The 121,896-nt window shown below is 39.3% G+C and overlaps 1 protein-coding gene and 1 pseudogene across 1 annotated transcript; both read left to right on the forward strand.

Annotated features, from left to right (window-relative positions):
- LOC138438338 (killer cell lectin-like receptor subfamily B member 1) overlaps nucleotides 1-6,425 on the forward strand; it is a 13,389-nt pseudogene extending 6,964 nt beyond the window's left edge.
- Nucleotides 6,426-66,088: 59,663 nt separating this feature from the next.
- On the forward strand, nucleotides 66,089-119,356 carry LOC138438339 (ovostatin homolog 2-like). The gene is given in 35 exon segments (XM_069586506.1): nucleotides 66,089-66,153; nucleotides 66,470-66,653; nucleotides 67,752-67,938; nucleotides 71,833-71,864; nucleotides 74,511-74,679; nucleotides 75,185-75,269; nucleotides 79,442-79,559; nucleotides 82,999-83,110; nucleotides 84,660-84,769; nucleotides 85,102-85,260; nucleotides 85,905-86,146; nucleotides 88,728-88,767; nucleotides 88,770-88,928; nucleotides 89,380-89,529; nucleotides 91,923-92,093; nucleotides 94,234-94,382; nucleotides 96,213-96,302; nucleotides 96,750-96,978; nucleotides 97,540-97,669; nucleotides 100,408-100,526; nucleotides 101,515-101,566; nucleotides 105,853-105,936; nucleotides 106,911-107,087; nucleotides 107,857-107,938; nucleotides 108,553-108,709; nucleotides 109,386-109,460; nucleotides 110,523-110,688; nucleotides 111,790-112,001; nucleotides 113,670-113,879; nucleotides 114,499-114,623; nucleotides 116,525-116,615; nucleotides 116,977-117,045; nucleotides 117,629-117,731; nucleotides 118,709-118,785; nucleotides 119,213-119,356. Coding segments are annotated over 34 exon segments (4,356 nt in total). The 3' UTR covers nucleotides 118,762-118,785; nucleotides 119,213-119,356.
- The last annotated feature ends 2,540 nt before the right edge of the window (nucleotides 119,357-121,896 follow it).

A 121,896-nucleotide genomic window follows, 5' to 3' on the forward strand; every position in this document is an offset into this window, starting at 1 on the left:
TCTTAGTAACAGAATGAACAATGGTCTCAAAAGCTTCACAGTTATATTAAATTCTAAATACATAATTGTCCTCACAGAGATGATCAGTCTTTCCTGAATTTATGACGACTAGTGCATGCGTGGTTAGTGTTAGTGAGGTGGGGACAGGTTAGAAACATAACATTTATTTCTTCTTCCTCTTTCTTACTTTATTGCTCCCCTTCTTTCTTACTTTAGAGACCAGTTCCGTGAACATGCCCAATGCCTTGGCAACAAATCCGAGATAAATGCTTGTATTTTCATGAAGCTTTCAAAACTTGGAATGACAGTCTAGCTGACTGTTCCACAAGAGAATCCAGTCTGCTGCTTATTCAAGATAAGGAAGAACTGGTAAATAATTAACTAAAATACAACTTAGCACTGACTTCTAGCCACATCAAGATCTTTGTGCTTTAGCCTTAAGGGTTCTATGCAGATGAAAATATCAACCTTGACTTCAAGAAGCTCACAATCTGAGAGACTAAATAGACATGTAAACAAAATAAATATAATTTAATGAGTACAACAATATAAACATAAACATTTGTGCATATTAATATATAAATGAACAAATAGAAATATCACATATAAGGATTAATTAACGCCAACAGGGAGTCAGGAAAGGCCTCATAGAAGAGGTAATACTTGGACTGGGTTTCAGAGGATGAGCATAAGAATGTAAACCAGCAACAGATAAACAGATTCAATATTCAGTCATTTATTCTGTTTCATTTACAGAGACTCATATAAAACGTGATAAATGAGAAAGGAATGCTGTTTTGGGTTGGATTAAATTTTACATTACCAGAGAAGAAATGGAAGTGGATAAATGGTTCCTTTTTAAACTCTAATATGTGAGTACTAGATAAGCTAACTTTAATATTCAATTTACAGCATTTACATCAATTGGCAAGATAGTAACATTGTTATTGAAGACTGAGATTTATAGTTAATAGCCTGAGAAAAAGAATGTTTCTGAAGTTGGTTAAAAAGTTCTATATATGTCCGATGCAGGATACAGCATGCTTGGGGCTGGTGCACGGTGATGACCCAGAGAGATGTTATGGGGAGGGAGGTGGGAGGGGGGTTCATGTTTGGGAACGCATGTACACCCATGGTGGATTCATGTCAATGTATGGCAAAACCAATACAGTATTGTAAAGTAAAATAAAGTAAAAATAAAAATTTTAAAAAAAGTTCTATATATGAAAACACCAACTCTTTGTTACAACATATATTTTATCTGAAATGGAGTTTCAGGAGACAAGGAATAGATTAATTCTTTTGGGAGGGACACACAAAAAAAAGTTTTTCAGAGAATAAAATTTTAAAATAAAGATTTTTCTAGCTAGAAGATACTGACACAAAGAATTGTTAAATAGTTTTTCAACCTGTGGGACCACATACCTTAGTGGGCCATGCTGGAACGATAAATACTAGAAGAAAAATATAGCACGAATCAGAGTATGTGGAATCCAGATATTTGGGAACTAGCCAAACGGTGAGAAATATTGGAGCCTATTTTAACCAGTAATGTAGAAAAAGAGTTGTTTGAGGAGATGTAATAAACCTGCATAAGCCACAACAGAGCTATTTGCCTTTTCTTTTTCTTCCATTGTATCGATTTATTTTTGTCTGTGCTGGGTCTTCATTGCTGCTCAGAATTTTCTTTAGTTGCTCAGAGTGGGGGCCACCCTCTAGCTGTGGTATGAAGGCTTCTCACTGTGATAGTTGCTCTTGTTGCAGAGCACAGCTTCTAGGGCACTCGGGCTTCAGTAGTTGCAGGGTACGGGCTCTAGAGCACAGACATGATAGTTGTCTTGCACAGGATTAGTTGCTCCACAGCATGTAGGATCTTCCCAGATTAGGGATCGAACCTGTGTCTCCTGCTTTGGCAGGTGGCTTCTTCACTGAGTCATCAGGGAAGCCCTTGCGATTTCTTTCTGGTTGTCTCACTATAGTCTCTTATTGCAAGATGGCCAGGATAACCGTGAATGTTTTAGGATTGATGTTACAAATTAAATTACAAATCTTTAACGGACTTCATCTTTTTTGTACATCAAAGGGCAGGACACTATTTTTCCCTAGAAAGTGAAAGTGTTCAGGCATCCAACCTAGTTTCTGAAAAGAACTTTTGTTGAGTTTTCCAGAACAGATGACATTGTGGTATGGTTTTTTGAGTCTGCAAAAGATTTATTGACATTTGTATAAATTACAGTTAAAATCAATTCTTTTTCTCATTCAAAACACCAAGACATTGAAGTTTAAGACCCAGGAGCATATTCAAGTTTATCCAAAATATAGTAATACTTTCTTGTGTGGAAAGTTACCAAACATTGAGATATGTTGGTTTAATGACCAAGTTTTCATTTGTTTGACTCATTCTAAAATACAGTATTTTTTTAAGTGCAGTACTTTAAAATTAATATAATTTTTTTTATTTTACTTTACAATACTGTATTGGTTTTGCTGTACATGAATATTTTTCAATAAAGTGTTCTGGACTAGAATAAACGTATTAAAAGGCAAATGTATTTTGTTAAATAAAATCTATTCTGAATTTTTATTTGTTTTATAGGGATTATTATCTATACTTCATTGACATATAAATGCAACTCTGATATTAACTTACTTTTATTTCTTTGTCATTAGAAAAGATTAATTTTGGTTACATGTGTGTATGTTTCTTACTGGGGCATTATGTTTATTTTATTAAGGTTTATTATAAAATTGGAAAACTCTGAGGTGTATGACAAGAAATACAGGCATAGTTGATAGATTAAATGTGACTGAACATTCTCTTCTATTCTGAAGAGTAAAGTAATGGTTTTAGTAAGACTGTGATCAGGTAAATCTGGAAGGTATCATATGATAGTAAAACAGCAGCAGTTAGACACTGCTTTTATGTAGTGCTCTAAACTACACAGCATATTATAAAGTAGAGACATTACTTTACCAACAAATGTCCATCTAGTCAAAGCTATATCTTTCCAGTAGTCATGTATGGATGTGAGAGTTGGACTATAAACAAAGCTGAGTGCAGAAGAATTGATGCATTTGAACTGTGGTGTTGAAGACTCTTGAGAATCACTTGGACTGCAAGGAGATCCAACTAATCTACCCCAAAGGAAATCAGTCCTGAATATTCATTGGAAGGACTGATGCTAAACCTGAAACTCCAAAATTTTGTCCACCTGATGTGACGAACTGACTCATTTGAAAAGACCCTGATGCTGGGAAAGATAGAAGGAAAGAGGAGAAGGGGAAGACAGAGGATGAGATGGTTGGATGGCATCACCAACTCAGCGAACATGAGTTTGAGTAAACTCCGTGAGTTGGTGATGAACAGGGAGGCCTGGCGTGCTGCAGTCCATGGGGTCATAAAGAGTCAGACATGACTGAGCGACTGAACTGAATTGAACTGAACCCTGGTTTTCAAGTAAAGTAAAAGATAGAATGATAATAATTTTTTTCACAGGACTGCTTTGGGGATTAAAGAAGTTAACATTAAAGAACTAGGCAGAGATCTGGTCAAAGCAAGCCTAGGAAGTCAGCAAGGGCCTTTTGGAAACAGGCTTGGTCAGTTGAGCATTAAAAAAGTTATCTTGAAAGTTGAAGGGGCCAGAAAGGTGAAAGAGATAAAATAGCAAAAGAGACTTTTGCTATTACTCTCTTGAAAGAAATGCTGATGTGACTAGACTGTCAGGCACTAGGAGGGAATTAAGGTGAACTTCTCAGGGCCAAGGGGTTTTATGAAGAAATGGAACAAAGGAACAAAGAAAATCTGTGATGGAGCCCTGCCCACCATACCACTTCGCTTTCAATTTAGGACAAACAGGTGAATGTCTCGTGCATACCCCATTCTGGAATGCCAGTTCTGTGTTGCCATCCCATTCTTTGACTGCTACTCACACCACATCTGCAATGAGCCACAACACTCCTGCATCTTTGGAACCAAGAGAACATTGATCACAGCAGACACTCGTGAACTGTTTGGAATGGGAAAAAAGGAGCCTTCCACTACATACAACATGAACTGAGCCTCCTTTTCGGGCCACATTCAAATTCTGCAGACCCTGTGTGTCTAAACGTAATTAACTACATTTCCTGAGCACATATTCTGTTTAAGTCTGATCACACTTGTATAGGTATCATCTCAATGCCTCCCCAAATACTAGGTCGTTATATCCTAAATATTTAAGAAAATAAATAAAAATTAAAATTAAAAAAAAAAAGAAAATGAAAGTTCAGTGAAAGCAATACGTTTTTCATGTGATATGTTAATAGGAGATTCAGTCTCCAATTTCCAAAGCTTCATTTTGTATATATCATGATGACATTTCTGTTTAGAATGCTTCGCTTCCAGTGAAGATGAACTTGCAAGTTCCAGATGTTTACATGAGCTTTCTATTAAAAGTTTATATTTATGACTGACTGTGTAGTTATCACTGTTCAGTTGCTAAGTCATGTCCCACCCTTTGTGACCCCCATAGACTGCAGCTCTCCAGGTTCCTCTGTCCTCCAGTGTCTCCCAGTTTGCTCAAATTCATGTCCATTTGAGTCAGTGATGCTATCTAACCATCTCATCCTCTGCCTCCCCCTTCTCCTTTGGCCTCAGTCTTTCCCAGCATCAGGGTCTTTTCCAATGAGTTGGCTTTTCCCATCAGGTGGTCAAAATATTGGAGCATCAGTCCTTCCAAAGCTTCAGCATCAGTCCTTCCAAGGAATATTCGGGGTTGATATCTTTTAGGATAGACTGGCCTGATTTACAGGCAGTCCAAGGGACTCTCAAGAATCTTCTCCAGCACCACGATTTGAAAGCATCAATTCTTTGGCACTTACTCTCTTTATGGTATAAATTTCACATCAGTACATGAGTAATGGAAAAGCCGTAGCTTTGACTATACTGACATTTGCTGGCAAAGTGATATCTTTGCTTTTGAATATGCTGTCTAGGTTTGTCATAGCTTTCCTTCCAAGGAGCAAGTGAAAAAAAGTGAAACTGTTAGTCCCTCAGTCCTGTCTGACTCTTTCCCACCCTATGGACTGTACCCTGCCAGGTTCCTCTGTCCACAGAAATGGAATTTCTCTGGACAAGAATACTGGAGTGATGGGAATGCAAACTAGTACAGCCACTATGGAGAACAGTGTGGAGATTCCTTAAAAAATTGCAAATAGAACTGCCTTATGACCCAGCAATCCCACTGCTGAGCATACACACTGAGGAAACCAGAATTGAAAGAGAAACATGTACCCCAATGTTCATCGCAGCACTGTTTATAATAGCCAGGACATGGAAACAACCTAGGTGTCCATGAGCAGATGAATGGATAAGAAAGCTGTGGTACATATACACAATGGAGTATTACTCAGCCGTTAAAAAGAATACATTTGAATCAGTTCTGATGAGATGGATGAAACTGGAGCCAATTATACAGAGTGAAGTAAGCCAGAAAGAAAAACACCAATACAGTATACTAACACATATATATGGAATTTAGGAAGATGGCAATGACGACCCTGTATGAAAGACAGCAAAAAAGACACAGATGTGTATAACGGACTTTTGGACCTAGAGAGGGAGAGGGAGAGGGTGGGATGATTTGGGAGAATGGCATTGAAACATGTATACTATCATGTAAGGATCGAATCTCCAGTCTATGTCCGATGCAGGATACAGCATGCTTGGGGCTGGTGCACGGTGATGACCCAGAGAGATGTTATGGGGAGGGAGGTGGGAGGGGGGTTCATGTTTGGGAACGCATGTACACCCATGGTGGATTCATGTCAATGTATGGCAAAACCAATACAGTATTGTAAAGTAAAATAAAGTAAAAATAAAAATTAAAAAAAAAAAAAGAAAAGAATACTGGAGTGGGTAGCCATTCCCAGTAGCAAGTGTCTTAATTTCAGGGCTTTAGTCATTGTCTGCAGAGATTTTGAAGCCCAAGCAAACAAAGTCTATTACTGCTTGCATTTTTTCCCCTTCTATTTGCCATGAAGTAATAGGACCAGATACTAAAATCTTAGCTTTTGAATGTTGAGTTTCAAGCCAGCTTTTTCACTCTCCTCTTTCACCCTCTTTCAGAGGCTTTTTAGTTCCTCTTCACTTTCTGCCATAGACTGTTTACTTAGCCAATGCTTAATAACTGAGCATCTCGTTGTTTCCTGAAAGTTACAGAAAATACTGGCTGGATGAGGAGAATTATGTGAGAAAATCATGAACTCTAAAGAGAGTCTTTTCTTTTGCTCCACAGATTACAGTTTCTGGTGATTCTAAAGAAGATAGCTGCGTTTGCATATCAAAGACACAATTTATTTCTGAAACCTGTGCTGCAGAAAATAGACAGATCTGCCAAAAAGAACTAATACATGTCAGAAATAAAGTAGTCTGTTCTTGCAGTTGACTAGCCATCCCCCTCCATCTCTTTCATTTCCACTTCAGATTTCTGTCATTTTAACTGTATATATTATCATAGTGGCTCCATGCACATTTTGTGAACACACACTGCGAATTCTAATTTTTGTGAATTTTACAAAAGTTCATGTCTAAGCCCTTCACTGAATAACTGAGAAAACATATACCTAAAGAAAAGATGTCTCAGGGCATGTTGAGAAAACATATACCTAAAGAAAAGATGTCTCAGGGCTTGTGCCCAGGAGTCGGATCACTGTATCATATGATAGTTCTATTTTTTTATTTTTTTATAGAACTGCCATACCATTCTCCATAGTGGCTGTATCAATTTACATTCCCACCAATAGTGTAGGAGGGTTCCCTTTCCTCTACACCCTCTCCAGCATTTCTTGTTTGTAGATTTTTTCATGATGGTCATTCTGATGTATGTGTTAGCTTTGACATAAATACACGACCATATGTAAAGTGGATAGCTAGTGGGTAGCTGCTATATAGCACAGGGAACTGATCTCGGTGCTCTGTGATGACCTAGAGGAGTCGGATGGGTAGGGGGGCAGGCGGGAGGCTCAGGAAGGAGGGGATATATGTGTACTTATAGCTGATTCATTTCATTATACAGCAGAAGCTAACACAACACTGTAAAATAGCTATACTCTAATGAAAAGTCTCATTTTAAGAGACAGTGATGCGCTATGGATAAAAGTCCAGACCAGCTAAGGGGAATGGTTTCTAATTCTGCAGCTCTCATCCATCCCCCTCTGTGCCTTATCTCAACTCCGAAAAGTTTTAGTCAATATTTCTAAAGTGTTCTGCTTCTTCCACAGCCTCTATTTTCTGTTTTTACGCTTTGTGGCAAAGCATTGATTAAACTCCATTCTCTTGACTTTTATATCAGAGCTCCATTACTACAGGAATTTGAGGAAGGGAACTTAACTCTTCCCTATCACTGTAAAGTTCTTCCCATTTTAATTGTATCCTTGGTTCTTTAAAACATAATTTTATTGGAGTATAATTGCCTTATAATGTTGTATTAGTTTCTACTGTACAGCAAATTGAACCAGTTTTACATATACATTTATCTCCTCCCTTTAGAACTTCCTTCCCACAGTGCATTAATTAGAGTTCCATGTGCTATATGCACTGTGCACCAGGTATCAATTCCTTTGGGGCACTAGATACCAATTTCAGGAGGACAATTTTTCCACAAATCAGGGAGTGGCCTATGGTTTCACGATGATTCAAGTGCCCTACATTCATTGTACATTTGTTTGTTTATTTCTATTATCATTATATCAGCTCCATCTCAGATCATCAGGCATTAGATATGGGAAATTTGGGACCCATGCTATACAGTATGTTCTCATTAGTTATCTATTTTATATATGTACATAGTATCAATAGTCTATATGTGTCGATCAAATCCCCCAGTTCCTCCCGCCACCCCGTTTCTCCTTTGCTATCCATACGTTTGTTCTCTATGTCTGTGTCTCTATTTCTGTTTTGCAGATAGGATCATCTGCAGATGATGATTGCAGCTATGAAATTAAAAGACGCTTACTGCTTGGAAGAAAAGTTATGACCAACCTAGATAGTATATTCAAAAGCAGAGACATTACTTTGCCAACTAAGGTCCGTCTAGTCAAGGCTATGGTTTTTCCTGTGGTCATGTGTGGATGTGAGAGTTGGACTGTGAAGAAGGCTGAGTGCTGAAGAATTGATGCTTTTGAACTTTGGTGTTGGAGAAGACTCTTGAGAGTCCCTTGGACAGCAAAGAGATCCAACCAGTCCATTCTGAAGGAGATCGGCCCTGGGATTTCTTTGGAAGGAATGATGCTAAAGCTGAAACTCCAGTCCTTTGGCCACCTCATGCAAAGAGTTGGCTCACTGTAAAAGACTCTGATGCTGGGAGGGATTGGGGGCAATAGGAGAAGGGGACGACAGAGGATAAGATGGCTGGGTGGCATCACAGACTCGATGGGCGTGAGTCTGAGTGAACTCCGGGAGTTGGTGATGGACAGAGAGGCCTGGCATGCTGCAATTCATGGGATCACAAAAAGTCGGACACGACTGAGCGACTGAGCGACTGAACTGAACTGAACTGAGCTGAACTGATACGATTTTTCTAGATTCCACGTATATGCATTAATACTAAATTTATTTTTCTCTTTCTTCCTTACTTCACTCTGTATGACAGATTCTAGATCCATCCACATCTCTACAAATGACCCAATTTCATTCCCTTTTATGTCAGTGCCAGCCTGAATCATATAAATTCAAATAATACTATAATGATCAAAATAAAATTTTCGTTTCTGTTTTCCATGCCTGTTGATTTATAATACTTATTAATGTAAATCTTTGAACACATCAAATATTCAAAGGATAATTCATTTTGTGCCAGTTACTTGGGAAACATCAATACATTTTTTTAAGTTTTTTATTTTTTAAATTTTAAAATCTTTAATTCTTACATGCATTCCCAAACATGAACCCCCCTCCCACCTCCCTTCCCATAACATCTCTCTGGGTCATCCCCATGCACCAGCCCCAAGCATGCTGTATCCTGCATCGGACATAGACTGGAGATTTAATTCTTACATGATAGTATACATGTTAGAATGTCATTCTCCCAAATCATCCCACCCTCTCCCTCTCGCTCTGAGTCCAAAAGTCCGTTATACACATCTGTGTCTTTTTTGCTGTCTTTCATACAGGGTCGTCATTGCCATCTTCCTAAATTCCATATATATGTGTCAGTATACTGTATTGGTGTTTTTCTTTCTGGCTTACTTCACTCTGTATAATTGGCTCCAGTTTCATCCATCTCATCAGAACTGATTCAAATTAATTCTTTTTTACGGCTGAGTAATACTCCATTGTGTATATGTACCACAGCTTTCTTATCCATTCATCTGCTGATGGACATCTAGGTTGTTTCCATGTCCTGGCTATTATAAACAGTGCTGCGATGAACATTGGGGTGCATGTGTCTCTATCAATTCTGGTTTCCTCGGTGTGTATGCCCAGCAGTGGGATTGCATTGCATCGATACATTTTTAGAAAAACATTCTAGACAAGATTATCTTTACAAAATAATATATGATAAAAGTGAGATTTTTGAATTGTTTCTTCCTTCGAGGGAAAAGACCTATAAAGAACAGATTTTAGAAAAAATGTTCCCACAATTGACAATGTATGTTCCTACCTCCTTGGAATGATGTTCAAAGAAACCTTCTAAAGCAGATCAGGATAAAGCTAAGTTCATTCAGTTAGTTCAGAATTCATTCCAAATAAAACACATTTTTTCTCGTATATTTGTGTCATCTGAAATTAGGCACCCCTAAAGCACACATCCGTAAGAACCTTTTACAATGAAACTAAGCCCAAGAAGTTAGGTTCTTGAACTGTCATTTGCTATTGCACTATTAGATAAAGAAAAGTGATAAAGTGAAGTCACTCAGTCGTGTCCAACTCTGCGACCCCATGGACTGTAGCCTACCAGGGCTCTTCTGTCCATGGGATTTTCCAGGCAATAGTACTGGAGTGGGTTGCCATTTCCTCCTCCTGCACTATTAGATAATCACATGAATTCATTCTTGGATATGATAAGGCTAAGGTCATCTCTGAAACTCAAACTATAAAGATGCAATTCCAGGAGGAAGACAAGTCTAACCATATTCTAGACAGATTAAAATATATCAGATCTAAGAGAACATTTTTTGGTTGAAGTATTTGAGTCAATGTTTGTGTAGCTCAGCTGGTAAAGAATCCGCCTGCAATGTGGGAGACCTGGATTCGATCCCTCAGTTGGGAAGATCCCCTGGAGAAGGCAAAGGTTACCCATACCAGTATTCTTGCCTGGAGAATTCCAGGAGTGTCCGCAAAGAGTTGGACACAATAGAGTGACTTTCACTTTTTACTGACAATAAACTCACTGCAAAGCCAAGATATATCAACCTATTACGTCATTCAGCATCGGCCATCTATACTTCCCCTGTGCAGCCCATGCTTCAGATGAAGGCTCCTGACCACTCTTTGAACACATCCTGATGTTTTAGGATTTCATGGTTGTGCCATACATGCGACAGGCTCCTTTCATATAATCCTTTTATTCTTTGCCTAGAAAAAGCCTAGGATCTGTAGAAAGCTTGAGTCAAATGTTAATTTCTTTCTGAAAATTTCCTCAAATCTCTCTGACTCTCTTTCTTTCCACTTTTCTAAAACAGGACTTAGTTTCTTCTTCGCAATATTATAATTAGTCCTTTATTTGTGATTGTAAGACTGCTCTGCTTCGTCCTGGCTAGAGCTGGACAAGTATCACAATAAAACAATGAAAAGAAGACAAGTCTCTGATTCAGTGAAAAGAGTAAGGGCAAAAAAACCTGGAAATAGAACTGCCATCAGTTCAGTTCAGTCGCTCAGTCATGTCCGACTCTGCATCCCCATGAATCGCAGCACACCAGCTCTCCCTGTCCATCACCATCTCCCAGAGTTCACTCAGACTCAGGTCCATCGAGTCTGTGATGCCATACAGCCATCTCATTCTCGGTCGTTCCCTCCTCCTACTGCCCCCAATCCTTCCCAGCATCAGAGTCTTTTCCAATGAGTCAACCCTTCGCATGAGGTGGCCAAAGTACTGGAGCTTCAGCTTTAGCATCATTCCTTCCAAAGAAATCCCAGGGTTGATCTCCTTCAGAATGGACTGGTTGGATCTCCTTGCAGTCCAAGGGACTCTCAAGAGTCTTCTCCAACACCACAGCTTAAAAGCATCAATTCTTCAGCACTCAGCCTTCTTCACAGTCCAAATCTCACATCCATACATGACCACAGGAAAAACCATAGCCTTGACTATATAGACTTTAGTTGGCAAAGTAATGTTTCTGCTTTTGAATATGCTATCTAGGTTGGATATAACTTTTCTTCCAAGCAGTAAGCGTCTTTTAATTTCATGGCTGAAGTCACCATCTGCAGTGATTTTGGACCCCCAAAAAATAAAGTCTGACACTGTTTCCACTGTTTCCCCATCTATTTCCCATGAAGTGATGGGACCGAATGCCATGATCTTCGTTTTCTGAATGCTGAACTTAAAACATATTCACTTTCCTCTTTCACTTTCCTCAAGAGGCTTTTTTAGTTCCTCTTCACTTTCTGCCATAAGGGTGTTGTCATCTGCATATCTGAGGTTATTGATATTTCTCCCGGCCATCTTGATCCCAGCTTGTGTTTCTTTCAGTCTAGCGTTTCTCATGATGTACTCTGAAGAAGTACAATAAGTTAGAAGTTAAATAAGCAGGGTGACAATATACAGCCTTGACGTACTCCTTTTCCTATTTGGAACCAGTCTGTTGTTCCATGTCCAGTTCTAACTGTTGCTTCCTGATCTGCATACAGATTTCTCAAGAGGCAGGTTAGGTGGTATGGTATTCCCATCTCTTTCAGAATTTTCCACAGTTTATTGTAATCCACACAGTCAAAGGCTTTCGCATAGTCAATAAAGCAGAAATCGATATTTTTCTGGAACCCTCTTGCTTTTTCCATGATCGAGCAGACGTTGGCAATTTGATCTCTGGTTCTTCAGCCTTTTGTAAAACCAGCTTGAACATCAGGGAGTTCCCGGTTCACGTATTGCTGAAGCCTGGCTTGGAGAATATTGGGCACTACTTTACTAGCATGTGATATGAGTGCAATTGTGCAGTAGTTGGAGCATTCTTTGGCATTGCCTTTCTTTGGAATTGGAATGAAAACTGACCTTTTCCAGTCCTTTGGCCACTGCTGAGATGTCCTAATTTGCTGGCATATTGAGTGCAGCACTTTCACAGCATCGTCTTTCAGGATTTGAAACAGCTCAACTGGAATTTAATCACCTCCACTAGCTTTGTTCTTAGTGATGCTTTCTAAGGCCCGCTTGACTTCACATTCCAAGATGTCTGGCTCTAGGTGAGTGATCACATCATCATGATTATCTGGGTCATGAAGTTTTTTTTTTTTTTTTTGGTACAGTTCTCCTATGTTTTCTTGCCACCTCTTCTTAATATATCTGCTTCTGCTAGGTCCATGCCATTTCTGTCCTTTATTGAGCCCATCTTTGCATGAAATGTTCCCTTGCTATCTCTAATTTTCTTGAAGGATCTCTAGTCTTTCCCATTCTGTTCTTTTCCTCTATTTCTTTGCATTGATCACTGAAGAAGGCTTTCTTATCTCTTCTTGCTATTCTTTGGAACTCTGCATTCAGATGCTTATATCTTTCCTTTTCTCCTTTGCTTTTCACCTCTCTTCTTTTCACAGCTATTTGTAACGCCTCCCCAGACAGCCATTTTGCTTTTTTGCATTTGTTTTCCATGGGTCTGGTCTTGACCCCAGTCTCCTGTACAATGTCACGAACCTCAGTCTATAGTTCATCAGGCACTCATCTATCAGATCTAGGCCCTTAAATCTATTTCTCACTTCCACTGTATAATCATAAGAGATTTGATTTAGGTCATACCTGAATGGTCTAGCGGTTTTCCCTACTTTCTTCATTTTGAGTCTGAATTTGGTAATAAGGAGTTCATGATCTGAGCCACAGTCAGCTCCTGGTCTTGTTTTTGCTGACTGTATAGAGCTTCTCCACATTTGGCTGCAAAGAATATAATCAATCTGATTTCAGTGTAGATCATCTGGTGATGTCCGTGTGTAGAGTCTTCTCTTGTGTTGTTGGAAGAGGGTGTTTGCTATGACCAGTGCATTTTCTTGGCAAAACTCTATTGGTCTTTGCCCTGCTTCATTCTGCATTCAAAGGCCAAATTTTCCTGTTACTCCAGGTGTTTCTTGACTTCCTACTTTAGCATTCCAGTCCCCTATAATGAAAAGGACATCTTTTTTGAGTGTTAGTTCTAAAAGATCTTGTAAAATGGTACCTCATTGTGGTCTTGATTTGCATTTCTCTGATAATGAGTGATGTTGAGCATCTTTTCCTGTGTTTGTTAGCCATCCGTATGTCTTCTTTGGAGAAATGCCTATTTAGTTCTTTGGCCCATTTTTGATTGGGTCATTTATTTTTCTGGAATTGAGCTGTATAAGTTGCTTGTATATTTTTGGGATTAGTTGTTTGTCAGTTGCTTCATTTGCTATTGTTTTCTCCCATTCAGAAGGCTGTCTTTTCACCTTACTTATATTTTCCTTTGTTGTGCAGAAGCTTTTAATTTTAATTAGATCCCATTTGTTTATTTTTGCTTTTATTTCCAGTATTCTGGGAGGTGGATCATAGAGGATCCTGCTGTGATTTATGTCGGAGAGTGTTTGCCTATATTCTCCTCTAGGAGTTTTATAGTTTCTGGTCTGACGTTTAGATCTTTAATCCATTTTGAGTTTATTTTTGTGTGTGGTGTTAGAAAGTGATCTTGTTTCATTCTTTTACAAGTGGTTGACCAGTTTTCCCAGCGCCACTTGTTAAAGAAACTGTCTTTACTCCATTGTATATTCTTGCCTCCTTTGTCGAAGATATGGGGTCCATAGGTGTGTGGATTTATCTCTGGGCTTTCTATTTTGTTCCATTGATCTATATTTCTGTTTTTGTGCCAGTACCATACTGTCTTAATGACTGTGGCTTTGTAGTAGAGCCTGAAGTCAGGCAAGTTGATTCCTCCAGTTCCATTCGTCTTTCTCAAAATTGCTTTGGCTATTCGAGGTTTTTTGTATTTCCATACAAATCTTGAAATTATTTGTTCTAGTTCTGTGAAAAAATACCGCTGGTAGCTTGATAGGGATTGCATTGAATCTGTAGATTGCTTCAGTCAGAATGGCTGTGACCCAAAAGTCTGCAAGCAATAAATGCTGGAGAGGATGTGGAGAAAAGGGAACCCTCTTACACTGTTGGTGGGAATGCAAACTAGTACAGCCACTATGGAAAACAGTGTGGAGATTCCTTAAAAAAAATTGCAAATAGAGCTGCCTTATTGTGGGGCCCTAAATGGGAAACTTTGAAAAAGAAGGACTAGCTTTGTGGTTTAGAGCTAAGATGGTGCCTGGCGGAAGAGATAGGGGCATTATCTATGTTACAGTTTTTGATTGGCTCTCTTGATTTCCGTGCACGTGGACAGCGCGTGATCACCATAGACTTCTGTTACAATGAAGCACATGACGATTTGACCTTTAATGTGATTGGTGCAACTATGGCATATTAAGATTTGACCTTTAATGTGATTGGTGCAACTATGGCATATTACAATTTGACCTTTAACGTGATTGGTGCAACTATGGCATATTACAATTTGACCTTTAACGTGATTGGTGCAACTATGGCATATTAAAATTTGACCTTTAACGTGATTGGTGCAACTATAGAAAGTCCCTCGCAAAACCCCCTTGCTTGGCTATATAAACCAAGAGTTTGTAGCAATAAAGCAGAACTGCTTAGATGGAACCCCTGTTGCATGTGATTGTGTCTCTCTCCCTGAGGGACTGTGTTGGCTGACAGCAGGCTCACCTATCCTCGGGACCTCTTGGCTTTGCTGAGGGAAGTTCCACTGCCTCTCTCTTTCTGCGGAGTGCCCCCCCTCCCCCGCACCTTATGACCCAGCAATCCCACTGCTGGGCATACACACCAAGGAAACCAGAATTGAAAGAGACACATGTACTCCAATGTTCATTGCAGCACTGTTTGTAATAGCCAGGACATGGAAACAACCTAGATGTCCATCAGCAGATGAATGGATAAGAAAGCTGTGGTACATATACACAATGGAGTATTACTCAGCAGTTAAAAAGAATACATTTGAATCAGTTCTAATGAGATGGATGAAACTGGAGCCAATTATACAGAGTGAAGTAAGCCAGAAAGAAAAACACCAATACAGTATACTGACACATATATATGGAATTTAGAAAGATGGTAATGATGACCCTGTATGAGAGACAGCAAAAGAGACACAGATGTATAGAACGGACTTTTGGACTCTGAGGGAGAGGGAGAGGGTGGGATGATTTGGGAGAATGGCATTGAAACATGTATACTATCATGTAAGAAGTACAAGTCTATGTTCAATACAGGATACAGCATGCTTGGGGCTGGTGCATGGGGATGATCCAGACAGATGATATGGGGTGGGAGGCGGGAGGTGGTGGGGGGATTTAGGATTGGGAGCTTGTATACACCTGTGGTGGATTCATGTCAATGTATGGCAAAACCAATACAGTATTGTAAAGTAAAATAAAGTAAAAATAAAATTTAAAAAAATAAATAAATAAAATAAAGATCTTGTAGGTCTTCGTAAAACCATACAACTTCAGTTTGGCATAGACTTGGATAACTGTGATATTGAATGGTTTGCCTTGGAGACGGACAGAGATCATTCTGTCGTTTTTGAGACTGCATCCAAGTACTGTATTTCAGACACTTTTCTTGACCATGATGGCTACTCCATTTCTTCTGAGGGATTCCTGCCCACAGTAGTAGATGTAATGGTCATCTGAGTTAAATTCACCCATTCCAGACCATTTTAGTTCCCTGATTCCTAGAATGTCGACATTCACCCTTGCCATCTCTTGTTTGACCACTTCCAATTTGCCTTGATTCATGGACCTGACATTCCAGGTTCCTATGCAATATTGCTCTTTACAGCATCAGATCTTGCTTCTATCACCAGTCACATCCACAACTGGGTATTCTTTTTGCTTTGGCTCCATCCCTTCATTCTTTCTGGAGTTATGTCTCCACTGATCTCCAGTAGCATACTGGGCACCTAATGACCTGGGGAGTTCCTCTTTTGGTATGCCATCATTTTGCCTTTTCCTACTGTTCATGGTGTTCTCAAGGCAAGAATACTGAAGTGGCTTGCCATTCCCTTCTCCAGTGGACCACATTCTATCAGACCTCTCCACCATGACCCGCCCGTCTTGGGTTGCCCCACAGGCATGTCTTGGTTTCACTGAGTTAGACAAGGCTGTGGTCCTAGTGTGATTAGATTGATTAGTTTTCTGTGAGTATGGTTTCAGTGTGTCTGCCCTGTGATGCCCTCTTGCAACACTTAGCATCTTACTTGGGTTTCTCTTACCTTGGCGTGAGGTATCTCTTCACGGCTGCTCCAGCAAAGCACAGCCGCCCTTCCTTACCTTGGATGAGGGTTTATCTCCTTATCGCCACCGTTCCTGACCTTCAACTTGGGATAGCTCCTCTAGGCCCTCCTGTGCCTACGCAGCCACCACTCCTCAGGTTGCTCCGCCAGGCCGCTGGCCCTCGCCTCGGGCGTGGGTGGCTCCTCCCAGCTACCGGGACCTGGCCTTGGACTCGGGGTGGCTCCTCAAGGTCACCGCCCCTGGCCTCGGGTGCAAGGTGGCTTCTCTTGGCCGCCCCGATCTCGGACGCGGGGTCTCTTCACCCGGCCGCCACTGGCCTTGGACACGGGGTAGCTCCTCCTGGCTGCCGCCCTGACCTCAGACACAGGGTAGCTCCTCCCAGCCACCGCCACTGACATCGGACGCAAGGTAGCTCCTCTCGGCTGCCGCCCCTGACCTGGGACACAGGGTAGCTCCTCTTGGCCATTCCTGCACCGTCGCAGCCTGGCACTCTAGGCCGCTGCTCCTGACCTTGGACGTGGGTAGCTCCTCTCAGCCACACTTAGTAAGCCGGCTCGCAGCTGCCTGCGCTTAGTGTGAGCCGGCTCGCAGCCGCCTGTGCTTAGTGTGAGCCGGCTCGCAGCCACCTGCAGTTAGAAATAGCTGTGAAAAGAAGAGAGGCGAAAAGCCTAGGAGAAAAGGAAAGATAAAAGCATCTGAATGCAGAGTTCCAAAGAATAGCAAGAAGAGATAAGAAAGCCTTCTGCAGCTATCAATGCAAAGAAATAGAGGAAAACAAAATAATGGGAAAGCCTAGAGATCTCTTCAAGAAAATTAGAGATAGCAAGGGAACATTTCATGCAAAGATGGGCTCAATAAAGGAAAGAAATGGTCTGGACCTAACAGAAGCAGAAGATATTAAGAGGAGGTGGCAAGAATAAACAGAAGAACTGTACAGAAAAGATCTTTACGACCCTGATAATCATGATGATGTGATCACTAATCTAGAGCCAGACATTTTGAAATGTGAAGTCAAGTGGGCCTTAGAAAGCATCTCTATGAACAGAACTAGTGGAGATGATGGAATTCCAGTTGAGCTGTTTCAAATCCTGAAAGATGATGCTGTGAAAGTGCTGCACTCAATATGCCAGCAAGTTTGGACAACTCAGCAGTGGCCACAGGACTGGAAAAGGTCAGTTTTCATTCCAATCCAAAAGAAAGGCAATGCCAAAGAATGTTCCAACTACTGCACAATTGCACTCATCTCACATGCTAGTAAAGTAATGCTCAAAATTCTCCAAGCCAGGCTTCAGCAATACGTGAACCGGGAACTCCCTGATGTTCAAGCTGGTTTTACAAAAGGCAGAAGAACCAGAGATCAAATTGCCAACATCTGCTGGATCATGGAAAAAGCAAGAGAGTTCCAGAAAAATATCTACTTCTGCTTTATTGACTATGCCAAAGCCTTTGATGTGTGGATCACAGTAAACTGTGGAAAATTCTGAAAGAGATGGGAATACCATACCACCTAACCTGCCTCTTGAGAAATCTGTATGCAGGTCAGGAAGCAACAGTTAGAACTGGACATGGAACAACAGACTGGTTCCAAATAGGAAAAGGAGTACATCAAGGCTGTATATTGTCACCCTGCTTATTTAACTTCTATGCAGAGTACATCATGAGAAATGCTGGACTGGAAGAAACACAAGCTGGAATCAAGATGGTCGGGAGAAATATCAATAACCTCAGATATGCAGATGACAGCACCCTTATGACAGAAAGTGAAGAGGAACTAAAAAGCCTCTTGAGGAAAGTGAAAGAGGAGAGTGGAAAATGTTGGTTTAAAGGAGGGGGATTCATGTTTGGGAACTCATGTACACCCATGGTGAATTCATGTCAATGTATGGCAAAACCAATACAGTATTGTAAAGTAAAATAAAGTAAAAATAAAAATTAAAAAAAAAAAAAGCTCAACATTCAGAAAATGAAGATCACGGAATCTGATCCAATCACTTCATGGGAAATAGATGGGGAAACAGTGGAAACAGTGTCAGACTTTATTTTGGGGGGCTCCAAAATCACTGCAGATGGTGACTGCAGCCATGAAATTTTTTTTTTAAGATAAAATATTTTAGTTTTTTATTTTTTAAAATTTTAAAATCTTTAATTCTTACATGCATTCCCAAACATGAACCCCCCTCCCACCTCCCTCCCCATAACATCTTCCTGGGTCATCCCCATGCACCAGCCCCAAGCATGCTGCATCCTGCGTCAGACATAGACTGGCGATTCAATTCACATGATAGTATACATGTTAGAATGTCATTCTCCCAAATCATCCCACCCTCTCCCTCTCCCTCTGAGTCCAAAAGTCCGTTATACACATCTGTGTCTCTTTCCCTGTCTTGCATACAGGGTCGTCATTGCCATCTTCCTAAATTCCATATATATGTGTTAGTATACTGTATTGGTGTTTTTCTTTCTGGCTTACTTCACTCTGTATAATCGGCTCCAGTTTCATCCATCTCATCAGAACTGATTCAAATGAATTCTTTTTAACGGCTGAGTAATACTCCATTGTGTATATGTACCACAGCTTTCTTATCCATTCATCTGCTGATGGACATCTAGGTTGTTTCCATGTCCTGGCTATTATAAACAGTGCAGCCATGAAATTAAAAGACTCTTACTCTTGGAAGAAAAGTTATGACCAACCTAGATAGTATATTCAAAAACTGAGGCATTACTTGCCAACTAAGGTCCGCCTCGTCAAGGCTATGGTTTTTCCTGTGGTCATGTATGGATGTGAGAGTTGGACTGTGAAGAAGGCTGAGCGCTGAAGAACTGATGTGTTTGAACTGTGGTATTGGAGAAGACTCTTGAGAGTCCCTTGGACTGCAAGGCGATCCAACCAGTCCACTCTAAAGGAGATCAACCCTGGGATTTCTTTGGAAGAAATGATGCTAAAGCTGAAGCTCCAGTACTTTAGCCACCTATGCGAAGAGTTGACTCATTGGAAAAGACTCTGATGCTGGGAGAGATTGGGGACAGGAGGAGAAGGGGACGACAGAGGATGAGATGGCTGGATGGCATCACGGACTCGATGGATGTGAGTATGAGTGAACTCCGGGAGATGGTGATAGACAGGGAGGCCTGGCGTGCTGCAATTCATGGGGTCGCAAAGAGTCGGACACGACTGAGCGACTGAACTGAAATGATATGAAATTTGATATTTATTTATGTATCATTGTATTATTGTTACCATTTTATTACCACTATTGCCATTTGAGCTCCACGAGATCAAGACCTTCATAGCATTTTAGTCCATGCATGGTTTTGACACATAGTAAATGTTCAATAAGTATTTCCTGAACAACAAACAAATAATTATCTAATGGTATTTGTTTACTGAATGAGCTCTCCTAGGTGATTCTTGTTTGGAGTCTCTCTTGCAACTGGAGTGAGATGGTGACTGGACTAGGGTTAGCTCAAAGTCTTTGTCACTCATATACGTGGTTACTGATTACTTGAAACCTCAGGAGGATGACTGAGTTATAAGAGCAGTTTTCTGAAAGGACCATTTTTCAAATAATAAGCAGCATAGAATGATGTGTCAGCATTTAGGAAGTGATCTGAGACTTTCCAGGTGGTGGTAGTGCTAAAGAATCTACCTGCCAATGCCGAAGATGCAAGAGATGAAGGTTTGATCCCTGGGTCTGGAAGATCCCGTAGGGGAGGAAAAGGCAACCCACCCCAGTATTCTTGCCTGCAAAATTTCCATGGACAGAGGTGCCTGGTGGGCTGCAGTCCATGGAGCTGAAAAGAGTCAGACACAACTGAGCACATGAGAACAGGAGGCAATGCACTAATAAGGCTAGAACCTAAATACAACCACCCAGGTATATGGATCCAACTGCACTCCCTGTCAAAACAATCTATAAGGATTCTTTCAAAATAAACTTTGAAGTCTGTATAACCAGAATATGCTTTGGATTCACCCTCTGTGCTTCATGGGAAATTGCTGATGTTCCATGACAAGAATTAGTTAAACTGGTATGTGGCTAAAAATTTCTAGCAAAGAACTCTAATAGGCATAATTTTTAAAGGCAATTCCAATTCTGACTGAAATTGCTCTCCAGCTTTTTCTTCAGCTATTCCTCGTTTTACACGTGACAGGTACTCATTCCTGACTTAGTAAGGTCACACAATGAGACGTTGATGAAGCTAGGACTAGAGACTAGGTTTTCCCTGAAACAAGTATCAGTCCTTGCTTCTTCCTACTTCAGGGTTTCTTCCACTTTCCAGCATGCTTATTTGAACGTTAACTATTCAAATATGGTGTGAATTTTCTCAATGATTTTTGCCTTCTGGGATTTTCACATTTCTCCTCTTAGAACCAGTATTTGAGGATGTTATGTTGAGAAATATTTCTTTCTGGACTCTCCTTTCACAGGAGTGTTTTTGTACGAATTCATAAGTGAGCCTATCACCACCTTGTGACTATAGTAGGTAGTTGCAACCATAAAAGCAGTTTCACATGTGCAAAAATGTTCAAGAACAATTTGTTCAATACCAATTGTTTCAAGAACAATTTGTTCAATATCAATGTTTTCTCACCTAAATCTAACAATTATTACAATTTTCCAATATATCCTTTACTTCCCCTCACTTGCTTCCTATTACTTTTTTTTTCTGAATGTGATGATTAGTAAGTTGCATATATAAATAAATTTAAGGAAATAAAAATAATTTAATATATAGGGGCAGCGGCTGAGAGGAGCTACCCCCCATCCAAGGTCAGGGGTGGCAGCTGAGAGGAGGACCCCCACGTTCAAAGAGCAGTGGTTGCGCCAGAGCAGGAGGGCCGAGAGGAGCTACTCCACGTTCAAGGTCAGGAGGGGCGGTGGTGAGGAGATACCCCTCGTCCAAGGTGAAGTGAAGTGAAATGAAGTGAAGTCACTCAGTCGTGTCCGACTCTTTGCGACCCCGTGGACTGTAACCTACAAGGCTCCTCCGTCCAAGGGATTCTCCAGGCAAGAATACTGGAGTGGGTTGCCATTTCCTTCTCCAGGGGATCTTCCTGACCCAGGGATCGAACCCGGATCTCCCGCATTGCAGGCAGACACTTTAACCTCTGAGCCACCAGGGAGAAACCCAAGTAAGAAGGTAGGTATTGCGGGAGGGCATCAGAGGGCAGACACACTGAAACCATACTCACAGAAAACTAGTCAATCTAATCACATGGACCACAGCCTTGTCTAACTCAGTGGAACTAAGCCATGTTCTGTGGGGCCACCCAAGACAGGCGGGTCATGGTGGAGAGGTCTGACAAAATGTGGTCCACTGGAGAAGGGAATGGCAAACCACTTCAGTATTCTTGCCTTGAGAACCCCATGAACAGTATGGAAAGGCAAAATGATACGATACTGAAGGAGGAACTCTCCTGGTCGGTAGGTGCCCAATATGCTACTGGAGATCAGTGGAGAAAAAAGAATGAAGAAATGCAGCCAAAGCAAAAACAATACCCAGTTGTGGATGTGACTGGTGATAAGAAGCAAGGTCTGATGCTGTAAAGAGCAATATTGCATAGGAACCTGGAATGTTAGGTCCATGAATCAGGCAAATTGGAAGTGGTCAAACAGGAGATGGCAAGAGTGAACTCGACACTCTAGGAATCAGCGAACTAAAATGGACTGGAATGGGTGAATTTAACTAAGATGACTATTATATCTATTACTGCAGGCAGAAATCCCTTAGAAGAAATGGAGTAGCCATCATGGTCAACAAAAGGGTCCAAAATGCAGTCACTACGCTAAGTCGCATCAGTTGTGTCTGACTCTGTGCGACCCCATAGACAGCAGCCCACCAGACTCCCCCATCCCTGGGATTCTCTAGGCAAGAATACTGGTTGCCATTTCCTTCTCCAATGCATGAAAGTGAAAAGTCAAATTGAAGTCACTCAGTCGTGTCTGACTCTTCGCGACCCCATGGACTGCAGCCTACCAGGCTCCTCAGTCCATGGGATTTTCCAGGCAAGAGTACTGGAGTGGAGTGCCGAAATGCAGTACTTGGATGCAATCTCAAAAAAGACAGAATGGTCTCTGTTCATTTCCAAGGCAAACCAATCAATATCACAGTAATTCAAGTTTATGCCCCAACCAGTAACGCTGAAGAAGCTGAAGTTGAACGGTTCTATGAAGACCTATAAGACCTTTTAGAACTAACACCCAAAAAAGATGTCCTTTTCATTATAGGGGACTGGAATGCAAAAGTAGGAAGTCAAGAAACACCTGGAGTAACTGTTATGCTCCGAGCCTGTATCTCCGAACCAACCGAGAGAGCAAGTCCACCACAGTAATGCAAAAGCAAGAAGGGAGTTTTTTTATTCTTAGTGCACTAGGGCCCAAGTCTCATCCCACACAAGCGAATCCGACAAGAGCCCCGAACAAAGGAGTATGGTGGCTTATATACAGGCAGTTCTTTGTCTCAGTTACAGGAGTAGCTGGTGTTACATGATTGGCCAGGCAGGATGAGCGCATATCCTGTCTCTTTCTGGTAAACATGACTCAGGTCCTAGAGCCCATCGTTTGGTCTCTAACATTCCCCCATGTCCTTAGATCATATACAGGAATCTTCCTCTCGGTCCTGAGACACAGTTTGATATTGTTGTTGAAGCACAAACAGCTGTACTGTATTTATGCGTTTCTTTACAAAGGCTACAAGTCTATTGATAATACATGGGCCAAAGGTAAGCATTAGTAAAAGTATTAGCAGGGGTCTCAGCAAGGTGGAGATTAGGGTGGTCAACCAAGGGGATGGTTGAAACCAAGACTCAAACCATCTTTGTTGAGCCTCACGTTCTCGTTTATGTTGGGCTAGTCCCTCTCTTATTTTGGCCATAGATTTTTAAACTATTTTTGTATGATCAGCATAAAAACAACGCTCTTTTTTTTAGGGCAGCACAGAGTCCCCTGTGTATCTCCCCACAGATCTTTTAGTTATGTCTGGGCACACCTGGACATGCCCAGAGTACATGATTTCGGAGCTTGCCCCTCTTCCAGGGTATATTTACCACCGGCTTAAGGTCAAAGTATAAGTCTGGCCACCAAGTATCTGGTGGATGTATTGTGGTGGTGGAGTTAAGCATCTCACGTGTTAGTCTATTTTACAGTTTTCAGGTGATTTTGACGGGTTGATGCAGGTTCACGGTGGCAGCTCCGGAGCAGAGTAACCGGGTCATCCACAAGACGGCCCAGCCCAGCTGTACTGGTCCTGTTGGCACCTTCGAAGCTTTAGCCTCAGGGGGTTGGACAGGTGCAGAGATGCTTCTCATTTTTTTTTTTTTTTTTTTTAGCGTCTTCCTGCTCTGCTGAAGCAGCTGGGCATACGTGGTTGCAATGCACCCAAGGCCTGATACCGTCGACCTTTAGGGCAGTTGGGGTGGTAAGAAGAACAACATAAGGACCCTTGCATTTGGGTTCTAGTGCCTTGGTTTGGTGCCTTTTGACCCATACCCAATCTCCTGGGCCAATGTCATGTGAGGGAATAGTTCCCTTATTTTGACCCACATGTATTTCCCGGAGCAATTTCCAGACACGAGAGTGCACCTCGCTTAAGGCCATCAAGGCCTCTTGGAATTGTCCCATCGTGGGAGGTGGTAGTTTTTTCCCTTTAAATATTGGACATACAGGGGGAGGTCTCCCATACAGAATTTCAAATGGAGTCAGATTAAGTTGATAAGGAGTATTATGCGCACGGAAGAGGGCGAAGGGAAGGAGGGTCACCCAGTCCCCGCCAGTCTCTATAGCCAATTTAGTTGAAGTTTTTTTTAGAGTCTGATTTATTTTTTCTGCTTGCCCTGAGCTCTGTGGACTGTATTTACAATGTAACTTCCATTTAGTCCCCAGGGCTAGGGCAAGGCTCTGAACTATTTGACTCACAAAAGCAGGTCCATTATCAGAGCCGATGGTCACTGGCAGGCCAAACCTGGGAACTATTTCTTCTAAAATCTTTTTTTTGCCACTATCATTGCAGTTTTTCCCTTTGTAGGAAAAGCCTCAACCCACCCTGAGAAGGTATCCACCAACACTAACAAGTACCGGTAACCATATTTGTCTGGCCTTACCTCGGTGAAATCTATTTTCCAGTGTTGCCCTGGTCCTTCTCCCCGATACCTCAGTCCTGCATGTTGTCCTTTTTCTGGCCTCATCTGTTGACATGCCTTACAAGCATGCACTATGTTCTTTACAGTTGTCTGGTGCTGGGGAAATCGCAGGCGTGCAGTTTGAAAGAGCATCAGAGTCTTCTTTTTTCCCAGATGAGTAGACAAGTGTAAATGCTCACATAGTTGCAGTCCCAACTGAGCAGGGAGTATCAGGTAGCTGTCTGAGTCTCGGTACCATCCATCTTCACCTTTTTGAAGGTTGGTGTGTTTTTGGATCCAAGCAAGGTCTGTGGATGAATACTCAGGGGTTGGGGGCAGAGTTCCCATACCTGGAGGTGGAAGTCCGATCGCCAACACAGGGGTGATGAAATCTTCATCAGCTACTTTTCGAGCTGCCAGGTCTGCGGCACGATTCCCTCGTGCTGTGGGGCTGTCACCCTTCTGATGTCCAGGTATGTGTACTATTGACACAGCCCGAGGCATCTGTACAGCCTCTAAAAGTCTACGGATTTCAGGCAAGTTTTTAATTTCTTTTCCTTCAGCTGTCAAAAACCCCCATTCCCGATGTATCAGGCCCTGGATGTGTACCGTGCCAAAAGCATAGCGACTGTCAGTGAAAATAGTTATTCTTTTTCCTTTGGCTCTCTCTAATGCTTGAATCAGGGCAATTAACTCTGCCTTTTGTGCTGAGGTATCCGGGGGAAGGGCCTCTGCCCATATTGTCTGTCCAGAGTCATCTACTACTGCAGCTCCCGCCCGTCTCTGTCCATCTTTTACATAACTGCTGCCATCTGTGAACCATTTTAGCTCACTGTTATCCAGTGGAGTATCGGTTAAGTCCTTTTGCATTGCTGTTACCCCGGCCAGTATCTCATCACAATCATGGAGGGGGCTATTTTCCTCCAGACTGGGCAAAAGAGTGGCTGGATTTAGAGTGCAGGGCGTTTGGAAATGAATCCGTGGGGTGTCAAGTAGCAAGGCCTGGTAGTGCGTCAAGCGGGCGTTAGAAATCCATTTACCTGGGGGTTGCTTTAAAACTCTCTCTATGGCATGAGGAGTGTAGACCAAGAGTCTCTGTCCATAAGTCAGTTTATTAGCATCGTGGACTAAGAGCATGGTGGCTGCAATGATACGGAGGCAAGGTGGCCATCCGGCTGCCACTGGGTCCAGTCTCTTGGAAAGGTAAGCTACAGGTCGCTTCCATGGTCCCCATCTCTGTGTTAGTACCCCTTTTTTTAATCCCCCACTTTTTATCTACAAATAATTGGAAAGGCTTAGATGGATCAGGGAGGGCAAGGGCAGGAGCTTCTAGTAAGGCTCGCCGGAGCTCTCGGAAGGCCTCTTTTATTGGCTCAGTCCATTTCCAGTCCTTGTTTTCTTTGATCCCTTCATACAGGGGCCTGGCCTTTTTTGCAAACCCCAAGATCCATAACCGGCAATATCCCACAGTTCCCAGAAATTCTCTCACTTGTATAGGGTTAGCCAGCTCAGGGATCTGGAGGATGGTTTTTTCATAACCTGTGTTAGCCACCTCTGGCCCTGTTTTATCTTATAACAGAGGTATGTAACCTCTTGCTTGGCAATCTGGGCCTTTTTGGCACTGGCCCTGTAACCTAAAGTCCCCAAGGTTTGGAGAAGGTCACCTGTTGCCTCTTGGCACTGTTTCTCTGTAGCCACTGCCAGCATAAGGTCATCAACATATTGTAATAAAACAATGGTAGGGTGTTCAACCCGATACTCACAGAGGTCTTTGTCCAGGGCCTCATTAAATAACGTGGGAGAGTTTTTGAAACCCTGTGTTAAGCGAGTCTATGTCAGCTGCACAGGGGTCTGACCACCGTCTTCCTGTCATTCGAAGGCAAAGATCTCTTGGCTTGCCGGGGGCAAGAGGCAAACTGAAAAAAGCATCTTTTAAATCTAAAACAGTGTACCAAATGTAGTTTGGAGGCAAGTTGCTTAGCAATGTATAAGGGTTAGGAACCATAGGATGAATATCATTTACCCGTTTGTTGACTTCTCGTAGATCTTGAACTGGTCTAAAATCAGTTCCCCCAGGCTTTTTCACAGGCAACAGGGGAGTGTTCCATGGGGACCGGCACCTTTTCAGAACCCCAGCGTCTATGAGGCATTATATATGAGGAGTAATTCCTTGTCGAGCCTCCTGACTCATGGGATACTGTCGTACCCTCACCGGGGAAGCACTGGCTTTCAGTTCCACAATGATAGGGGGCCTCTGTTTGGCTAGTCCCATCCCTGCTGTTTTATCCCAGGCCTGAGGGTATCTTTGAACCCATGGTTGTACTTTGGGGCTTATTGTCGCTGGGGCCTCTGGCAAGTAGAGTTTATTCATCTTTTAATGCCAGAGACAGGACCTGAAGAGGATGCCCGGTCCCATCTAGAACCGACACTTGTCCATGGTTGAAATTAATTTGGGCATTTTCTTTAGACAGTAAATCCCTTTCCAACAAGGGCGCTGGACACTCAGGTATCACCAGAAAAGAATGAGTCACCTGGTGGGCCCCTAATTTCACTTGCCGTTTTGTAGTCCATCCATATCATTTAGTCCCGGTTGCTCCCTGCACCCAGCTACTTTTTTTTTAGACATAGGTCCATCTTTTTGGTTTAAGACTGAGTACTGGGCTCCCGTGTCCACCATGAAGCCAACCGGTTTCCCCTCCACATTTATAGTTACCCAGGACTTGGGGAGGGGCTTTGAGCCCTGACCCCCCTAGTCGCTATCCTCACCCGCATAGAGGATATGACTGTCTAGGGAGGGAGTCTCGTTTTGGGGGTTCTTGGGCCCCTCTTTTAGATTTTTTTTTAATGTGGTCCTCTCTCTCTTCTGGGGTCTCTCTATGATTAAAAACTCTCTCGGCTGCCCTCACTAGATCTTGCAAGGATTGTTCACTTAACCTCTCTATCTTTTGTAACTTTTTTCTAATATCGGGGGCTGCTTGATTTACAAATGCTAACATAACTGCCACTTGTGACTCATCTGCCTGTGGGTCCATAGGGGTATACTGTCTAAAAGCTTCCATTATCCTTTCCAGGAAGGCTGCTGGGCTCTCGTTTGGCTCTTGTCTCACTGAATTTATTTTGGCCAAATTAGTTGGCTTTTTGGTGGCTGCTCTAAGGCCAGCCATGAGAGTCTGACGGTACACTCGGAGACGCTCTCTATCTTCAGCGCGTTCGTAGTCCCAGTTGGGTCGCACCAAGGGGAACCCCTCCTCAATGAGGTTAGGCTGTATTGTGGGCCTCCCATCCACCCCTGGCACATTTTTCCGGGCTTCTGACAGGATCCGTTCACACTCCTCTGTAGTAAAAAGTACCTGTAACAGTTGCTGACAATCATCCCAAGTGGGATTGTGAGTAAACAGGATAGACTCTAAAAGATCAATAAGACCCTGCGGTTTTTCAGAGAAGGAGGGAGTCTGGGTTTTCCAACTGTACAAATCACTAGTGGAGAAGGGCCAATACTGATATGTCCGTTCTCCACCCTCTCTGGCTGGCCCCGTCCAAACCGGAAACACATGAACGGTGGAGGAGGGAACCTCCAGGTCTTCTTCCGCTATGCCGGCCATTTTTTTTCACCTTTCCCCAAGTTCCCTAGGCGGGGCCCCTTTTTCTGGGAGGAGCTGAAGGCTTGGTTCTCTTTCTGGCTTCTCCCGATGAAACCTGTGGAACCTATGGAAGCAAGGGTGAGGAAAAGGGAAGGGAAGTGAGGGGCTGAAAAACAAAAGGTTTTAGCCAGGCCAGGGGGTTTTACACCAGGTCCTGTCAGACCAAAATGTATGGAGTTTGGTCTGGCTGGGTGCCCTGAAGGGTAGGGGGCGAGCACCTTTTCTCTGACCGCTCAAATAGTAGGCAGGCTGAAGGTGCCTTCTTGTGGCCAGCTGACATCAAAAGCAGGCCACTCGGCAGAACAAAAAGTTACTAACTTGCTTTTCTTCACCAGCAATGATAGGTTCTATGCTCTAGACTTGAAATCAGAGAAGTGGTTAATCATAAGAGATAAAGGAGTAGAAGTTGTTTGTCCCATGATCACAGAAAAGTACACTGGGAGCCAACAGAGCACACAAAGAGCAACACAGACACCACAAATAGACAAACAGATAACAAACATAAGGTGGCCACCGACAATGCACTCAATCTTACCTGCAGGATGTTCACAGAGCCAACCGCCTCCCCAGCATGAAACTGGGCCCCGGCCTTATGCTGGACTTAATCCAGTAACCAGAGCCAGCCGCCTCCCCAGCATGAAACCGGGCCCCGGCCTTATGCTGGACTTGCCTCTGCAATTTACACCCAGATGCCTCCCCAGTACGATACTGGGCCCCAGACTTAATCTGGGCTTTTGCAATGTTAGCACCGGTGCTCAGAGCTCTTATCTCCTAACGAGGTTACTCCCTTCTACCAGGAGAGTTGTCCTCCCTGGCGGGATGGAGATCCCGGACGAGCCCCCAAATGTTATGCTCCGAGCCCGTATCTCCGAACCAACCAAGAGAGCAAGTCCACCACAGTAATGCAAAAGCAAGAAGGAAGTTTGTTTATTCTTAGCGCACTAGGGCCCAAGTCTCATCCCACACAAGGGAATCCAACAAGAGCCCCGAACAAAGGAGTATGGTGGCTTATATACAGGCAGTTCTTTGTCTCAGTTACAGGAGTAGCTGGCGTTACATGATTGGCCAGGCAGGATGAGTGCATATCCTGTCTCTTTCTGGTAAACATGACTCAGGTCCTAGAGCACGTCGTTTGGTCTCTAACAGTAACAGGCAAATTTGGCCTTGGAATATGGAATGAAGCAGGGCCAAGACTAATAGAGTTTTGCCAAGAGAACACACTGGTCACATCAAACACCCTCTTCCAACAACACAAGAGATGACTCTACACATGGACATCACCAGATGGTCAACACTGAAATCAGATTGATTATATTCTTTGCAGCCGAAGATGGAGAAGCACTATACAGTCTGCAAACACAAGACTGGGAGTTGACTGTGGCTCACATCATGAACTCCTTATTGCCAAGTTCAGACTTAAATTAAAGAAAGTAGGGAAAATCACTAGACCATTCAGGTATGACCTAAATCAAATCCCTTATGATTATACAGTGGAAGTGAGACATAGATTTAAGGGACTCAATCTGATAGAGTGCCTGATGAACTATAGACTGAGGTTTGTGACATTGTACAGGAGACAGGAATCAAGACCATCTCCATGGAAAAGAAATGCAAAAAAGCAAAATGGCTGTCTGGGGAAGACTTACAAATAGCTGTGCAAAGAAGAGAGGCAAAAAGCAATGGAGAAAAGGAAAGATATAAGCATCTGGATGCAGAGTTCTAAAGAATAGCAAGAAGAGATAAAAAGCCTTCTTCAGCAATCAATGCAAAGAAACAGAGGCAAACAACACAATGGGAAAGACTAGAGATTTCTTCAAGAAAATTAGAGATACCAAGGGAACATTTCATGCAAAGATGGGCTCAATAAGGGACAGAAATGGTATGGACCTAATAGAATCAGAAGATATTAAGAAGATGTGGCAAGAATACACAGAAGAACTGTACAGAAAAGAGCTTCACGACCCAGATAATCAAGATGGTGTGATCACTCACCTAGAGCCAGACATCCTGGAATGTGAACTCAAGTGGGCCTTAGAAAACCCACTATGAACAAAGCCAGTGGAGGTGATGGAATTCCAGTTGAGCTATTTCAAATCCTAAAAGATGATGCTGTGAAAGTGCTGCACTAAATATGCCAGCAAATTTGGAAAACTCAGCAGTGGCCACAGGACTGGAAAAGGTCAGTTTTTCATTCCAATCCCAAAGATTGCACAATCGCACTCATCTCACACGCTAGTAAAGTAATGCTCAAAATTCTCCAAGCCAGGCTTCAGTAATAAGTGAACTGTGAACTTCCAGATATTCAAGCTGGTTTTAGAAAAGGAAGAGGAACCAGAGATCAAATTGCCAACATCCGCTGAATCATGGAACAAGCAAGAGAGTTCCAGAAAAAACATCTATTTCTGCTTTATTGATTATGCCAAAGCCTTTGACTGTGTGGATCACAAGAAACTGTGGAAAATTCTCAAAGAAAGGGGAATACCAGACCACCTGAGCTGCCTCTTGAGAAACCTATATGCAGGTCAGGAAGCAAGAGTTAGAACTGGACATGGAGCAACAGACTGGTTCCAAATAGGACAGGGAGTAGGTCAAGGCTGTATATTATCACCCTGCTTATTTAACTTATATGCAGAGTACATCATGAGAAATGCTGGACTGGAAGAAACACAAGCTGGAATCAAGATGGCTGGGAGAAATATCAATAACCTCAGATATGCAGATGACACCACCCTTATAGCAGAAAGTGAAGAGGAACTAAACAGCCTCTTGATGAAAGTGAAAGAGGAGAGTGAAAAAGTTGACTTAATGCTCAACATTCAGAAAACGAAGATCATGGCATCCAGTCCCATCACTTAATGGCAAATAGATGGGGAAACAGTGGAAACAGTGTCAGACTTTACTTTTTTGGGCTCCAAAATCACTGCAGATGATGATTGCAGCCATGAAATTAAAAGACGCTTACTCCTTGGAAGGAAACTTATGACCAACCTAGATAGCATATTCAAAAGCAGAGACATTACTTGGCAAACAAAGGTCCATCTAGCCAAGGTCATGGTTTTTCCAGTAGTCATGTATGGATGTGAGAGTTGAACTGTGAAGAAAGCTGAGTGCCAAAAAATTGATGCTTTTGAACTGTGGTGTTGGAGAAGACTCTTGAGAGTCCCTTGGCCTGCAAGGCGATCCAACCAATCCATTCTAAGAAAGATCAGCCCTGGGTGTTCTTTAGAAGGAATGATGCTGAAGCTGAAACTCCAGTACTTTGGCCACCTCATGCGAAATGTTGACTCATTGGAAAAGACTCTGATGCTGGGAGGGATTTGGGGCAGGAGGAGAAGGGGATGACAGAGTATGAGATGGCTGGATGGCATCACCGGCTCGATGGACGTGAGTCTGAGTGAACTCTGGGAGATGGTGATGGACAGGGAGGCCTGGTGTGCTGCGATACATGGGGTCACAAAGAGTCAGACACGACTGAACAACTGAACTGAAGATATATTTGACAAGTCTTCCCAAAATGTTTAGAATCCCTTGCCTCCTCAGTGCAGGAGCTAGTGAAAGTTTGCACTTTTCATTGGGTTACTGTCCCTGTTTAAAGAGAAAATGAGGAATATTAGAAAATCTTTAAGAGTTCATTTGAGCAAAAATTGATTCAAATCAGGCAGTTTTCAATCTAGCAAACAGAAAGGAACTCCTGTGTGCTTTGCAAAATGAACAATATTTATTAGGCAGAAAGGAACAGGAACAAGGAATTTGATGTAGGCATAAAAGCAGATTGGTTATTGCAAAGCTACTTAGCTTTAATGGATGACAGACAACTCTCAGGCAGATGACCTAACTAGTGCTGATCAAACAATTTCTGATTAACTTGTTTAAGATTCCAATTCCTAGAGAGACTAAAGTGTAATTAAATCTTGGTTTAGTGACATAGGACTTAGCGCAAGTGAATCCATTTGGAGTTTTGTTTACTTGTTTTCAACATTACTTTGGTGTCTTTTATTAAAGAATTGTCCATCTACTCTTCCTTGTTTTATCACTGCATTCATTTATTAAAGAGTCTAGGTCCATTTTATTGTAGAATGTCCTGCATTATGGATCAGTTCAGTTCAGTTCAATTGCTCATTCCTGTCCAACTCTTTGCGACCGCATGGACTGCAGCATGCCAGGCTTCCTTGTCCGTCATCAACTCCCGGAGCTTGTTCAAACTCATATCCATTGAGTCGGTGATGCCATCCAGCCATTTCATCCTCTGTCATCCACTTCTCCTCCTGCCTTCAAGCTTTCCCAGCATCAGGGTCTTTTCCAATGAGGTGATTCTTCCCATCAGGTGGCCAAAGTATTGGAACTTTATCTTCAGTATCAATCCTTCCAATGAATATTCAAGACTGATTTCCTTTACGATTGATTGGTTGGATCTCCTTGCCAGTCCAAAGGACTCTCAAGAGTCTTCTCCAAACTTCACCACAGTGCAAAAGCATCACTTCTTTGGTGCTCAGCTTTCTTTATAGTTCTACTTGGCATCCATACATGACTACTGGAAAATCCATAGCTTCGAATACATGGACCTTATCGATAAAGTATGTCTCTGCTCTTTAATACACTGTCTAGGTTTGTCATAGCTTTTTTTCCAAGGAGCATGCATATTTTAATTTCATGGCTGCAATCACCATCTGCAGTGATTTTGGAGCCCCTCAATGTAAAGTGTTTATTTGCCATGATCTTTGTTTTTTGAATGTCGAGCTTTAAGCCAGCTTTATCACTCTCCTCTTTTACTTTTATCAAGAGGCTCTTTATTTCTTCTTCACTTTCTGCCATAAGGGTGGTGTCATCTGCATATCTGAGGTTATTGATATTTCTTCTTGGAATCTTGATTTCAACTTGTGCTTCATCCAGTCTAGCATTTCACATGATATACTCTGCATATAAGTTAAATAAGCAAGATGACAATATACAGCCTTGATGTACTCCTTTCCCAATTTGAAACCAGTCCATTGTTTCACATTCAGTTCTAACTGTTGCTTCTTGACCTGTATACAGACTTCTCAGGAGGCATGCAAGGTGGTCTGGTATTATCATCTCTTGAAAAGATGGAAATTTTCCCCAGTTTGCTGTGATCCACACAATGAAAGGTTTTAGCATAATCAAGGAAGCAGAAGTATATGTTTTTCTGGAATTCTCTTGCTATTTCTATGATATAACAGATGTTGGCAATTTGATCTATGGTTCCTCTGCTTTTTCTAAATCCAGCTTGAACATCTAGAAGTTCTCAGTTCACTTACTATTGAAGCTTGACATGGAGAATTTTGAGCTTTACTTTGCTAGCATGTGAGATGAGTCCATTATGGACAGTGATTTGATTGTTCCCTCAAACTTTAGCATCAATTTAAAATGTAACCTCCAGTTTCTTTAACCTCACCTTTGAGAACAGAGTTGTGCCCACTGCCCTTGAATTTGTTTTCAGCCAAAGTAGCATCTCTTGCTAAATCATGAAAATCAGTGCCACTTCCACCTACACTGAGAAGCTCTAGGGAAGCTTGCTGTTGGAAGTCAACCTCTAAGCTTAGAATAAGTGAGACTGAAATGGAGCAGAACCCAATGATCCTCCCCACCACCCTATCAGGTCCTCAGCCTTCCTTTTGTCTATGGAAAAACTTTAGCCAAAGAATAATCATACAAGTAAGAAAATGCAGACACAAAGTTCAATAGTCAACAAGGATCAAATAACAATTTAGCCAGTAAGCAAAGTCAAGGACCCTTAGTTTCTCCTCCAAGGCTATGTATTTTATTCTGAGCCATATGCTGTGAACTGTGTTACATATCCTGAAACCCCAAGTGGGGAAGTTAACTACATGAGGACCAGACTGTAGTCATGACATAAGCTGCCACTATTCTGGAAATTGGCCTCAAGGAAATGGGAACAAACCAGCCCTAGAACTGGAGATTAGCTGTCCTTAAAACAGTCGAGATGATGCTGGTCAGATGATCTATGACCAATTTCAAGATGACCATCAAGGCTGAAAGTGCTGTTCTTACATGTAGCACCTTCCCTCCATCTATAAAAGCCCTTGTCCTATGACTGTCAGTAGCAGAGAGTCAGCTTTTGGACATGAGTCTGCCCTTCCTCCCCACCCCACCCCACCCATGGAAGCTGCCTTCCAAAATAAAGCAAACTTCCCTTTCAACAAACCTTGCCTCTCTTCTGACTTTGGAGGATCGAACGCCTGAATCCCACTTTTGGTTCCAAGACCATATAGAGGTATCCTGGACAAGAGTCCAAGCTGAAGATCCAGGTGAAAGCCATCCTCAACAGCTAAGCATGTAGGTGGGGAAGGCTTTGCAATGATTCCAGACCCAGTCATCATCAGGTTGCAAATGTCCTAGTAACCCTAAGGGAGAACCCCTGGTTGAGCTCTGTGAGAACTGTAAGAAGTATCATGATCAATGTGGTTCCACCACAAGACACGTTGAGGTCCTAACATTTGCAACAATATGGATGGAACTTGACCACGTTTTGCTGAGTGAGATATCAAAAGAAAATGATGAGTACTGTATGACCTTACATGAGGAATCTAAAAAACTAAACTTCCAAAAGAGACTAAAATGGTGGTTACCAGGGAATGGGGCTGAGGGATAATACTGATGCTATTCAAAGGTACAAATTTGTAATGAATAGTAAATAAGCCATAGTGATCTCATATACATCAGAGAAACCCCAATAAGATGGTAGGCGCTGGAGTGGCTGTGAGGAGATACCCCATGTCCAAGGGCAAAGGAGAAGCCCCAGCAAGATGGTAGGAGGGGTGAATTCACGTTTAGAATCAGATCCCATTCCTGTCAGAGATGCTCAGAAGGTTCAAACAAAGCTTGTGCACACCAGGATCCAGGGGCCCCACAGAAACTAAGACAAAAATGTGTTTGAGCATCTCCTGTGGAGGTATAGGTCGGCGGTGGTCTACTGCAGGGACAAGGGCTCTGGATGTAGCAGACATGGGTATGGTATAAGCCCTCTTGGAGGAGGTTACCATTAACCCCACCATAGAGCTGCCAGAATTTACACAGGACTGGGAAATGGACCTTTCGAGGGCACAACAGAACTTTGTGTACCAGGACCCAGGAGAAAGGATCAGTGACCCCACAGAAGACTGACCCAGAATTGCCTGTGTGTCCAGGAGTCCCTGCAGAGGCGTAGGTTGGCGGAGACCTGCAGGGGTGGAAGCACTGAGTGTAGCAGTATATCTATGCGATCTTTTGAGGGAGGTCACCATTATCTTCATTACCTCCACTGCACTTTGTAGTTCAGTTCAGTTCAGTTCAGTCACTCCATCATGTCCGACTCTTTGCAACCCCATGAATCGCAGCACGCTAGGCCTCCCTGTCCATCACCATTTCCCAGAGTTCACTCAGACTCACATTCATTGAGTCCATGATGCCATGCACCCACCTCATCCTCCGCCTGCCCCCAATCCATCCCAGCATCAGAGTCTTTACCAATGAGTCAACTATTCGCATGAGGTGACCAAAGTACTGGAGCTTCAGCTTTAGCATCATTCCTTCCAAAGAAATCCCAGGGTTGATCTTCTTCAGAATGGACTGGTTGGATCTCCTTGCAGTCCAAGGGACTCTCAAGAGTCTTCTCCAACACCACAGCTCAAAAGCATCAATTCTTCAGTGCTCAGCCTTCTTCACAGTCCAAATCTCACATCCATACATGACCACAGGAAAAACCATAGCCTTGACGAGATGGACCTTCCTCGGCAAAGTAATGTCTCAGCTTTTGAATATACTATCTAGGTTGGTCATAAGTTTCCTTCCAAGGAGTAAGCGTCTTTTAATTTCATGGCTGCAGTCACCATCTGCAGTGATTTTGGAATCCCAAAAAAATAGTCTGACACTGTTTCTACTGTTTCCCCATCTATTTCCCATGAAGTGATGGGACCAGACGCCATGATCTTCGTTTTCTGAATGTTGAGCTTTACGCCAACTTTTTCGCTCTCCTCTTTCACTTTCATCAAGAGTCTTTTTAGTTACTCTTCATTTTCTGCCATAAAGGTGGTGTCATCCGCATATCTGAGGTTATTGATATTTCTCCCAGCCATCTTGAGTCCAGCTTGTGTTTCTTCCAGTCCAGCATTTCTCATGATGTACTCTGCATAGAAGTTAAATAAGCAGGGTGACCATATACAGGCTTCACGTACTCCTTTTCCTATTTGGAACCAGTTTGTTGTTCCATGTCCAGTTCTAACTGTTACTTCCTGACCTGCATACAGATGTCTCAAGAGGCAGGTTAGGTGGCCTGGTATTCCCATCTCTTTCAGAATTTTCCAGAGTTTATTGTGATCCACACAGTCAAAGGATTTGGCATAGTCAATAAAGCAAAAATAGATGTTTTTCTGGAACTCTCTTGCTTGTTCCATGATCCAGTGGATGTTGGCAATTTGATCTCTGGTTTTTCTGCCTTTTCTAAAACCACCTTGAACATCAGGAAGTTCACAGTTCACGTATTGCTAAAGCCTGGCTTGGAGAATTTTGATCATTACTTTACTAGCATGTGAGATGAGTGCAATTGTGCGGTAGTTTGAGCATTCTTTGGCATTGCCTTTCTTTGGGATTGGAATGAAAACTGGCCTTTTCCAGTCCTTTGGCCACTGCTGAGTTTTCCAAATTTGCTGGCATATTGAGTGCAGCACTTTCACAGCATCATCTTTTAGGATTTGAAATAGCTCAACTGGAATGCCATCACCTCCACTAGCTTTGTTCTTAGTGATGCTTTCTAAGGCCCACTTGACTTCACATTCCAGGATGTCTGACTGTAGGTGAGTGATCAGACCATCGTGATTATCAGGGTCGTGAAGCTCTTTTCTGCACAGTTCTTCTGTGTATTCTTCCCACCTCTTCTTAATATATCTGCTTCTGTTAGGTCCATACCATTTCTGTCCCTTATCGAGTCCATCTTTGCATGAAATGTTCCCTTGGTATCTCTAATTTTCTTGAAGAGATCTCTAGTCTTTCCCATTCTGTTGTTTGCCTCTATTTCTTGCATTGATTGCTGAGAAAGGCTTTCTTATCTCTTCTTGCTATATCTTTGGAAGTCTGCATCCAGATGCTTATATCTCTCCTTTTCTCCTTTGCTTTTCACGTCTCTTCTTTTCACAGCTATTTGTAAGGCCTCCTCAGACAGCCATTTTGCTTTTTTGCAGTTCTTTTCCATGGGGATGGTCTTGATCCCTGTCTCCTGTACAATGTCACGAACCTCAGTCTTTACTTCATCAGGCACTCTATCTATCAGATTTAATCCCTTAAATCTATTTCTCACTTCCACTGTATAATCATAAAGGATTTGATTTAGGTCTTACCTGAATGGTATTGTGATTTTCCCTGCCGGGAGCTGCCATGGGAGATCCCACCCATAACAAAGTCATGTGGAAGAGAACTGTTAAGCAAGGCTTCAGAACTCAAGGGGCTCCCTAGGCTTTCTTGAGCATCTACCCCCAAACCAGAATCTGTCTGTTTTACTGTTTCATGACTTTCACCAACTCCTCTGACATTAACAGGGGGCTAACCCTGACCACCTTTCTCTGCAGAAAATCAACTTAGGGCTATAGCTAATAAGTCTCCTGGACATGAGAGGAATATTTCAAATCAGATTCCCTCTGTTAACATTCTAGCTTGCTCGGCAGGAATATCCAGACTCTTACAGCTACGCATGTGATTATTTGCAGCCTCCCAACTGTGAGAGGCACAGAAAGCCTAAAACATAGAGCCTTTGAAAGAGTTAAAAGTTATTAGAGTAATGCTAATGCTGATGTAGGATTTCATTATTGGGCCAATGCTTGTTGCTAAGTTCCCGTATCTCTTATCCACTGTGCACCAGGGAATGCATTAGTTAACATAGTAAGAATGCAAGAAAAACACGTGTAGCCTTGAATTTAACCATATCAGACTTTTGAGCTAATTGGGTCTTTCTTGTAACTCACTGCACCTTTGCTTTGTGAAAAACGTAACTCTGTTTGGCATTTTCTGAGGCTGACATAGATTAGAAATATAAAGAAAAAACACTTTGAGGGAAAATAAGTTTTCTGGTTGAGCAGCCTTTATCAAAAGAGGGTCATAAAATGTTCACAGGCCTCCAAGGCCAGAAGATACTGTACACAACATCATTTGTGGAAAAGGTATGCAGAAAAATCCTGGTTTCAATAAGGGTAAAACTGCTGGAATGTTTGGGCTGACTCTGTATGACCTTGCATCTTTCATTTCCCTCTATGTATAAGGCAAGGTATAAAAGTACCTTTTGAAAAATAAAGCTTTTGGGCCTCGCAGAAGCTTGGTCACCCCGTGTTTTTTCTTCTCTCTCTCTTTCTTTCTCTCTCTCTCTCGCTCCCTCTCCCGCTCTTTTTCAGGCTGATCCCTTGGAGTACGGGGGCTCCCAGCGTTCACTTATCTGCGCGGGTTTTTAAGACCTTAATGGGAAGACGTTCTGCGTCTCCACTCCCTCGGGAGACCGAGAGAGCACCTGTGGCCTGCGTGAACAGGGCAACTTCTTGTCTTGAAGTTTTATTGGTTCTCTATGTAAACCAAGGAATATCAGCCTCTTTCTCTCCTCTATTTTCTTATCTACAACAGTCTTATCTATCTCTCTCTAAATCAATCACAATCACTGATGCTGTTTCTCCTTTGGGATTCCCTGGATCCTGCAGGGCTGGACCCTGGCATTTCCCTACTTTCTTCAATTTAAGTCTGAACTTGGCAATAAGGAATTCATGATCTGAGCCAGTCAGCTCCTGGTCTTGTTTTTATTGACTGTATAGAGCTTCTCCATCTTTGGCTGCAAAGAATATAATCAATCTGATTTTGGTATTGACCATCTGGTGATGTCCATGTGTAGAGTCTTCTTTTGTGTTGTTGGAAGAGGGTGTTTGCTATGACCAGTGCATTTTCCTGGCAAAACTGTATTAGTCTTTGCCCTGCTTCATTCTGTATTCCAAGGCCAAATTTTCCTGTTACTCCAGGTGTTTCTTGAATTCCTACTTTTGCATTCCAGTCCCCTATAATGAAAAGGACATCTATTTTGGGTGTTAGTTCTAAGAGGTCTTGTAGGTCCTCATGAAAAGGCAAAATGATAGGATACTACCCCAGGTCAGTAGGTGCCTCATATGCTACTGGAGATCAGTGGAGAAATAACTCCAGAAAGAATGAAGGGATGGAGCCAAAGCAAAAACAATACCCAGCTGTGGATGTGACTGGTGATAGAAGCAAGGTCAGATGCTGTAAAGAGCAATATTGCATAAGAACTTGGAATGTCAGGTCCATGTATCAAGGCTAATTGGAAGTGGTCAAACAGGAGATGGCAAGAGTAAACGTTGACATTCTAGGAATCAGCGAACTAAAATGGATTGGAATAGGTGAATTTCACTCAGATGACCATTATATCTACTACTGCAGGCAGGAATCCCTTAGAAAAATTGGAGTAGCCATTATGGTCAACAAAAGAGTCTGAAATGCAGTACTTGGATGCAATCTCAAAAACGACAGAATGATCTCTATTCGTTTCCAAGCCAAACCATTCAATATCACAGTAATCCAAGTCTATGCCCCAACCAGTAACACTAAAGAAATTGAAGTTGAACAGTTCTATGAAGACCTACAAGACCTTTTCGAACTAACACCCCCAAAAATGAAAGAGCTGTGTTTGGCCCCAGGTAAATAGCAGGGAGGAAACACAGTTCCATCAACTGAAAATTGGATTAAAGATTTACTGAGCAGGGCCCTGCCCATCAGAACAAGAGCCAGTTTCTCCCTCAGTCATTCTATCCCATCACGAAGCATCCACAAGCCTCTTATCTTTCTCCAACAGAGGGCAGACAGACTGAAAACCCACAGACACAGAAAACTAACCAGTCTGATCACATGGACTGCAGCCTTGTCTAACTCAATGAAACTATGAGTCATGCCATGTAGAGCCACCCAACATGGACGGGTCATGATAGAGAGCCCTGACAAAATGTTGTCCACTGGAGAAGGGAATTGCGCCCACTTCAGCATTCTTGCCTTGAGAAGCCCATGAACAGTATGAAAAGTAAAAAAGATAGGACACTGAAAGATGAACTCCGCTGGTCGGTAGGTGCCCAATATGGAGATCAGTGGAGAAATAATACCAGACAGTATGAAGAGACGGAGCCAAAGCAAAAACAACATCCAGTTGAAGATGTGACTGGTGATAGAAGCAAGATCCGGTGTTGTAAAGAGTAATATTGCATCACTTCAGTTCAGTTCAGTTCAGTTCAGTCGCTCAGTCCTGTCCACCTCTTTGCAACCCCATGAATCGCAGCACACCAGGCCTCCCTGTCCATCACCAACTCCCGGAGTTCACTCAGACTCACGTCCATCGAGTCAGTGATGCCATCCAGCCATCTCATCCTCTGTCGTCCCCTTCTCCTCCTGCTCCCAGTCTTTCCCAGAATCAGAGGCTTTTCCAATGAGTCAACTCTTTGCATGAGGTGGCCAAAGTATTGGAGTTTCAACTTTAGCATCATTCCCGCCAAAGAAATCTCAAGGTTGATCTTCAGAATGGACTGGTTGGATCTCCTTGCAGTCCAAGGAACTCTCAAGAGTCTTCTCCAACACTGCAGTTCAAAAGCATCAATTCTTCGGTGCTCAGCCTTCTTCACAGTCCAACTCTCACATCCATACATGACCACTGGAAAAACCATAGCCTTGACTAGACGGACCTTCCTCGGCAAAGTAATGTCTCTGCTTTTGGATATGCTATCTAGGTTGCTCATAATATTGCATAGGAACCTGGAATGTTAGGTCCATGAATCAAGGCAGATTGGAAGTGGTCAAACAGGAGATCGACATTTTAGGAATCAGCTAACTAAAATGGACTGGAATGGGTGAATTTAACTCAGATGACCATTATATCTACTACTGTGGGCAAGAAGTCCTTAGAAGAAATAGAGTAGCCATCATAGTCAACTAAAGAGTCCAAAATGCAGTACTTGGATACAATAAAAATCGACAGTATGATCTCTGTTCTTTTCCAAGCAAACCATTCAATGTAACTGTAATCCAAGTCTATGCCCCAACCAGTAATGCTGAAGTTGAACGGTTCTATGAAGACATACGAAACCTTCTAGAATTAACATCAAAAAAGATGTCCTTTTCATTGTAGGGGACTAGAATGCAAAAGTAGGAAGTCAAGAAACACCTGGAGTAATGGGAAAATTTGGCCTTGGAGTACAGAATGAAGCAGGACAGAGGCTAATAGAGTTTTGTCAAGAGAACACACTGGTCATAGTAAACACCCTCTTCCCACAAGACAAGAGAAGACTCTACACATGGACATCACCAGATGGTCAATAGCAAAATCAGATTGATTATATTATTTGCTGCCAAAGATGGAGAAGCTTTATACACTCAGCAAAACAAGACCAGGAGCTGACTGTGGCTCAGATCATGAACTCCTTATTGTCAAATTCATACGCAAATTAAAGAAAGTAGGGAAAACCACTAGACCACTCAGGCATAACCTAAATCAAATCCCTTATGATTATACAGTGGACATGAGAAATAGATTTAAGAGAGTAGATCTGATAGATAGAGTGCCTGATGAACTGCAGCCATTGTAAAGGAGACAGGGAGCAAAACCATCCCCCCAAAAAGAAACATCAAAAAGCAAAATGGCTGTCTGAGGAGGCCTTACAAATAGCTGTAAAAAGAAGAGAAGCAAAAAGCAAAGGAGAAAAGGAAAGTTATACCCATTTGAATGCAGAGTTCCAAAGAATAGCAAGAAGAGATATGAAAGCCTTCCTCAGTGATCAGTTGAAAGAAATAAAGGAAAAAAATAGAATGGGAAAGACTAGATATCTCTTCAAGAAAATTAGAGATACCAAAGGAACATTTCATGTAAAGATGGGCACAATAAAGGACAGAAATGGTATGAACCTAACAGAAACAGAAGATAGTAAGAAGAGGTGGCAAGAATACACAGAAGAACTGCACAAAAAAGATCTTCACAACCCAGATAACCATGATGGTGTGATCATTCACACTGACATAGAGCCAGACTTCATGGAATGTGAAGTCAAGTGTGCCTTAGGAAGCATCACTATGAACAAAGCTAATGGAGGTGATGGAATTTCAGTTGAGCTGTTTCAGATCCTAAAAGATGATGCTGTGAAAGTGCTACACTCAATATGCCAGCAAATTTGGCCAATTTAGCAGTTGCCACGGGACTGGCAAGGTCAGTTTTCATTCCAACCCCAAAGAAATGCAATGCCAAAATGCCAAAGAATGCTCAAACTACTGCACAATTGCACTCATCTCACATGCTAGTAAAGTAATGCTCAAATTCTCCAAGTCAGGCGTCAACAGTACATGAACTGTGAACAAGATGAACAAGTTAGTTTTACAAAAAGCAGAGGAACCAGAGATCAAATTGCCAACACCCACTGGATCATCGAAAAGGCAAGAGAGTTCCAGAAAAACATCGCTTTCTGCTTTATTGACTATGCCAAAGACTTTGACTGTGTGGATCACAACAAACTGTGGAAAATTCTGAAAGAGATGGGAATACTAGACCACGGACCTGCCTCTTGAGAAATCTGTATGCAGGTTAGGAAAAAACAGTTAGAACTGGACATGGAACATCAGACTGGTTTCCAAATAGGAAAAGAAGTATATCAAGGCTGTGTATTGTCACCCTGCTTATTTAACTCATATCAGAGTAAATCATGAGTAATGCTGGGCTGGATAAGCCACCAGCTGGAACCAAGATTGTTGGGAGAAATATCAATGGTCTCAAATATGCAGATGCAGCTAAGCTAAGTCGCTTCAGTCGTATCCGACTCTGTGCGACCCTATAGACGGCAGCACACCAGGCTCCCCCATCCTTGGGATTCTCCAGGCAAGAACACTGGAGGGGGTTGCCATTTCCTTCTCCAATGCATGAAAGTGAAAAGTGAAAGTGAAGTCGCTCAGTCGTGTCCAACTCCTAGCGACCCCATGGACTGCAGCCCACCAGGCTCCTCCATCCATGGGATTTTCCAGGCAAGAGTACTGGAGTGGGATGCCATTGCCTTCTCTGAATATGCAGATGACACCACCCTTATGCAAAAAGCGAAGACTAAAGAGCCTCTTGATGAAAGTGATAGTGAAAAGTTCGCTTAAAGCTCAACATTCAGAAAACGAAGATCATGGCATCCGGTCCCACCACTTCATGGGAAATAGATGGGGAAACAGTGGAAATAGTGACAGACTTTATTTTGGGGGGCTCAAAAATCACTGCAGATTGTGTCTGCAAGCTTGAAATTAAAAACCGCTTACTCCTTGGAAGAAAAGTTATGACCAACCTACATAGCATATTAAAAAGCAGAGATATTTCTTTGCCAACAAAAGTCCGTCTAGTCAATGGTTTTTCCAGTAGTTATGTGTGGATGTGAGAGTTGGACTATAAAGAAAGCTGAGTGCTGAAGAATTAATGCTTTTGAAGTGTGGTGTTGGAGAAGACTCTTGAGAGTCCCTTGGACAGCAAGGAGATCCAACCAGTCCATCCTAAAAGAAATCAGTCCTGAAAATTCATTGAAAGGACTGATGCTGAAGCTGAAACTTTAGTACTTTGGCCACTAGATGCAAAGATCTGACTCATTGGGAAATACCCTGATTGTGGGAAGGATTGAAGGCAGGAGGAGAAGGGGATGACAGAGGATGAGATGGTTGGATGGCATCACCGACTCAATGGACATGAGTCTGAACAAGCTCTGGGAGTTGGTGATGGACAGGGAGGCCTGGCGTGCTGCAGCCCATGGGGTTGCAAAGAGTTGGACACAACTGAGCAACTGAACTGAACTTGCCTCATGTTTATCCACCCCTTTTCCCTCTAAAACTCCAGGAGTTTGTGATGGACAGGGAAGCCTGGTGTGCTGCAGTCCATGGGGTCGCAAAAAGACAGACACAACTGAGCAACTGAACTGAACTGATCTCATATAATAAATATAGACAACAATACTGTGTTTGAATTATGTAATGAATATTATGACCAATGCAATGATATTACAGTATATGTGTGTCAAAGTAATATATTGTACACTTTAAATTTACACAATGTTATATGTCAAATTTATTCAATGAAAAAGTAATTGTGGTTGTTTTAAACCACTACTTTCTGTTTCAACCATAGATAACTACGATATTGTAATTGACATTGATTTTCCATCCCCAGCTTCATATCATGAGGCTGAAAACACTAATGATGTCTCATCATAACCACCTGTTATCTTTGTTTTCCTAAAAAAACAAACAAACAAACAAACAAAGCAGAGCCTGCCTAGTGACTCAGTGGTGAAGAATCCACCTGCCAATGAAAGCAGACATGGGTTTGATCCCTTCTCAGGGAAGATCTCACAACTAAGCTCATGTGCCACAACTACTGAGCCTGTGCCCTAGAGCCCAGGAACAACTACTGAGCTCACATGCCACAACTACTAAAGCCTGAGTACCCTAGAGCCCATGCTCTGCAACAAGAGAAGCCAATGCAATGAGAAACCCATGCACCACAATGAAGAGTAACCCCACTTGCTGCAACTAGAGAAAAGCCAGCACAGCTACAAAGACCCAAATAAAGAAATAAAAATTCTGCATATAAAAAACAGCAATCTAAAAATAAAAAAGAAGAAGAAGAACTTTGTGGTCTGGAGGGGATCCTATCCTCATTTTTTCAGTGAATATAGTATTTACATTGTCAAGGAAAAGTATCAACCTATGAAATCTTGTTTCAGTTTGTACAGGAACACTATATGAATTTTAATATGACCACCAATTCATTTTTTACTTTTTAGAATAATAATAAAATGAGACAGAAACTCTGACAGGCTGTTGGTCAGCTGTTTTTGTTTGTTTGTTTGTTTTAATCTGAAAGTCTTTTCTAAACGTGACTATCATACAGTTCACACAATGAGAAAATAAGAAGGTTCAGGTCCTAATCCAGGCCCCTGAACTGTGTGATCCTAAATAAGTGAGTAGCTCTCTTAGAAATTTAACTTACTCATCAATAATAAAAGCATTTGAGACAGTGATGTTTGCTCTGGGTAGGGTTTAGGCCAAACTGCATGCATTTAGATTATGCTGACACTATCATTTTTAATAAAATTGCCAACATCCGTTGGATCATCGAAAAAGCAAGGGAGATTCAGAAAAACATCTAATTCTGCTTTATTGACTATGCCAAAGCCTTTGACTGTGTGGATCACAACAAACTATGGAAAATTTTTAAAGAGATAGGAATACCTGACTACCTGACCTGCCTCTTGAGAAATCTGTATGCAGGTCAAGTAGCAACAGTTAGAACTGGACATGGAACAACAGACTGGTTCCATATAGGGAAAGGAGTACATCAAGGCTGTATATTGTCACCATGCTTATTTAACTTATATGCAGAGTACATCATGAGAAATGCTGGGCTGGATGAAGCACAAGCTGGAATCAAGACTGCTAGGAGAAATGTCAATAACCTCAGATATGCAGGTGACACCATTCTTATGGCAGAAAGTGAAGAAGAACTAAAGAGCCTCTTGATGAACGTGAAAGAGGAGAGTGAAAAAGCTGGCTTAAACCTCAACATTCAAAAAATGAAGATCATGGCATCTGGTCCCATCACTTCATGGCAAATGGATGGGAAAACAATGGGAACAGTGACAGTCCTTATTTGGGGGGGGCGGGGGCGGGCTCCAAAATCACTGTTGGTGACTGCAGCCATGAAATTCATAGATGCTTACTACTTGAAAGAAAAGTTATCACCAAGCTACATAGCATATTAAAAAGCAGAGACATTACTTGGCCAACGAAGTCCATCTAGTCAAAGCTATGGATTTCCCAGTAGTCATGTATGGATGTGAGAGTTGGACAATAAAGAAAGCTGAGCACCAAAGAATTGATGCTTTTGAACTGTGGTCTTGAGGAAGACTCTTGAGAGTCCCTTGGACTGCAAGGAGCTCCAACCGTCCATCCTAAAGGAAATCAGTCCTAAATATTCATTGGAAAGACTGATGCTGAAGCTGAAACTCCAATATTTTGGCCACCTGATGCAAAGAACTCACTCATTGGAAAAGACCCTGATGCTGGGAAGGATTTAAGGCAGGAGGAGAAGGGGACGACAGAGAATGAAATAATTGGATGGCATCACCAACTCAACGGACATGAGCCTGAGTAAACTCTGGGAGTTGGTGATGGACAGAGATGCCTAATGTGCTGCAGTCCATGGGGTTGCAAAAAGTTAGACACAACTGAGCAACTGATGAACTCTGTAGTTATTGTTTGAAATTCTAAGTTCAAGAAATATTTAGAGGAGTGATCTTTCTTTCTTCCAACTACTGAGCTTTTGGTTTAAAAGTTCTAGTAATTTCTAAAATAATGACAAAATATTTAACTCTGTATTTTGAAAAAGAAATTATGTGTTCTATGAGGCGCATAATTTACAAAGCTCATAAATCTTCCCTACTATTTGTATAGTCTGTTATAGCCTAATGAATCTTTAATCAAGTGAACCTCACAGGTATAATGTGTGCCAGGGCAAAGCTTCCTACCATAATTTTGTTTCCATATGTATCACATATATTTTAAAACAACATTTCTTTACATGGTCTTTCTCTATACTTTTGTTCCATTAAAATTTAGAAGCAATTATTCATTGAATAGCTATTGACCTACAATTCCCACTAATATTTTTGTCTCTTAGGATACATTAGTAAAGCAAATACAGGAGGATCCTGGGTTTTATAGAGTTTACATTCTCAAACACTCAGAATAATAATAAACAATAAAAATAAGTAAACGTGTAAAAAGTAATAAGTACTAAGGAAAGAAAAAAAAGTAAGAAAAGGTGAAGGATGTGAGGAATGGAGGTGTGAACTTCTCTATTATAATAAAATGGTCAAGATCAGACATAGTAAGCAATGGCTAGATGTGGATTAGAGATTTAGCCAACAGAGTATCAAAAAGATAAGAGAGTTAGGCAATTTATAACCCCCAGTGAAAGAGGGTTCTCTCGAGAAGGAAGAGTCAATGAAAAACAAAAGTATGGCTGGTATGTTCCAGAAATAGCAATAAGGTGAAAATGACTGGAGCTGAGTAAATGACACAGCAAGGTGACAAGTAGTAACTAGGTAATAATTGTAGATCATTGTAAGGACTTTGGCTCCTCTGTCCATGGAATTTCCCAGGCAAGAATCCTGGAGTGGGTTGCTATTTCCTTCTCCAGGGGATCTTCCCAACCCAAGAATGGAACTCATCTCTCTTGCAAGTTTCCTGCATTGCAGGCAGGTTCTATACCAGTGAGTCACTGGGGAAGCCCCTACATCTGGGGATGCTACACACCATGGGAACCCGTGTGTGCAAGGTTTTTGCCAGCTTGGATATTTGCAAGCAATGGCAAGACTCCAAAGAGCATCCTCATGGAAGGCTTTTATCTAAAGGTCACAGATAACAGTGGAGCATGAGGGAGAGAATGCAGGCAAGCATCTGGGTTGCTGGAGACTTCCAGGGGCAATCACCCAGGATTCTTCACACATGGTCTGTGTCCTGCCTCTGAACTGAACTACAATAAGTTCACTTCATACAAACGAGATCCATTCTAAGATCACATTTGTAAGTCCAACAAAATTAGCCTGGGTATCCAGCTACCACAATCAGCTATATAGCACTATATCGTAATAGGTTTATAATACTTTTCACTCAAAGAACATATAACAAAAACAAAGAAAGAAAACATTTTAAATCTTACAGTACAGAAAGTACAGTAGTACAGTACAATGACTGGCATACAGGGGCCAGCATCAAGTGAACAGGCAAGAAATAAAGATGCTGTACTACTGTATTCTGTACAGTCCAGTACAATAAAGTACACAAAAGCACAACCACTTGTAGAGGACGTACACTCATGATAGCATAAGCCAGACTTGTGAACTAACTTATGGGATTGGACATGTGAATGGACATTGGAAACTTTGAAAGCTTACAACTTGAAAGATTGTATGTAGGGGACTTGCTGTACCAGGATCCATGCTGGAAATCACAGCTCTGGGAAAGGTCAAGGCAGAAGTTCCCCTCTGGGTTCTTATTCCCAGTTACACTTGTCAGTTCAGGCTGTCTAACTGGTTGTACCAGTAGGAAACTGTCCATCAATGAACTGGTCTAAGGGTCACCATAAGAGTTTCATATTTGAATAGCAAGTTATAAATTCTGTTGCCCTTCATTTTTAGCACACTATAAATTCTATTGCCCTTTTTTAACCAAGATTCAAAGTCAGATAACCAAGAATTGCCAAAGACAAGGCTGCATCTTATCTGGTCTTGTCTGATCCTGTTCAGCTATAAATCAGCTTTATCCCACACAGCAGAGAATATCAGTAGAAAAGGATTAGGAAGGGTCTATTGTAGTCACAGGATCTGGCCTTGTGCTTGGAGACTTGGGGGAGAGTTTGATAAAATGGGTCTTGCTCTGGATTGAATGCAGTCAGAAACCAGAATTTTGGTTCCCTGGGAAATTTGGTTTGCTTGGTTATTGAATATTGTATAGGTTACTGAATATTGGAGAGTGATAACTTACAGCTATTTTATGGTAACTCTATTACCTCTGGACTTCCCTGGTGGTCTAGTGATAAGAAACTGCCTGCCAATGTAGGAGACACAGGTTCAGTCCCTGGGTCAGGAAAATCCCCTGGAGAAGGAAAAGGCAACCCACTCCAGTATTCCTTTCTGGGAAATCCCATAGACAGAAGAGCCTGGTGGTCTACGGTCCATGCAGGTTGCAAAAAAGTTGAACACAACTTAGTGACTAAACAACAACAATGATTTTATCCAGCGGCCCCTGAAAACATGGGCAGGAAAGAGATAGATGAGCTAGTGACTTATAAGGTGACGTTTAATGTGCCAGAAACACATGTATTTGGCCTATGTCAGTTTAACTACTTTTTTTTTTGCTAAAAATGTATAGACTGATGGTCTATACCAGGCTTCCCTGGTTACACAGATAGGATTTGGCTGTGTAACCAGTAGGGGAAGAAAAGTCCTTTAGCAAACTTGTGCCTTGATTTCTCAGAGACTGTGATTTCCACACACATCTTGGTGGTTCATGCTCCAAAGACAAAGCATGTCCTTCATGATGGAAAGAGGACCCTGAAATATATGCCTGGATGTCTAGGACCTTTCTGATATTTGCCCATGTTCTCTTTCTCCTGTGGGATCGGCTCTTTTGCCTCCATTAAACTTCATTTAAGAGAAATAAATTTAGTTCAGTTGTAGTGGGGTGAATGACCCAAGAGCCTGTTATACAGAGTGAAGTCAGAAAAATAAAAATAAATTTTGTATATTAGTACATATATATAGAATCTAAAAAAACAGTACCAATGAATCTACTTACAGAGAAAAAGAGGAGATGCAGATGTAGACAATGGTCTGGTGGACACAGAGGGGAAGGAGAGGGTGGGGCAAAGTGAGAAAATAGCATTGACATATATGGATTGTCATGTGTAAAACAGATAACTAGCAGGGAGCTGCAGTATAACAGACAGCCCAGCCTGGTGCTCTGTGACGATCTAGAGGGGTGGAATGGAGATGGGGTAGGAAGGCTCAAAAGGGAAAGGATACATACTTATCACTGATTCAAGCTGACATTCAGCAGAAACCACCACAACATTTTAGGGCCATTATCCTCCAATAAAAGAAAATTTTTTAAAACTTCAGTTAAGTACACTTTTTGCAGTGTTAAAATTCTCTTTATATGTGTAAAAAATCACTGCAGATGGTGATTGCAGCCATGAAATTAAAAGATGCTTGCTTCTTGGAAGGAAAGTTATGACCAACCTAGACAGCATAATAAAAAAGCAGAGACATTACTTTGCCAACAAAGGTCCGTCTAGTCAAGGCTATGGTTTTTCCAGTAGTCATGTATGGATGTGAGAGTTGGACTATAAAGAAAGCTGAGTGCCAAAGAATTTATGCTTTTGAACTGTGGTGTTGGAGAAAATTCTTGAGAGTCCCTTGGACTGTAAGGAGATCCAACCAGTCCATCCTAAAGGAGATCAGTCCTGGGTGTTGATTGGAGGGACTGATGTTGAAGCTGAAATTCCAATAATTTGGCCACCTGATGCGGAGAGCTGACTTGTTTGAAAAGACCCTGATGCTGGGAAAGATTCAAGGCGGGAGGAGAAGGGGACGACAGAGGATGAGATGGTTGGATGGCATCATCGACACAATGGACATGGGTTTCAGTGGACTCGGGGAGTTGGTGATGGACAGGGAGGCCTGGTGTGTTGCAATTCATGGGGTCACAAAGCGTCGGGCACGACTGAGTGACTGAACTGAACTGTGTAATCACTGAAGGTTTCTTAATAGTTTTAATACAAGAGACAAGACCAGCATTTCAAAAGTTAAATTGTAAATGGGAAAGAAGCTGCAGTCACTGAAGTGAGGTGGGAAAGGAACACATTTGGTCATTTTTGTAGTTAAGCAGTGTTCTGTTTGTACTTAGAGACGATTAGTGAGTGACCTTGTGCAATGTTTCCATTCCATGAAGTTATTATGGTTAGCAGAGAACACCAGCTAGGAGGTCTCAGGGACACATTTTTCTAACTTAATTCCCTGCTTTTGGTAAAGGTAGATGCAAGAAAAGCTATGACCAACCTAGATAGCATATTGAAAAGCAGAGACATTACTTTGCCAGCAAAGGTCCATCTAGTCAAGGCTATGGTTTTTCCTATGGTCATGTATGGAAGTGAGAGTTGGACTGTGAAGAAAGCTGAGTGCCAAAGAATTGATGCTTTTGAGCTGTGGTGTTGGAGAAGACTCTTGAGAGTCCCTTGGACTGCAGGAGATCCAACCAGTCCATTCTGAAGGAGATCAGCCCTGGGTGTTCTTTGGAAGGAATGATGCTAAAGCTGAAACTCCAGTACTTTGGCCACTTCATGCGAAGTGTTGACTCATTGGAAAAGACTCTGATGCTGGGAGGGATTGGGGGCAGGAGGAGAAGGGGACGACAGAGGATGAGATTGCTGGATGGCATCACGGACTCGATGGACGTGAGTTTGAGTGAACTCCAGAAGATGGTGATGGGCAGGGAGCCCTGGCATGATTCATGGGGTTGCAAAGAGTCAGACACGATTGAGTGACTGAACTGACTGACTGAACTGAGATGAATATAAGTCATAGGATGTTAATCTGTTATATCCAGATCATGATAACCATTGCTAAAATTCTATAAATCAGATTTTCCAGAGAACATTGTATTTAGACTAAAATTAGTCCTTTGGCTCCCTGATTGGTGGGATGAACTCATTGGACTAGATGCAAAAAGTTTGCCATTGTTGTTTAGTCACTAAGTCGTATCTGACTCTTTTGCCACCCCATGGACTGTAGCTCACCAGGCTCCTCTGTCCATGGGATTTTTCAGGCAGGCATACTGCAGTGGGTTGCCGTTTCCTCCTCCAGGATAACTGCCCAACCCTGGGATCAAAACGACATCTGTGTCTCCTGTCTTGCAGGCAAATTCTCTACTGCTGAGTCACTGGAGAAGACCATAACGCATACCAATATCAAGAAACAATACTTTCGGAGCTTTACTGGTGGTCCAGTAGTAAAGAATCTACCTGCCAATGCAGGGGACATGGGTTCGATCCCTGGTTAAGAAAGATTCTGTAACTCACAGGACTACTGAAGCCCACATACCCTAGAGCCCATGCTCTGAAACAAGAGAAGATTCCACCATGAAAATCCTGTGCACAGAAACTGAGAGTAGTCTCTGCTCACTGCAACTAGAGAAAGTCCTTGCACAACAAAGAATACCCAGCACAGCCAAAAATAAATAAAAGTATTTTGAAAAATGGTGCTTGGTCAGTTCTGCCATAACATAATTTATTCATTGAAAAATATTTATTGAGCAATTACCACATGTTGTGTCGTTCTAGGTACAGAAAATATAGTAAAAAAAAAAAATGTAGGTTTTTTTAGTGCCTGCCCTCATGAAGGTTATATTTCAGTAAAGAAGAGAAATACAGCATTGTTAATTTCAAACTCAATGCAATACAGAGGAGAAATCATAGGTGGTGACCTGGGTGGTTAAAAATATATATTAATGCATATATATGGAATTTAGAAAGATGGTAATGATGATCCTATATGCAGAGCAGCAAGACAGACGCAGATGTAGAGAACAGACTTCTGGACTCAGTGGGAGAAGGCAAGGGTGGGGCAATGTGAGAAAACAGCACTGAAACATGTACACTGCCATATTTAAAACAGATGACCAGTGCAAGTTCAATGCATAAAGCAAGGCACCCAAAGCCAGTGCTCTGGGACAGCCCAGAGTGATGGGGTGGGGAGGTAGGTGAGAAGGGGATTTAGGATGGGGGGCACGTGTGTACCCGTGGCCAACTCATGTTGATGTATGGCAAAAAAAAAATCACATTATTGTAATGTAATTATCCTCCAATTAAAATAAATTTTTAAAAAAGAAAAAGAAACAAGCAAAAATATATAGTGGTAGGGGATTATGCTAACTTTCAGATTAATTTAACAATATATCATTTTACATCTAGGGCGAAATGTAGAGATTTTCTAGGGAAGGGGGATAAAGGCACCTTAGTTATAGCGCACAGCATGGGTAAAAGTCTTGTGATGACAAAGATATTTTCATTTGAGGAACTGAAATAAGTCCAGCAGGTCTGAAGTCTTTTAAAATCCATTTGCTTTTCTTAGAGGATTTTGTTGAGTTCAGATTTTGTTATTATAAATCGGATCTTGAAAGACAAGCAGGTTCTATTCTAAAACAATGTAACTGAAATACATATTAAGCAGAGTGCCCATTCTCCATGACATCAAAGGGACACACTTTGCTTTTTTAGAATCTTGACCTCTTTCAGTTATACTGGCTCCATGCAAGGTCAACTCCCTTCTGCTCAGCAGCTACCACCTTCACGTTTAATCTTAACATTGCTAATTAATTTAATCTTGCCATTGCTACTTAAGTAGAAAAAAGTCAATAGCCGCAGGTATTATAATACAGAGGGATATGAATGTGATTTGACTTAATATTGAAAGAGGAAATAATTTCATCTGGTTTTGGCTAACATTTTTTGTTTGGCTGCATGTTGAAAAGGCGTTGTCAGGATCGGGGATTATATAAGATAGGATGAAACAAAAACTAATTGTTTCAAAATATCAGCTTATTTCAGCCATGGACCAATTGTGTAAGAAAAATCTCAAAGATATAAACAGTAGGTACAGGTCCATCCCAAACTAACTATCCCTTCCTCCCATCCTTCCCCCAGGCAACAGTAAGTTCACTCTCTAAGTCTATGAGTCTGTTTCTGTTTTATAAGTTCATTTGTATCACTTCCTTTTAGGTTCCACATATAAGGGATAGCATATGATATTTCTCCTCTTTATAACTTTCTTCACTCAGTAATGACAATCTCTAGGTACATCATGTTTCTGCAAATGGCATTATTTTACTCTTTTTAATGGCTGGGTAATATTTCATTGTATATATGTACCACATTGTCTTTATCCATTCCTCTATTGATGGACAAATGTACACACATTTTTTAAATGGATAACTAACAAACACCTACTGCATAGCATAGGGAAATCCGTGCTGAGTATGTATGGCTGAGTCCCTTTGCTATTCACCTGAAACTTTCACAGCACTGTTAGTTGGCTATGATGTTGTTCAGTTGCTCAGTCGTGTCCAACTCTTTTTGACTCCATAGACTGCAGCACACCAGGCTTCCCATCCTTCACCAACTCTCAGAGTTTGCTCAGATTCATGTCCATTGAGCCAATGATGCCATCCAACCATCTCATCCTCTGTCACCCTCTTCTCCTCCTGGCCCTCAATTTTCCCAGCATCAGGGTCTTTCCCAGTGAGTTAGCTCTTCAAGTCAGGTGGCCAAAGTATTGGAACATCAGTCCTCCCAATGAGTATTCAGGGTTGATTTCCTTTAGGATTGATTGACTATACTCCAATACAAAATAGAAAGTTTTTTTAAAGGATGTGGACAGATGGAATCTACAACATACATGGAGGAAAAATTGACTTAAATGGAGGAGGGACAGTTAATCTTCTGACATAAAAAGAAGTTAAGGGAAAATGAATGCAAATAAATTTGAAAGTTTGTGAGAGATGTGGAGTGAAATTATATGTGATATTCTCAATTTTTATGCAGTAGGATAAAATCTTGAAAAAGTAAAATCATTTCACATGTAATGCTCAGTGACTTGCCAAGCTGGGCACCAAAAAGTCTTGCTCTTCAAGAGATTAATTTGTGCAGTATTATTTCTTCAAAACTAGATCATGATTAAAAATAAGAGTCCATTATTCTTGGTGAGGGATAACTAGAAAAATAAGGATTTTATAGGAAAAAATAATATCCTGTTTCTTTCTCTGTGTTTGATGTGGGAGAATAGGTTGGTACTTTTTCTCTTTACTTTTTTTATATTACTTTAAACACATCACAGGTCTCTAAAAAAAAAAAATGAAGTACAGATCTTTAAAAGCCTTTCAATAAAGGACCTTAGTGATTTGTTGACACTAGAATATTTTCTAATCCCAAATAAGTGCTTGCTTATCTATACAATCTTTAGTTTACAAAGCAAAATGCCTGGCTTCCTAAGACTTTGATTACACTTGGATTATTTTTTTTTAATCCTGGTACATGGATTTGGTAAGGAAGAAATTTCCCCTTGTTTGTGTTGGAATAAATTAATCAAATATCGCTGTACTAATTGAAACAATTCCAGGCCAATTAGCCAGAGTCAAAGTCACAGCAAACAACTGATTCTCCTTGCTGGAACAATGCAAGTCACTGACCTAGTGACAAGTAAATGGCCTTTTGTTTCCCTAAACAATTGATCCCCTCTGTTTCTAGGAATATCAGTTAATCTAACTACAGAGATAAGATGCATAAACATAGAAAGACTCATAGAAAGTGTGTATTATACAATGACCATATTCTACAAAAGCAGAGATGAGGCCAGGAGAATTTTACTAAAGTCCAATCTCTTACCTCACCTTGCATGCCTCAGTGTTTATTGAGTTTTTGCTATGTACCAAGGATTGTCCTAAGCACTTTGTCTCTAATAACACATTTAATCCTCATAAGACTGCTCTAAGATTGGTTCTATTATTTTCTTCATCTTGCAGATGAAGAAATTTGTTCCCAAGAGTGGTTGGGACCCTGAGCTTCCACTGTAAGGGGTATGTATTCCATCCCTGGTTGGGAACTAAGATTCTGAATGCCGCATGGCATGGCCAAAAAATAAGTAAAAGTAAAATAAACATCTACGATATAAAAAAACTGAAGTTGATTCAGTTTCATAGTCTTTAAAGAAGAAGGATACAATTAGGTAAGTTGGTACAAAATTTGTCCTAGACTTACCTGAAATGATCAATATCACAAACCTTCACTCTGGAAAGCATTCAGATCAGCCTCAGCTCACTGGCCAAGGCTGTTAAGAAAGTTAGAGTCATCAACTATACTACAATAAAATATTTTTTTAAAAGAATGTGAGAATTGCCCTAGCCTTCCTCCTTGTGAGCCTGTGCAGTCATCAACATATCCTCTTATACCTGGATTGATGCTTTAGGGCAAGTATAATACAAAAGTCTGTAAAGGAGCTTAAGAAAAAAAGACTCTGACTTCCTAAGAAAGACCCTGGTAGTTTATGGATTTGTTTAGTTGGTTGGATCTAAAACCCTGGGAAGGGCATAGATGAGATCAGTACTTTAAATTGGCCTCATCTCACTGCTTGGCGCTCTGTTGATAGGTGTGTTAATTAGATACTAGGGGACTTCCCTAGTAGTCCACTGTTTAACACTCTGAGCTCCCAACGCAGGGGGCCTGGATTTGATCTCTGGTCAAGGAACTAGTTCCCATATGCTGCAACTAAAGATCCTACATACTGCAACAAAAGTTTAAGATCTCACAGATCTCACAACTAAGACCTAATGCAGCTAAATAAATGACTATTTAATTAAATATTGAAGACAAAAATTTGGTCCCAGTTCCTAGTGGTCAGCTTAATCAGAGTGGCCCACTGAAGTAGCATATTTGTGAGAAAATTCATCAGAAACTAAGATGGTATAGAAATAAGGGATGATATTGCTGAGACGGTTGTGCATAAGTCCTTGGTGTTTTTGCATGTCTAATAGTCAGATGAACATTAACTTTCATTCTGGGATATCTTTGGATAGCATCACCGACTCAGTGGACATGAACTTGGGCAAACTCTGAGAGATAGTGAAGGACATGGAGGCCTGGCATGCTGCAGTCCATGTGGTCGCAAAGAATAGGACATGACTTAGCGACTGAAAAGCAACAACAAAAATCTTTTCAAGGGGCACTTGTAGAAAAAAACAGACCTGGACATAGAGGATATTTCTTTTTTTAGGAGCAGGAAGCTGATTTGTTTGTTTTCCAGTATAAGAGACAATCTGACCTTCTAGGGCAAAGATCAGGCAAGTTTCCTTGCAGCCCAATATTTTCAATGTGTTTCATAAGCTTTTGATTCCAATTCCCTACATGTACAGTAGTCACGTGACAGGCTGATCCAGCTCCAGCAGAACTAGGGCATTGGTGGTAAATGTCAATGGGAAGCTCAAACGTGAAACATACTGTTTGCTGTTCTGAGGATAATAAGGTCCACGGTCTCTGAACCAAGAGTCTAGATTTAGTCAGGATACATGAAATTGCAGTAAGCTGATATGTTACCTTGTACACTGCAAGTGGAGGCTTCCTCAGACCCTTCACAGTCAGAGAGAAAGAAGTTGAGTTTTCATAGCTAGGTAGTGTCCAGCCTTTTAGGGTTCATAGATCAGGTTTTGGTCCCATTTTTTGCTCCTGCAAACTTTGATTGGCTTCTGCAGTACAGAAAATTAAAATTAGAGTCAACAGAACATTTATAATACAGGTTGGATAAAATTCAAAGTGCTCCATGTGTTTACTGTTAAATAGAAATGAATAAAATAAAGGACCCAAAGGCCAGAAACCCAACTTAAGCTCTGCTGAGCCAGCAATACACTTTGTCTGCATCCACCTGGATCTTCTTGCAAAGGTGTCTTGTAGGCTGGTGGGGATATGAGAGAATTCCATGTAATCTGTTTAGAGTCCTGGAGAAGATTGCTGGGCTTCTGACAGTCACAATCAGGATTTTGCTAAAGTATTAGAACAAAGATTCCTTCTTCCCCGAGACAGCCTTCTTTTAAGTTTGTCTAAACCGTCACTGTGGAGAAGGCAATGGCAACTCGCTCCAGTACTCTTGCCTGGAAAATCCCATGGACGGAGGAGCCTGGTAGGCTGCAGTCCATGGGGTCACTAAGAGTCGGGCACGACTCAGCGAGTTCACTTTCACTTTTCACTTTCATGCACTGGAGAAGGAAATGGCAACCCACTCCAGTATTCTTGCCTGGAGAATCCCAGGGACAGAGGAGCCTAGTGGGCTGCAGTCTATGGGGTCGCATAGAGTCGGACACGACTGAAGCGACTTAGCAGCAGCAGCAGCAAACAGTCACTGTAGCTTTGAAGTCTGTTCAAACTAGACTTATTAAAGCACCCCAGGGATCTGAGGGGATTTTAGGAGCGGTCTCAGCACAATGTCTGTTCTTTCTGATTCAAATGCTACTTTGTGAGCCTATAACAACTTTCCAAGTTGGCACTGCAGGGAATAAGCAGACTTTTGTACACTGAAGAAATAGGGAAGGAAGGGTGAATAAGCAAACAGAAGACTCAGAAACAGAGAAACATGTGATGCTACAGACTAGGCCAGACACAGGGCTTTGGTGCTTTGTCAAAAATCTTGCAACTCCATAGATCTGGGAGTTGGATTCACCCACAGGAGGTGGAAGTCCAATCACCATGCTTGCTTTACATTGATAAATCATAGTTTCCCATCTTCTATCATGCGCTGAAACACATTAGCATCTTTTTTATTGCTTATAGTTGACTTAAAATATTATATTAGCTTCAACATAGTATGAAATTTTCATAGATTGTATGTCATGTAAAGGTATTATAAAATATGAATATACTCCCAGTACTATAATATCAGAGAAGGCGATGGCACCCCACTCCAGTACTCTTGCCTGGAAAATCCCATGGACGGAGGAGCCTGGTGGGCTGCCATCTATGGGGTCGCACAGAGTCAGACACAACTGAAACGACTTAGCAGCAGCAGCAGCACTATACAATATATCCTTGTAACATTTATTTTTTACTTAATAGTTTGTTCCTCTTAATCCCCTTCACATATTTTGGTCATCCCCCCACACTGCTCTCCTCTGGTAACCACTAGTTTGTTATCTGTGAACCTGTTTCTTTTTTTGTTATATTCCTCCTTTTTTATTTTTTAGATTCACATTAAGTGACAACATAGAGTATTTGTCTTTCTCTTTCTGGCTTACTTCTTTCACATCTTCTAGGTCCATCCATGTCACAAATGGCAAGGTTTCATTCTTTTCATGGCTGAGTAATAATCCACTGTATATATAAACCACATCTTCTTTATCCATTTATCTGCTAATGGACATTTAGATTGCTTCTATATCTTATTTATTATAAATAATGTCAATGTGAGTATCTGGTACATACAGCTTTTCAAATTAGTGTTTTCACTTCCCTTGATTAAATACCCAGGGATGGAGTTGCTGGATCATACAGTAGCTCTATTTTTTTTTTTTTTTTTTTAGGACTCTCCATACTGTTTTCCATAGTTGCTTTACCAGTTTACCTTCCCATCAACAATTTTACTAGGACTCCCTTTTCTCCATATCCTCACTAACACTTCCTTATCTCTTTGGTTATAACCATTCTGACAGGTGTGAGGTGATACCTCACTATGGTTTTTATTTGCATTTCCCTGGTGATTAGTGATTTGAGCATCTTTTCACATGTCTGTTAACTACGTGTATATCTTCTTTGGATAAATGTCCATTCTGATCCTCTGCCCATTTTTTAATCGGGTTGTTAGGTTTTTTGATATTAAGTTATATGATTTCACTATGTATTTTGGATATTAATCCAACTTGGAAATATCTTCCCCCATTTAGTAGGCTCCCTTTTCATTATGCTGATGATTTCCTTCATTGTGCAGAAGCTTTTAAGTTTGATTAGGTCCTACTTGTTTATTTTTGCTTTTGTTTCACTAATATCTTAAAAAGATATAATGCTCTATGAACTTCACTTTAAATGTATATTGAAAACTATTAAAAGAGCACTGTAACTTGCAAAACAATTTTGAATGTTATGGAATTCTCCCAGGGGACTTTTGGCAATGGCTCAAGACATTCTGGGCAGTCATAACTGGGGGATATGCTACCAGCAGCTAGTGAATAGAGATGACAGCTCTGCTAAACATCTTGTAACACACCAGCTGCTTCGCACAACAAAGAATTATCCAGCCCCAAATGCCAATAGTGCCAAGATTGAAATATCCTGTTCTAATGTATCAAAGGACTAAAGAAATGCCCTGTCAAGTCATATGCATTCACTTGGCCTTTTTATTATCCATCTGTTTCTCCCCCCACTATTTTGTTTTTTAAATCACTCATCTACAGGGGGGCATTGTGTGATTAGAAATTTCTTGGCAACTTTAACAATCAGTCAGTGATGCAGGAGACAAACATTTGAGAATAAGAAGGACAGTGTCACTTATCAAGCTGATTATTCTCTTCTGAGTAAAAGGTGATTTCCTTTTCAGGGGATTGCAACATCAGGAACTGAAGAGTTTTGTTTATTTTAAAACATAATTCACTGCCTATACATTGCTAGTCTTGGGCAATCCTCCATTTGTAGTGCTGGTGTAAACAGTTCAGAGAGGTGGACTAGAAGTTCAAGATATTCTCAGGAACTCTGACATACATTTTAAACATCTGTCCCTTTAAATGGTCTATCATTAATTATGCAGCTGGGAAAATCAAGAAACTATTTTATTGTTGTTTAGAGAAAACTTGTAATATATAAATCATATAAAGCCAAAAGAGCCTTTCAAGGCGTGGCTTCAGATTCAACCCAATGGTTCTAGGGAACTAAACCAATATTGCCCCATGTCTGATCAAATTCACCCAGCTGGAAAAGCAGAGTAGCCAGATCTTCACCTGTCTTTCTCTTGCTATTGGCTATCTTCCTTACCTTTGTATGGGGTTGGCCAAAGTTTGTTTGTTCTGAAAAATACTATGGAAAAACCCTAACAAACATTTTGGCCAACCCAAAACTACTTTCCTGTATAATTTTAGCAATACCCAGGATATTATGGACTTCCCTGGTGGCTCAATGGTAAAGAATCCACCTACTAACGCAGGAGATATGGATTCAATCCCTGGGTCAGAAAGATTCACCCAGAGAAGGAAATGGCAATCCACTCCAGTATTCTTTATTCCTGTCTGGAAAATCCAATGGACAAAGGAGCTGGGCGGGCTACAGGCCATGGGGTCACAAAGAGTTGGACATTACTTAGCAACTAAAAAACAGCAACATCTAGAGTATTAAACATCATTTGTATTTGTATTTGATTCCCAAATTGATATCCACATCTCCAGCATTTTTCAGAGCACCAGATTTATTATTTCAGCCCTCTACTATGTATCCCCTCTTTGGAGTACTAATGTCACCTCTTAATTAATATATATCAAATTATCACTTCATCTATATATTTGTTTTGTTTTCCCTGTCTTGCAGGGCAGTGCAATAGTATTTACTCCTAGTGTCCATCTCACCCTCTCCCTCTCCTTAATCCCCAAATCAAAATGGCTTCAAATTCTAACAAGAGTAAAGAAACATGTATCTTGAGACATATTGCCATAGTTCAGGGCATTACCTCTTTAACCTAGGGTAGTCTTTGAGCAGACTCACTGTGGTAATTATGAAGAGGATATATTTAGATGTGACTTTAGCCACATTATTTCATATAATTTTACATCAGACTTCCTGCCACTTTCTAATATCACAGCAATAAAGTGATGACATGTTTAAAAGAAATATGGTGTTTTGTTATGGCCTGAGTTATATTTTCAAACAGACTTTCTCCCAGTCTATTTTGCTAGAGGCCAGTCTAAATTTCTTTCTCTTTCTTTCTTCCTTTGACAGTAAATATCAAGCATAGTATCGATAACATATATGATTCTCTTTCCGCTACTTTACTCTCATTCCTGTATGTTTTTCATGGAGTAGAGTTGTTATGTCCACTACTCTTCAAACTAACATCAGACTCCTTAGTTCAAGAAAACAACTTTTCACAAGTCAATCACTATGTTTTCAATAGGCTTGTTGAATGGCATTTCATACACTCTCTTTTCTTCAATAAAGCAGAACTTAATATTATTTTTATTTTTTTTTTACATTTAATTTTAGTTTTTTATTTTTTAAATTTTAAAATCTTTAATTCTTACATGCATTCCCAAACACACACAATGTTCGATTATAATTTCATCACTTTCTTTTCTGAGCTATTACTTCAGTTTCTATGATACCTAGAAAACTCATAATCATGTTAACAGTCCCAACTCAAAACTTCCTAATCAAATTCTTTTCAACTTCCCATTTGTCATTTTAATGTGATTCCACTAAGCGTTGCTCATAGTTTCAATATAGGATAGTCTTCGTATCACATGGCCTTGTAATTTATGTTTAAATATTGTGCTGAGTGGACAGTGATTTATTCTAGGAAAAGAAATAGTCTTATTCATCTGTTTATCATCAAGGGCAGGTTCAATACTATGTCTCACCCCACCTCTAACCAACCACCACACATTTCCTTGGCACCCTACAGTTCCTTCTCTTCTGTAACATTTACTATGGTTGTAATGAAATAATTAATTGTACAATTCGTTCTTTAACCTCCACCTTTCCTAATAGAATAACTACAAAAACTTGCATTCACCTCATAACTCCCACCATCTACCATGTATGCAGGTCAGGAAGCAACAGTTAGAACTGGACATGGAACAACAGACTGGTTCCAAATAGGAAAAGGAGTACATCAAGGCTGTATATTGTCACCCTGCTTATTCAACATATATGCAGAGTACATCATGAGAAACGCTGGGCTGGAGGAAACACAAGCTGGAATCAAGATTGCTGGGAGAAATATCAATAACCTCAGATATGCAGATGACACCACCCTTATGGCAGAAAGTGAAGAGGAACTAAAAAGACTCTTGATGAAAGTGAAAGAGGAGAGTGAAAAAGTTGGCTTAAAGCTCAACATTCAGAAAACGAAGATCATGGCATCCAGTCCCATCACTTAATGGCAAATAGATGGGGAAACAGTGGAAACAGTGTCAGACTTTATTTTGAGGGGCTCCAAAATCACCGCAGGTGGTCATTGCAGCCATGAAATTAAAAGACGCTTGCTCCTTGGAAGAAAAGTTATGACCAACCTAGATAGCATATTCAAAAGCAGAGACATTACTTTGCCAACAAAGGTCCGTCTAGCCAAGGCTATGGTTTTTCCAGTAGTCATGTATGGATGTGAGAGTTGGACTGTGAAGAAGGCTGAGCACCGAAGAATTGATGCTTTTGAACTGTGGTGTTGGAGAAGACTCTTGAGAGTCCCTAGGACTGCAAGGAGATCCAGTCCATTCTGAAGGAGATCAACCCTGGGATTTCTTTGGAAGGAATGATGCTAAAGCTGAATCTCCAGTACTTTGGCCACCTCATGCAAAGAGTTGACTCATTGGAAAAGATTCTGATGCTGGGAGGGATTGGGGGCAGGAGGAGAAGGGGACAGATGACAGAGGATGAGATGGCTGGATGGCATCACTGACTCGATGGACATGAGTCTGAGTGAACTCCTGGAGTTGGTGATGGACAGGGAGGCTTGGCATGCTGCGATTCATGGGGTTGCAAAGAGTTGGACACGACTGAGCAACTGAACTAAACTGAACTGAACCATATTTCTAGCAAATAGTAGATACTCAGTAAGCACATACTGAATAAACAAGTGACTAGAGATAGTTCCATAGCAGTGAACAATGACCTAAATAACACTGAGTCTGTCACATGATGATGATATAATATCTATCATATATCCCTTTATTTAGCAGAAACATAAAGAGAATTTCGAACATAGTACATTGTTCCATGTCCTTTCATATTTTTATATATAAACATTGTTTGATCTCACTTAATTTGATTATTAAAAGAAATTCTTCCCAAACACCTACTCTCTGGGTGACCCTATGAAAATTTGTGGGTTTTTTTCCTGATAATGTATTTCTCTTATCTATAAAATAAGAATAAATAAAGAACTTAAATTGTATTTTTGAGAATTAAATGAAGTGATATCAATATCAGTGCCTATCACTCTGTTAATTATTAAGAAATTATAATATCCCCCTTCTTCCACAGATCTTCATTCCTTCATTCTCACTTCCTTTCTCCCTGCCCTCTCCCATCCTCCTTCTTTCTTTCCTCTTTTTCTTTCTTCCCTTCTATACTAGAAGTAAACTCCTTTAAAAAGCTGTGTCTTACTCATCTTGCTCTCTCTAGCACCTCACTATTGCCTTGCTGATACATAGTAAGTACACAATAGAAGTTGGATTTATATCTGAATTTTTTGGAATAAAGACCCATTAACCATGTAAATCAGATAAATTTATTTGAGGATGTGTTAATCAGATAAAGCCATGTTTGGGGAAAGAGATATTATTAAAAAATTCTAGTTTCCAAGGTGATTTAAAAGAATTGTACAAAACATATGTTTGTCATTAATAACTAGCCTTGATTAAAGTTAAAATGAATAGTCATTTACTGAGCATAAAATATTCACATTTGGAAAAACACAAATATTTTAGAGAAGTTGCATGATTTTAGATTCACCAGCCTTGAGAATAAAGAATTAGTTGCTTTGACTTATAAACAGTCTGCCTTGTGGTCCTGTTTAACTTGAACACTGATGAGTTGAGCTTCACTTGTTTTGGAAGCTAGTGATTTGTGAGTAGGAGAAACAGAGTACAGAGAGTGGTTCTAATAATAAGCCTAAGGGGTGATCAGAGGAAAGGGTATTGATCAAACACAGAGACCAACAGTTTGAGATTCCAGTGGAAAGAAATTAAATATTAAAACTGGCGAGGCCAAATAACAGTTGAAGATTAGCCCTGTAGCAAAGATTTTAAAAGAGCTGGCGTCTTAAGCATGGTTAGAGAAAAGGCAGACTGAAAACAAAAGTCTTAAATTGAAATGGGGAATCGAGAGAAGCTGAAGTTCTACTGAGAACATGATCCGAGTTTTCAAGCACACGGTACTGTGCTGTAATTGGAAATGCGGTCAGCTGAGGACCCTGTTGTGACCTTCCCTGGCCTCAGAGCCCCATTCAACCTCCGCATGGATTATAGTTGGTTTTGTTGTTCTTTCCTTTGTGTTTGCTGTTGCAGTATTGTAGATCTATTTCTAAAAGACTGAAATCAGTTTCATTCTTTCATTACCCAATGCATCATTCTTCAAGCCAGATGCATTAACTCCATCAATACTTGACATGAAAAGGATGTTAACAACAACCAAAAAAAGAAGACAAATAGGGGAATTAACACACTGAGGGTAAGAGGTCACCAGTTTCTCTGGTATGACTCATGTTTCTTGTAGAAAAATTTTGCAATAATATGGCAAAGCATTTTTTGCGAGGGTGGAGATCAAGAAGTGACTAGTATGTGTGTACGCCTGTGCATGCACGCCAAGTCAAGTCAGTTGTGCATATTTGACTCTTTGCGACTCTATGGACTGTAACCCACCAGATTCCGCTATCCATGGAATTCTCCAAGCTAGAACACTGGAGTGGGTTGTCTTGCCCTCCTCCAGGAGATCTCCACCACCCATGGATCGAACCTTCCTCTCTAATGTCTCCTACATTGGCAGGCTGTTTACCACTAGCATCACCTGGGAAGCCCAGTATGTGTATACGCACTCACACATATTTATCACATTTTCTTGCATTTTTTTCCTATTTAGGGTAGGAAAGGATATTGACCATTATAAAAACCTAAGAAAAGTATAGTAGGAACTCCTCTGATGGTCTAGTGTTTAAGACTCCATGCTTCCAATGCAAGGGGAGTGGGTTCCATCTCTGGTGGAAATGCTAAGTTCCCTCATGCCACAATATGGCAAACAAACAAAAAAAAAAGTCAGCAACAACAGAAAATTAAAGTAAATGTTGCACACATATCAACATTTTAAATGTTGTATTCCATATCATGAAATTATAGAAAAATGAGTTTCAATTATCTGTAAAATGAGCCTATATTGAGATATTTATTTGCATCTGGATTTTGGCAATATCAGATAATGCTGCTTCTCTCAGAAGCCTGGAATATTTACCTTTGGGGATTTGAAATGATTAATAGCTGTTTGGACAAGTATTTTCTTCCAAGTACTGATTCCTGTGGATTAATGCTTTTGATACTGCGGTGAGCCCTGGGAGTGAGGAACTAAATTAATAGAATCCTAAGTGTCACACAAGGGCTTTCTTTGTTTTCCTCTTTCTTCCTGTCCAACCTGTACTGCTGATTCCAAAAACAGATCAGCATCTGGTGAATTTAAGAAGGAAGTTGTAGGTAAAGTGACACCCCCAACCCCTCGGAAAAGTAATGGGAGAGGAAATCCAAATATGATTGGAGTCCCATTATATTTGCTCCAAAAAGCAATTGATCCTTCACTGTGTGACTATATAAAAGCAACAGTATACAGAGAGATGCAGAGTAGAAGGAAGAAAAGAAAGCAGAGTTGAGACAGCTGACTTCTAATAAAGACAGAAAAAAAGAGGAGAATATCTTGAAGAATATCCTGAATAATTGTTCAGGCACTGGGGTAAAATGGTGCCCATTATTTTTATGAGCACCTTTTTGCTTCATTTTACTGTTTCTGAGACTTTGAACCTGTAAGGAATATTATATTGCTATTCATATGAAAGTACTGGCAAAGTGACCTTATGAAATATGCTGTGTTAAAATTTGATTGTATTCTACCATTTCAATTTCTGAGGCAGAGTGCTGATTTACCTTGTAAATCTTAAACAGGTGTATGAAGGAAACTGACTTTATTTTTTCTTGATAGCTTTCTGTATACTTAAGTTTATTGTAATATCATCAAAAGTGCATATGTTTCAGAAATATGTCAATAAGCTAAAATTGTTTTATGCATGTTCTGCATTTCTCTTACCCTTGTTTAGAGTGTTGATTACTTTGTTTGCATAGGCAATATATCTTATGGGTCCCCTCTGTGATGCAAAGTCACTCTACAGAACAAGCTTGTCTCCACCTTTTAAACCTGAATGAATCTGTGTCCTTGAGTGTTGTCTTAGAATATGATGGATCCAATAGCACTATTTTTGACCAGACTGTGGAAGAGGATAACTTCTATGCTTGTGCAAATTTTGAGGTGAGGTGCAGAAATCGACATTTCAGAACTTCAGATGGGAAGATGGAATTACTACTTAAAAATGAGTTTTGTGTCTGTTTCTCCATTTCTGCCTTGTAAATAAATTCTTCAGTACCATTTTTCTAGATTCCATATATATGTGCTAGCATGGACATGGGGAGAGGTGGGAGAGGGTAAGATTATGGAAAGAGTAACATAGAAACTTACGCTACCATATATAAAATAGATAGCCAATGAGGCTGCTGTATGGCTCAGGAAACTCAAACAGGGGCTCTGTATCAACCTAGAGGGGTGAGATGGAGAGGGAGATGGAAGGGAGATACATGTATACCTATGGCTGATTCATGTTGAGGTTTTATAGAAAACAGCAAAATTCTGTAAAGCAATTATCCTTCAGTAAAAAATAAATAAATCTTAAAAGAATTAGTTTTAGAGAAATAACAAAACTTGATTTGGATAAGCTGTGGAATCTGAGAAGCAAAATTGGATAATTTTTGAGAGCCAAATAAAAAGACAAGTTATATATACAATAAAGCTTGTGAAGTACTACACTTTTCTCTTGCAGGGAATGGTAATAAGACAATATAACTGTTTTCTGATGGGTTTCGCTGGTGGCTCAGCGGTAAAGAATCTGCCTGCCAATACAGGAGACATGGGCTCAATCCCTGGGTCAGGAAGATCCCCTGGAAAAGGAAGTGGCAACCCACTCTAGTATTCTTGCCTGGGAAATCCCACGAACAAAGGAGCCTGGTGGGCTACAGTCCATAGGGTTGCAAAAGAGTCAGACACAATTTAGTGACCAAACAACTGCTTTTAGATAGTAGAACTGTTTAAAAAAGAGGATAGAGAATTAAGTAAAGGAATGAGAGATTGGAACTCAGGAACATAGAAAACAATAGATGAGAAAACGCAGAAATAACTTTACTGGAAACTGTCCTCAGGTTAAATAAAGGAATTGAAACAAGTGATTAACAAGTTTCCCATTAAGACATAATGGATTCACAAGGCTCTCTCAGCCTCAGAAGCAAATTAAGGCATTGTTTACCACCTAAATGGCTAAGAATGATTTTCCCATTTTCTGCTCTTTATGTTAAACAGGTTTCCCACAAGTCTTCTGAACAGATGGCTTTTGTGACTCTGTTGGTTAAGGGAGATACTCTTAAAATCTTTGAGAGGAGATCTGTAGCACTCTCTTCAGAAGAGACAGTGACCTTTGTGCAGACAGATAAACCCATCTATAAATCTGGAGAGAATGGTAAGTCAATATTTATGTTTCCTTCTTATTGTTGATTTCAGAAACTCTTTCTTCTAATTTTAAGCAATCCAAACACATTATTAAATTTAAATCCAAGTTCTAATTTGGTCTTAACTCTTCAGATCAAAAATTTTTAGGATTTTGACCAGTGGTCTAGGTCAGTTATGAAACAGTGCCCTCCAGTTTCAATTGTTGAGTGCTTTGTTTCTTACAGTTTCATGTCTATCCCACTGTTTACAAATTCTCATGACAGGCTTGCATAATACAAAGGCTGCGAGCTAGGGGTGTGTTACTTCATAATTTACCAGCTGGGCAAACTAATTAAATCTCTATTTTGACTCAATTCTTTTCATCCATAGAATGGAAATAGTAAAAGTATCTCATTTTTACTGTGAGAATAAGATGGTCAATATAAAATAGTCTCTCTGTGTGCATGCATGTTAGGTTGCTTCAGTCATGTCCCACTTTGTGCGACCCCATGGACTGCAGCCCACCAGGCTCCTCTGTCCATGGGATTCTCCAGGCAAGAATACTGGAGTGGGTTGCCATGCCCTCCTCTGGGGAATCTTCCAGACCCAGAGATAAAACTTCCATCTTTTATGCCTCCTGCACTGGCAGGTGGATTCTTTACCCTTAGTGCCACCTGGGAAGCCCAAAATAGTCCCTGGCACACAGGAAGTAATTTGTAAATGGCATTTGTTGTCATCATCATTATTATTCATACCAGAAAAAGGAATCATAAATCTGATAACTTAGGCAGAGCCCTTCTTCATTATTGCTGTAAGTAGAAGAAAGCAGAAAAAGCACCAAACTAAGATTCAGAAGGATATGATTTTTGTCTTGGCTCTGAGAATAAATTATCAACTTCTGCCAAGTCAGTTCTGGTCTTTGAGATCTTTAGTTTTCTCATTTGTAAAATTAGAAGTTGGATAAGAGCATCCACACACTTTGTTCTATGAGCCTAGCGGGCTACAGTCCATGGGGTTGCAAAGAGTTGGATATGACTGAACATCTGAGCACACAGATGACTTACTAAAAAAAAAAAGTAAAAGAACTAAAACAGAATTTATCTTATACTAAGGATTTTTTTTTTGTTTTGCTACATTATGTTTTCTCTTCTGGATGTATTAAAATACTATGATGACAGTTATAGGTGCAAAAATAGCTAATATGGCTTTTCTGGAATTCTGCTAAAATCAATATTTGCCAACATTAGTATATTTTTCCATAAAAATTACATATAACTCATGTGCATGTGTGTGTATGTATGTGCATGTAGGCAGTTGGGTCTGACTCTTTGCAACCCCATAAACTGTAGCCCACCAGCCTCCTCTGTCCATGGGATTTCCCAAGCAAGAATACTGGAGTCAGTTGCCATTTCTCCTCCAGGGGCTCTTCCTGATCCAAGAATCAAACCCAAGTCTCTAGTGTCTCCTGCATTGGCAGGCAGCTTTTTGACCACTAGTGCCACATCAGAAGCTCATGTGTAACTCTTACCATATGTATTTCACATTTGTCCTTCTGTGATTAATTCTGCCACCAAGTTTTGGGACTTGCCTATGGGCTGTTATGGTAAAAAGTTTCTAGTGGTGGCAGAAGCTCATGCCAGCTTTGGTAACACCAGGTCATGATCAACAGATGAATTATAAATGTGCAATAAAAAATCTTTCCAAAAGGAACCCAGATCTTAAAGGGTTAAATCAGAGCTAGAGGGGAAGGAAGTGCAGTGTTCTATGAAAGCAAAGCAATTAATTTCACTGTCTATTTATAAGCAATCATATCTGGGAGAGAAAATAACAAGGATAACAATCTTATTAATAGCTATGAGAAAACTAATAATTAATAAATAATAAGAAAATATTATTTTCCCTCTTCCTCTTTCAGTTAAACTTCGCATTGTGACACTTGATACTAAGTTCCTACCTATCAACGATGTGGTGAGTTCAGTCATTTCAAAGGCATAATGAAATCTAAACAAATTACTCCATTGCTCTATAAGGTGTCATTGGGAAGTTTTCCATAACTATGGAGATACATATAACTATAGTTTCAAAGATAAACTTCAATATTAAACAAAAAACTTTCCTATACAGACTGCCATCTATAGGGTCGCACAGAGTCAGACATGACTGAAGTGACTTAGCAGTAGCAGCAGCAGCAGCAGCATACAGTGAATTGCTTTACTTCTCTAGGTCTTTTCATCCTGTTAGAAAAAAATGACTTACATAGAACTTGCTTTTTACTTCCCAGAGGAAAGTTTGAGTCTGTTTCAGATTTAGAGTTTTCCTGGTATCTTTGACTCTAGAAACTTTGCCATCTGGGACAGGGAGGAATAAGTCAACATTTAAGTCAGATAATCTTTATAATGCAATATCTGGCCCCAAAATGAACTATTTTAATATTAACTTGAATTTTTCTTTCTTCTTTCAGTATCCCTTGATCACACTTCAGGTAAGAGATCTTTTTCAAACCCATCATTTTAAATGTGCAGATAAATAGTGATATGTGTGTAGTTTTCATTAAGCACAGTGAGAAATTAAGATAACTGAAATATGGGGGAAGGGAAATTTGTACATGCATACACAGTATAAGGCACCATGTGAAGAACCAAAGAAAGGGCTGCCACTTTTAGTGTCTGCTGTGGGCCAAATGGGGCAACGATGGATCTTCATGGAAAAACATAAGATTAGGTTCTTTATAGGGGCTTCCTCAGTGGCTCAGGGGTAAAGAATCCACCTGCAATGCAGGAGACTCAAAAGACACTGGTTCGATCCCTGAGTTGGGAAGATCTCCTGGAGAAAGGCATTGCAACCCACTCCAGTATTCTTGCCTGAATGATCTCCTGGACAGAGAAGCCTGCCAGACTACAGTCTATAGGGTCACAAACAGTCAGACATGACTGAAGCAGCTGAACATGCAACACACACAGGCTCTTTCTAAGGGAGATTTATGTCTCAAATTGCTTGATTTTGGCTGCTGGCTCTTCTCAGTTTTAATTTAGCCACATTTTGTTTTAAGAAAATAGAACTCAAAAGCACCTAAAAATGTAGGAGTACACAGAAGGTGATATTATAAAATGGACTGCACTTTCAGAAACCAGTTTGCATCTCCTTCAACCAGTTCAAATCTCTGGTGTAGTGTAATGTGGCTTTCAAATTTAAGTGAAATTGCATGCCTGTCCATAAATAGCTTGTATCAATCAACTCCAACAGTATGTATTTTAATCTCTGCATATAATAGGTACCATGACTAATTAGTTCTAAAGGTTAATACATTGAAATCTAGTTCATCATTACTGATCATGTATGTAAATATAGTCTATAATTTAAATGATTTTGATTTTGTTATATGGGTGACAATTTGTCCTTCTAGTGGAATAAATAATGTTGGCCATTTTATGTTTTCTGCATTATTAGTAACCTGTAAATTATATTATCTCCACATTTAAATGTTTCATGCAGATAATGTTGTGTTCCATGGAAAGTAACAGCAAACTTAAGTAACATCGCTTTAAATGAGTAAAAAATCCATTGTTTTCAGAAACTACTACCCCTGAGTAGTAGGTTCAAGGTTAGGGCAGTAATAGCACAATGTTACTAAGGCTTCTTCTATTTACTCTTTTTCTTTCTTTCTTTTTAATTTTTTAAATTTTAAAAGTATGATAACACATTTACAGGAGACTTGGAAAATACAGAACAAAGATACATATAGTGCAATTTTTTTAAGAAGCTAAATTAAGATTTTTAGTTGGAGTTTCAATATCAACCTCTCAAAATTAATAAAATGAATATACAGAAAAGTAGAAGGTTATAGGAAACCTGAAAAGCACCATGAACCAATTCAACATAGTTAAGATTTATGCAGTTTTGAAGCAACAGTACGATACACACTCTGTTCAAGTTCTCATAGACTATGAACCAGGAGACACTGAAACATATCCAGGGATGTAGAATAAGGTGCAAAAATTTCATGATCTAAAGGAATTGAAATCATACAGAGTCTGTTTCCTTACCACTGTGGAATGATGTTAGAAATCAACATCAAAAGATATTTGAAAATAACCCATATATTTTCAAGTGCAATGTGACATTTACCAAGAGAGATCTTTGACTTAGCCATTGAAAGCCTCAATAAATTGGAAGACTGATGAAACACAGCAGGCGTTTGCAGAGAAGCAAGCATTTAAATGAGAAATTAATATCAAAATACTTTTAAAATCCCATGTATTTGAAAATTAAAGGTCCACTTTTAAATGATGGGTGTATCAAAGAAGCCATAGAGAGGAAAATTAGGAAATATTTATAATAGAATAAAAATGGAAGAGAATTTCCCAGAATTTGTTGCATGCAGCTGAAGCTACTCAATAGACTTCTATTTAACCTCTATGTCATCCTCAATATCTTGCTTTATTTTCTGTAACATCCGAGTTTGATTCTTCTCTATCCAGTGACTTCTATTTACATGTCATCAGCCAACACTCAGTCACATGAGTAATTCTTACTGAAAGGAAGTCTACAAAATTAATTTAACTTTCTAGATTTTACTGTGGAGGAAAGCAAAAAACAAACAAACAAAAAAAAAAGATGAGCAGTGAGTAATGTTTCTGTGCCTTTGTATATATCTTTTTATCCAGATTTCTTTAATTCAGTTCAGTCGCTCAGTCGTGTCCGACTATTTGTGAGCCCATGAATCACAGCACGCCAGGCTTCCCTGTCCATCATCAACCCCCGGAGTTTACTCAGACTCATGTCCATCGAGTCGGTGATGCCATCCAGTCATCTCATCCGCTGTTATGCCCTTTTCCTCCTGCCCCCAATCCCTCCCAGCATCAGAGTCTTTTCCAATGAGTCAGTTCTTCACATGAGGTGTCCAAAGTATTGGAGCTTCAGCCTCAGCATCAGTCCTTCCAATGAACACCCAGGACTGATCTCCTTTAGGATGGACTGGTTGGATCTCCTTGCAGTCCAAGGGACTCTCAAGAGTCTTCCTCAACGCCACAGTTCAAAAGCATCAATTCTTCAGTGCTCAGCTTTCTTCACAGTCCAACTCTCACATCCATACATGACCACTGGAAAAACCATAGCCTTGACTAGACGGACATTCATTGAGAAAGTAATGTCTCTGCTTCTGAATATGCTATCTAGGTTGGTCACAACTTTCCTTCCAAGGAGTAAGCGTCTTTTAATTTCATGGCTGCAATCACCATCTGCAGTGATTTTGGAATCCCAAAGAAATAAAGTCTGACACTGTTTCCACTGTTTCCTTATCTATTTGCCATGAAGTGATGGGACCAGATGCCATGATCTTAGTTTTCTGAATGTTGAGCTTTAAGCCAACTTTTTCACTCTACTCTTTCACTTTCATCAAGAGGCTCTTTAGTTCCTCTTCACTTTCTGCCATAAGGGTGCTGTCATCTGCGTATCTGAGGTTATTGATATTTCTCCCAGCAATCTTGATTCCAGCTTGTGCTTCTTCCAGCCCAGGGTTTCTCATGATGTACTATGCATAGAAGTTATTTAGGCATGGTGACAATATACAGCCTTGATGTACTCCTTTTCCTATTTGGAACCAACCTGTTGTTCCATGTCCAGTTCTCACTGTTGCTTCCTGACCTGCATACAGATTTCTCAAGAGGCAGGTCAGGTGGTCTGGTATTCCCATCTCTTTCAGAATTTTCCACAGTTTATTGTGATCCACACAGTTAAAGGCTTTGGCATAGTCAATAATCAGAAATCAATGTTTTTCTGGAACTCTCTTGCTTTTTCGATGATCCAGTGGATGTTGGCAATTTGATCTCTGGTTCCTCTGCCTTTTCTAAAACCAGCTTGAGCATCTGGAATTTCACAGTTCACATATTGCTGAAGCCTGGCTTGGAGGCTTCCAAGACATAATTTCTTTAATTATTACTGGATAATATCAATACATTTATTGAAGCAGGCTCACACAAGCTGCTAAAAGCAAAGGACGGAGGAAGTGTGGCTTGAAGGATGCTTTCTTATTGTGGGACTTCCATTTAACAGTGTGTAATTTTTTTCACAATTTGAGATACAAGTGCAATAAAATGATAGAACTTTCTTTACTTCCCTGAACTACATGTGTTCAGTTGCTCGATCATGTCTGACCCTTTGTATCCTCATAGACTATATCCCAACAGGCTCCTCCATCAGTGGAATATTCCAGACAAGAATACTGGAGCGAGTTGCCATTTCTTATTCCAGGGGATCTTCCTGCCCCAGGGATCGAATCCATGTCTTCTGCATCTCCTGTATTGGCAGGCAGATTCTTTACTACTAGCGTCACCTTGCTGTGTTGTGCTTAGTCGCTCAGTCATGTCTGACTCTTTGTGACCTCATGGATTTCAGCCCAGCAGGCTCCTCTTGTCCATGGGGTTCTCCAGACAAGAATGCTGGAGTGGGTTTCCATGCCCTTCTCCAGGGGATCTTCCCAACCCAAGGATCAAACCCTGGTCTCCCACACTGCAGGCAGATCCTTTACCCTCTGAGCCACTAAGGAAGCCCCAACTACATAAAGGATCACAAGTTAAAAAGAAAAGGATAATATTCTCATACATCCTCTGCTTTTATTTCTTCTTTATTTTCTAGGATCCTCAAAACAATAGGATTTTTCAATGGCAAAATGTGACCTCTTCTCAAAATATTACCGAACTCTCATTTCAACTGGTTTTAGAACCAGTGTTTGGAGATTACTCTATTGTTGTGAAAGAAAAATCAGGAAAGACGTTGACACACCAATTTACTGTTGATAGAAATGGTAACCAATTGCTAATTATGATTGTTGTCTTATATAATTGAAGTGTCCAAAGAACTGTTCAACAAAATAACTTTTATGTTAGAATTAGACAAATTACATTAAGTTTGATTTGGTTTTCTGCCATTTTCCTTTCTTGTCCTTCTATGTTTTATTGTCTCTGCTTTCTTGTTCATCATTCATTGCCTGTATCCTTATTCTGATCCCTTCCTTTTCTCCTGAGGAAATATCCCATTTTTTTAGAATAAAGACAACCATCTAGAAAGGATCTAAAGGACTACAACAAACAAAATGTGAAGTTCCAAGAATAGGAAAGAAAGGAAAAGAGAATTACTAATTAATGAGACACCATCACCCACTGATGGAATTTGGAGGAACTGAACCATGATCTATACAGAGACATACATAGAAAAATGTCATGTGTGGAAACACATTTACATGGTTGTAATCATTTTTGCTCAGCAGTGTGTGAGAGCTGAAGTAACATTATATTTCTCTTTGTTTCCAGTGTTGCCCAAGTTTGAAGTTAAGGTCAATGCACCACAAACAATAACTATTTCAGATGATGAATTCCAAATCAGCGCATGTGCTGAGTAAGTATTCAAGAGATTTAACTCCACCTGTCAATACAAGGGTTAGAGGAAACAAAAAATGAGATCAATCATGTAAACTTATGTATCTGCTTATATTAAAAGTTTTAAAGAAGTAATGGATTGTCACTGTAGAATATTTGAAAAATATTGAAAAATGTGAGATATTACCTAAAATTAATTATGTTAACTGTCATTAATACTTTATTTTTCTCTGGTCTTTTATGAGCACTTTCAACAATTAGACATTTTTACCCACTCCAGTTAAGAAAACCTGTTACTATACAATGCTAGGCTTTTCATGTATTCCAATTCCTCGCTGCATAAACATATCTCTGTGTGGCTATACCAAATTTGTCTAACCACTCTTTTATTATATGACATGCAACCTGTTTGATTTTGTTTTCCCAGTGACAAATAAAGTTATAGTAATGTCTTTGTGTATAAAATGTAGCATTTTAATGAAAAATTATTTACTTAAGAAAATTTCCCAGAATTGGATTTACTACAACAAAAGTGTAACAATGCTATGACAAATGGGTAACATTCTTTTAGTTTTTTTTGACTGCCATATTGTTCACTAAGTATGTTGTGCCCAAGGATGATTCCGACCGCTTGTCTAAAGCATCTTGCCTCACTGAATCTTCACCATCAGTGGATGTTTTCACTAAAAAAAAAAAAAAAAAAAAAACCAGAAAGAAAAGAAAGAAACATTGAAAATATCATAGTGAGGCATTTTATCAATTTAATTTTAACTAATTTGAATCCACTTGATGTAAAAAAGGAATTCCTATGTGACTCAAGAAATTGTTATTTTCTTTTGAGGGAATTATTTCTAATGCCTTGCCTTTCCTCAAATTTCTAATTATAGTAAAAAAAAAAAAAACAAGCTAATATTTATTGAATACCAATTAATGTGCTAAGCATTACATTTGTTAACTTTCTCACCATATCACTGTGAGAAAGGAGCTATTATCAACTCAATTTTATAAAGAAAAATAATGAGAGAATTTAAATAACTTATCAACATTAATAGGGTTTTTTGATGGAAGAACAGAACTACAACTTAGACCTAGGATATCTAAGTTCAGTTTCTCTCCTAACCAAGACCTCTATTATACTTTATATAAACAATTGAAAATGTTAATATTTGCCATATTTGTTAAACATTGTTTATTTAACTAATGACATGAAAACTACCTGCCTTTGAATATTTTCAGTAGTATATTAAAGATACATTGGTAAAGGGCAGCCTGGTAGAAACATGGGGATTTTGCTGAGAATACCATAAGGAATCTTAGAAACAGTTTCTAGTCTTTTAAAAAAATGTTCTTTAGACTCTAGGAAAACAATCATAATATTTTTCTGAGTTTCAGTGAAGAGTAGCTGATCATGTGCCAGAATTTTGTAAATGTAGTGTATGAGATATTATAGATTATCTGTGTAAAAAATAATGGGATAATCAATATAAGTATCCTAAACTGGTTTCACTAGAAAAGTCCTACAGAAAACCAGAATTGTCAGTGGGATTAACATCTATAATTTATCTGCTGAATGGTATGTTGTAACACTGCAATGCACTTTATAGGAGTAGTCAAAATATTTTATCAAGTATCACCTTCCAAAGACTTCCTAAAAGCTAAATGTTGATATGGAATTGAGATTTTTTTTTTTAATTTATTTATTTTAATTGGAGGTTAATTACTTTACAATATTGTATTGGTTTTGCCATACATCAACATGAATCCGCCACGGATGTACACGTGTTCCCAATCTTGAACCCCCCTCTCACCTCCCTCCCCATACCATCCCTCTGGGTCATCCCAGTGCACCCGCCCCAAGCATCCTGTATCCTGCATTGAACCTGGACTGGTGATTCGTTTCTTATATGATATTATACGTCTCAATGCCATTCTCCCTAATCATCCCACCCTCTCCCTCTCCCACAGAGTCCAAAAGACTATTCTATACATCTGTGTCTCTTTTGCTGTCTTGCATACAGGGTTATCATTACCATCTTTCTAAATTCCATATATATGCGTTAGTATATGGTATTGGTGTTTTTCTTTCTGGCTTACTTCACTCTGTATAATCGGCTCCAATTTCATCCACCTCATTAGAACTGATTCAAATGTGTTCTTTTTAATGACTGAGTAGTACTCCATAGTGTCTATGTACCACAGCTTTCTTATCCAGTCATCTGCTGATGGACCCCTAGGTTGCTTCCATGTCCTGGCTATTATAAACAGTGTTGGGATGAACACTGGGGTACACATGTCTCTTTCAATTCTGGTTTCCTCAGTGTGTATGCCCAGCAGTGGGATTGCTGGGTCACAAGGCGGAGGGTTTTATTTATTTATTGACATGGAGTTTGGATTTACTGAAATGTCGATATGGAATTAGGATTTATTAAAACTTCCTTAATGTTATATTCTACTCAGATCTGACATTAAACAATGTGTCAGTATCAGAATAATCAAATCCTGCAACAGGACTAGAGAGTTGAGAGCAGAGCTAAGCTTGCTCCATGGTTGTTTCTGTGCAGGCTGAGAGAACATGATGAATGAATCAGTGTGTCCAGAAAATAACATCAGTGACTGAGTTGCCAACAATTAAGATTACACAATACTGAATCATTGTTTCTTAACCATTAGCTTGGAACAGCCAGAGGAAACAACAACAGATTAGATTATTTTAGCAAACCACCTCAGAGATGGATTAAGCTTTTAAGAAGGAAGAAAATTGCCCACAGGCAAAAGTATTTTAATAAACTGTATTAGTATTCGCCAAAACCTTTTCAGATTATAAAAGGAGAATGCTTATTCTGATCTGTATGTAAACTTAAGCTACATATCTTTTTAGGTGATAACGCAATGAGTTTTATCTGATAAATAAAAAACAATAAGAAGAAGGAAATAAGATATGCTGGGGTATACATTTGTGACCTGTTTAGAGTCTTGACTCTATTTTACTTGTAATTGATATTTAGAGTTGACAGATTATAGTGAGTTGGATTGAGTTAAAATATCAGAAGCATTGAGAATTGTTAAATAGATTAGTGGAAGAGAAAGAACATGGATTGTGGCCTGAGAAATATCTGAGTTTGAATTTTAATTCCATCAGTTACAAAGTGGAGAAAAGAGATACCCGATCTCAATTTACTAATCCATTAAATGAGATAACACACTTACATCTCAGGATCACTGGGAAAAATAAATGATATACGTAAACACCAATGTCCAATTACTAGAAAAAATATTATAATCACTACATTTAATAATATTCACTTTTACTGTATACTGATTTTAGATTTGTTTTTCTAAATACTAGTAGAAGGGATCCTTAAATAATCCACAAGCTCAAATCATCAACGTATTTGCCTTTGAATCTTTAAAAAGCTTGTATTATAGTCTTTTGTGTGTTTTGGGAGAAAATGAAATATTTATTTAATCCCACCCCAAAAGACAGACTTCCCTAGTGGCTCAGACAGTAAAGAACCTGCCTGCAATGTGGGAGACGTGGGTTCATCTCTGAGTTGAGAAGATCCCATGGAAGAGGGCATGGCAACCCACTCCTGGAGATTCCTGCCTGGAGAATCCCCATGGACAGAGAAGCCTGGCAGGCTGCAGTCCCTAGGGTCGCAAAGAGTTGGACACGACTGAGTGACTAAGCACACACGCACCCCAAAAGACATTGTACTTTTGGTCAGAGGATATCCAGTATATGCCAATCCTTTTATATTTACTGAGTGAGGAATGAGAAGTGTTATATAAAATATTAATCGAGAAGTACTTCATGATCCTGAGTAATTTATTTATATGTATATATCTTTTGTGCTAGAGCAAGTGTTGCAAGCAATTTTTTAAATATTTTTATCAGATTAAAATATAACTTTTGAAACTCAATTTGATCATTAGGTCCAAGTCACTTAGATTTTGAATTTTACGTTACTTTGAATTTGATTTTTTAAAAAAACAACTGAATCCTCCTAACAGATTAAATGTCTAATTTAATCTAAATACAGTGGAGAGGAGAGTGCAAATAGATGAGCTTCCGAATTGAATTTCGTTGTTGGGTAGACATAGTTTAGAGATTTCATATATAACTTATGAATAAGAGACCATGAAATATGACCGTGGTATCGTTCATATTACCAGTATATCTTCTCCTCCTAGGTATACCTTTGGCCAACCTGTACATGGGAAAGTCCAAGTCCAGGTGTGCAGGGGATTTTTTTCCTCTGTGGCTTGTGAGAAAGACAAGAATGAAATATGTGAACAGTTTGTTGCACAGGTACAGATCATGATCTTTACTCCAAAAAATTAATTCTTCCTCATTTTCAATATTATTCTTTCTTTGATTCCATTTATAAAAGAGACTGAACAACACTATTTTCATGTTGTAGATAATGGAGGTTGTAAATAGATGAGGTAAAGAATGAAAAGAAAATTCAAGTTGTAATTCATTCTCTAGGCCAAGTTCATTGCTCTTTACCTATGTATTCATGGAATTTGTAGAATTTGAATGATCTTATTGTCTTTTTTTGTTTATACTGTTTAGGTGACCTCTCTGATCTTTCTTTGGAGTATCATAAACTATCCTTTACATAAATGAATTCCTGATGGCACTCATCATGCCACCTAGAATTGTCTTTATGAAAAAAGTTCACTTGCAAATAGCTGCAATTCAAAGTGTCTATTTCATTACCTTAGATTTGAAGTTCACTATTGAAGCCACCATTTGCTTTTTCAGTTTATAGTATCATAACATTAATGATCGTGGCCATCTCATTGAGGATCAGCTTTAGACTTCAAAAGTGAAATGTGTTTACACCATACAGTCTGTATTTTAATTCTGATTATCCTAATCTCACTGAATTTTTGAACAGAAAATTACCTAAAGGCTTTTTTGTAAATATCAATATTTGGTTAATACAGACAGAAACCTATATTTTAGGTAGGGATTGCAGACTGAAAAAGACTGAATGAAATTCTTTCACATCAGAGAACATTATTCTATGGTGTGGTTATAATATAATTTTGTCAGCCATTTTACCCAAGTGAAGGGGATTTCTTTCAACTAGTGTTTAATTTTTCCCCAGTGTGAAAAATGCAACAATAAATAATCTGCTAAAAATATCTTTATGTATGAGAAGTTTTATTTATTTGAAATAGATCCCTTGGAGCAGATTTCCTGAGTCAAAGTAGATAAATAGATAGGTGGATAGATACAATCATATATAGATTTAATTTTTAAAAAATATTACTGCCAGCAATACATGAATTTAAAATGTTTTGCCATTTTGGTAGACAAAAATTTACCTTGTTTTAACTTGCATTAGTAGTGAGTTTGGGGCTTCCCTAGTGGCTCAGTGGTTAAGAATCTACCTGCTAATTCAGGAGATGTGGGTTCCATTCCTGGGCAGGAAGATCCCCTGGAGAAGGAAATGGCAACCCACTCCAGTATTCTTGCCTGGAAAATCCCGTGGACAGAGGAGCCTGGTGGGCTATAGACAAGAGTCAGACATGACTGAGAGGCTAATCAACAACAGCAATAACCCATGAGTTTGAGAATATTTTCATATTTTTGTTATCAGTTTGGACTTCTTGTTTGAGAACTCTTAATTACACCTGTTTTTCCTGTTGCTGTGAAATGGAAACTTTCTTGTTTTATGAATATTGCCCTCTAACCCTCTTGCCAGAACTAGAAAAAGCCTGCACACAGCAATGAAGAATCTGCATGCCACAAGAAAGATCCAGTGTAGCCAAAAAAAAAAAAGTACCCTCTAGTCTCAAAGCAAAATTTTTTCAAGTTTTTGTTTAAATATTGACTTTGTGGTATTTTTGAAATACCAGAGCTTCTAATGTTTATGGGCTCTCAGCCTTAGAAAAAGATCTTACCTGCCATTGTATTGTACATGTAGCTATCTATTATAAGATTTTAAAAATTTATCTGATCAATGTATCATTTTTATTAAGTTCTAAAATAATTTTCTTTTTTTCCAGATGGATTTTCATATGTGTTAGTATCTACCTCTTGTACAATTTTGCCCTCCTAAATCATCTCACAAAAATGTTCATCTATTTTGTTGGTCTTTAACTTCTGCTTTCACCTTTTTCCTAATATTACTTTCTGTTTCTGCATAATTTACTTTCATTTTCATATTATTCTTTTCCTTAAAATTTTAGCTTATTAGTTCAAAAGATGTTAGTTGCTTCTTGTTTAAAAAAAATTCAGTGTTTTTACACTTTCGGTTAATCACAACATAACAGCAAAGATTTTGATGCAAAGTATTCGTCCCTTGACAATGGCAACACCTAGATTATTATTGATTTACTTCACGTGGTCTCTTTGACTCAGGGATGACTGAAAAATTTTTCCTCTTAATTTCAAAGCAATTAAAGTTCTTTGATTACTTTTTATTATTTCTTTTTAATTTGTATTTTAAACAGACAAACTTGCCCTTTTTTGTTGTTGTTGATTTTATAGCTGACAGTTCAGAGCACCGCATATTCTGGAATCAGAATGCCTGGTTACCTCCACCATCTCCCAACTGTGTGACCTTGGGCAGATTATATAGCCAACCTGGGTTTCATTCATTTATCCATATAAAGGAGATGATAATAGTGACTTGTTCATATCGTGGTTCTGAGGATCAATGAATTGATATATCCCTCTAATGTTTTACATTTGAAATTAATAAACACTATATTTTAAAATAGAATTAAATCTATATCTCTCTAATTACTCTTGTCACTACTGAAAGATTATCTACAGATTTTTCTTTATTTCATTTCACTTTACACTAGTAGCAATTTTAAAAATCTTTATTGAAATACAGTTGATTTACCATGTCATGCTAATTTCATATGTACAGCAAAGTGATTCACTTGCACACATATATATAAACACATGTATTATTTATTTTCTATTATTCTTTTACATTCTTTTCCCTTATAGGTTATTACAACATACTGAGTATAGTTTCCTATACTATGCAGAAGGTCCTTGTTGGTTAACTATCTGTATATAAGTAGTGTGTATATTGTAATCCCAAATAGCTGATTTATCACTCCCCACTTCCCCTTTAATAATCACAAGTTTGTTTTCTCTGTCTGTGAGTCTGTTTCTATTTCATAAATAAGTTCATTTGTATTCTCTTTTTTAGATTCCACATATAAATGAAATCATATATTCATCTTTTTCCTAACTTTCGTCATTTAGTATGATAATCTCATGGTCCATCCATGTTGCTGAATATGGCATTATTTCTTTTTTTTTTGTGGCTGAGTAATATTTCATTGTATACATACACCAGATTTTTCTTTTTTTAAATGAACAATTTACCTTGAAGTGTTCTGGTGTCACATATTTGAAGAGTGCTTCTACTCCATCTGTTCTTAATACTTCTCAAGTATTAAGGAGATTTTAATTTCTCAATCTTAAAATATTATTCAGTGCCATTTTTCATTCGTGAATTTGTTCCCATCAATGTCTCCAGGAGAATATCCCTGAAATCTGTAAAATATGCATTACTTCCACTTTGTTTTCGTTACTGATGAAACCCCCCCCAACCTCCTCCTCCTTGTTTTGTAATTCTTGGTCATTTCACCAAGTTTGTGAGATGGAGCCGTGGAGCAATTGAGGGAGTTACATATCTGTGCTGAAATTCCATATTTTTTAGAGACTTTTAAATACCTAACCTTTTCATTACACTTTCTCTTCTTTTCAGTTGAAAAATGGTTGTGTTTCTCAAACTGTAAATACAAAAGTCTTCCAACTCTACCGTTCTGGACTTTTCATGTCATTTTATATCACCGCAACTGTTACGGAAATTGGGACAGGTAATGCTCCTGTTTTATGGGCAATCTGGGGCTATATGCAGCTCCCTGAGAGACGTTTACTGAGTTAACAATGTTCACAAAATACAGATCAATAATTGTTCAGCATGTGGAGTACATTGCCAATAGGTCAACTTGAGCGTTGCTTTCGAATAAGATTTTCCTAATAATACTTAAAATTATTAAGTAAATGCTCTGTGTTTACATCTCATCTGTGCTTGCATCAGTGAGACAGAGGAGCTTGACAGGTGAAAAAATTAGGTATCTCTTTATAATTTTGTGTAATAATCAACTGCCAGGGCCTAGTTTTTTATTTAATGCATATTTTACAATCTACATCTACTAGGTCAAATGCAGCTCTTTGCCTGTTTATGTAAATAAAGTTATATTGGAATATGACCGTATTTACTCACCTTGCATAAGAGTGACAACAAAATTGAGTAGCTGTGAGAGGGGCTTGTGAATCATGGGCTTAGAATAATAACTATCAGATCCTTTATAGAACTTTGCCAACTTCCAATTTAATACAACTGGATATTTGCAAAAGCAAAAATTATTAGTGAAAAATCTGTACATAGTGTACAATAAATATTTGTTTAAGAAATGAAACAGAAAAAGAGGAATGTGAGATTTAATTTGAGGTAGTAAAACCAGATTCAGTTACTATTTCTTGTTACTTAAAAATGATTCCTGCTGCTGCTGCCGCTAAGTCACTTCAGTCGTGTCCGACTCTGTGCGAGCCCATAGACGGCAGCCCACCAGGCTCCGCCGTCCCTGGGATTCTCCAGGAAAGAACACTAGAGTGGATTGCCATTTCCTTCTCCAATGCATGAAAGTGAAAAGTGAAAGTGAAATTGCTCAGTTGTGTCCGACTCTTAGCAACCCCATGCACTGCAGCCTACCAGGCTCCTCTATCCATGGGATTTTCCATGCAAGAGTACTGGAGTGGGGTGCCATTGCCTTCTCCTAAAAATGATTGAGATAATATTATTTATAAACTTCTTTGTGTAAATCTACTTAATCAATATTATAACGGCCTTCATAATGGATGCTTGACACATTTATATTGTAACTTACATATTCTTGCCTCTGTTTATGACATGCTTTTTTGGTATCACAACACATTTCTACTTACTTTGCTATCAGATATATTTTTTTGAATCTGGAAAAAATGTGAAAACAGTTACCTTGCAGGCTAATAATGATTTTGGAAATGAAGCCTTATTTTTGAAATTTCTATGGTATTCATCATAAGAAGAGTTCCAAGCCAGAAATGACTAGAATGGTAGGAGGAAGGACATTGAGTGTTCTCGCTTGTTTCTGATTCAAATATTTTCATGCTAATTACATTATTCAGCTTGATGAATTATATAACCTAATAGTACTCTGTAACCTACTCCTAGCACCCACACCTCCCTTTCAGTGTAGAACAAGAATATAATTTTGTGTATATGTGTTTGCACATATACAAACAAAATCTAAGTTATTTGTTCTTCTGAAATTCTTGATCAAATGACATATTTCCCATAACACTGCTTTTCATTTCTTGCAGGTGTGCAGATCAGTGAAAAGTCTTCTATTTTTATCACTCCAGTGCTTGGAAGTGTGAGCTTTGAGAACATGGACACTTTCTATAGAAGGGGAATTTCTTATTTTGGAACTGTGGGTTTGGAAAAAAACAGTGTTTTCATTTCATTTTCTTAGGTCATAGATTGCCTTTTGAAAATTTCTGGACACTTTTTTCCTACTTTCATAACACATGTGTAACATGACTGCATATGATATATTGGAAAAAGTCCTAGGCTGAAAGAAAGCAATAGATACAATTATAGATATCTCCATATCATATATTTTTAAATAGAACATCTTTCTGCTTAATGGAATTTAATATAATTACAAATAAACAATCACATTTGCAAATAGAAAATGCTTTCTTAATAGAAATAGGACATTTTAATTTAAAAAATGAATGCTTCTTTTTTGTGTGTGTGCAGCTTAAATTTTCTGGCCCTAATAATGTTCCGATGGCGAACAAGTTATTGCAGTTGGAGCTCAATGACAGATTGGTAGGAAACTACACCACAGATGAGAATGGTGAAGCTCAGTTTTCCATTGATACTTCTGATATATTTGATCCGGAGTTTCGTCTGAAAGTAAGATATCAGAGTGGATGAGATCCCACAGAAGAAATAATGTTAGGAATTTTGAAGATTAGAAATCTCTTAAAAGATACCTTGCATTGAAAATACATTTTAATACACTTTAACATTTAGTATTTTATGTTTGTTCATTAAATAATACATAAGAATACTTATTCAAGATAACAGCCAATTACTATTATTATAAATTCTCCAATAACCAATATTTTCCTCTGAGAAAGTAGAAATAGCTCATGAAGATGATTTGGCTTCTTTCCTTTGACCATTTTGTGCATAGATAAGAGAGATACTATGATTTCTCCTCTTCTGTTTAAACAGAATTTTGCACTTAAATAATTGGTTAGTATTCAAATGTAGCTGAAAGGCATGAGGCCTAATGTTGACTTCAATAACAAAGTGAGATAAACAACTCATTGTAGGCCTGATGAAATAGACACACAACTAAGGTCATGTTTTATATATGAAAATAGAGGACTGCTCTTATTATTTTACTGCCAGTAACAACTCTGAAATGTTAAGCACAAGCTAAGATTCTTCCCTGCCCTGAAGAGATAAGAGGCTTTCCATTCTATAATAATGACTGTCCCCGGAAGATCTTTATACCTCTACAACCCATTTACTTTCTTTTATCTTCTCAGGCCACATATATCAGACCCCAAAGCTGCTACCTTCCCAGCTGGTTAATTCCAGAGTACATGGATGGCCATTTCTCAGTCCAACGCTTCTACTCGCGATCCAGCAGCTTCCTGATGATTGAGCCTGAACCCAAGGAGCTTAGATGCAATCAAGAGAAGATTGTTACTATACGTTACTTGCTAAACAGTGAAGCATACAGGGATGATTCAAACATCAACTTCTTCTATTTGGTAAGTCTCAGTGGGTCGATTTATGGATCTTGTCTAATTGTCTGCTTAGCCCAGTACAGCTCAGAACCTATACATCAGTTGGGCCATGTTAATCAGATTGAACCAAGCTTCTTCCTTTGTTGATGAGTACTACTGGGTCCACGAAGAACAAACCCAGAAACAAACACACAAAAATTCATTTCAGTTTTCAAGGTCATTTCAGTTTTCCAAGGTTGAAAAGCTTAATTATTTATTTATTTTAAACTTTTTATTTTGCACTGGGGTATGGCTGATTAACAATGTTGTGATAGTTTCATGTGAACAGCGAAAGGACTCAGCCATACATATACATGTATCCATTCTCCCCCAAATCCTCTTCCCACCCAGGTTGCCACATAATATGGAGCAGAGTTTGCTATGCTGTACAGTAGGTGCTTGTTGGTTATCCATTTTAAATACAGCAGTGTGTACATGTTCGTCCCAAACTCCCTAATTATCACTTTCCCCACAACATTTTCCCCTTCCAGGTCAACCATAAATTCATTCTCTAAGTCTGTGAATCTGTTCCTGGAAAAATTTATTACTCAGAGTCTGCTATTTTATGCACTCAGTTCTAACTCACATTAAGTATATACATACCCTTCAGGAGAATGAAGTATTAGACAGCTACCAGAGAGCAAAGTAGAAGGCTGACTTTGATGAGCAATAAAAAGAATTAGCCCTTTTGGTTCTGGCCCTATCCATTTTATCTCTATACGGTTATGGAAAGGTGAAAATCTACAAACTTGGAAATTAGGACTCCTAACTGGAATCCTCTCCCCTCTCCTATGTCTTAGGTGAGCTAGTTGATCTTTGGCAGATTGTTTAAACTCTCTAAGCCTTAACTTCCTCAGCTATATATTTGTCACTGGAAAGAAAAACAAAAGACTTTGCTCCAAGGGTAAGTATTATGTGTCAGGCAGTGTTATAAGGGTGATTGTTTGTTTTTAATTAACTCATTAATCAGCCCTATGAGTATCTTCTTTTCATAAATAAGGGAACAGGGGCAAAGAGGTGAAATGACTTGGCTTATTTGAAACCAGTTAGTCTCAACGGTTTCAGGGGTTTATTCACCCTTCCATGATAACTGGCATATCACTCACCAAGTTTCCCGCACATAATCAGCTCTCAGTCAACCGTGGTCACTTGCTCTGTTCCTTCCCAAGTTGTGAAAGAGCCCGTTTTTCATATTTGTTTGTAAAAACTACTTTATCTTATAGAATAGAAGTATGATTAGGTCATTCATTATCTAATGATAACATGATACTTGAGAAATTGAATATTTCCCGCCATATCAGTAAACAAAGAATGTCACAGTCATCAGCAGCTGTATCCACCATGGTTAGTGAGCTGGTGAGCCGTGAGGGGACTTGGTAGAGAAAAAGTACTGGGAGTTGGTGATGGACAGGGAGGCCTGGAGTGCTGCAGTCCATGGGGTTGCAAAGAGTCGGACGCGACTGAGCGACTGAACTGAACTGAGAAGCCACCAGGCTGCAGTCACCTACTGCAGAAAGTGACTGAGGGAGTGAGCCCTGAGGAAACCTGAGAAATGAAAATACAGGGTATTAGACCCAGATAGCTGGGGTACATATCAGAGGAATAATTTCAGTGAGCCCAGAATCTTGCATCTTCCCATATATTGAAAAGTGCTAAATTCCTTAACTTGGGATATCTGGTTTTCACTAGTTAACAATAACCTTTTGATGTAACTGTATTTTGTTGTGAGACTTCCCTCGGCTCCTCTGAGCAGGTCTCTCAGTTTTATTTGAAATGCTTTCTCCCAGGATTGAAATCCTAAAAATTCCCAGTGAATAAGGTATAACTCTCAACTTTTAGGTTGTGAATTTTTTTTTAAGTCCACACACCATATCATCTAACATGCTATCACATGCTGTGTTTTCTTTGTTCTGCACAGGTTATGGTGAAAGGAACAATCTTCCTCAGTGGACAGAAGGAGATCAGAAACAAAGGTGTATATAAAGCATTGATTTTTTTTTTAACATGCACTGTACCTTCATTTTTCTGTCTTTTAAAGAAATGTTACTGTGATTCTAGTCAAAAAGTTAGGAAGGGCACTTAGCATTACAATTTGTGGACAGAGGCTCAGGGTAACCTGCTAAATATTTCAGTGAAAGAGACTTCAACCTATTTCTATGATTGCTAGGCTATCAGGTACAATATGGAAAAAGTGATGTCCAAAACTCAAACATTGTTATTGTCTAAATTATGCAGTCTTCCTTCATATATATACTTCCCATTCATTGATTGACTGGGGCTTCCCAGAGGCTCAATAGTGAAGAATCCACCTGTCAACGTAGGAGATGTGGGTTCAGTCTCTGTGTTGGGAAGATTCCCTGGAGGAGAAAATGGCCACCCACTCCAGCATTCTTGCCTGGAAAATCCCATGGACAGAGAAGCCTGGCGAGTTACAGTCTATGGGGTTGCAAAGAGTCGGACATGACTTAGCAACTGAGAATGCACACACTTTATTGACTAATTAGTTGATTTGCCTTTAAAATAAAGTCCAATTTGCTCTTTCTATCCATAAGCCATTCTTTTTTATGTAAGTGTACCCAGTGAGTCAGGAAACTTCTGGCACTGTGTCTGCTGCTCATCTCTCATATTTACACAGCCTGGAAGGGAAACATCTCCTTCCCCATCAATGTTAGTGCTGATCTGGCTCCCGCGGCTGTCATGCTTGTCTACACTCTTCACCCCAGTGGGGAAATCATAGCTGACAGTGTCAAATTCCAGGTGGACAAATGCTTTAAAAACAAGGTGAGTTCTCTTCTATTCTCTGCATGTTCTGAGTGAGAGGAGTGGACAGTTTACTCCCTGGTGTCTCCTTGTTTGTTGACTGCTTATAACCTGTACATGGTCATCTCACAATCAGCATTGGCACAGCTCAGTTATTAGGCGATGAATCGTCAAACAGAATGAACCACTTTTGACAGGAGTGCCAATCTTGAGATGGCACAAGGGTTGGTGAAGGCAGTGTCCCTGTGATGATGGAGAATTAAGGAGGAGAGTGGGCAAGAGAAATAAAGGAACAGAAATCTATAAAGATTTACTTGGAAAAGATCAGACATAGTCCAACTACTGGGTTGGCCAAAAAAATTTGTTTGGGTTTTCTATAAGATGCTATGGAAAACCATGAATGAAATGTTTGGCAAACCCAACATTCTCATGTAAAATAATCTTACTCCTTCCTTTTCTTCCTTAATTTTAGGTTAGCATAAAGTTCTCGAAGGAGCAGGGACTACCAGGCTCCAGCACTGGTCTCCATCTTCAGGCATCCCCTGACTCGGTCTGTGCCCTCCGGGCTGTGGATAAAAGGGTTCTCCTACTGAAGTCAGAACAGCAGCTGTCAGCTGAAAGTGTAAGTTCTCAGATTTCCTCAAGTCTTATGCTGCAGATGATGTTTTTATTTAAAATGGAACAGGTTAAAAATGTCAAACATTGTCTTTCTTTGTCTTTCCATGGATTGCCCACTTAATTATTTTTCTTGGATGGCTCAGGACTCAACAATAAAGAATTCTATGGATAATTACAATGGGTTAGGGATTATACAACTGTAGATGTGACCATATATATGAAAACCTACAGTTAAATCTCAGTATCAAAGAGTATGCCTGGACATTCTGTTATATGTTAATAGATCTTATATTTTCACAAGCATTACCAAACCAGCAATTTCAGAATATTTCATCAAAATCAGCTCAATTAAAAACTATTGGATATTTTAAATTTCCCATTTTTTTCATTTGTTTTTACTTTTTTTTTTAATTGGAGTATAATTGCTCTACAATGTTATGTTAGTTTTTACTATACAACAAAGTGAATCAGTTATATATATACATATTTCCCATCCCTCTTTTTTAAAATTTATTTTTAATTAAAGGAGAATTGCTTTACAATATTGTGTTAGTTTCCACTGTACAACAAGGTGAACCAGCTATATGTGTACATGTACTCCCTCCCCCTCGACTCTCCCAGCGCCCTCGTCCCATCCCTCTACAGAGCATCCCTCCAAGAGCACTGAGCTGAGCTCCCTGGACTGTACAGCATCTTCCCATTAGCTCTCTGTTTTACACATGGTAGCATATATCTGTCAGTGCTGCTCTCTCAATTCATCCCAGTTCTCTGTGTCTGTGTTTCTATTCTTGCCCTGCAAGTACGTTCTCATATTTTGAAGTTGCATCTTTTCCTTCCTCTAATGATCTGATTGTGTCCCATCAACCACAAGGTTTGGAAGCTGCCACTTCTGGGCCCATTTATTTTAAGCCCCTCTCTTATTGAATCCAAAGACCATGATTCATACTTTTAACACTTAATGTTGTACTTTCTTTCATCTGGAGTTGACTGGTGTGTGTATCTTCCAATTTCTCCGTACCAGTCTTCTCTTTTCTTCATGTAGTTTCTTAAAATTTCCCTCTCCAACTTCTCAACAGTAGGAGCTCTGTTGGACTATGATGTTGATATTTCTTGTTGTTGTTGTTTAGTTGCTGTGTCTGACTCTTGTGACCCCATGAACTGTAGCCCCCTCAGGTTCCTCTGTCCACGGGATTTCCCTGGCCAGTATACTGGGGTAGGTTGCCATTTCCTTCTCTAGGGGATCTTCCCCACCCAGGGAATCTTCCTCACAAAGGGAAAGAACCCGTGCCTCCTACATTGCTGGTAGATTCTTTGCTCTGAGCCACCAGGTAAGCCCATTGGTATTTCTGCTAACAAGTAATTTGAAGGTCATGGTATTATCTGTATCACACTCATGCTAGAGATTACTTGTTCTCTTTTATTTTATGTTCTCTTTGGAAGGATACTTGAGAAGATTTAGAATCAGTCTGCTATCATTTTCCTCCAGATCTAGGCATTCACAGATAATCACGAATCATCTGTGGTCTCAACCTTGGAATTATCCATAGATCTTCAGGTATCTCTTCCTTACACGCTATCTTAAATCCTGAAGTAAAACTAAAAATTTCTGTGAACCACCTAAAACAAAATTGAAGGTTTCCTCTCCTAGAATGAGCTGACTCAAACATGTTAGATGAAATATTACAGCTATAAAGAAAAGAACAAGGATAAATGGTTATATGGGGGTGGAGGGAATAAATTGGGAGATTGGGACTGACATATACACACTGCTATATATAAAATAAGTAATTTATAAGACCCTGCTGTATATCACAGGGAATGCATCTCAATACCCTGTAATGGCCTATATTAGAAAAGAATCTCAAAAAAAGTGAATATAGGTATATGTGTAACTTAATCACTTTGCTATATACCTGAAACTAACACAACATTGTAAATTAACTATACTCCAATAAAAAATTTTTTAAATCATATTATGAGCAATTATACTATGTGTAACTAGAATATATGCTTTTCTCTTTTTGATAATGAGATTTACATATTGAATAATGTTTCTTTTTTGCCTTGGCTGCCTGGAAACTGATTCAGATTTGATACTATGCTTATTCATGGAAACATAGCAACCTGTGTGTTTTATATGTTTATTTACTTCATTTTACTTGATTTTAAATTTTTTATTTGTTGTTAGTAAATAAATTTTTAATGGACCTTTTTTCCCTTAAACCATATCAAAATATAAAACTGAAAATAAATTAAAATGTATAAGGATTATAAAATAATTATGTGTTGATGTATTTTTAAATGAAGAATAAATGGTTATAGCACAAAAAGTTGCCAATTTTGCCTCTACAAAAAGAATATTTCAAATAATTAGAAACCATGATATTTTTCTTCCAGGTGTACAATATGCTCCCAAATACAGAACTGTATGGTTATTTCTATCGAGGTCTCAACCTTGATGATAGCAAGCTAGACCCTTGCATTCCTCAGAAAGATATGTTTTACAATGGCTTGTATTATATACCTGTAAGCAACCATGGGGATGGAGACACCTATGATATTGTCAAGGTAAGATCATTTTAGGCTTTAAAATTACTGCATACTGGGACTTCCCTGGTGGTTCAGTGGTTTAGACTTCACCTTTCAAAGCCAGAGGTGTGGGTTCAATCCCTGGTTGAAAAGCTAAGATCCCAAATGCCTTGAGGCCAAAAAAAAATACCAAAAACATAAATCAGAAGTAATATTGTAACAAAGTACATAAAGACTTTTAAAATAGTCCACATCAAAAAAATACTTTAAAAAATTATTGCATGTCAATTTTAAACTTAGTTTTCCTAATGCATATCTTGGAGAAGGAAATGACAACCCACTTCAGTATTCTTGCCTGGAAAATTCGGTGGACAGAGGAGCCTGGTGGGTTACAGGCCAGGGGGGTCACAAAAGAGTCAGACATGACTATGCATGCATGCACCAAATGCAAATCTATGTTTTATTATTTGCGCAGTAAAGAATCTGTCTGCAATGCAGGAGACCTGGGTTTGATCCTTGGGTTAGGAAGATACCCTGGAGAAGGGAATAGCAACCCATTCCAGTATTCTTGCCTGGAGAATACCATGGACAGAAACGCTTGGTGGGCTACAGTCCAGGGGGAGTCACAAAAAGTCAGACATGACCAAGTGACTAACACCTCCTTTTCTTTGAGATTGAGGTCAGTAACGTGCTTAAAATCACTTAGAAATTGTCTTATAAAGAAGATATTAATTTTTGTTGATTTTTTTCTCTGTGGAAAATAAATTAAGGGGTGGCTGAAATGATGATGTTGATGTTAAAGTTAAAACGATGTTAGAAGCAATGAGACAATCTTCAAGGTATTGCAATAAGTTTTATGCAGAAATCATCAAATCAGGAGGCTAATATAGAGCCTCAGCTCCATTTATACAAAGGCTATCATTGGAATATTCTGAGGCTTCCTAAAAGGGTATATATATATATTTTTAGTTTTTTATTTTTTAAATTTTAAAATCTTTCATTCTTACATGCGTTCCCAAACATGAACCCCCCTCCCACCTCCCTCCCCATAACATCTCTCTGGGTCATCCCCATGCACCAGCCCCAAGCATGCTGTATCCTGCATCAGACCTAGACTGGCGATTCAATTCTTACATGATAGTATACATGTTAGAATGCCATTCTCCCAAATCATCCCACCCTCTCCCTCTCCCTCTGAGTCCAAAACTCTGTTATACACATCTGTGTCTTTTTTCCGTAAAAAAGAATTCATTTGAATCAGTTCTGATGAGATGGATGAAACTGGAGCCGATTATACAGAGTGAAGTAAGCCAGAAAGAAAAACACCAATACAGTATACTAACACATATATATGGAATTTAGGAAGATGGCAATGACGACCCTGTATGCAAGACAGGATAAAAGCGTATATTTTTAAAGATTTTTTTTTTTAATGTGGACCTTTTTTTTTTAGTTTCTATGGAATTTGTTACAGTACTGCTTCTGTTTTATGTTTTTGTTTTTCTGCTACAAAGCATATGGGATCTTAGCTCTTTGACCAAGGATCAAACTGACACCCTCTGCATTGGAAGGCAAAGTCTTAACCACTGGATCACCACGGAATTCCCTAAAGGAATCTTTATGATTGAAGTCTGCTGGGGCTGCTGCTAAGTCGCTTCAGTCGTGTTCAATTCTGTGCGACCCCATAGATGGCAGCCCACCAGACTCCTCTATCCCTGGGATTCTCCAGGCAAGAATACTGGCGTGGGTTGCCATCACAGCTATAGAAATAAACGGGAAAAGAATCAGACGTTTTCCTTCAAATCGCAGAGCTCCAATTTACTGGCTGTGTCTCATACACATATGTTCACGTGTGTGTGTGATGTTAGTTAAGGCAATGATAACATTTCATAAATATTTTTCCCTTAGAATCAAATGGAGAATAATGTAAAACCCTTAGCAAAATCCCAGAACACAAGTGCTGAATAATCATAGTGATTATCATTTTTCCTCCAATTTTAGAGTCTTCACACACATCAAAGACAGATGACTTGACTTGTAATATACCAGACTTGCTTGCTAGCAAAGAAAACATGTATATTTATCATCTATTTTTTAAATTATATATAGTTGATAACTTTTTTTAGGTCTTGTATGAAGAGACTGCTCAACTTTTCCTTTGCTATTTATTTCTTTGAAGGATATGGGTCTGAAAGTCTTCACCAATCTCCATTACCGGAAACCAGAAGTATGTTCAACAGAGAAAAGCATACCATACCCTGGGCTGCTCTATCTAGAATCAGGAGGATATGCACCCATGTACAGTGCCCCATTGAAAATTGCATGTGGGTAACCTAGAATTGTGTGCGGGGAGATGGTTAAAATGATTCATGGAATTGGTTGTATTTCGTATGACTATTCAAAACTGGGATTTTTACATGTGCAGTAGGTCATGTGTTTGTCTACGACTATACATCCTGCAGCTGAATAAAGCAGAATAAGGCAAGTGGGAATGGTATTAACTAAAAGGAAGAATTTGCTTCAGATATGAGAGGAAGTTTATTTTTATGGTAGAACACAACAGCAGAAATGTACAGGAGGGCAATCATAATGATTACAAGAGGAGACGCCCTTATTATGTGTAGATCAGAATACATAGTTCAAGGCAGAGAGCATTTTGATTCTCAGATGACCAAACAGCTGGCATCAGAGAATTGTGTTCAAATACCCATCCATTTTTGGCTTCCCTGGTGATACAGGGGGTACATGTTCAATCCCTGGTGGGGGAACTAAGATCCCATAAGCCATGTGGCATGGCCAAAAAATAGGAAAAAAGAATGCCAAATATAAAAAAGAAAGTATGCGTGCGTGTGTGTGTGTGTGTGTGTGTGTATAACAGAGTCACTTTACTGTATAGAAGAAAGTAACCCAGCCAAATATAGCCCAGAGGCCAAGGAAACAAAATAAAATGTTCTTTAGAAATCAGCCACGTTACTGTTGGTAGGAATGTAAATTGATACAGCCACTATGGAAGACGGTATGGAGATTCTTTAAAAAACTAGAAATAAAACCACCATATGAAACAGCAATCCCAATCCTAGGCATATAATAGGAAACCAAAATCGAAAAAGACACATGTATCCCATTGTCCATTGCAGCACTATTTACAATAGCTAGAACATGGAAGCAACCTAGATGTCCATCAGCAGATGAATGGATAAAGAAGTTTTGGTACATATACAAAATTGAATATTACTAAGCCGTACAAAGAAACACATTTGAGTCAGTTCTAATGAAGTGGATGAACCTAGAACCTATTATACAGAGTAAAGTGAATTAAAAAGAGAAAGATAAATATCCTATTCTAACACATATATACTGAATCTAGAAAAATGGTACTGAAGAATTTGTTTACAGGACAGCAGTGGAGAAGCAGACATGGAAAATAGATTTATGGACATGGAGAGAGGGAAGGAGAGGGTGAGATGGTTGGAAAGAGTAACATGGAAATTTATATTACCATTTGTGAAATAGATAGCCAATGGGAATTTGCTGTGTGGCTCAGGAAACTCAAACAGAGGCTCTGTATCAACCTAGAGGGGTGGGATGGGGAGGGAGATGGGAGGGAGGTTCAAAAGGGAGGGGATATATGTATACCTATGGCTGATTCATGTTGAGATTTGAAAGAAAACAGCAAAATTCTATAAAGCACTCATCCTCCAATAAAAAAATAAATTTAAAAAACAGACATTAGCAAAGTTAATGTCCTTAGAAACTTTAGTCATTAGGATGATGGAATTGGCCAATACCAAATTGTTTCCTGGCAGACACCAGAATGTCAGATGGGAAACACCATTCAATAAATAGACATGACTTTCTCTAAATTTGACTCTGGAGGAACAATGAAGGATGATTTGTGTGTGTGTGTGTGTGTGTGTGTGTGTGTGTGTGTCTGTGTTGCTCTTATTTTAATAATGGGACTGATTTGTGCATCAAAACACTGACACGTAGGCTGAGATGTACATTTATTGACACTGAGCCCCAGCAGCAACCCCTATATCATGTCCCACTAAGCATGTGTGGTCAGAGACATAGTTTATGGGTGTGTCTTTGGAATGTATATTTTTATTCTCTCTCTTTAAAACATTTCTCTTTTCTTTTAGCTGGTGAAGTCACAAGGGAGAATTTTGACTTCATAGAACGGGTTATAATTGAAACAGTAAGAACAAACTTTCCGGAAACATGGATTTGGGACCTGGTCAGCGTTGAGTGAGCTTTTAAGTTTTCCTTCCTATATATCTTTATTTTTATTTTCTTTTTGTCTTTATTTCCTAAACTTTATTTCTGAGTATATAAAGAAGAACTATGTTGGTAAAATACAAAACACCATTCACTTGTATGTACTGACCACATATTTTATTTTACTTTTCCTCTAGTATTGTTTCTTGTCTGTTCATCTCATGCAGATAGATGCAAGTTGCATGAATTAGAACAAATAATGTGTTTAGAAAAATGTGACATTTTTAAGATTAAATTTTAGCTGGGTTTAGAAATCCAGCTCTCAAAATACTGATCTAAAGCCCTGACAAAGATCTAATGATACCGATCTATGACTCATTTTTAACCTTCAGTTAATACTTTCTTGTTTGCTCTGGATTAAATTTAGGTTCCTGGTTTACACAAAGGATGCATTTTACCTATAATCTCTCTTTGTAGCTCCTCCGGTTCAGCAAATCTTTCATTCACCATCCCTGATAGTATAACCCAATGGGAAGCAAGTGGCTTCTGTGTGAATGGTGAGGCTGGATTTGGCATTTCATCAACAACTTCTCTGGAAGCCTCCCAACCTTTCTTTGTTGAAATAACCTCCCCCTCTTCAGTGGTTCAGAATGAACGGTCTGATCTGATTGTCAGTGTCTTCAGCTACCTGAATACCTGTGTAGAGGTAAATTATTCCCTTTGATCTGGAGTCAAAATCTAATAAGGCCAAGAGATTCCTCGAATGTTGCCGTATTCTTTTTATTCTCAAATACAAAATGGTACTATAGAGTCATAAGCTTTTTCCTCAAACAAAAACAGTTGCTAGGGTTTCCCTGGCAGTCCAGTGGTTGAGGTTTTGCCTTCCAATGCAGGAGGTGAGGGTTCAATTCCTGGTCAGGGAGAGAAGATCCCACATGTTTCATGGACAAAAAACCAAATCATAAAACAGAAGCAATATTGTAACAAATTCAATAAAGTCTTTTTAAAAATGGTCCACATCAAAAAAAAAAAAAACTTTGAAAAGCAAACAAAAATTTGCTTTAATTCACAGCAGTGATTTAAATACTGCTCTAAGAAAGTCATTTTATAGTATGTGTTGTGCCAGATTTATCTTCTTATGAGAGGAGTCATTTGTATCATTTATTTTTGATGATATAAAACAAGGAGAATTTTCTCAAGATTGGAGGAGGAATAGTGTCAGCAAAATATTTAGAGTGTCACTCTCACTGCATGACTGTTATTTTAGATTTTCACTCAACTAGAAGCATCTCAGGATTTTGAGGCAGATATCAGTACCCCTAAAGACAACAGCAGTGAGGTTATCCAAGCTTCAGAGAAAAAGACATATGTCTGGACTGTTACTCCTAAGAAGCTGGGTAAGTAACTATGTGTCTATGCCAACCTCTCCTGAAAAACCAGTTTATTTTTATTGCCTCGGAGAAGGCAATGGCAGCCCACTCCAGTACTCTTGCCTGGAAAATCCCATGGACTGAGAAGCCTGGTCGGCTGCAGTCCATGGGGTTGCTAAGAGTCGGACATGACTGAGCGACTTCACTTTCACTTTTCACTTTCATGCATTGGAGAAGGAAATGGCAACCCACTCCAGTGTTCTTGCCTGGAGAATCCCAGGGACGGCAGAGCCTGGTGGGCTGCCATCTATGAGATCGCACAGAGTCAGACACAACTGAAGTGACTTAGCAGCAGCAGCAGCAGCAGCGGCTGTTTCCCTTAAATCCTCTATACAAAGATAACTTTCTCCCTCACATTTGAAATTTCTGGTTTTGAAAGTTCTCATTTTTTTAGGGTCTCAATTAAAATCTTGTTTTTATAATCTAATTTCTGGTTTTGCTAATGCTTATGTGGAGCAAACCCATCCTCCATTTGTTTAAAAGCAGAATGTGATTGAAATACAACGCAAAGGCTAATTTGCATTACTCATCAAGTCCATGTATCATAACCCAAGTGAAGACCATATTTTCATTAATACTGCTCAGTTTCTTCACTTCTCATTTGCTTCTTCACTTGCTATCAGGAACTCATGTTACCTAAACAAAAATTGCTCCTCAATCTCAATGATTGCCAGGATTTGTAAATCTACTAGATGCGTTATGAGACACCCAAAACACTGAACACTCAGACGGGAATTAAACATGGAGAAGAGTACAGTCTCAATGTACAGATTATCTGCAATATAGAAAAATAATTTGACAATATCTTGTTAAAAATACAAGAGAAGGGAAAAGTTAAAAAGAATCTAGTAAACAAGAATTATAGATGTAGTAGACGGAGATCAACCCTGGGATTTCTTTGGAAGGAATGATGCTAAAGCTGAAACTCCAGTACTTTGGCCACCTCATGCAAAGAGTTGACTCATTGGAAAAGACTCTGATGCTGGGCGGGATTGGGGGCAGGAGAAGAAGGGGACAACAGAGGATGAGATGGCTGGATGGCATCACTGACTCGATGGATGTGAGTCTGAGTGAACTCCAGGAGTTGGTGATGGACAGGGAGGCCTGGCGTACTGCGATTCATGGGGTCGCAAAGAGTTGGACACAACTGAGCGACTGAACTGAACTGAACTGAACTGATACTTATTATATTCCTTTAGCAATAAAGAGTAATTTATGAGCTCACTTTAGTTCATCTGACATTGGTCTGCATAAGACTAGTTTTCCTATTAGATTTTAAGTTTCTCAATTTCTCTAGCTATACAAGGTCTTCAAAAATCTTCTGCAGGCAACTGAGATAGAATACTGTACTGACTTGTATGGTTTTAAGGCTTTAAGAGGAGGACACAGTTCTAAGAGTGGAGTGTCAAAAATCTATCTTAAAAAAGAAACAAAACATACTAACAAAAAATATGAACAGTGTATTGGTTATGCATAGGTATATAATGGCAACCCATTCCAGTACTCTTGCCTGGAAAATCCCATGGACAGAGGAGGCTGGTAGGCTACAGTCCATGGGATCGCAAAGAGTCGGACATGATTGAGCGACTTCACTATAGGCATACAGATAATATGAAACCAAAATATTATATTTTTTTATTTCTCTAATTTTCACAAGAAAATTGGAGATCCATTTTAATTATGACCTATTATATTACTTCTCAGTAACTCCCCAGATGGCTTCCAGATAGGGCTTCCTTGGTGCTGCTAGTGATAACGAATCCACTTGCCAATACAGGAGACATAAGAGAGGTAAGTTCTATAACTGGGTCAGGAAAATCTCTGAAGAAGGAAATGGCAATCCACTCTAGTATTCTTGCCTGGAAAATTCCATGGAGAGAGGATTCTGGTGGACTACACAGTCCATGGCGGTCTCAAAGAGGTGGACACAAATTAACTGACAGCATGCACGCACGTATGATGTAAGGAAAGGAAAGGAAAGTCACTCAGTCGTGTCAGACTCTTTGCAACCCCATGGACTGTAGCCTACCAGGCTCCTCTGTCCATGGGATTTTCCAGGCAATAATACTGGAGTGGATTGCCCATTTCCTTCTCCAGGGCATCTCCCCAACCCAAGGATCGAACCCAGGTCTCCCGCACTGTAGACAGACGCTTTACCGTCTAAGCCAGAGGAGTTAAAAACAATAGATCCCCTGCCAACATTTGATTTAAATTCAATGCCCTTTCCACTATGTCATAGTTTACTGTTTTGGTTTGTTCAGTCTCGAAAAAAGTTAGAAGGCCTAGTTTTCTGACTTTATGCCCCTATATTGTCATATGTAAACTTTTTTAAAATTTTTTTTTATTTTTATTTTTTTACTTTACAATATTATATTGGTTTTGCCACACATCAACTTTAAAAACAATCCAGATCAAGGAATTTGCTCAGTTGGTTTTGCAAAATATTCTCTTTTTTCCATAAAAGTTCTTAAGTTCTAGTTATTTAAGTGAATCAATTACTTCATGTAGGGAATCTTGAAAAAGATAGAAAAGGACATCATATTATCTCCAGGCAGGAGAAAGAATGAGTTATTTTGGTCCAAGCATAAATATGATTATAAGATTCAGTTTGTCTGATTCATTAAGTGATTTATAGACTTTTAATCATTTCCCTTCACAGAAGGGGCCAGTGGTCAATGTAATTTATACTTGAGAATGTTTTTCAGGTAAAGTGAATATCACTGTAGTTGCTGAGTCCAAGCAAAATAGTGCTTGCCCAAATGAAGCACCTGAGAGGCAGAACCTGAATTGGAAAGATACTGTGATCAAAAGTCTGTTGGTACAGGTAAGTACATGCAAAACTATCAAGCCCTTCCACATACAAAATAGAGAGTATCATGGGCTTCCCAGGTGGTGCTAAAGGTAAAGAACCCACCTGCCAATGCAGGAGACATTAAAAGACTCAGGTTCCATCCCTGAGGAGAAGATCACCTGGAGGAGGAAATGGCAACCCACTCCAGTGTTCTTGCCTGAAGAATCCCAATGACAGAGGAGCCTGGTGGGCTACAGTCCATAGGGTCACAAGAGATGGACTCGAGAAGTGACTTAGCATGCATGCAATAGGTTAAATAATAAAGGACATTCTCTGTGAAGAGACTTAATTGACCATAATTGCTGTTGACAAACAGTCGGACATGACTGAGCAACTAACATTTTCACTCTAATTATCGACACAAGATATGCCATTTTAAATAAACTAAAATGGCAATAAAATTCATCCATTCTTTAATTAACAATTAACCCAGGATAGAAAAATGTAACTTATGAAACAGGCTTAGATTTTTTGCTTGCTCCTGACTCATGATGCTTCCTACACACCTGATCCTCTTCCCTCCCATTCTTTAACTGACTCTCAAATCCAAGAGACAGACAAATCCACATGCCTGTGCAGGCCTCATCATCCTCTAAAAGAATCACTGCTTGTCAATGGCATCCTCTCACCTCACCTTTTGGCATGTTCTTACTTTGCAAAACACTTTTGTTTGTCTACTGGAGAAGCTGGACAGTGCCAGGAAAACTGAGTATGTTCCACTAAACACTGAAGTTATCTCTGTCCCTCAAAGAACTATGGGAACACAGAGCCACAGTGGGTGTTGGTAACATACAGTGACTTGCAGATATAAACAGAAGGGGACAATGAATGGATCTTCTCCAGCACAAACCATGAGCCAGCCATGCCTATGTGAGCTGACCCCTGGTTGCTTTTTCTGTGTGGAAAGATGACCCAGACCCCTGACTTTCTGCTTCTTTCTGTTTACTTTACTCCTTGATAGCCTGAAGGTATTGAAAGAGAGATGACTCAAAGTTTCCTTATCTGTACACAAGGTAAGAGGATCTTTTCTTTTTTAACTTTTTTTATTTAACTTTTTTATTTTGGGGTATAGCCAATTTTGTGATAGTATAGTCAATGACAGAATGTGGTCCACTGGAGAAGGGAATGGCAAGCCACTTCAGTATTCTTGCCTTGAGAACCCCATGAACAGTATGAAAAGGCAAAATGATAGGATACTGAAAGAGGAACTCCCCAGGTCAGTAGGTGCCCAATATGCTACTGGAAATCAGTGGAGAAATAACTCCAGAAAGAAAGAAGGGATGGAGCCAAAGCAAAAACAATACCCAGCTGTGGATATGACTGGTGATAGAAGCAAGATCTGATGCTGTAAAGAGCAATATTGCATAGGAACCTGGAATGTCAGGTCCATGAATCAAGGCAAATTGGAAGTGGTCAAACAAGAGATGGCAAGAGTGAACGTCGACATTCTAGGAATCAGCGAACTAAAATGGACTGGAATGGGTGAATTTAACTCAGATGACCATTTTATCTACTACTGTGGGCAGGAATCCCTCAGAAGAAATGGAGTAGCCATCACGGTCAACAAAAGAGTCCAAACTGCGGTACTTGGATGCAATCTCAAAAATGACAGAATGATCTCGGTTCGTCTCCAAGGCAAACCATTCAATATCATGGTAATCCAAGTCTACGACCCAACCAGTAACACTGAAGAAGCTGAAGTTGAACAGTTCTATGAAGACCTACAAGACCTTTTAGAACTAACACCCAAAAAAAGATGTCCTTTTCATTATAGGGGACTGGAATGCTAAAGTAGGAAGTCAAGAAACACCTGGAGTAACAGGCAAATTTGGCCTTGAAATGTGGAATGAAGCAAGGCAAAGGCTAATACAGTTTTGCCAAGAAAATGCACAGGTCATAGCAAACACCCTCTTCCAACAACACAAGAGAAGACTCTACACATGGACATCACCAGATGGTCAACACTGAAATCAGATTGATTATATTCTTTGCAGCCCAAGATGGAGAAGCTCTATACAGTCAACAAAAACAAGACCAGGAGCTGACTGTCGCTCAGATCATGAACTCCTACTACCAAATTCAGACTGAAATTGAAGAAAGTAGGGAAAATCGCTAGACCATTCAGGTATGACCTAAATCAAATCCCTTATGATTATACATTGGAAGTGAGAAATAGATTTAAGGGCCTAGATCTGATAGATAGAGTGCCTGATGAACTATGGACTGAGGTTTGTGACATCGTACAAGAGACAGGGATCAAGACCATCCCCGCGGAAAAGAAATGCAAAAAAGCAAAATGGCTGTCTGGGGAGGCCTTACAAATGGCTGTGAAGAGAAGAGAAGTAAAAAGCAAAGGAAAAAGGAAAGATATAAGCGTCTGAGCAGAGTTCCAAAGAATAGCAAGAAGAGATAAGAAAGTCTTCTTCAGTGATCAATGCAAAGAAATAGAGGATAAGAACAGAATGGGAAAGACTAGAGACCTCTCCAAGAAAATTAGAGATACCAAGGGAACATTTCATGCAAAATGGGCTCGATAAACTACAGAAATTGTATGGACATAACAGAAGCAGAAGATATTAAGAAGAGGTGGCAAGAATACACAGAAGAACTGTACAAAAAAGATCTTCATGACCTGGATAATCACGATGGTGTGATCACTCATCTAGAGCCAGACATCCTGGAATATGAAGGCAAGTGGGCCTTAGAAAGCATCACTACGAACAAAGCTAGTGGAGGTGATGGAATTCCAGTGGAGCTGTTTCAAATCCTGAAAGATGATGCTGTGAAAGTGCTGCACTCAACATGCCAGCACATTTGGACAACTCAGCAGTGGCCACACGACTAGAAAAGTTCAGTTTTCATTCCAATTCCAAAGACAGTCAATGCCAAAGAATGCTCAAACTACCCCACAATTGCACTCATCTCACATGCTAGTAAAATAATGCTCAAAATTCTCCAAGCTAGGCTTCAGTTATATGTGAACGGTGAACTTCCTGATGTTCAAGCTGGTTTTGAAAAGGCAGAGGAACCAGAGATCAAATTGCCAACATCCACTGGATCATCGAAAAAGCAAGAGAGTTCCAGAAAAACATTGATTTCTGCTTTATTGACTATGCCAAAGCCTTTGACTGTGTGGATCACAAAAAACTGTGGAAAATTCTGAAAGAGATGGGAATACCATACCACCTAACCTGCCTCTTGAGAAATCTGTATGCAGGTCAGGAAGCAACAGTTAGAACTGGACATGGAACAACAGACTGTTTCCAAAGAGGAAAAGGAGTACGTCAAGGCTGTATATTGTCACCCTACTTATTTAACTTCTATGCAGAGTACATCATGAGAAACGCTGGACTGGAAGAAACACAAGCTGGAATCAAGATTTCTGGGAGAAATATCAATAACCTCAGATATGAAAATGACACCACCCTTATGGCAGAAAGTGAAGAGGAACTGAAAAGCCTCTTGATGAAAGTGAAAGTGGAGAGCGAAAAAGTTGGCTTAAAGCTCAGCATTCAGAAAACGAAGATCATGGCATCCAGTCCCATCACTTCATGGGAAATAGATGGGGAAACAGTGGAAACAGTATCAGACTTTATTTTTGGGGGCTCCAAAATCACTGCAGATGGTGATTGCAGCCATGAAATTAAAAGACGCTTACTCCTTGGAAGGAAAATTATGACCAATCTAGACAGCATATTAAAAAGCAGAAATATTACTTTGCCAACAAAGGTCCATCTAGTCAAGGCTGTGGTTTTTCCAGTGGTCATGTATGGATGTGAGAGTTGGACTGTGAAGAAAGCTGAGCACTGAAGAATTGATGCTTTTGAACTGTGATGTTGGAGAAAACTCTTGAGAGTCCCTTGGAGTTCCAACCAGTCCATCCTGAAGGAGACCAGTCCTGAGTGTTCATTGGAAGGACTGATGCTGAGACTGAAACTCCAGTACTTTGGCCACCTCATGCGAAGACTTGACTCATTGGAAAAGACCCTGATGCTGGGAGGGATTGGGGGCAGGAGGAGAAGGGGACAACAGAGGATGAGATGGCTGGATGGCGTCACTGACTCAATTCACATGAGTTTGGGTGAATTCCGGGAGTTGATGATGGGCAGGGAGGCCTGACATGCTGCAATTCATGGGGTCGCAAAGAGTCAGACAGGACTGAATGACTGAACTGAACTGATAGCCAATCCACAACATTGTGATAGTTTCGGGCAAACAGGGAAGAGACTCAGCCATACATATACATGTATCTATTCTCCCCCAAATTCCCATCCCATCCAAGCTGCCATGTAATATTAAGCAGATTCCGAAGTGCTGTAGGATATTCTACATGGTCAAACTAATCCTAAAGGAAATTTGTCCACAGGTCTATTTATTTCCTTTTCTTCTACTTTATTGCTATACTGAGGACCTCAGTGACTATTCTGAATATCCAATGGAGGATTATTGTATTTCAGGGCCAGTCTTCATTGTATTATTTTAGCAAACATAAAGGATATTTATGAGGTTATTTTTTGTTGTCCATCTATGACATCAATCTGTCTCAGCCTACTTCTTTCATCTTGTGAATTTTTGCAGGGGTGGGGTGGGTGGACCTCATCTTGCAGGTGAGTGTTGCACAATTTTGGGCAGTGGGAAGTCAAGATTATACCCAAACAGCACATAATGTAAACAGTCCATAATGTAATCTTTGCTTCTGTACTCCTGAGATGAAACAACAATAGAAAATCACTGCCCTTCAATAGCCAGTTTTACGGGCCTCATGAGTATTGCTTTATGTGGTTGATGATGATCTGATTTTTTTTAAATTTCTTATTAACGTAATTTTTTTTTTTTTTTTGCCACACTGCACATCTTGCAGGATCTTAGTCCCCAGCCAGGGATCAAATCGAGTCCCAGCAGTAAAAGCACTGGGTCCTAACCACTGGACTGCCAGGGGATTTCCTGATGATTTGATTTTAATGCCTAGTAAGACTCTCCGAGTTTTACCCTTCATGTGTAATGTTCCATATGTCACAATCAGTAGTTTTTACTTTTATTTTTCATACATAAGTAGTTCAGGCACTAAACTGATAGAGAATAGAGGCCATCTCTAACTTCCAGATTTATATACCATTTTCTAAATGTATTGTTATTCTAAACTAGATCAAAACCTCAAGTTCGTCTCTTCAAACAAGCAACTTATAAAATAAATATAAATAATAGAATATATTTCCTAATATGTTTGTTCCATAAACCTGCTATTGTTTATGAAAGAAAGCCAAACATTATTTGTTTAATTGATATTTTTTCTTTCCAGGCACCAAAGTCTCCAGGCAGGTAGATTTGAATTTGACGAATGATGTCGTAGAAGGATCAACCAGGGCCTTTTTCACTGTTGTGGGTAAGTTGGTTAATTTTTTTGTTTCACAGTGATTTGAAAATCTTACTTGAGGTGGTCTTAAAAAAAAAAAACTTAAAAGGATGGAGAGATTTTTCTTACAGTATCAATTTAAGGGAATTATTGTTGAGGATGATCTCCTATGTTTGCTTCTGCATGGGATCTGAAGGACTTCCAGCACCATTTTCAAATCCATGTCCTTGTGCGATGAGCTGAGAGAGTGTACACAACCATGGGTGAAATAGATAGCTAGTGGGAACCTGCTGTACAGCACAGAGTGTTCAGCTCAGTACTCGGTGATGACCTAGAAAGGTGAGATGCGGGAGTGGGTAGGAGGGAGGCCCAAGAGGGAAGGGATATATGTATACATATATTAAGAGCTGATTCATGTAACACAAAACTGTAAAGCAGTTATATTTCAATAAAAAAATAAATTTTTAAAAAATCTATGTCCCTAGAAGATATTTTTTCTGCTGAATGGTAATTGGTGTTTAGAAAACAAAGAGTCCTGTTATAGCCTGTCCATCTGAAATATTAAGTATACCTTTGGAGATCAGAATATACTTTATTAAAAATGCTGGAAATTTCCTCAGTAACGGATAAAACTGTTCCAGAGAAGTCAAATTCCTTTGTCTCTTATTAACATCTACACTTTGGGCAAAGAGATAGATTACATTGTATAATTCACAGGGTCAGTTTCTCAAGAAACCAAACCAGCAAGCAATCAAGTGAACAAACACACTTTCTTAAATTCCTTCTCTCTGTGGTAATAGGAGATTTTCCAAAACATTTTTCATACCAGAAACCTCTTTTACTTCACCTTCTTTAGAATAACTTCATGAAAACATTCCTTGTTTCCATCTTTTAGACCTATTTTAAAATGTTCTTTCCTTCCACGATGCCTCTTTCACCTATTGTCATTAATGCTGAGATGCCGAGTTTAACAAACAGTAACATTCTGTTTGTCGTGTTTTTAGGGGACATTATAGGACTTGCAATACAGAATGTGGAGAATCTTTTCCAAATGCCCTATGGAGGGGGAGAACAGAATATTGCCCTGCTAGCATCTGATACCTACATCCTAGACTATCTGAGATCTACTAAACAACTGACAGAGGAAGTTAAATCTAAAGCTTTATTCTTCTTATCTAATGGTGAGAAGATTGAAGTAATTTCTGCCTATAATAGATTAAATAAATTATTACTAATATCAAGATGTCATAAAGCTGCTATTATGAGGTAGTCTCATGGGGAAAAACTATGTCTGAAGAACCGAGTCACTCTGAGCCCTAGCTCTATTTTGGGGGAGAGGGGGTTGTTTGTTTGGAGGCTTTTTTGGAATTCAGTATCTGTATGGTCATTTGGCTTCACAATTCACACATGTACTGTTTCACATTATGACCTCAGTTTTTTTTTTTTAATGCCTAATATTTTGCCAAGCTACTTTGTTAGTGAGTTTTGTTATTGTTATTAATGGTAGTTATAAACAGTTCATTTATCAACTTCTGTATTTGTTTGCTCGATTGCATTCCATTGAGATGAAGTGATTAGTTTTGTATTTAGAAATATCTTGTAAATGTGATATCAAAGAAAGGTTCAGGAGTATAATTTATTTTATTCTTTTTTTTTCTTCAGAAAAATAACGCTGAAATAAAATAACCCCAAGAAAAAAATAAATGATTAGTAGTATCAGACAAATATTGAGTTAGATGTAGTCACATGGAATATCTTACTTGTCATTAAAACCCTATAAGGTAGAAGCTATCTTTTCTCCCTATGGATGGAGAACCTGAGTTTCAGAAATTAAAATTGAAATGATCATCTAGTCATTTATGTCTAATACCAAAACACGAGGCTATTACTACACCATTATTTTTCTTTTAACTTTCTTAAAGAATAATTTCCTATCATGTTGTATTTTAGGTTATCAGAAGCAGTTGTCTTTCAAAAACTTGGATGGTTCCTATAGTGTGTTTTGGCAGAGGAATCAGGAAGGAAGCATACGGTAAGAGATGAAAATTTTATTTTAAATAATACAAGAATGATCTGAGGAGGACTTGTGAGGGGCTGAGGGGAATTGTGTTTGGTGGGGATTTGAAAGCAACACTTTTGTGTTTCAAAGTGAGTTCCTAGAGGTGAATCAGATAAAACTAAAATATTTGATTATTCCAACTTTAAAGCAACAATGTACTGAAAGTCTCATAATAGATTGCTTAGATGTCTGGTCATTTAATGACACCCCCACCAATACTTCCACAGTTTGTGGTAAATGGCACATCTTAGTCTGTCTCTCTGAGCCCCAAGTAGATTGAGGAAAGTAAAACTAAAAGGCTTCAAAGCACCTAATTACACACATTCCATTCTTTCTTCATGCATGAACAATCTGATGGATTCTATAGAAATTTGTGTGTAAACGTGCTGGAAATTAACATGCTCTTACTTTCACATATTTACTGACCCAAAGTAAAGAACTGCTGTCAATCAAGACTTGTTACAGTCGCTCTCATCCAGATTAGATCCACCCATGACCCAAAGCAATCAGTGATGATGGACCTGATGGGAAGCTGACATCATTTCTTTCTTATCTAACTTCTCTCTAACTGACAATTGGCTTTACAGGCTCAGTGCTCTTACTTTTAAGACATTTGCGGGAATGAAGAAATATGTCTTCATCGATGAACTGGTTCAAAGGGAGACCTTGATCTGGCTTGCAAGCAAACAGAAAATAGATGGCTGCTTTAAAAGTGATGGCAAGCTTTTCAGCAATGCCTGGGAGGTGAGTGATTCACACAAGTAAGCTTTCCTTTCTCCTTTGCATTACCTGCCTTATCCAGCTCCTGAGAACATGAGTACACTTCTTATGAATATTACTCCTTCTGCTGCCTTAATAGGCTTGTGGTATGTAAATCAAAGCCATTATGACTGCTGCCTGCATGTTATCCTCAGCCTACACTGAATTCCTCTTGAATCTATTATTTGCCTTACTGTTTTCAGTCCTTTCTTAGAACCAGTCTCCTTGAGTAGATAAACTGAGAATAGGTGAGAGGGGACTGAAAAAGAACCTAGAGAGGAAACAGTTTATAAATTTGAAGCCAAACATTATTCATTTCTATTTATGGATGGTAAGCCAGTTCAGGAAGAGGATTTCCTAATTTACATTGTTTCAATGAAGCACTGATCCAATACCTCCTTAAATCAAAGCACGAGAACCTCACTTGCCTCAGGTCAAAATGCAAATGGAATGAAGTCTGTCCTTGATAGACCTATTCTTTCCCTTTTCCAGTCCATATTTAGATATATCACTTGGTATTCTCCATATGCTGCTCTGTGGCCAAAAAAAAAATTAATGATATTTGTCCCACTGTCTCTTTCCTATCTAGTTTCCCTTCAGAAGGATAGCTGTTCTTTTGTGCTCTGCTGTCCTATATGACTTATGATTCCTTTGTGTTTAGGTTGGAGATGAAGAGGACATTGTACTCACTGCCTATATCGTTGCTGCATTCCTTGAAGCTGGACTCAATTTCACTGTATGGGTCCCACTGTCTTTTAGTATCAGTCAGCTAAATGCACATGAATTTGACTATCGATTCAGAGTGATTTAAAATTCCTGGACTGGGTGAAACATCAAGAGAATAATTAATTCACTACCACTCTTTAAATTAACTCTCCCAAAATTTTTTTTATTCATGCGTGCTGAGTTGCTTCAGTCATGTCCAACTCTTTGAGACCCTATAGACTGTAGCCTGCCAGGCTCTTCTGTCCATGGGATTTTGCAGGCAAAAATATTGGAGTGGGTTGCTATTTCCTCCTCCAGGGCATTTTCCAGACCCAGGGATCAAACTCACATCTCTTAGGTCTCCTGCATTGGCAGACAGGTTCTTTACCTCTAGCATGACCTTTTTGATTCATAGAAACTTTGATGAACGCTATTGAGTTTTTCCCTGGAGAAGATATATGTATGCACACTTATACAAGTGTTTCATACCATTTTGGTATCCATATATCTCCTGAAGTTCAGCTATTAATTTCAGATTAAGAACTCTTATTCCAAGTATAACTGCAACCTGATATTCTGTTTGTCTAACCAACTCAGTATGCAAACATTTTCAGCTTAAGTGTGGCTCATCTTGGCTGCCTCTCAATCCAAAATTCAGATTATCCAATTGTGAAATCTATTTTTGAAATAAGATCCTAGGAATTTTCAGGGTCATTGGTATACCTCAAAAACCATCTTTAGAAATACGAGCTCCTATTTTGGGCATTAGTGTAAAATATCTTAGGTCTAAAAATAAATATGTATACTTTGCCACATAGAAAACATTTACATCATTAGCTGAAATACAACCAGTCAGACAAAGATTGCCATTTTCATACTACTTAAATTTTTTCAAATACTGATAATCCATTAAAAATGAATTTTAATGATATTTATAAAATATAATTCACATGTACAGAAATGAACAGGTTTGCATGTAAAATATACTTCAAGGGTGTATTATATACATTATAAAGAATGATTAGTTTAAACAGTCAAGTTTACAAGTAAGTATTCAAGCATCATCTTAAAATGAATTGTTCTTCTTGACTAGTTTCCCACTCTACGAAATGGGCTCTTTTGCTTAGAAGAGGCCTTGGAAAATGGTGTCAGAAATGGCTACAACCTTGCAATTCTAGCTTATGCTTTTGCATTAGCTGGAAAAGAGGAGAAAGCGGAATCCTTACTCCGGACCCTGGATCAATCTGCTACAAAATTAAGTAAGTATTATTATTCATTTTTGCTAATGGAGGGGCTTTCAGGCAAATAATCTGCCTGAAATGCAGGAGACCAGGGTTTGACCCCTGGGTGAGGAAGATCCCCTGGAGGAGGAAATGGCAACCCACTCCAGTTTTCTTGCCTGGAGAATCCTATGGACAGAGGAACCTCATGGGCTATAGTCTATGGCATCGCAAACAGTCAGACACGACTGAGCAACTTTCACTTCACTTCACTTCACTTCTTTCTTAATAGAGATGACCCTAAGAATAAACTGATGAAACTGAGCAATCACATAGGAACCCTCTCTTTTCTAGAATGCTTCTATTTATCTTATGAAATTTCTGAGTGATTTTTTTAAAAAACAAAACATTATATATTTTCTAGCTTCCTCTTTTTCTTTTCTGCTCATTTCTTCTCAAGTGAGTGAAGTAAAGAAAATCAAGTGCAGTGGCTGCAGATAATAAAAACTGCTTGTGAAACTTTGGCCTTGGACTTAAGGTCAAAAACGTTGACCTTAGGAAGTTGCTCTCTGAAGTTGCCTTAGTTCTCTAGGGCTGCCATAATATTGGGTTGGCCAAAAAGTTCGTTTGAGTTTTTCCATAAAAACCTGAAAGAACTTTTTGACCAGCCCAATAAAATACACTGTATTGGGTGGTTTAAATGACAAAAATTTATTTTCTCATGGTTCTAGAGCTAGAATTCCAAGATCAAAGTATCAGCGGGTATGATGTCTTCTGAGGCCATTCTGCTTAGTTTGTAGATGGCCGTTTTCTCTAACCGTCTTCACATGTCTTTTCCCATGTACATGCGTTCCTGGTGCCCCCTCCATGAGTTCAAATTATCTCTTTTGATAAGGATACATTTGTTGTTGTTGTTGTTTAGTTGCTAAGTACTAAGACCCATCTAAATGGCTTCATTTTAACTTATTCACCCCTTTAAAAGCCCTATATCCAAATACAGTTCCATTCTGAGGTTCTAGGTAGTAGGGCCTTGAACATATGAATTTTGAGGGGCACAATGAACCCACAAGAGAGGTCAAGGATGGCATTTGCATCTTTCTTTACATAGGGACTGTGTGAAAATTTTTCTTTTCTTCTCAGACAATGTGATATATTGGGGAAAAGTGAAGAAACTTGAGAAAAAGGCATCTCCACTCTTTATTCCTCGGGCACCTTCTGCTGAGATGGAGAAGACTTGCTATGTGCTGTTGGCTATCATTTCCCAGAAAAACCCTGACCTGACCTACGCTAGTAAGATTGTTCAGTGGCTTGCCCAACAGATGAATTCTCACGGAGGCTTCTCCTCCCCTCAGGTGATTGGTGTGGATCTACTAAAATAACCACAATATGTTCAATGTAAAAGTTGCCACTCTATAGTAATATAGATAATATATTATATAGATATATATAATAAAAATACCAAAGGTAGGAAATACCTTCTGAGACAAGGAATATTTGCTACTATAAATCATCTTTATTGGGGTTTAGTTGCTTTACAATGGTTTGGTTTCTGCTGTGTGATGAAGCAAATCAGCTATATGTATACATATAGCCCCTCCCTCTTGGACCTCCCGCCTACCCCCACCCCAGTCCACCCCTTTAAGTCATCACAGAGCACCGAGCTGATCTCCCTGTGCTCAGTTCAGTTCAGTTCAGTCGCTTAGTCGTGTCCGACTCCTTGCAACCCCATGAATCACAGATGGCTGGATGGCATCACTGACTCAATGAACATGAGTTTGCGCAAACTCCCTGTGCTCAGTTCAGTTCAGTTCAGTCACTCAGTCATGTACAACTCTTTGCGACCCCATGAATTGCAGCATGCCAGGCCTCCCTGTCCATCACCAACTCCCAGAGTTCACCCAGACTCGCGTCCATGGAGTCAGTGATGCCATCCAGCCATCTCACCCTCGCTATCTATTTTACACATGATAGTGTATATATGCCAATCCAAATCTCCCAATTCATTCCACCCCTTCTTCCTCCACCCCATGTCCACACATCCATTCTCCACATCTGTGTGTCTATTCCTACCCTGCACATAGGTTGATCTGTACCATTTTTCGAGATACCACATGTATGCATTAATATACAATATTTGGGGTTTTTTTCTGACTTACTTCACTGTGTATGATAGTCTCTAGGTCCATCCACATCTCTAAAGGTGACCCAATATTTAGTCAACAAGCATTTATTGGGCAGTTCTTGTATACCAGGAACTCTACTAGGAATTTTCTGTGTATAAATGAATAAAATAAAATCCCCTCTCAGAGAATATATGCCTGATTTATATCTCGATTTACACAGTAAAAATAGAATGAAAGTCTAGAAAGGATGGTTGTTATAAACACAAGAGCCCTGACAATAAGAATACTTTGGTCAAACCGTTACTTCATGTCAGCCAAGAAGTAATATTTCTCCCTAATTCTGTGGTCTATACATTGGAAAAAGCAAATGAATGAATAGCCAAAGTAATGAGTATCAAAAACAATGACTTATATCCTTCCTTAATAGGCAAAAAAAATTAATGCAAAGAAATACAAGTTTTATTCCCACAAGGAAAATAATTTCCTTCCTTCCTTTCTTTTTTTCAGTCTTAGTTTCTAAGTAAAACCATATGTTAGTGAATCTCCCAACATCCTTTCTGGATTCTGACTTCCCATCTTTGAAGACAGTTGAGCATAAACATTATCTATGGCAACCAAATTACATAACACCTTAATTTTTAGAAAAGATTGAGCAATATTTCACATGGATATTATAAAATTATTTAGAAGACTTTTAGATCTAATTAAGATCTGTTGAAGAAAGTGACAACAATTAGCACAAGAAAATGTTTTCCCTGTTGTTTAGAATACTGCTTCTTGGTATTCTGTTGACATGTCAGAAATATTTCTATGGGTTGATTTAAAGTTCATGGCCACATGATGACGGATATTGCATCATAACAGAGTTTGGAATGCTGCTTGTACTGTTCTGTGCAGGATACGCCCGTCTGCCTTCTTGCCATAACCCGCTACATGAATTTAATCTTCTCTGATGATCAAGTCACTGTCAGCTTAAGCAGTGAAGAATTCAATGAGATTTTCCAGGTTAATGGTGATAATCACTTATTGGTTCAACGTTCAGAACTAACAAAAGCAAGTGGACAATATACAGTAGATGTGGAAGGACAAGGTTGTGCATTTATCCAGGTAATGGAATTCTGTGAAGAATATGAGTGTTTTCCAGTGAAAAACACAGACTATCTTTTCAGTTATGTACAAAGTGCTATTTTACTCTTGCATGTTTTCATGATTACCTTTTCCTTCATTGATATTTTCCACTCAACATCTGAAAACTGAAGTTATTTTGTAAAAAGTTACCTACTCTTAAAGATAACTGGATAACTGAGAAGTTTCTTGAGGAATGTTAAAGGTTCTTGTGTCTTCTGACAATCAAATGATTATATTTAGCCTTATTCCCTGATAATGAAGTTATAAAATAAAGTGCATTAATAATGGAAATGAGGGCTTCCCTGTTGGCTCAGTGGTAAAGAATCCACCTGCTAATGCAGGATAGGCAGTGGTTCAATCCCTGGCTCAGGAAGATCCCCTGGAGAAGGAAATGGCAATTAACTCCAGTATTCTTGCCTAGGAAATCCCATGGACAGAGGAGCTCAGTGAGCTATAGTCCATGGGGTTGCAAAGAGTCAGACACAACTTAGTGACTAAACAACAACAGCAATAATGGAAATAAGAAAAAACAATAAGTGCTTCAAGTGATAGATGGATGGATTTTTTTTTTTTTCTTACACTTTGCTATCCTTTCTAGGCTACTGTGAGGTATAATGTGCTACTACCTAAGAAGGAATCTGGATTTTCCCTTTCCTTACAAATAGTAAAGAAAAACTCTTCTGATGTATTCCAGAGTAATTTTGACCTGACAGTAACCCTCAGGTAAGTGTTCCATTTTGATGTCAACTTTCAGGTTAGAGAGAAAGTGGTGCATCAGAAAAGAATTATTTTAAACACTAACAAAATATCAAAAGCACTAATTTGAAAAGACACATGACTCCAATGTTCATAGTAGCATTATTTACAATCACCAAGACATGGAAGCAACCTAAGTGTACATCAGCTCATGAATGGATAAAGAAGCCCATAAACGGACTTGGAGGGCCTTATACTAAATGAAGGGCTTCCTTGCTGGCTCAGACAGTAAAGAATCCACCTGCAATGTGGGAGACCTGGGTTCGGTCCCTGGGTTGGGAAGATCCCCTGGAGGAGGGCATGGCAACCCACTCCAGTATCCTTGCCTAGAGAATCCGCATGTACAAAGGAGCCGGGTGGGCATGTCTGGGAGACTAAGCACAAAGCACATGCTAAGTGAAATAAGTCAGACAGAGAAGGACAAATACTGTATGATATCACTTACATATGAAATCTAAAAAATGCAACAAACTAGTGAATTTAACAAAAAAGAGGTGGACTTACAGAAATAAAGAACAAACTAGTGATTACCAGTGAGGAGAAGGAGGAGGGGGAATCTGAGGATGGGGGAGTGGGAGGTACAAACCACGGAGAGTGTAAGATAGACCCAAGGATGTTCAGCCCTGGGGGTTATAGCCAATATTTTGTAATAACTATAAATGGAAAGTAATCTTTAAATTGTATAAAAGATATTTCTATATTATTAATGTCAATAATCACATGTTGATGGTACTCTCTGTGCCCACATCACAATTTAGTACATTTTCAACTAAATCAAAGGTAGAGTTATGCAAATATAATCTGTACCGTATGCAGTTTGAAAGCTTCTGACACATTAATCCTTCAGCAGTGCTTCTACCTTTTTGTGTGTCAGTTTTGCACAACAGAGATACAATTTTCTTTCTAAAGACAAGCATGAGTGGGCCAAAAAGAGAAAACCCGCTAACATTTATTTAATCATTAATATAATTGTACACAAAGCAAAATTTTAGATATTTTTCAGTGTAAAAAAGCAAAGTAATTCTCTTGAATTAAAATATAATTTATAGGTACCGAAGAGTTTTATTCTTGGTTAATGTATGGAGAAACATTGAATAAAATTAGTTTCGGGGATTTTTCTCAGGATTTCAAAATGAAAATCTGTTGAACACTAATGCTAATAATATAATACACAGCTCTCAACTTGATGTCCCAACAATTTTATCCAAAGTTGTGGGTACAACTTAGAAGATCTCTTGGGGGCATGTCTGTTGTATGATTTTGCCAACATCCTGCTTTTGAGATATGAGCCTCTTCTAAGTGTTGCACAGAATCTAAGGCTGACATAAGTATGTGTGCTGTGCGCAGTTGCTTCAGTCATGTCCAACTCTTTGCACCCTTGTGGACTGCAGTCCACGAGGCTCCTCCATCCTCGGGATTCTTCAGGCAAGAATACTGGAGTGGGTTGCCATGCCCTTCCTAGGTGATCTTCCTGACCCAAGGATGGAATCTGTGTCCCTTGTTTCTCCAGCATTACAAGGCATATTTTACCCACTGAGCCTCCATATGTGTAATATAAATTTAAAAGTTTTGTCTATAAGTTCTGACTTTAAAGCCTCAAGCAAGTTTAAAAGCAGGATTTGGGGAGATTAGGTCCATTCATTCTTTACTCCAATTTATGTTGCTTTGAATCATCTCAGCCAAGATCACTCTAACTGTGCTTGTTTCCAGATATGTGAGAATGACTATCTTCAGATGTTTTTTCTCCAGCTTTTGCCTCTCCTCCAGGCTTAGAGCCAATTGGCATCAATATACTCATATCCTTGCCATAAGGTTAAGTCACTCTTCTAAAATGATGTCTAAGTTAGCATTTTGTTTTTAAATTTCAGATATACGGGAAATCACAATAACTCCAACATGGTCCTTGTTGATGTAAAAATGCTATCAGGATTTACTCCAGTCATGTCATCCATTGAAGAGGTAAGTAAAAGAAGCCCAGTCTTTCAGCCTCCAAAAAGCAGTAATGTGTTGATGAAACAGTTGGTTAGCAAAGCCAAGCTGTGTAATTCTTCACTTAAACAAACATTCACAGTTCACACTCATATTTTTGCTAAACAGTGGTGGAATGGATTCTTGATTTATAGCAATTAGAAGTCATTATTTCCAATAGTTTGTAACCTATTTTTTAAATTTAGTTCTGACTTGTGTTTATGAAAACATCATGCACAAGGGAATTTTCCATAAAACAACTTCCTGATACTGATTAGAGAAAAAGCATGAAACACTGAATTCTGGAATGCTGCTCTTTCATATTTATCCCTCCCTGCCAATTTCCTTAAAGCTTGAAAACAGTGGCCAAGTAATGAAGAGTGAATTCAAGAATGACCATGTTCTTTTCTACCTGGAAAATGTAAGTTGACAATAATTTTTTCTCCATGGCTTTCTTTTTCTTTTGAGGGTAACTGGATGCTTCAATTTCTCATAAATATACATGATAGGGCTTGTCAAAACTATGTGAGATGTTAAAGGTGATCAGTGTTCTTCCACACTAATTGTCTTTTCCCTCTTAAATACTATGCTATTTTGTATATACCTTGGCTAACTGGATGCTTCTCAAGTTTAGAAGCATCATTTCCCTGTTCTTTTATTCCCCACAGCATCTAACATAGTCTGGTCAAAGATGTACAATTCTTTTATAATTTGACTTGAACTCCAGCAGAGACTGGCACGAGTTTCAGACTCATCCTTTCTATGTATACATCATTAACATCCACACAAATGCCTACATTTTTCTAATATTTTCAACTTTCTTGTACCTTAATATAATCTGTGAAACAACATTTTACACAATTTAATATTACTTAACTCATTATTTTGCCATTATGTAAGATCATTACACCTTGGATTTATCATAAACTTCTGAAAATAATTTGCTCTGCGGTTTTATTTTTTGCAGGCCTGCTCTGGTGTATTTATAATCTCTATCTTTATAGGTTTCAGGTACAGCAAAGAGTTTCACCCTCTCTGTTGAGCAAATCAACCATGTGGCAAACATTCAGCCATCCCCAGTCATGGTCTACAATTATTATGAAAAAGGTAGGTGGGCAACAACCATGCTTTAAAACTACTGGAAGTTATATCTGTATCTAGGATTCCCTGAACTACTTAACTTTTGAAAATCATCCTTGGTCTTCAATATCTGGGTTTACTTTACATATTTTTTTTTTACTCCATTTTATATACATATGTGTATATATATATATATATATATATATATATATATATATATATATATATATATATATAAACTTCTGACTTGGCCTTCTTCTATTTGCCAGAATTTTTCAACACCTAGAATCCTTTTGATATAATGAGAAGGCACTGCCTTTAATTTGAAATACAAACCAGCTAAGCTTCCAGGTCTTGTTGCTGTTGTTTTGTTGTTAATGGCTGAGACTAACCATTCCATGCTACATCTATGGACTTTAATTTGAGAGGAAGAGTGAGAAATATTCTGAAGCGTTACAGGCAAATCTTGATAGATTAGGTTTCAAAGCAGTTACTAAGATGCTGTTCAGAAGATTTTTTAAAAAGTTCCCTGGAAGGTTAGTGCTATTAATTTCTTGTTGAATGTCATGAGAAGTTTGTCAGCAAGTCTTCAGGGATTTTTGGTGGGGTTTTTTGTCGTTCTTTCATTTTTTTTGGCTGTGTTGGGTCTTCTTGGCAGGACGTAGACTCAGTAACCCTACAGCATGTGGGATCCTGGTTCCCTCACCAGGGATCAATCTTGCATCCTCTGCATTTGAAGGTAGATTCTTAACCACTGCATCACAGGGAAACCCCTGTAAAGCAGTCTTTGAATTCTGACTCTGTCATTTACTAATTGAATGTACTTTGTCAAGTGCCTTAAACTCTGATATGATGTTCCTGGATTTAGAAAATAGAAGGAATTGACTTTCTTGCAGAATTACTAAAAGGGTTAGTAATTACCTAGTGTAATTATATTGTCTGATATCACCTGGTTATAGAAAGTTGGAGATGTAATAAGGATGAACTTTCTTTTTATTTTCCAGATGAATATGCCCTTGCTTCTTACAATGTCAACAGTGTTTCTGTGTCTCAGTGAGATAAAACAAAATACACAAAAAAGGTAAGGAAATCATAATCATCTTGAGTTATTAAAAACACATCTGATGAGAAAATGAAAATCTAAGAAGATAAAACAATAGATGAAGCAAAGAGAAGTCTCTGGTGCTTCACACGGTCTGTACAATTATGTACATTAGGTAAGTACTCTAATAGGACAGCATTAAGATTTTTATTAATGTCTTTAAAATAACTTTAAAGAATTTGAAACTATGTGCTTTGCATAAATGTTTCATTTTTTAAAACTCTCATGTTTGTTTCATGAATTGATATGTTATTAATATGTATGTACATATTTTCTACACATCATGTGTAAGCTAATGTGTATTTGTGAATGTCTATAAATATGTATTTGTTTATCCACCTCTATGTATGTATTTATATGTACATACACACATTTATTTATTGTTTGAACTGTTTTTAAATCCCAGGTAGAAAACAATTTACTTTGAATGAACTCATTCTCCTGTCTCAAACCTGGAAGAAATCTATGAACCACCTTACATTCTGAATAGAGTTCACTCTGCTATGAGTTCTTACCAGAGTTTGTTTCATTAAATGCTGTGATTTTTGCATCCATGTCTCTGATTTTCTTTTTTTCATTACATGATTCATAATTTTCATCCCAGAAAACTCAAGGTTTTGTTTGATACCAATGCTAACAATTTTGCTTTACTGTTGTCAATTCTGAATTCAAGTTTTTAGACAGAATTCAGAGTACTGAATATGAAATCTTCCAGCATCCAGAGAAAGCGAGAGCCCAGATTCCTGGAGAGGCAGAGGAGGAGATCACCTTTAAGAGGACTTCACGTGAGCTTGATGATGTAAAAAGAAACACAGGAGACATAAAACACTCTTTCCAATAAAATAACAAAGCATGTGTGGAGGGGAAAATATACTTAGTCACAAATTAGCTGATGGATTTATTGAATTCACTCACATGATCGAGAGGGTAATCCAAGGACAGTTTATTTCTCTAAAAATGATTTTATTGGTCTGAGCGTATCACTTACTCCTGAAAAGCAATGCTTGTTGTCTGTCCTTTACCTAACACTATAGTTGAAGCAATAAGTTAATACTGAGAAGATGGTGGCAGGACAAAATTGGAGGAAAGAGGGGTGGAAATGAATTCATTGCTCTACCAATTTCAATGCAGGCCCTGACTCTACTAAGACTCTGTTACAGACAGGAAGAAGCTATAGATAAATTCTCCAGTTGTGTTCAAAACATTGGAAACAAAGTGTCCCAGGGTCTATCAGTATTCAACAAATTAATAATAGAGTGACAGTAAAAGATGGTTAGGCTTATTTATTTTATACTCTCTCTGCTCAATGTACCCCAAAAATAGTACCTAAGCTAGAACTGGGCCCTTAATAAATGTATATTTATTGAATCATCCTAGATAAACTACTTATGTCAGCCCATGTGAAGGACTACAAAAGCTTATTTCACTGTGTTAAGAATTCCTTTATACCTAGTTTACCAAAACATTGTATGTCACATATGTAGATAATCAGTACTCATATTTTTTTTGTACTCATTTAAACACACACACCCCAGAATCTATACATATTATATTCAAGGAATCCATTCAAGTACTTGGACCAGGGTTGCAGTGGTGAAGATAGAAGTTATCAAGTTCCAGGTATATTTTGAGGGTAAAATCAGTAGAATTTCCTGATGGATTGGATAAAAGGACTGAGGAAATGGGGACATCCTAGGTGGTGCTAGTGGTAAAAGAACCCGCCTGCTAACGCAGAAGACTTTACAGACATGGGTTTGATCCTCAGGTTGGGAAGATCCCCTGGAGGAGGGCATGGCAACCTACTCCAGTATTGTTGCTTGGAGAATCCCAAGGACAGAGGAACCTGGCAAGCTATAGTCCATAGGGTCGCAAAGAGTTGGACACAGAGATTATTCCCATGCTTACCAGTTGAGCTACTGAGAAATAGATTCCCTGGGCTTCTGCAAGCTTGAATGGCAAAATAGGAATTTGTCTTTGGATGTAGGGAGTTTGTGATTTTATACACTCAAATGGAGATAATAGGTTGGAAGTTGAATAACAAAAACATTGTTAGAAATTTGAGAGAGAGGTCAAGGTTAAAAAATAAATAAATAAATGTGGGTGATGTTAGCACACAGATCATGGATGGGAGGAGTTCACTCAGGCAGTGAGTCTGTATGGAGAGGAAAATCAAGGAGGCATTCAAATATTAAAACACAAAGCAGGAGCAGCTTGAGGAAGAACGAATAAAGCAGACTATGAAGGAGAAACCAGAGGAGTAAAATGAAATCTCTGGCCTCAGTGTACTTTCAGATGGAGCATAAGTGTTTAAAGAAAGTGAAGTTGCTCAGTCGTGTCCAACTCTTTGCGACCCCATGGACTGTAGCCTATCAGGCTCTTCCATCCATGGGATTTTCTAGGCAAGAGTGCTGGAGTGGATTGCCATTTCCTTCTTCCCGATCCAGGAATCAAACCTGGGTCTCCTGCATTGTAGGCGGACGCTTTACCATCTGAGCCACAAGGGAAGCCAATAAGTGTTTAAGCCAATCACATTATCACAGTCTCCTCTGACGGTGACTGGTTTTCACAGGTCAGGTTCCCTGGAATGCAAACCCTGGATGGAGATATGTGTGTAGGGTGTTTATTGGGGACAACTTTGAAGATCAACACCAGTACAGGATAAAGGATCAGAATTGTACAGACAGAAGAGTTGAGCTGCAATGGGTCACAGTAAAAGTTTGGGCCCATAGTGAGCTTTGATGCTGGGGTGGTCTTTTAGAGCTTCTCCTACTTTAAGGCAAGGGACTTCCAAGTGGTGTAGTGGTAAAGAATTCACCTGCCGATAAACGAGATGCAGGAGATCCAGGTTCACTCCCGAGGTCAGTAATATCCCCTGGAAAGGAAATGGCAACCCACTTCAGTATTCTCGCCTGGAAAATTCCATGGACAGAGGAGCCTGGTGGGCTACAGTCCACGGGGCTGCAAAGAGTCAGACACGACTGAGCAACTGAGCATGCACGTGCACATTAAGGCAAGGGAGTCAAGTCTTTATATCATCATGGATAAATAAGAGACAAAAGAAAAACAGTTATTTACTACTTCTTTATGATT

The sequence above is a fragment of the Ovis canadensis genome, chromosome 3, assembly GCF_042477335.2.
Source record: "Ovis canadensis isolate MfBH-ARS-UI-01 breed Bighorn chromosome 3, ARS-UI_OviCan_v2, whole genome shotgun sequence".
NCBI lineage: Eukaryota > Metazoa > Chordata > Mammalia > Artiodactyla > Bovidae > Ovis > Ovis canadensis.